Below are 135,056 nucleotides of genomic sequence, written 5' to 3'. Positions count from 1 at the left end.
ATAATATTTTTGTCCTAAAAAGTGTAAAATTTTGGGGGGAAAAATTTCACGAACATTAATTGTCACGCACAACGAGTCTGTATGGAAAATGTCAGCTCGATTGGATTACGGGAAGTGGGTTAAAAAACGACCGAAAGATGTGCACGGTCCTAAGCAAGCAAGTGAACTTAATTTAAAGGATTTTAAAAAGAAAATCCACGCCACCACGGGCCAGAGTGAACATGCAAACTCCGAATATACAGCAGGCGTCGGGGTCGAGTGAGATCTGAATTCTGAACGGGTTCTGAGCCCCCCGTGACTTCCAGACGCGCCCCGCTCGCAAGATCCAACTAAAACGCAAACGTCGGCTCCCTCCACTTCCCCTTCATCTCCTGCATTGTTGCGGAAAGTACCGTCAGCTGAGCGAGCGTCTCTCTCGGGAGCCGCTTGGTGAGAGGGGTGGTGATCTCATCGGCGCCACGCCTTTGTCTCCCCAGCTTTGACGTTCTCAAAAAAAATGCACCAGGTACTGCGCCTATTTAAGGCCGAGTCGATCTAGGCGACGCCGGTTCACATATCATGAGCCACGGATTGTTGGCTGGCCCTGTCCTCCGGGAAGCACGCTTAGCCAGGTTCGTAGCCTAGGGCGCTAACCACTGCGCCACCGCTCCCACCCCTACCCCCCTATAACCTTTATTAGGTGGGCTAAGTGCTGTTAGCGAGCACCTATTAAGCAAGACACGGCTCTCGAAGGGGGAGAGTTGCTAGCACACACACACAGACACAAACATACAAAGATCCCCCGTATAGCCTTAACAAACTGTTGGGGCAAGTTATGTTACGAATCACCTATGAAGGCCCGACCGCCTTTGTCTCCCAAGTGGCGATGTTTACACACCGCACCAGATATTCATTTGAGGCTGAGTCGACCTAGGGGAGGCCCAGGACCGGTTAAAAAGATCGTCACTGCTGTTGGCCATGAGCGGGAATCGAACTCGGGTGGCCGGGTTTGGAGCGCAGCGCGCTAACCACTACACCACCGCTCCCACACACACACACATACAGACACATACACACGCACATGCGAACACGCGAGAATGATCATGCTTCTGATGATGATATTTTAGGGCGCACAGTATCACATGATGGTGTTGCCACGTACGATGCTGCTGATGTGATGTGGTAAAACGTAAACTCACACCCACACATGATGATGATGATGATAACGAAATATGGGGCCACAAAGACAGATCTCCCGTATAGCCTAAACAGAATTTTGTGAGCGAGGGGATGGGTGATCAGCACCACGTCCGGTCGCCTTTGTCTCCTTAGTGGCGATGTTTACACACCACACCAGGTTCTCATTTGAGGCTGAGTCGACCGAGGGGAGGCCCAGGACCGGTTCACTGGTGTTGGCCGTGAATCGAGCATGCATCATCCCGCTGATTATATATGGCACGCACACACGCACAGACACACACGATCCTCCTGCTGATGATGATGGAATAGGGGACCGCTCATGCCTCCAGTCACACATGATGATGATGCTGCTGCTGCTGATGATGACGACGCCGATGCTGATGGTATGTGGAACCTCGTACTGTCACACATGATGCGACTGCTTATGTTGATACCGATGATGATGATATGTGGCAGCGTTCATCCCCACAGTCAAACAGGACCGTGCTGATGATGCTGATGGGCTCTGGATTCGCCCACGCAGTCACACACGATGATGCTGATGACGACGATATCTCACAGCGCTCACGCCCAGTCACACTGAATGATGCTGATGATGCTGCTGATGATGCTGATGATGATGGTGCTAAAGGGCTCTGGGATCGCGCATGCGCACAACTGCTCACGCGCGCGCTTAAAAAGCCGTGGCTCCCTGCCGCCTCATCTTCAGAGCTCCCGACTCACATCCGGAGCTTCCGCGGGCGCCACCATCACCGCAGCGCACGCGCGCACACAGACACAACGCCCGCCGTCGTAACGCCATCATCAACATCGCCATCGAGGCGGTCTTCCCGGCTGATGGCAGTAATCATGGCTCTCATCGCCGTGTTCATAGCGACGGTCGCGTTATCTTCCACCGGTGAGTATGCATTGACAGGGGGTTCGTACTGTGTTATGGGTGATGTAGGCACTTCAATGACGTATGTGTGTGTGTGAGACATGTGTACATGTACGTGTACAGCCATTGTGTCAATCCACTGCTGGATGAGGCATTTTCGTCCGCACGGCTGTGCGGGTCGTCGGGGATTATCTTGAACCTATTTCAGCACCCTGGACAGCGCGGGTTTTGAGCGTTTGACGTGGACGCATAGAAGCGCAGTACAACAATAGTGGGCGGGGGGGTGGTGGTGGTTTCTGTACCGCCAACCAGGTCGAACCCCGAAGCCGCCTATGGCAACCTGTTTGTGCATTGGTGGTCACCCCTTCCAAGCCTCATCGGAGCTCAAGCTCATGCTTAGCTTCCCAGATCGGACGAGGTTGGGGGGATTCCGCATGGGCATGGTCACAGGGTGTGTGCGAGAGAGACAGGCCAAGGGGCTCTTTAAGGAGTGCTGCTTCGTGACGAGTGTTTGTTAAGGAGCAGGCACCGTCCCGCATTCGCCACACAGTGCAGTGAAATATTGAGGGTTTTTTGTTGTTATTCTGTACCGAATTCTATAAAAATGGCTCCTCTCGTTACGTTTGGTTGCCGACCTTCTGAGATAGGCAATGCTCGTTAACTTGGACACAACGAACCCCTCGTGTATTAGACTATTAGTTCTTTCGGTAAAGTCACGTAGGTAAAAAATGAAATTAAAATTAATAAAAAATAATTTAATTTTTTACCTACGTGACTTTACCGAAAGAACTAAGAGTATGAATCCTTGCAGTCACGAAAGCTTCAAATCTAGAACCCTCGAGTGTTGTAGTCTCCAGTGCGCACGTGTGTGTCTTTGTGTTAGAGCGGCTGTTGTTGAGTGCGCGTGAGCGCCTTGGGCTACTATCCCCCATTGACCCCCGGGTGCTATTCGCGGTCACGGATAACATCAGTGGCGAGTGGTGTCTAAAAGGGGCTTGCGCCTCCTCTAGGTCGACTCGGCAATAAACGAGCACCTCTTTGTGGTGCGCCGCAAGCGCTGGGCAGAGCAAGGCAACCGGGCGTTGTATCTTGCCCACCAGCCCCAACAGTCTCCTATAAGCAATCGAGGGTTCCGTATCTTTCACCGGCTATGTGTTTCACATATGAATGCACGCATAGGATCAGAGGTGTGTGGTGTGTATATCACGTCGTGATACTGTACATATATGCACGATGCCTTGTGTGTTTATGCCTCTCCATTATATTCCTGTCCACACATACAATGCATACGCCTGCATTTGTGTATTCATATACGGATGGAAATGCATGTAAGGATCCCGTTTAACGCTGACAGCGATACTCCAGTAAACATGGAACGTTGGGCTAACGTTGGGCTAACGTTGGGGTCAACGTTGCATGTTTACTGGGTCACCACGCCGTGCCGGTAGTCGGAATTATTTTTTTTTCACCATACTTCACCACACTAGGTGACATTGTTTTCACAGTGTACGAGGCTGTGCTTCATTTCGGCTGGAAGAGTCTGGAACGCTCTGCGTGCAGGGATTGAGTTTGGCACCCGGCCAGCATCGATGCACGGGCGCCAGACTTATGTGCCCCGTTCCAATAAACCTGTACTTGGGTTTTTTTATTCTTATTATTATTAAGGTATATAGGGTACAACGATATATGATCATCATAAAACAAGCGTGCGTTGTACTCGTGTGGCAGTGCCTTACGCCAATGGGCAGCATACCACACCAAGCCATGTTCCTTAGCAGCGTTCGGGAAAACATCGAGTGGGACAATAATCCCCGAGTCAAGGCGCATTCAAAAAGCCTTGCGCATGCTGAGCTCCGCGCTTGGCCAGATGTTATCGTTGGTAAGTGCACTCCCTCCGCGCCATTATCCACAGCTCCTTTGTGAGTCGTCATTTTATTGAGTGCAAGAAGAGCCCACGGCAAAAGTTCGATGCCCGACAATAAACGCGAAACAATAGACGCCTTTCCCTAACACATTTACCCCCCCCTCCCCTTGTTTTCGCAGCCTCATCCCTGCCCGTGAGTGGAAAGCTGTCCCCGTCCGACGAAGCGGTGGGTTTGAATCTACGTGGTGGATTTGAGAATGTCATCGTCGCTTGCAGCTGGGGGGTTGGCATCGTCCCCCACTCCTCCATGATGCCGAGGGGAAATGGGCGAGGTTTAGGACTGTGGCTCATGCAGCTGCAATGGCTGCGTTGGGTACACTGTTCAGACCTCCCCAGAGAGCCTGGCTGAAAGAGGAGGCGTTCAGGCTGGCTGAGAAAAAAGCGACAGGCCCACTCTCATCGTCTACAGCATCCCACGTCAGAGAATGAGGAGGCTTATGCGCAGCCTTCGCTCGGAGGTTCGGAGAGCCGTGAGGATCTGACCAATTGGAATTGGCCGAAGCATCGGGATGTTTCGGCCAATTCCTCTTCAATGAGCGGTTTTGCTTCGTCTGCGAGGAAAGCGGAGTGCCCGGAGGAACCCACCACGAGAACGAGGGGACAACACAGCTCAGATGCTGTGCAGATCAAACAAAATAAAATAAAACTTGTAAACTATTTTTATTTTTCGATTTAAAGCTTTCGTGACTGCGGGGATTCATCTTCTTGGTTCTTTCGGTAAAGTCACGTAGAAGGGAAATAATAAAATAATAAAAATAAAACGTAATAAAATACAATTCTCACGACGTTTCGGCCACAACGCAAGCAGCCGTCCTCAGGTGAAGAACAGGTCTGTCGGAAAGACAGCGTCTGAATGACGCTGTCTTTCCGACAGACCTATTTTTATTTTACCAGGTAAGGTCCCACTGAGCTATGTAGTTCTATTTCAGAAGCGATCTGGCCACAAATGATAGCTCAGCCAAGTGGCTTATCGCGTGGAATTTTTTTGCACCCAAATGCTCGAAACGCGTGTGGAGGGAAAAACCGGAGGACCCGGAGAAAAAAACATTCTGGAAGTCTCTGAAATCTCTGGATGATCCACCAATCCTTAGCGGTGGCTCACAGGTCGCGGCCCCCGTCGATGCCGCCACCGCCTGCTGTGCAATGATTGCGCTGGCAAATGAAAATTATGGCTTTTGTGAAAAGCTCTCGGTGTGCTGCTACATGAGTGTACTGATCCTGACAAATCCACACTGTAACCGCGGGGCTTTTTGTAGCCTCCAAGAGTTGGTAATCGCACTGAGCGCTTGTCTGTGTCTTTTTACAACTGCATTTCCCACTCTGTGCTTATCTGTTTTACTCTCTGCCCAATCGTCTGGTCCGCTTGTCTGTTAATTAATATGCCAGTCTGTCCGATTGTCAGTCCACGTGTGTGTGCATATCTGTTTGCCTATATGTATTCCAGCCTGTCATCCCAGCTCTCCGTCTATCTTACCATTCTCTCTGTCTTCCCATTCGTCTGTCTTTTCATTCGTGTGCATGTCTACCTTGCAATCTCTCTCTGTCTGTCTTCATCTGTCTGTCTGTCTGCCTGCCTCTCTATCGATTTATCTATCTGTGCATCTGCCTGCAAAAACCATGTCACTGCCTGTCCGTCTGTCTGTCCGTCTGTCCGTCTGTCCGTCTATTTGTCTGTCCGTCTGATCGTCTGTCCGTCTGTCTGTCCGTCTATTTGTCTGTCTGTCTGTCCGTCTGCCCGTCTGTCTGTCTGTCCGTCTATTTGTCTGTCTGTCCGTCTGTCCATTTGTCTGTCTGTCTGTCCGTCTGCCCGTCTGTCCGTCTGTCTGTCCGTCTATTTGTCTGTCTGTCTGTCAGTCTGCCCGTTTGTCCGTCTGTCTGTCCGTCTATTTGTCTGTCTGTCTGCCCGTCTGTCCGTCTGCCCGTCTGTCTGTCCGTCTATTTGTCTGTCTGCCCGTCTGTCCATCTATTTGTCTGTCTGTCTGTCCGTCTGTCCGTCTATTTGTCTGTCTGTCCGTCTGTCCGTCTATTTGTCTGTCTGCCCGTCTGTCCGTCTATTTGTCTGTCTGTCCGTCTGTCCGTCTATTTGTCTGATCGTCTGTCCGTCTGTCTGCGCGCGCGTCCTGCAGGCGCTGAAGTGCATCATCGAGGTGCTGTCGGGAGCGCTGTCTCCCGCGCAGCCTCCCCCCGCAGCCAGCGCCGAGTGCATGGAGATCCTTCGTGGAGGCGAGCACCGCGAATCCCGTCACCCCCATCCACAGGGGGTCGCGATAATCTCAACGGGCGCCGTGACCCCCGTCACCCCCATCCACAGGGGGATAATCTCAACGGGCGCTCAGAATTGATTATATTGTGTCGTCCTTATGATCGTCGTTAACAACACGAGTCATGCGATCACTTCCGTTGTTTTCTTGATTAATATCATCATAACAAGGCCGTAATGATAGTATATATTGGGGGGGACACATCCCCCCCCCCAATATTAAAATATGCTCAAAATGTCCCCCCCCCCAATATATTGCTATAAAATAGATTTCTGTTGAAATGATTGTGGTGATGGTTGTAATTTATTAATCCCGAATCTTTGCCATTACATACAATGAAACAAGAAAAGGTAAAAAAATACAAAAAACAGAGCAATGTAATACAATACACTATTAGACATTATTGTAAAAAATAAATAAATAGTCCATCCTATGTGTTAGTCAATTTTTTTAATATTTAGGCAGGAAATGAGTTTTCAAATTTAGATTTTTTTTTCTGGGGGGCGACCCCCAGACCCCCTGTAAGTTTGGTCCCCCCCAATGTTGACTCCATGGCTACGGCCTTGCATCATAATATCGCCGATATGGGTTGTCATCATCACCACCATCACGAGATGCGTCGATCGCCAGTCACCATCACAAACATCAACACGACCATCACAATCACTGAATTCATTGTTATTGTTGTTGTTCTGCATCATTAATATCGTCATAGTGGCCACTACCACCACAACAACTGACACATCATCGTCGTTATCATTGTCATCATGATATTAAAATGTATAGATTATCATCAGCACCGTCACCACGATGATAACGATTGTCAGACGATCATCATCATCGTGATCAGCGTCACCACCACCACGACCACCACCATCACAGCCACGACGATGGGCATCGCCACCATTGCCATCTGTCGCCACCTCGGCGTGACGAGAACGATGTCCTTCGGCTGTGTTGGGTTCCCCCCCCCCCCCCCCCCCCTGACAGACAATCGAATCTCCACGCTGATCCACCAGCACGACCTCCTGTCTCAGCTGGAGGAGATCGCGGGCCGGGGCCCCGCAGGGGAGCGCGCGGGGACCGCTTCCACAGCAGCAGACGCCAAGTACGAGCCGAGCGAGGAGCGGCAGGAGACGAAGGAGAAGGAGGAGGTGGAGGATGATGAAGAGACACGTGTCGACCACGTGGAGAAGGACAAGAAAGACGCCAAGAAGAAGAAGCAGCAGCAGCAGGAGAATGACGACGACGATGATGAGAAGGAGAAGGAGGAGGAGGGTGGCGATGACGAGACCAAATCTGGAGTGGGCAAGTCACGGGAGTTCCGCACGAAGGGGCCGGGGAGTGCCGAGCGTCGCGCAGGAGGAGTGGGAGGAGAAGGAACGAAGTGGAGCGGGGGCCGTGTCCGCGTGGAGCCGCGTCACGGAGAGGCGCCCCCCGAGAAGGCCACCGACCGCGAGCGCAGCAACGGGGAAGAGCCACGTGGACAGATGCACGGCGCTCCCGACAACGGCGACGAAGAGGAGGAGGAGGAAGAGGAGCGGTCCCCACACCACGAGGACAAGGACGACGGCGTCGGTGACGAGGTGGCGAGGAGCGTGGGGACTGGCGGGGACGACGACGAGGTGGAGGAGGAGGACGCGAATGTGGAGGAGGTCACGGAGACGCCGGCGCATCGCGGAGACGCGGGGCCCCAGCGGGGGTCTCACGGCACGAGCGGCGTCGAGAGGAGCGCGGCGCGGAAGGCGCACGACGGCCGCCGCCGCCCCGCGGCCGAGCAGCTGCTGGAGTACCTGGACCAGATCCGCCAGCGCCTGGGACAGAAGCAGCAGGAGCAGCAGGAGCAGGAGCAGCAGCGGCGGCGCGGCGACTACGGCGGCAGGCACCCCGACAAGGGGGAACCTCTCGCCGAGAGGAAATCCGACGACGAAGACGACGACGACGACAGAGACGACGAGAAGGTTGAGTACGAGACGCGAAAGAGCGAGGGGGGCGGCCGGCACGGCCACGACGAGGTGGAAGACGATGCCCGCGAGCAAGAGGAAGACGACGATCGTACCGACGACGACGACGAGGGAGAAGAGCAGGTGGGCGGCGAGGAGGTGTTTGGCGACGGTGTCGGCAGCAGCCACCGCTGGGCGGGGAAGGTCCACTCGGAGGGGCGGCCTGCGTGGGGAGCGGCGCACCGGGCAGCGGCGAAGGGCGACGACGGGGAAGAGGGTGACGAAGAGAAGGAGGAGCAGGAGGAGGAGGTGGGGCGAGGAGGTGGGAAGGAATGGGGAGGCGACAAGCGGGCCCAGGACACCCAGAGCCGCAAGCACAGCACGCTGAACGTGAGTACAATGATGACACGGGTCGTTGTTGTCATCGTCACCGTGATCAATTCGCTGCTGGATGGAGGTCTCCCCAACACATCGCCACCGTCACACAGGTTTCGTGCGATGCTAGAGTTCACCCGGGAGCTGCACACGAGCTGATTCACATGGGCCCCGTCTCCATGTGGAACACGTGGAGACGGGGACGCGTGGATGCGTACACGTCTCCACGCGTTCGTACACAACAGAATAAAGGTCTTTGGGTTAGATCGCGTTAAATATATAAACGTGTCGTTAACCCAACACCACCCGCCCCAGCTGATTAGCAAGGTTTGTTACGTAAACAGAACGTGCCAATTTGTTACTAAGGAAACGGGAGGATTTATCTACAAATCTGGCTGTCGCCTGATGAAGCTGGTTGTAATTACTGGCGAAACGTCGTACTCAGATTGTAAATGTGTGGCTTGGCTCTCCAACACACCGGTTCGTGCTGTACTAGTACACTACACTATACACTACACTATACACTACACTACACACTAGTGCTGTACTAGTATACTCACTATACACTACACTATACACTAGTGCTGTACTAGTACACTACACTATACACTACACTATACACTCGTGCTGTACTAGTACACTACACTATACACTACACTATACACTACACACTAGTGCTGTACTAGTGACGAATTGGCCACGTTCTGTTTACGTGACAACCCTTACTAGTTGGCCGTGTCGGGTGGTGGCGAGTTTAACGACACTTTTACATATTTACGCGATCTAACCCAAACAAACCTCTATTATGGAGAATTAATTTCAGCCCAGAGCTGTCGAAAGGTTTCCGGAGGCCCCGGAACAATTCTTAGCCTCGGCCACTGCCAATGCTTCTTTCACGTACACACAGTTCGCTTTCGTCGTGTGTATGGACGTACGCGTGTGTTGGACTTCTTTCGCACCGTACGCAGCCAACCGTGCTAATCAAATGCGCGGGGGGGGGGTTAGGAGGATGGGGACGTCTGGAAGATCAGGGGGGGGGGGGGAGGGGGGTAAATCCGCAGTGGCTCGATCGCGATGTTTCTGTTGTTGTCGCAACGTCCCCTTGGCAGAGCAAACAGCTGCTGGAGCTGAAGGCCATGGAGCACGAGCTGGTGAAGATTGCCGAACGACTCGGGGAGCGACTGGGATGAGGCGGAGGAGATGGGATCGAGAAGAAGGGACAAAAGACGGGAACCCCCCCCCCCTCACCAAACCCCCCCACAAAACATCATAACACATCGCGACCCGTCCATCACGACGACTCGTGCGACATCACGACTCGTCTGACGATATCACGACCCGTCTGACGACATGACGACATCACGACTGGTCCAACGATATCACGATCCGTCTGACGACATGACGACATCATGACTGGTCCAACGATATCACGACTCGTGCGACGACATGACGACATCACGACTGGTCCAACGACATCACGACTCATGCGACGACATCACGACTGGTCCAACGACATCACGACTCGTGCGACGACATGACGACATGACGACTGGTCCAACGATATCACGACTCGTGCGACGACATGACGACATCACGACTGGTCCAACGACATCACGACTCGTGCGACGACATGACGACATCACGACTGGTCCAACGATATCACGACTCGTGCGACGACATCGCGACTCCTCGTACCGACGGCGCTTGGCAGTGGCGGTCTCCAGCAGGCGGTTCGGGGCGGCTTGTTAATTGACTAATTGGGAGGCGCCATTGGCCATGGGTTTGTAAGAGGCTTCTTCCATCCACTGCACGGTGGAGTTTGAAAAGCCCACGCAGCTTCTCAGGATAATCCCGCATTTGTTTATTTTGAAATTCCGCCCGACTTCCCCCGTAGCAATACTGCGATTTTTCTCAGCGCAGGTGTCCGCAAAGGTGTCATCCGTTATGGAAAGCCATATTTAGATAGACAGAGTTCGATTCCTGGCCAGGGCTAACATCGGTGGTGGGTGGATATCTGAAACGCTCGGTGGGTGCCCTCCACACTTGGCACGCCGGGGTCGGCACGTGGCGCGGTAAAGACGGGGAACCCAGAGGGACCGGCTCAGATATCGCTCGCTTGATGCTAGCCGTGGTCGGGAATCGAACTCGAGTCCGCCGGGTTTGTAGTGCAGCGCGGTGACCACTGCGCCACCCCTTCAACCGCGCTGTCCAATTATAGTCGTCTCTTAATAACGATACTAACAGATCGTACTGTTGTGGAGACCATGAAAAAAATCGCCGTGCTGTTTCCCCCGATAATTGCGTCCCAAGCGCGGGCACCACGTGGCGAGGTTGAGCAAGGGACGCAGCAGAGTGGCTCCAGACGATGGCATCACATTCGTCTCGCTCCTCTCCGTTGCCGTCCACGCGTCCATCCCGCGCGCAGTCGAAGCGGTATTTTGACATTCTGAACGGGGTTGCAATTTTGCCACGTCCACGTTTAGTGGAAGAAAAACAAAGTGAGAGTGATGGAGGGGCGGTTTGGCGCAGTTATCGGTGAGCAGGCCGAGACTGGTCAACTCACTGCGCCTGAGAACTCGCTTTCAGCCACTGCCCATCTACCCGAGTTCAAACCCAGGATCTCGGCCGTACTGGCTCGGCACTTTGACACCAGCCGGCCAGCGTCACCTTTGATTCTTCATCGTACTAACTCTTCCATCCCCAAATATCGCTTGAGACTACCCAGCGTGTTACCTGCAGCAGGAAAAACAGGCCGATGTGGAATTTGTCACCTCTTCCAACTCGGCTTGGGATGCAGAATCCAGTGGTGGTGGGGTGGAGGGGGGTCAGGCTTAGGGCCAGGGTTAGGTCACTTGGCTCCATAATATAAGGGTGAGATTTCACAATGAAATTTGTTAACATGAATTGCCACGACAATTACTGTGCAGATTTTGAATGGCAAAGTAGTTTTTTTTCTTCTTCTCTTAAAAGTAATTTCCTGTTATTGTGGCAGACAGCTACTGCCAGCTGCGGAATGACAACGGCGAGTAACTAAAGACCGCTGCAATTGGCAGTCTCGTCGATCAGCAGATCGCATGCGGTGGGGTAAAGTGTGGCCGACTGCCACCTCTTCCCAAGACGTACTGGCCAGCGTGGAAGAGTAGGTCCACAACACCCTCTAGAGAGGCTCACTTAGAGCTCCCTCTAGAGGTGCATAGGTGCTCTCTGCAGCTCCCTCTAGAGGTCTAGCGGATGCCCTTCCGCCAGCAGGGGCCTGAGCAGGCAATTGCAGGGCTGCTGCACCATCACGTGCTTCCAATTGGTATCCACGATCCAGCCTGCGGCAATTGTTCTCACCAACGTTGCTGGTCTTGAGCCAAAGGTGTAAATCATGGGTGGGAAAAAACCGATTTTTCCAAAAAACCCAGGCATCGGGTTTTTTCTTTATTACAATTAAACCCGATTTCGGGGAATTAAAACCTGGTTTAATGAATACGAAACTCTGATCCAAGGCTTAGGCTGCTTCTTCTGTCGGTGCTGCTATCGTACTCGGGGGGGCCGTCGGGCACGGGGTAGTGGTAGAATGCGGCGGGCAGGTTGGTCTTGATGAACACGAGCTTCTCCACAATCGTGGGCGCCAGTGAGTTCCTTAGCTTGGAATGGATGAAGCCCATCGTTGAGAAGTTGGCGAAGTGCGGTTCTGCAATTAGAACCAATTACACCGGATTTCTCCCAATCTCAGATGATCGGGTTTAATATAAAAAGACAATTAAGCCCGATTGTAAAAAACCCGACTGTGCCACCCTTGGTGTAAATCCCTTCTTTCTATGATGGCCTCCCCCCCCCCCCCCCCCCCACTTTTTGGGTCTTTAACTTCCTAACGCGACGACGCCCGACCGCTGACACTCCCTGCCAATCGCCGGCCAGCAGCTCGTTTGACGGTGAGGGCCCAGCGGACGAAGTTGATACGACGAGGCGGAGCTGGCTAGGGAGCTGTCAATTGTTCGTGGACTGTCGCGGCGAGGGCTGTTAGCGATCGCCTATTAAGGTCAGCACGCACTCGGATGAATGAGGGGGGGTTACATGAACCAACGCCGTGCTGACCGCAATCGTCTTCCCCCCTTGTCCGACGTTCACGGCCGGAGCCGAAACCAAGTGCCGTGCTCATTTTAGGCCGAGTCTACCACCTGCACGGCGGTGCGGGCCAGGTTTGGGTCGCGAGCGCTACCGACGTCGAGGCGCTATCATCACGCGACGCGGGACCCCCCCACCCCCCCCCAGTCGACTGGGACCATAATGCAGCTGGCGCCCACGAGGACACGCGACGCCTCGCGTGCGCGAACAAAAGTATGATAATTGGTTTTTTACCCTTTTATCCGGCAACAAAACTGACACCTTTTTTACAAGGAGTCATGTTTGCATAGACCACAATACCTGCAGTCATCATGCAAACAAAAAACACAACTCTGATAATGTATGCACTGTCCTTGAAGTTGATTGGTCCACACCCGAGACAGCTTTCCTTAGAGCCTAGTCTCACATGGTGTTGGACCAGATGACGCCTAAAGGCGCACTATTATCAGAGTTGTGTTTTTTGTTTGCATCATGACTGCAGGTATTGTGGTCTATGCAAACATGACTCCTTGTAAAAAAAGGTGTCAGTTTTGTTGCCAGATAAAAGGGTAAAAAAACAATTCATATTTTTTCTTCTGGCAAATGAGGTTCCAATGGTGGGCGAACAAAGTCGCGCCCGTATCTCTCTCCGAGGTGGGACTCGCCCTGACGACCACCCCCGCTGCGCTGTGTGCGGACACAGCAGGGCAACGATGCGCTTGACACTGCCCCCCCCCACTCCACACACACAGCCGCAAAGGCAGCGACCAGGCGGGGTGGTTACGCGTCCACGTGTTTGCATCTGCCATGCTCACCCCCAATGCCCCCCCGCCCCCCTTGTAATTCACGCCAATCCTTTCAAGAGGCACGTGTCCAGCTCGCTGTAGCGTTTCACGATAATTAACAAAGTTTTTTTTTTTAACAACCCGCGTTCAAGCGACCTCCCCTCCCGCAGGACCGGTCGTATATAATCCAGAACACGTTTTGTAAAAAGAAAAACAGCAAAAACCCCGCCACTGCTTTTAGGACCGTGTAACTGCTCGCCATGCGCTGCGACTCGACCAATTTCCTAAGAGCAGGCCTGCTTCCACTACCACCACACGCACACCTTTTATGCAAGTTGTTTATTGTTGTTGTCCTGGATTACACGGGGGGGGGGGGGGGAGGGCTGAGATGAATTAAGCGCTCGTCGTTTTAATTAAGCAAAGGGCAGAGCAGCTTTTGCTCCCAATGTAAAGTCTGAAAGGCACGGCGGCCGTCGCTTCGCAAATTGCCGCGTGACTGGATGACCGATGTCAATTTTATTGATTGTATCGAAGGGCTACAAAAGTTCTAATTTGGCACCACAAATGTTGTTAAGTCCGTACTTTCGAAATGTACGTAGCCTTTGTCAGTCCGCTGCTGGATGAAGGCCTGCCCACACTGCATCAGTCACCTGGGTTGACCATACTTCACCATAATATCGGTCAGTAGAAAGAAAAAAAAAACTCAATTTAAATGTCACGGCCCAGAGATTTCATCGCTTTCGCTCATTTGGGCAAGGGTCGGCCCGAACGTTCCTTCCGCATTGCCCCTGTGCTAAAAACTATAAACCAGCCGGTTTAAAAACAATAAACACTGCGCGCCCTCTGTGGTGACTCGCATCAGATCTGAGACGCGTCCTCCACCAGGTGGGTGGTCGGCCCCGTTATTCGCCCGCCGGCTCCAGCCCGCCGGTGCCCCCCGAGGTGGCCACCAGCCACACGGCCGGCTCCCTACGCCAGACCAGAGGTCGCAACCAGGTACCTGATACCCGTACCCTACCCGATACCCGGCTACCCGTACCCGGCTGGGTACGGGTACCCGTTTGCGACCCTGGTGCGGCCGGGTACGGGTATGCCGTGAGTCACTGGTGAGTCACCGTTTGTCACTCATTTCGGGTAAGGCACGGGTACGGGTAGCGTACGGGTACCCGTACCCGGCCGGGTACGGGTAGGCCGTGAGTCACTGGTGAGTAACCGTTTGTCACTCATTTCAGGGGTAGGGTACGGGTAGCGTACGGGTACCCATACCCGGCCGGGTACGGAGTACGGGTACCCGTTTGCGACCCTGGTGCGGCCGGGTACGGGTACGGGTAAAGAATCAAAACCTGTTTGCGACCTCTGCGCCAGACCCATGCCCTGCTGGAGGTGACCATCAATCCCAGCTTTGCAAGCTGCTCCTCACAGCCGGCAGGAACATTGGGGGGATCGGATCCAGCTGTCCCCGCTGTGCTGGTCAGCGTCTGGTGAAGCTGCGGTTGTCAATTCGCGGCGTACGTTGAATTTCTTTCGCACACCGTGGGTGGTAGCCAACCCACCACGGACGCAGCCCTGGACCATCACTAATACCCTGGGGCTACGCCCATTGTGAACCTTTATAAAACAGTTCACTTTAGAGGCTAACCCCTCCTTTTCCTGATGACGATTGCTTGTGTTGCGATCGAAACGTCGTAGATTTTTTTTGTCATTTTCTTGGAACCTATCTACGTGGCGTTACCGAAAGACCCAAAGAATACAATAATCAAGTTTTAAATAACATATCTATATGTAGATGTATCTCTCACACTTTTGTCTGCGTCTATAACGAGGGGGTAATCGGACTGGACATTAAACAGGAATTCGCAGCAGCGCATTCGAGCCACCTTGCATGGGGAAGACAGCAGCCTTGACCGTCCACGAAACATTTCCAGGAGGACGCGGCCGAGCCTCGCCGTGGTTTCCTGAGTCGCTCGCATGGACGCGGACGCTTGTGGTAGCGATTTGGATGGCTCCGTTATCGAACACACACACACACAAACAAAAGTCAGCACATTCGTCAACCAACACCGTGGCTTTGAAAGGGAACAGGCGACGTTTCGGGTTTCTAGCGCCCTGATAACGATTGTTGAAGGGCGCTTTATACATCTAATTATTATTGTTAATGACCCTTCATAGAACATCGCGTCATCCTATTTTTTTTTACCTCTCAAGGCCACAGTGTTAATGACAAATTTGCGGTTGTTATTGTTAATTGTGCGCCACTGCTGACAGAGCAACAACAACATCAAATCGTTTTTTTGTGAATCTTTTTTGCTGTGGTTGACGCACTTAACCCCATTAACCGAAGCGACACGATCAATGTTGCTGTTTAATTTTTTTTATTTTTAAACACCTCTGAGGTGGCTGGGTGGCTCTGCGAGTCAACAGTGGTGAGCCGGCTCTACCCAGCAAACATGATAACGTTCAACCAACGTTGACATGTCATTGAACCAACGTTCGCCCAACGTTAACATGTCATTGAATGTTCGACCAACGTTGACATGTGGTTTAACTAACGTTCGCCCAACGATGACATGTGGTTGAACCAAAGTTTAACGAACGTTGACATGTGGTTGAAACAACGTTCGAACATTGACATGTCGTTTAACCAACGTTCGCCCAACGTTGTTCCCAACGTTCAATCTTTAACCTAAGCCGTTACGTTCCTTGTGTTTGGTTGACGTAAACCCTGTAAACCACTCGAGGCGCGACACTCCCTACTGCTGATTCTGAATGTAAAAACAAAAAGATCATTTCATGGAACCGTTACCACATTGTGGCAATTCATAGAGTCGCATAGAGGAGGGAGGGAGGGGTGAAGTTACATTCCTGATAATGATTATACGAACCCTTCATTCACATTCCAAAACTGCACGATATAATTAAGCACCGTATGTACTTCCCATCCATTTACACATATTTACCTACAGAACATCAACACTCTAATCGTTACTGTACCTAACCCATATATATATATTTGAGCAAAAATAAGCATGTATGTTTGTCCTGCATATAAAAAAGTGACATGTTTTAATCCGTAACATCCATAATAACCACGTGCTGCTTCTGAAAGATCATTAATGAACTGCGTGTATGCCAGGATGCGCTTATACCAGGGGGGGGGAGGGGGAGAGACCTCCCTGCCCACGATTTCATTTCACACTGCCCGCGAGGGTTGCCACCTCCAAGGTAACAAAAACACTGGGACATATCCATGGAAGAATATCTCCCATGAATGAATACACGTTAATGCATTGTCTAGATTGGTCCATAATTGTGCAAATTACAAGAACCGGGATATTTAATGTCCTGGGAAGTTTTATTTTAATTTCCAGGATGGCTACAACTCCAAAAACTCCAGGACAGGTAGCAACGGCCACGGCCGCACGAGACCTGCCAATTTAAAAAGGCCCATAATGTATCCATCACTGCAGGCATCGTAGCCATACTAATTGGATACTCGAGGTGTATAATTCCTGAGCTCCCCAACAACATTGCATTTATTTGTTATGCGCATTCAGTCCCTTGCTGTCACTGCGGTAAAGTGGGGCCCTGTTCAGGGCTTAATTTCTCACCGAACATTTTCAAGGTCGCGGCTGAACTTTCAGTATGAGGAATGTGACCAGCGGCTCACAGCCAGAGCACGAGGTAAACTGGTTGTGGTGTTGCCGAGTGCGGAAATATATTCGGAGTCGCTGACCCGGACAAACCGGATTGAAACGAAGGCCCGGCGGCAATTATTTTTCACCTTATTATTGGATAACGCCGAAAAAGATGGGCGTTGTGAACACGTGGTTCCACAAGAGGGGACCAAAACATTCAGTTAGGCTCCCAAGTTGGGGAAAGGTTCCCAAAACCCCACCCCTGGTTAACGCAAGCCGATTGTGATGCTCGTGTACTCTCTCCATGTGTGACGCCGTCGAACCTAAACGCACACGCGTCGTCCTGTCCGCCGAAAACGTCACCCACCCCCCGCGTATGTTAACCACCGTAGCAGGCGTCCACTTTTGTCCGCGCGTCTGTCTCACGTAGAGTGTGTGTGCACGCAATGTTACGAAGCACGCGTGATTGATTAAAAGCGTAAATTGACGAAAAGCCTCGTGGGCGGCGTACCTTCGTACGAGCCAAACGATGCGTGCGAGTGCGTGGTTTATGGATTATTGAACGCGTGGCGAATGCACTCCTCTGGGGCCCAAGTCTCCATCTCCTTCGTATATCTGACCGCACAAAAAATGAAAGTATTCTCATCACAATCCATGGGCCCCACAGCTTTCTGGGAGTAAAAACTTTGCTGCTGAAATGAATAACTCCCAGAGGGCCGTGCGGGCAAATGGTTGTTTAAATAATATTTTTTTTATGTAGAGACACAGATATATACGATATGTTATCTGCTTTCATATTTTGCAAATCAGTATTCGAACGGAGGCTTGCCGTGGTGGATGGCAAGGACTGGAGTACGCATGCACTGCACTGAATTTCCCTGCAGTGTGCCGACTGCAGGGATTACTGGTTGGAGTTTGTAGGTCACTGGCTTCCCCACTTCGCCGAACACCCCGCGTTGTCGCAACACGCTTAGTCATAATTTGGAGAACCACACCAGGGCTGGAGTTTTATTTATAAAAACGGACACAGCTCACACGGCGAATCTTAACTCGCTCAATCGCTTTTCAACGCCGACGCGCGCATAAAGCAGAAATTAGATTAGGTGATGTTTAGGGGCAAGCGAGATAGTGGCCAGAGCAACTGTTATTAGCTATTCAATCTCGATGGCTCCTCTGCGATATATAAAAAAAAATTACACCGCCTGAAAACGTCACCTATTATATAATTTCCTTCTTTAGGGCAATATCATCGACAGATGTGCCGATTTTTCCGTTCTTTGTGCACGTACATCACGGCAAACGCGGCACAATCAACGACGAGTTGCAACCACTGCTTCTCCATAACCCTTTCGGGGAGCGGTGGTGCCAGCAGTTTTAAGCGCTCTGTGCTCTGAACCTGGCTGACACGATTTCACATCAGTGGTGAGCGATATCTGGACCGGCCCTGGATACAACCCCCCCCCCCCCCTCATATCTTCACCAACCCATAAAGACCAGCGTAGTGAGGTGCGCTTACATAACCCCCACGACGAACACAGTGTGGTGCGAGGCCCTCACCCAGCCGTTGAATTGAGAAATAAAGAGTCATTCATGTACACACAGCCCTCATTGGCGAGCCAGAAGAGCCGATGATCGGGAAGAAAAAAACGACAAGTCCTAATGCTTCTTCTTTTTCGCGGGACACTTCGTCGAAGTTTCTTGCTGTCCCACCCCTCGCTTCACAGCTCCCTCGCACGCCGCTTGACGCGACCCGGACTCGAACTCAGACTCAGGCTGACGCGGTCCAGCCTGACCCTGTCCAGGAGCTTTGTCACCACCACCGCCGTCGTCGTCATCATCGTCGTCATCATCACTCTCGTCCGCCTCTTCTCCTAGAAAACAGTGACAGCAGCTCGTTCAACATTCATACAGCACTTATCAGCATCATCATCATCCGATATACTAAACCAACCCTAACCTAACCTTAACCTAACTATAACCGAACCATAATATAACCCTAACCTAACCATATCCTAACTCTTAACATAACCCTAACATCACCCTTACCTAACCCTAACCAAACCCTAACTAAACCCTAAATTAACCCCAACCTAACCCTAAACTAACCCTAACCTTTCCGCATAGAGTGGACGTTATTTTTTCGTCAATTTCAGGCGAGGCAAGAATAAACCGAATTGTATGGGAGCGGTGGTGGAGTGGTTTAACGCACTTGCACTACGAGCCCGGCACCACGTGTTCGATTCATGACCACGGCTACCATCAGTGGCGAGTGACATCCGATTGAGTGATGAACGTGGAGCATGGTGAAATAATCTCCACGATCGACAACGCGCAGAGAGGCCTTTATCCAGCAGTGGATTAAAAAGGGGGCTGCAACTGAGAACCAAATGGAATATTTACAAAATCGGGAGGTAATACAGTGGACGATAGCAAGTGCAGTAGTTCAGTGCGCTAACCACTACGCCACCGCTCCCCACACCAACACGAAGCGATGTCCAACCGCCGTTCGCCACTGTGACGTCACCACGGCGTTTGTGCCAGGCTAGGTGCACACTGTGGGTGTACAAAGATCCGCGTATAGCCTTGCAGACTGTCTGGGACAAGTGCTGTTAGCCAGAAGCAGCACCTACGAAGGCCGGAACTGTGGCACACGAGGGGGGTGGGTGGCCAGCTACCACGCCCGGCCGCCTTTGTCTCCCCGGTGGCGATGTTAATTGCACACCACGGCACCAGCAACTCGTTTGAGCCGTAGATACAGCAACATCTATGCGCACACACACACACGCTGTGCGTGTACACGGCCTGAACCGATCGGCGTGCGCTTGACAATAGTTCCACAACACCACACAGAACATACACACGCACACAACACACAGAACACACACACAACACACAGCATCATCGTAGCATTGTTTCCACTCCACATCCTATCGTTTGGCCTAAGCCAAGGGATTCATTTTCCGCCCTCTTAGCCAAATCCACGTGTTCGCGACGGCCACTGAATCAAGACGAAGGGGGCCCCACGGCAACCTGCCACCGCCACCACCACCGCCCAACTAGCCACGTGTTCTTTGTTTCTCCCTACCAGCCGAGCCTTCTTCACCACCAGTAGCCTTCGCAGTCTTCTCCTGATCCACCAGCTCGGTCAGAGCCTCGGAGACCTCCTCCCGGAGCACCTCGAGGGCCCGAGTCAAGTCCCGCACGCCGCCGCCGCCGCCCCCCACGGACACCGCGAATCGCCGCCGCTGCCCGTCGCGGTGCAGCAGCGAGGCCCGCAGCGAAGACGACATCGTCGGGGACGGGGTGGAGGGGCTGGGTGGGTGGGCGTGGCGGGCTGGGTGGGAGGGGCTGGGCGGGCTGGGTGAGCTGGGTGGGCGGGGCGGGCTGGGTGTGGCGGGCTGGCTGGGTGGGGCTGGGCGGGCTGGGTGGGCGGGGCTGGGCTAGGTGGGCGGGGCGGGCTGGGTGGGCGGGGCGGGCAGGGTGGGCGGGGCTTAAAGACATCTCGCTCTCTCTTGCTGCTGCTGTTGTAATTTCACTGATATCACTCCCCCATACTGTTAGGTTTTTTCGGTAAAGTCACGTAGGTAGAAATAAAAATAAATAATAAAAATTATATATATATTTTTTTTATAAATAATAAAAATTGTAGAAATAATAATAGAAATATTCTTTTTATTTTTTACCTACGTGACTTTACCGAAAAAACCTGAGAGTATGAATCGTTGCTGTCACGAAAGCTTCAAATCTAGATCTTTGTTGTTGTTGTTGTTGATGGTGATGTTGTTGATGTTGTTGATGATGGGGGGTAACAGGCGTGGGGGCGGTTGGGAAAGGAAACGACCACCACCACCACCCCCACCACAACCACCCCCACCACCACCACCACCCCCACCCCCACCACCACCCCCACCACCCCCACCAACCACCACCACCACCAACACCCCCACCACCCCCACCACCACCACCCCCACCACCCCCACCACCACCCCCACCACCACCCCCACCACCCCCACCCCCACCAACCACTACCCCCACCACCACCAACACCCCCACCACCACCCCCCCCCACCACCACCACCCCTACCACCCCCACCACAACCACCACCACCACCTCCACCCCCACCACCACCACCCCCACCACAACCACCACCCCCACCACCACCTCCACTCCCACCACCACCACCCCCACCACCCCACCCCCACCACAACCACCACCCCCACCACCCCCACCCCCACCACCACCCCCACCACCACCCCACCACCTCCACTCCCACCACCCCACCACCTCCACTCCCACCACCCCACCACCTCCACTCCCACCACCCCCACAACCCCCACCACCACCAACACCACAACCACCACCACCCCCACCACCACCACCCCCACCACCCCCCACCACACCCACCACAACAACCACCACAACCACCCCAACCCCCACCACCACCACCCCCACCACCCCTACCACCACCCCCACTCCTTCCCCTTTGACCCGGACGTTGTTGAACAAAAACAAGAAATGGCGGCAAATCGCGGCGGCACGAAGCGAGGCCTCGACGAAGCTGGCGACGATGTGAAGCGGGCGGCGGCGGCGGCGCTGGAGGAGGAGGAGGAGGAAGATGACGACGAGGAGGAGGAGGACGAGGACGCGGTGCTGTCCATGATGGAGGTGATGCAGCAGAACGAGGATCTGGAGAGCGAGGCCGATGCGGTGCTGGGCGCCAGCGACGCGGACCTATGCTCGTATGCAAAGGTGACTCCCATCATTCTAGATTTGAAGCTTTCGTGACTGCAAGGATTCATATTCTTAGGTGTTTTTGGGTAAAGTCACGTAGGTAAAAAATAAAAATCACGACGTTTCGGAGGCAACACAAGCTTCCGTCTTCAGGTGGAACCGTTTCAGCTGTCGTGGCTGTGACGGTTCCACCTGAAGACGGAAGCTTGTGTTGCCTCCGAAACGTCGTGATTTTTATTTTATTTTAATTTTTTACCTACGTGACTTTAACGACAAAACCTAAGAATATGACTCCATCATCATCATCATCAGCACGATCATCACGATCATCATCATCACGATAATCATCATCAGCACGATCATCACGGTCATCATCAGCACGATCAGCAGCATCATCATCACGATAATCATCATCATCACGATAATCATCATCAGCACGATCAGCAGCACGATCAGCATCATCATCATCACGATAATCATCATCATCACGATAATCATCATCAGCACGATCAGCAGCATCATCATCATCATCACGATAATCATCATCAGCACGATCATCACGATCGTCATCAGCACGATCATCATGATCGTTATCAGCAGTAGCATGAGGATCATGAGTAGGATCGTCATATGCAGCGGTTAAAGGACGGGATCATGATGATGATCGTGCTGCTACTGATGATGATGATGATGATCAGATGTTATTAGGCCAACTGTAGCTCGTCATCATCAGCTACACATTGCAGTAGAATTTGATATCAGCAGCAGCAGCAGTAGGATCATCATCAGCAGCAGCAGGATGATCATCATCAGCAGCAGGAGGATCATCAGCAGGATCATCATCAGTAGCAGGATCATGAGCAGCAGGAGGATCATCATCAGCAGCAGGAGGATCATCAGCAGGATCATCATCATCAGCAGGATCATCAGTAGCATGATCATCAGTAGCAGGATCATCAGCAGCATGATGGTCATCATCAGCAGCAGGATCATCAGTAGCAGCAGGATCATCATCAGTAGCAGGATCATCATCAGCAGCAGGAGGATCATCATCAGTAGCAGGATCATCATCATCAGTAGCAGGATCATCATCATCAGTAGCAGGATCATCAGCAGCAGCAAGATCATCATCAGTAGCAGGATCATCATCAGCAGCAGGATCAGCGCTACCACCGCTCGTAATTATCGACAACATCAAAGTCGGTAGCAGTCATCATCATCAGAAGCGGTCATTAATCGCCATGAATATTTCTCATTGTGAACGTCTCCTCGACGGTCAGTGTCATCAGTCGCAGTCATCATCATCACCACCACCACACCGAGGTCGGTAAAATGGTTATCACTTTGTAGCAGGAAGTTTTGTCATTGGGACGTGGTGGGAGCAGTCGGAACACTGGCTGGGCACTCTCAAGAGAAGGTGATGATACTAATTGTAATAAATTGGTAACACATTCCTGCGGAGGGAGCTGATAGGCACGTTGGGTTGCTCGGTCAATGGCCAGGGTCAACGGCGGCGTAGTGTATTCCGCAAATATGCCCGACTGTGAGGGCGGGCACAAGCCGGCGTGAGTAAGTTAAACGTTGAGTTTTATAAGGGCACCACGGGGTGACCAGCCCCTCCCCACCCAGCCCCACCCCCCACCCAGCCCCTCCCCACCCTCCCCTCTCCACCCAGCCCCACCCCTCATTTTTGGATGAACGACGGACACACACAATAATTCCCTGTGGGACTGGTGGAACCAGGTGGTTCCTACCAGTATTATTTTATGACCTATACGTGACGATCACAGGGTTACTCGGCCACAACATCAGATTGGGGTAGGTGTATTATGCACATTTGGAGATTCCCGCCCGCTTTGCCAAATTCGCACGTGGCTTACAGTCGAATGAGCGATGATTGGAATGAATGAGTGAATGATTGAGTGAATGAACGAATCGCCGTACGGGCCGCCCTGCCCCCTGACCTTTCTCCTCACCAGGGCTACGTGAGCCGCCAGGCGCTGTACGCGTGCAGCTCCTGCACGCCACGTGGCGGGGAGCCGGCCGCGATCTGCCTGGCGTGCAGCTACACATGTCACGAGGGTCACGACCTGTACGAGCTCTACACCAAGAGGTGGGCCACACCCCACCCTCCTGCGCCTCCAACCTCGCCTCGCCCACACCGCCCCTCACCGGCCCCTCAGTGCCGCATCTCACCTCACCACACCGCATCTCACCTCACCACACCGCCCCTCACCGCCCTCAACGCCGCATCTCATCACACCGCATCTCACCGCACCGCCCCTCAGCTCCGCATCTCACCACACCGCATTTCACCGCACCGCCCCTCACCGCCCCCAACTCCGCATCTCACCACACCGCATCTCGGCTCACCACACCAAACTGCACCACCGGTGCAATCACATCTCACCCACTCCTACCCTGCGGCGGCGGAGAGTGATCTATTGTTGATCGGAGACGCATGGATAGCAGCACTGCAGTGGATTAGAAAACGTCGATATACTGACAAATAGAAAAATGGGACAAACACTGAAAAGTGTGCAAAGAAACGTGGGAGATACGCACGGTTGCAATTACACAGAGACCAAGGAGCAGCACAGGGATTGATTGTTTTACAAAAGTTAACTGGGCTCGAACGGGTCTGATCGCTAGAAGGGATGGTGGTCGGTAGACGTGACCGATGGTAATTCGCAGTAAAAGAGTTTTTGTGTCTGATAGGACGACCCACGGTTTTCTTTATTGCAGGCAGCCACCGCGCCTCCGTTTAGCACGGTTGGCTACGTACAGTGTGAAAGAAGTTCAACATACACACGTACGCTGTAGAGATTGAGCAAGGAGGTTAGTTTTACTGGGCATCTGTGAAAAAGAGCTTTTTAGCTCGTCAGATTCCTCCAGTATAAATACAAATTCAGATCCGATTTGGTTGAAGTGCAGGAGTGAGATGGATTGTGCCATCGCAGAACTGTGAGGGATGGTGACGGAATCGGGAGGCCTTCATCCAGTAGTGGATAGGCCATGGGTCATGCTGATAAAAGCTTTAATGGATTTGTAAAATCAGTGAGTGGGATTGTCATAGTTAGCCTACACTTCATGGGCGGCTCGCACCGTCTCTGCTTCTGCCTCCATCGCATGGAATTCCTTCCCATGGTTATGTTTACTGTAGACAGCCACCAAATCCATGGAAACTCTTTATAATGATTAATTCTGCATGTATCATCACCTGTGATCAATTCGCTACTGGATGAAGGCCAGGTTCGTTGCGGAAGACAGAAACCACTACACCACTGCACCACTGCTCCCACCCGCAAAAAGTTTTGTGAGAAGCTCACCTCTGTATTCTGCATTTCTGCAATGAGGCTACGGTGTTGACAAAAGTGGTGACATTCTTGTTGGTTTGTACTTGTGCACCGCTGCTAACAAAGTCCCTTGATTTTTGTACCGGGGGGAGGGATGGGAAAACTACTTTTTTTTTGCAGTGCACTGCACATCGGCTAACAATTTGCCTGCCCAGTCATCGTTGAACAAAAACACATTTCTAACCCCACCACTACTGTACTGTGTGTGCGCGCCGTGCGTAAGGCGAGCCGTGCCACGTGTGCCTTTTTGTTTTTCAGAAATTTCCGCTGTGACTGCGGCAACGCTCGATTCCCTGGCAATGCCTGCAAACTTTTGCCCGTAAGTTGCAGCGTGCTGCGGGGCACTTGTGTTTTTTGCTTCGGTGCCGGTGGGTGGATGCCGGTCAAATTTTAGCGCAACCAAAAACCTAAATTTGGATGGTGTAATAATGGGTTATTTTATTCCTATTCCTGTTACCAAATCGCACAAAATGTGGCTGATCTCTTCGGATGTCAGAAACCAAGCGGCATTAAGCATGGACATTGCATGTGTGTATGTTGAACCTTTTTCGCACCCTACGTAGCCAACCTTGCTCATCGGAGGTGGATGGGTGACCATCGTGTATGAAACAGGCGTTGTCGGCTGTTGCAGGTCTACGTTGTCAGCAGAAGGCACTGCAGCAGAATCCATAGTGGTACTGTACTATGATATAACGTCTATGCTCCCTACCTTCACCAACCCACACTGAGCAGTGTGGTGAATTATAGTCAAATAACCCGCAATGCCTGGGGAGGCCCTCATCAGGCGATGGATTACATGTGAATTTATTTGGGTATATATATCATCAAGTTATAAGTTTTGCTTTCGGTAACATTTTTGTGATCTCTTTGGCTTTTAACTGTGAATGGCATACAGGACAAAGAGGCATCGAATCCCGGTAACAAATACAACCACAACTTCTTTGGGTTGTACTGCACCTGCAAGAAGCCCTACCCTGATCCGGACGACAAGGTGAGAGTGATTACAAGGGTAGCAAATCTTCTTCACGGGACCTAAATGATGTCCTTCACTCGGTCGGCATTCTCCCTCGGATCAGCCTAACCTGACCGTAGCTGCATCTCCAATGATCAACAACAACAACAACCGCCATTCGCCACTAAGTGGCGGTGACGTCACCACGACGCTTGTGCCAGGCCATGTGCACCTTGAGGCCACGTGAAGTGTCGAACGCCCGCTGGCAGGAGGTCACGGGGCAGACCCAGGTGCCACGGGTCGACTGACTAAGATGACCGAGATGACTGGCTGATGCACCACCTGTGTCCCCTACTGTACCAACTTGCTGTGCTTTAGCCACCCGGCACTCCGCTCGTTGTTGTGATCAACCAACATATACACACACACATCAAGCAATCAAACAGCCAACGTTCATACAGACCAGACCGTCGGCTAACATACCATCCAACCGTGTCACACCCCACACTCCCGGAGACAATGCAAACTGTTGTTATAAAGATAAAAAAAACAAAAATGTAATTCACTCATTTGGTTAATCGTATGTTCTTTGTATTTCCTGCTCCGGTAACATTTAATTTTTTAGTCGAAGGCATAAATATAACTGTGGTGAAAATTTTGTTGGAACCTTTTGTCTACGTAGACTCCTGATGAAATGATCCAGTGCATCATATGCGAGGACTGGTTACACGGGCGGGTAAGTACAGGATGCAGCCCTTGTTCTCCATGGCACATTGTACCACATCTCCATGAACCACAGAACTACACACATGTGTTGGGACCAGTGTTCATTTAGTAAAATATTTAGGTTTTTCTCGTCTCGATCAAGTCAACGACAGCCTGTGGAATTCTATTTGTAATCTTTGCTGATTTCGCTCGTCGAGTCGACTTTGTGGATACTTATCAAGCCAAATATCTTATTTGATCTTCCTCACTGTACCTAAGTCTCCAATAATGTGAGTAAATTATCTTACTCTGCCTCTTTCTTGAGACTTGTTATTTGCCCTGACATGTTCAATCACGCTTAGATCGTTGGCAAAACATGCATAGTCATCGTCGCGCTTGATGATTTTCGTCCATTCAAAGCCGTCTTTGTTGAACCGTACGTAGCCAACTGCGAATCGGAGATGCGGGGGAGGTGGGGGCGGAAATAAATTCGATTTTTTTTCATCACTTTTTAAATGAGTTTTCAATTTACGAACGGCTAACGTATTCTAAAACGCTCCATTGACTTAACACGTTCGTCGTTCTTTTCGTGAAACGAAACTTAAACTGCTGGTCGGGACGCACTTCTCTTCGTGTTCGCCCAGCATCTGGGCGTGGAGGCGCCGGAGAGTGTGGAGTACCACGAGATGGTGTGCGGGGGCTGCATGGCGCGCTGCTCCTTCCTGTGGGCCTACGCCGTCCCGTCCGCAGGTGACACCGTCGCTCGCGAGGGCCGACCGTGCGGGCGGTGCAGCGGCACCGGGGCTCGCAAGGGGGGCGCGGAAATGGAGTGACGAGATTGACTCGCGCGCGGAAACTAGATGGATCGTTGCATTCCGAGACCCTTGGAGAAAGAGAGGATGGCGACGTCTTGGGGAGACCTACTTCCGCGTAACTCTGCCTGTACATTTTTAGTGGCGTTTAATACATTTTCAGTTTACAGTCGATCATCGATTTATCCGGCGGCTTCGGTGGCGGGATGGGGCGCCGGATTTTCAAAAACGCTGGATAATTATATAAATTAAAATAGCTTACTTGTGCACATACTTGTATGACATGTTTTTAGGTGTTTGCAATTTGTTTACGATGTGAAATTGGCATGAGTGAAAATACAAATAGACAAAAATAAATATCTTGTGAAAAGTTACCATATTTACTGTACCATACCACTCAAATCTCGAAGACTGCATGGGGCGATGTATATACTTGCAGTATTTTCATTGTTTAAGTTGTATGTAGTGTATAATGCACTGTATATCATTTAACATTGACATCAAGCATTGCTACTTTTTTTTGTCACGTGATGTTTATTGCCGGACTGGCTACAGCCTTTGGAGCGGTTTTGCCGGCTAGGCCCCGGGATCGCCGGATAGTGTTGGAAGCCGAATGATCGTGTGCCGGATAATCGATGATCAACTCTAATTGGACGTGTTCGCATTGAGTGCGGCGTGTAGCCTTCACTTCTCGATCTCTCGTCCTCTTGGCCCCACTCGACCTGCAGTGGTGAAGCTCGTCAACGAGGAGCACGAAGGCTCGCTGGTCGTCGACGATTCCCCGTGCAGGTCCAGCGCCGAGGGGACCTCCCCGAGCGGGGTCGCCCGCGGAGACGGCGTCAAGGTAATGATGGGGCGGACCGAGGTGGCCGGGCGGCTCGGCCGTCGGAGCAACTGAGAAACCTGGGTTCGAATCCGGGTTTCGGCCCCCTGTGATTGATAAACTGGATTCTCATGTGTCGTGAATAAGATGGACCCGGCCTGACTCGCCATGAAACCCATACAATTGCGTAGAGGCCCACAGACTAACGTAACGTCTCGTAACCCCCCCCGACCCATGACCCTCACGGCGAGCGGAGACCCTCGTCCGGCAGCGGATTGACAACGAGTGCCGTGCTCGCGCGGGTGTTCGCGCGCAGACACCCCTCGCGACATCTCTTGTGCTTTACGAGGGCGCTCGTTCTATCGCTTTGCTCAGCCGTCACCCGGCGACGAAGACAAGAACGAGGAGAGCGATGCGCCGGCGGTGCCAAAGGAGGAACCTCGCGACGTCGCCCCGACGCCCGGGGAGAACGGGGCCAGCGCGGCGGAGCGACGTCCCCCGTGCCTGCTGTCGGAGCTGCGCGCCGGGGCGGTCCCCGCTAGCCAGCCACCCGGCGACGCCGCTGCCACGTTCTGGCCGCAGCAGTGGCGCTGCAAGCTGTGCTCTTGCGCGTCGTGCCAGGCGAGTGCCAACGCGGCCTGGCAGCGCCGGAGATGCCACCTCTCGAGATAAACAAGCAAACGCGGACGCTTGATGGCAAGAGGGATATCTCGCAGTAGCGGAAGAAGGCAGAAGCTCGTGTTAACGCATCGTCTTGAGGCGGTGTATTATCATTACAGAGTTGACGGCAAACAGGAGTTTATAAATGACCGCTAGACTGACACATTTCCCAGGAGAGCCGTCTCAAAAAGAGGACAATGCTGGGAAAACCAGGGCAGGTGGGAGCACCCGAGGCAGCATCGTGAGCCATGACTGAAAGATAGACAGAGCCACGCCTGATGACCCAAGTTCGATTTCCAGTGATGGCTAACATCGAAGGCGATATCTAAACAAATTCTATCACTCTTTTTACTTCACCATCGTGGGGAGGCCTTCATCCAGCAGTGGATTGACAAAGGGGCTGTATTTAGTTTCCATTAGTTCATGTCGTGTCATGTACAAACCTGGGCCGTCCAAACGTTTCACTCAAAATATGTCACAGCATTCAGAAGAAATGAATAAAAAATGTATTTGTTTCTGCTGCTGGACATAGCAGCCAAAATAAGCGCAGCTTCGTCTATAATATCTCCACAAATAAACACCACTTGGATATGATCCTTAATAGGCACACACTGTGCCCTTGATTCCAAACAAGGATTTATATCTGCGTGCTTATTTATATATAAAATGCAGTTGAGGATCAGGTTAAACTGACCGGTACGGCTCTAGGGGAATTTGTACAGTATGAGAACATTACTGCACCGTTCCCTGATGGAATGGTGGGACCTTGTAAGCTGCTTTGCTTTGCTCTAATATATTGCCTTACGTAGCGCAAGCACCAACCCTCACCATCGCTCATGTGCAGGAGAGATTTTATTATTTTCTCTTGCCATTGGATGCGGTGCTGTAATTAGACACTTGACGGATTCATTTGTCATGGACGCTGCATTGCAGCCGTTCCGTTCACTTACTGCCTCAACCCATATTAAAAAAAAGGTATTTTAGAATTCTTCCGTGGCAAGCGTTGCTGGATGTGTGATTCATCGTGTATTTTCTTAGCCGGTGGGTTGATGACGGAGGCCGGGATAGAGTGGGTGGGGCTGTCACCTTAATGGGTTATCCCGCCACTCCATGCACAAGCGGGTTGCTGGAGTACTTTTGGGGCTGACGTGGCGACCAACCCGCGCAGAACCAGCCTTGTGAAGTCTGCTGCACCTACCGCCGATGACCCTCACGTCGTGGGGAGCAGTTTGATTGACAAAGAAAGTTAAAGACGTGGCCTCGGCCACGTATGCGTGTGTGTTGAACGCCAACCGCGCTAAACGGAGGTGCGAATGACGCTCGTGCATTGGCTCACCACGTTCACGCGAGGCGTCGCATTCTCCCAGCACGATGGTTTTATATCTATAAGATGTATAGATTAAATTAAGACAAAGCACACTCGCGAAATACGAACTTGATTTTCGTGTTAAACTGCGCGTCGTCGTCGACAGGCGATGTACGACGAGCTGGGCGTGCGCTTTCTCCTGGACGAGGCGGACACGGTGCAGGCGTACGAGGCGCGCGGGAAGCTCGGGGCGGACAGCGTCGGCGGTGGAGGAGGGGGGGGCAGGGCGGCCGGGTCCAGCGCGGGGGGCGGGGACCCCCTCATGGCGGCGCTGGGCACCATGAACCGCGTGCAGCAAGTGGAGCTAATCAGCGGTACCTCCTTCGATTCATCCCAATCCTCCTTTCGCTCCTCCTCCTGACGTTCTCCTCCTGCTACTGCTTCTTGCTCCCAGTCGCTCTTGCTCCTTCTCCCAACACCTCCTTTGCCTCGTCTCCTGCTCCTGTACCTCCTCCGTCATTTTGCTGCTCCTCTTCCTCATCCGTCCACTCTCTCTCTTCTGCTCCTTCTGGTCCTCCTCCACCTCTTGCTCCTCATCCACCTTTTGCTTCTCTTTCCTCCGCCGCCTGCCCCTCTCCTCTTCACCCTTGCTCCCCCCGCTGATCGTTCTAATCTTGTTTTTTGTTAAACCACGGCGGGCGGGGGTGGGGAACCCTCTTCCTTACTGAGGGCTCAATATGGATTTCACGTAACCTTGGGGGGCAGCCGCACCCCGTCAATTGGCCAAGTGATTAACTCGGTTTTAAAACAGAAACGTGTGTGGGCGTCACGGTGGCGAGATGTTAACGACCTCGCCTGTTATCCACAAGGTCGTGGGTTCGATCCCGACCCTGACGCCTGCTGTATATTTGGAGTATTCGTGTTTCTCCTTATGGTCGCGTGGATTTTTATCTGGGTCCTCCGGTTTTCCCTTCACATTTAGAATCAACGTCATGCGTTTAGAGTATTTGGCTGCTATACATTTCCCCAGGATAAACCGCTTCGTTGAGCTATCATTTGTGATTGCCAGATCACTTCTGAAAAAGAGCTCTGTGGGCATTACCTTGTAAAATAAAAAATACAAATTTGTTCCGTTTAGCATACTTCATAGGCTTACGTTTATTCAGCACATAGGCCACACTGCCAGTGTAGTCCTGTAATGTTGTATTGGCTTAACAACCTAACACTCTGCGTCCCTGGAGTGCAACCAGAGCTGACGAGTAACCGTGCCTGGTCACTTTGAGAGACAAGGCAGGATTACACGAAAGACTAGAAATAGGAGCATAGATTTATGAACATGCAGGTTAAAGACATCGTTGTTACTGTTAACACTACAAAGTGGGTTTCTGCAAGGTGCGTCGCTAGAAAGGACGATGGCATCCGACAGGTTACGACCGCTGCGGAGATGGAGGGATGAAATCGGCTCTCGAGCAGGCGGAGGGTGAAATCTGATGAGCTATAAAGCTCTTTTTCACAGATGGTCCAGTCGTGTCAGGTTAGAACGTCACAGTTGTTCCGTCGTAGGACAGTGAGAAATGGCGACGCCTTCGTCCAGCAGCCGATTGATGATTGTGATGATGATGACGACGACGACGAGGGCGGTGGTGATTGTCGTGAAAAACGTCGGGGATGTGTCCGCGGCTGCGACGCCGTGACTGACGCGGCTGCGACGCGTTATCACCTCCAGAGTACAACGACCTGAAGACGGAGCTCATGGACTACCTGAAGCACTTCGCCGACGAGGGGAAGGTAAAGCTCCACCAGCGCGTCTTCTCGCCTGCCTGCATGCACGCTCATTTGCACCGCTGCGCGGAATAATGTTACGGGAACAAATTTATAAACAAACATATTCAAGCGCCGTTAGCAGGAATATGTTCAGCTCGGTGTGCTGCTACACAAGGTAGAGGGTGTTGTGGCCAGCGTGGTGCCTGGCAGTCTCCCTGTCCTCAGTGCTGCTGTTCGCGTACCACGTGCAGCTACTCGTTCAAGGATGAGGTAGCTTCGGGAAGGGGCTTTGGAAAGGTTAAGGTATCACGCCGATTAGCACGTTTGACTACGTACGGTGCGAAAGAAGTTCAACATGCATACGTTCTAGATTTGAAGCTTTCGTGACTGCAAGGATTCATACTCTTAGGTTTTTTTCGGTAAAATCTCGTAGGTAAAAAAATTAAATTAAAAATTACTAAAAGTAATGATAGAAATGATAATAGAAATAAAATAATAAATCACGACGTTTCGGAGGCAACACAAGTCTCCGTCATCAGGTGGGACCGTCACAGCTAGATTTGCTGTATCACTTTATATTACTTTTAGTCATTTTTTATTTAATTTTTTTACCTACGTGACTTTACCGAAAAAACCTAAGAGTATGCATACGTTCGCGTCCAGGAATCGAACCTAGGTTGCCGAGTTCATGCCGCAGGGCGCAAACCGCTGTGTCGCTGCTCCCGTCATCCACACGCACACACGCGCAGTAAAGAAACTGGCTTGACACGGCCTGTTTAGCTGAACGATTCATGCACAACCCGCTTAAAATGATTACATTCTTAATGTTAAAATGTGTAACCCATCTCAGTGAGGTAGTTTATATATATTTTTTTTACCTTTCGGCCAAAACAGCTGCATCAAACGTATTCCTACAGAGCGGTACCGACAGGGAATCCAACCTCGGAATGCCGAGAGCATAGCACGGTGCGCCGACCACTGCGCCGCCACTCCACCCCCAACAGCACCACCATGTCATAGGGGTCGTGTTGCGTTATGTTTCTTGGGACACATCGCAGCGGCGGTTTGCTCAACGCGAACGACACTCTCTCTGTCTGTCTGCTCGGGTGTTCACACGCGGCGTGGCTCATCGTCACTATCAATTCCGGTTCAGTGATTCTGCACTTGCTCTATTACTATAGTACTATACCGCCTTCAACTTTTATGAACGACTGGGTGTTTAAGGTTAGCGATTTGTCGTATTATCTGGCGAAATGGCAAAATGTAAAAATACAATTACTTTACAGTGCAAGTAAAAAAAAAAATCTGTGTTTTAATATTCACGTGTTTTTATTTTATTTAGGGCCCCTTTATAACATATGCTACAGGCCCCGCATTAGCTTAATCCGGCACAGATTTGGGGTGGTGTGGGGAGTGGGGGGTCTTATCTTCCGGAGCGTCTCTTACTCGGCAGAATACGGTGGCGAATCTCTATCCATATGGGGGGGGGGGGGTGGAGTGAGAGATCATGGGAAAAATGCGAACGTCACTCACCCTCTGTCTGTCTGCTCGGGTGTTCACACGCGGCGCGGATAATCTTCACCGACCGCCACAGAAGAAGGGGGCCTCGTCCCGACGGATTTGACAACCTTCCTCAAGCGGTGACCGGGAACCGCCGTGTTTATTATTGGCGATGTTGGAAGCCACGAGTAATCACGAGTTTCCAAGAAGCCATTCCGCGCCAGGACAGGATTGTAGCGATTATAGCCCCCGAATTAAGTGCTGTAATTTGGGTGGGTTTTTTCGTGATAGAGCGACCTCATTCCTGTTACAGCTACACTGGGAGCGTGCCGAAGTGTGTCTTTCTTGACTTAAAAGTTTTAGTGACTGCAGGAATTCATATTCTTTGGGTCTTTCTGTAAAGTCACGTAGATAGGTTCAAATAAAATAACAAAACATTATTTTTTAAAAACTACGACGTTTCGATCGCAACGAACGCTTGTGTAGTTTTTATTTTATTTTTCTTTGAACCTATCTACGTGACTTTACCGACAGACACAAATAACAAGCTGACTTCGTTACTAGACAAAGGATCTGGTGGCGATGCTGCTACTGCTGCTACTGTGTTGGCAGTGGTGCACAATCAACGACGTTTCGATCACAACACAAGCGATCGTCAACAGGAGGACAAAATAGTCTTTCGTTTTACAATGTATGTTGAACTTCTTTCGCACCATTCGTAGCCAACTGTGCTTAATCGGAGATGAATTGATCTGCAATCATTGCACCCTCAGGTGGTGAAGAAAGAGGACATCACAGAGTTTTTCCAGAGCATGCAGTCTCGCAAGCGACGGAGGAGCGAGAGCAACCACATGGCGTACCACTGCAAATGAAGACTCCATTAAGCCCCCGGCGCGCGCACCGTAACCGCGCTCACTTACGCCAGCCGGCTAGTTTGCCGGCCGGGGAGCCTACCGGCCGTCAAGCTTGCCGGCCGGTCGGCGGTCTTGGCGGCCGGCGAGCTTACCGGCAAGCGGACCAGCAAGCCGGCAAGCCAGCTGGCCAGCACCTTCTCCGCTCATCCCGCTCGTGTCACGCGTCGGAGGCCGATTCTGTCAGAGCCGGCGCTCCGACAACGTGCGTTCCGGTCGTGCGGCGTGCCGTTCCACGCGGTGTCCCAATATTTTGGCCCACTCGCTTGGGGGTTCCCGAAGACGCTCGCGGCGTGCGGAGGGCAAAAGAAATGCACGCGAATCATTTACATGTGTTCGGGGAAGCGCTTCCGCTAAACTTAGGATGCGAATTAAGGAGTCTGCGGAGTTGTTTTGTAAAAAAAAAATGTTCACACTGCCGTTTGCCCGTACGGAAACGAGGCTTAAGATTTCTGATTTCTCATCTCTTCGCCCGCTCTCTTGAGTTTCCGCTAAGATGATTTTAAAGTTTTTTACTTTTTTTCACAACGACCTGTACGATGTTCATGTGCGAATGTTAATCTGTTACGCTCTTGAATGTGCTTCTGCTGCGTGATGTCGAAAACAAGTATAGAACGTGAATTTGTATAGAGAGGCTAAGCGAGTGATGGCGATCCTGCCAATTAGGTGGTCGTTTCCATCGAAAGAGGAGCTTCTTTTTTCACATCCCCGCTCACTCTCGCACGCGGATTGTGCTGCGGGGAAAATCATTCGGCTTGACAACAAACTGAAAGGGTTGTGTTCCAGTTCAGCCGTTGTTGGCGTGTCGGTAAATAACGACGACGATGCGATCGCATTTTTTCACAACGTAATGCGCTTCAAGGGATGCCTTCACGGCAACTACGTTACGTAGGTCGCATTCGTCGAAGTTAGGCGAGTTTTGAATATTTGTCACGAGCTTTGTTGGGGGGTTTACCCACTTTCCCCCCGCTTCAGTTGCATTGCTGCGCGATTCTCTTGCCGCAAAGTTGCTTGGCTTGTCCAAAGTTTACGTGCGTTTGAATGTGTCGCAGCACACGTTTGGACGTGAAGTTCACGCGGCCGCGTTGTTTTCACGTCGTCTGCCACGCAGCAGCCGCCGGGGTTTGTACGGGCGTGACATTTCCCAAACGTGAATGTGATCCACCGACACGAGCGTTTATCGTGAGACCTGCATCGCCCGAACACAGACTTGTAGGTTAGCGCAACAACAGCAGTACACGCTCGCATCCGTTATCATCGCGTTATATTATTCCCTTTCGATTTGTAATTTTATTTGTCGTAAATGTTTCTTGCTTTTTTTTTTGCGACTTGCGTCTGCGGTGCGAGTTTAGTGTAGGCCACGTGCACCAATGGACCAACTCCATCCCACCCACGTTGTGTCGGTAATGCACGCACGCAGGACTGACGCGTGTGTCCCTATCCTGGTTGTTCACGGGAAGAGTCGGTGCGCGAATCCAAGTGGTGGCCAAGGTGGTTTCGGGGCGTCGGAGGCATCTGAGCCAACGGCACTGCTGAAGTCCTGGGTGTGAGTCCAATCTTTAAGTTGCCTGTCATTTTAATTAGTCCTCAAGCATAGGAAGAGTTGATGGGTCCCCCCAAACATGGTCACAAATGACTGCACGAAAATATCCATAATTATAACAAAAATATTCTGCACTTAAAATTTGGCAATTCACCTGCGAGAAAAGAAACGAAATTTGCCCTCTTGAACCTCTTCCGGGACACCAATGCACCACCTTGTGTAAGAGAATGGCCACTTGATGGATGGGGTTGCAGAATCAACTGAAGTCTGCTCAAGGCCTCATCCGCAACAGGGCCAAAACTATTATTTGTTTCATGGGAAGGGTGTTGGTCACGTGTCAAACCAATTTTTTTTTATTCTCAAAGAGCTGGAATTTTAGGCAAATTGAATTTGCAAAAACCAAATTGTAATGGTCGAGTCTAAGGACGTGTATATAGGTAGGGTGGGCCTTGCTGCTGGCATTCCCCGTGGAGTTAAAGTGGTCATGAGGAAAAATGTAGCATTGGAGTGTCAAATGTAGGCACTCGCCAGTAACGACGGGCGTGTGTGAAAGCTTTTTGCCGTACGTTGTGTACTTTTCTACACGCTTCTGTTTGTGAGTAAATGCGTTTTATTTGCGTTATTTGAGAGTTTTTCTTTTTTTTAAACAGGAAAAGTGTTATCTTTAGTAGTGTTTAAGAGTTCGCGTGCATTTTTCTCCTTTGGATTTATGATTACGTTGGAGCCGATGTGTAGTGAGATAAATGTTGCCTCTTATGATTCTTGTAAATGCGTGGTTATTAACATGCAGTTGAAATAAAATGTTACGCCTCGTCAAATATTTCTATCCCTTGATTATCTTTAAAGTGACAATATTTCAGACTCGGTTATTTGCTTTTGTATGCTTTTATAATTTAGAATACAGTGAGTGGGGGGGGGGTTAAATTGTAATTTTCTATTAATTGTGATGTGCATATGGAACAGGAATTTATCATTTTTCGTACACTCGAATTTCGGTGGCATTCTAGCTCCTTCCTACAAAAGAAATCTGGACTCGATTTTGTGTTGGCTGTGTAGGTATGTATGCTGACAAAACTTTATTTTTGAGGGAGTGAAAAAATTGGTGGGGGGCGTTTGGTCTACAATTGTAAACCTTGTATCAACTTCTTACCCCGCTTCTCGTGGGGGGGGGTTCCACTTTCTACGACTTTTTTAATCGAGGTCTTCTGAAAGGCTGGTATGTATTAGTTAACGGATAAACGGAACGCCGGGCTTTTACGATATAGATGTATTGATTCATAATGAGTGGATAAGTTCCATGAAAGGCAGTACAGCTGGATTGAATGCCGAAGAATCATAAAAAATTTAAGTATAATATTTGAATGCAAACTATGGCTTTAGTGTTTCGCGAGTAATTTATAGCACCTCTGATGGTCACAAAAATCAAGGTCAGCGGAAGCAGCAGCAGTCGCAACATCCGCAAATACATACTCATAAACGTCATAGGCAACAACAAAAATCATACGTCACAATCAGCCGAGTCTCGGCATTGCTGGATGCATAAGAGCGCTATAGACATACTGGTAGGAGCCTCCTGGTTACACCAGCCCACATGGGATTATTGTGTCCGTCCGTCGTGCATCCAAAAATGGGAGGGGTGCGGCTGGGTGGAGAGAGGAGGGAGGGGCTGGGTGGGGAGGTGAGGGGCTGGGCGGGGAGGGGCTGGGTGGGGGGGGAGGGGCTGGGAGGGGAGGGAGGGAGGGGCTGGGCGTGGAGGGACTGGGTGGGAAGGTTGGGGTGGGAGGGGAGGGGCTGGTCACCCCGTGGTGCCCTTATAAAACTCAACGTTTAACCTACTCACGCCGGCTTGTGCCCGCCCTCACAGTCGGGCATATTTGCGGAATACACCACGCCGCCGTTGACCCTGGCCATTGACCGAGCAACCCAACGTTCCTACCAGCTTCCTCCGCAGGAGGAATGTGTTTGTTGTCCGCGAGACGTCTCGCGCGAGTCTATTAATGACCCCTAGCGAACACCAACAGTAATTGCGTTCAAGTCAGCAGCAGCAGCCAGCAGCATCCAGCAACGTCAGCAAACAATTGAAGGTATCTGCATCAAATGTCATCGGGAGAATCGTCATCGAAAGTAGTCGTAGCATCGTCGGTATCCTTAACGCCGTGGGTAATCACCAGAAGCGTCAGTAATCAAAATCCGCAGCAGCGTCAGTTTTATGAACGTCGTCCCTGTTCAGTCTCGTTGGAGACTTGGTTACGTAAGTGACCATCATTCATTATTAATATTCCGTGGGTCGTCGCCACCAAAGCCATCATTCTCGCGCACGGAGTCATTGGGCCACCGACCAACGCCATTCGTTTCTCATTGGGTAAACATCATCGCCGTCGTACAATTACAAAGCATCAACAGCGATTGTCATCAAAAACATCGGAATTAGTATCGTCATCCGCATCAGAAGGCGCATCGTCTCAAGCAGCAGCAGCAGCGTCATCATTCGTGAGTCTCGTTTGAGACACCGCTGCACGGTTACATAAGTGACCACGATCGATCGTTATAAAATATCCTGCGGGTCGCAACCAAATATTCCGCCATCCCTCGCCACGCGCGGAGCCTCATTGGCCCCGAGCGACCATCCAATCGCCACTCTGTGCGTCAAAGTGCGCGGCTCGGTGGCTGAGCGACTCCGTGACTCCAGAAGCCGGCTCGCTGTCACTCGCTGTGCCCAGCTCCTAGTCCTCCTGCTCCTCCTCCTCCTCTCGCCCTCCACGCTCACGGTTCGCGTCCTCTTCCCAGGGTCGGCGTCACTCACGCGGCCATGGCTCTTCTTGGTCGGGCGCAGGGAGCGATGCTCCGGGCAGCTTTGCAGGGTCCGTCTCGAGTCGCGGCCCCCCGTGCCGCCATTCATTCGAGACCCGCAGAGGTGAAGATCGGAGTTGTGGTAAGTACTGTGTGTGTGTGTCTGTGTGATGTTAGCGCGCTGTTGGGAGCGGTGGTGCGGCGGTTAGCGCCACGCTGCGCTACGAATCGGGCTGCCCGAGTTTGATTCCCGCTCACGGCCAACACCAGTGACGATTATCCCAACCGGTCCTGGGACCTTCCCTAGGTCGACTCAGCCTCAAATGAGTAGCTGGTGCGGTGAGTGCACAACCGCCACTAGGGAGACAAAGGCGGTCGGGCGTGGTGTTGGCCACCCACCCCCTCGTGTGCCCTATCGGACTTCATAGGCGCTCGCTAACAGCACTTGCCCCAACAGACTGCTCAGGCTATACGGGGGATCTTTGTCTTTGTTTTTTGTTAGCGCGCTGCGCTACCAACCCGGTTCCCGCTCACGACCAACACCAGTGACGAATATCTGAACCTGTCCTGGGTCTCCTCTAGGTCGACTCAGCATCAAATGAGTACCTGGTGCGGTGTATAAAACATCGCCACTCGGGAGACAAAGGCGGCCCGACGTGATGCTGGTCACCAGCCCCCCCCCCCCCCCCATCGTGTGCCGTACCGACCTTCAGTATGTTGAGGCCACACGGGGGATCTTAGCTGCTGTTGCGCACCTAGCCTGGCACAAACGCTGCGGTGAGGCGAGTGCCACTGAGTGCTGCGTGCGTCGTGAAGGTCCCTGGCGTCGCGAGCGCACTGCTCCGCCACCAACCCGGCGAGCCGCAGTCGAATCCGCGTCCAGGGCCAACATCAGCCGCGAGTTGTACACACGGTACACACGAATCGCTACCGGACCTCCCCCCCCCCTCTACGTAGACTTAGCCTCAAAAGCAAACGAGCACTTTGCTCGGTGTGCGAACATCATCGCCGGGGTCATTGCGGCGACCACGCAGCCGCGCAGTGGCTCCCGTGTCGGAGTGAACACATCGAGAGGCACACCACGCCCCGACAGTCGACAGACTTCACAAGAGGGATCCCTGTCCCTTCTCGCGTTGTGTAGCTGCGATTTGAACTGCGGCATTAATAGGCGCTCGCAAACAACGGCCGCCTCCAGCTCATACTCGAGGCGCGTTCATCCACTGCTGGATGGAGGGCTTCCCCCTTCGCCGTGTCAGTCAGTCGTGGGGGTCGTTTGACCATACTTCACCACGCTGGGCCCACGCGGATTGGTGATATCGGTGTCCAGATTTCGTTGGCCCACTGTCGGTAACTCTGCTCGGGACTCTAACTCAGGCGGGCCGGGTTCAGGGATAGGCGCAGTGCGTTCACCAATGCGTCCGTCACACGCCTCTCTATCCACCGCCTCGCCCCGTGATACAACACGCTCTGCGTGTTACGCACAGCAGCTATGTTGCCTCGATTAGACCCATTTGCCAGCTCACGCACAATAGCGAATTCACAACGAAGCGCAGTTATTCTAGACTGTACCGCACAATCGTACGTTGTGTTTTAGTTCATTCGCTTATTTTACTCTGAACTTTTAAAGCCGCTATTTACTATTCTTAGGTTTTTTCGGTAAAGTCACGTAGGTAAAATACAGCAATCGTGCTGTGACGGTTCCACCTGAAGACGGAAGCTTGTGTTGCCTCCGAAACGTCGTGATTTTAATTTTATTTTTATTTTTTTATTACCTACGTGACTTTACCGAAAAAACCTAATAATATGAATCCTTGCAGTCACGAAAGCTTCAAATCTAGAACCGCTATTAACGCATGTTCCACGTCGCCAGCCAATGCGTGAGTCCGAGCCCATGAAATGCGGCGGACACTTTAAGCGACGTAATCGTCTGAAGGTTACATAACGTTGGCGCTGGGGGGAGTGGTGGCGCAGCGGTTAGCGCACTGCGCTAGAGACAAACCCGGCGGTGACCCGAATTCAAATTCGATTCCCTTTATCCCAGGGTTCTTCATTGTGAGGCCCGCGGGCCCCTGACGTACAACCACCATCGACGATACACAAAGAGTGAAAACACCCCCATCATCATCACATCATCACCATCACATCATAATCACATCATCGTCGTGATGCTGCTGTCAAACTACCCAATGGTTTCAAATGGCACTCACTCGTATCGACGACACACAAAAAGTGAAAACACCCCCATCATCATCACATCATCATCATCACATCATCATCGTCGTACTGCTGCTGTCAAACTACCCAATGGTTTCAAATGGCACTCACTCGCACACTAATCATGTCGTGTCCACCTCTTTATCCATTTGTGTGATTTTCACACCAGGGTCTCTGCGTGCGTTGCGCAACACATCGCCTCGACACCCGCGTGTGCATCGTGGCGCTCGCATTGCAGCGACGCCTTTCACCAACCACACCGTGCCGGACGGACACTTGCAAGGCTCCGTGTAGGATAACTCGTACAACACGAACCGCGCGGACGGTATTCAGAATGCTGTAGCATGCTCGGTGCTGCTCGTGGATTCATTGCGCGCGGTGGGGGACGGCAGGCATCCGTTGTATTTGTGTTAGTCTGCACAGACGACGGCGTGTGATGTAGGGCACTGAGTCTGCGCTCACGTAACATCAGCGCCGCGCGGCTGGGAGCTCCACATACGAGGGGCATACCGATTGAAGGAGTATCTCAAAAAAGTACCTGGTGCGGTGTGTAAGCGTGTTTGTTGGCTACCCACCCCATCGTGTGCCACCGTGCCGGCCTTCATAGGTGCTGCTCCTCGCTAACAGCACTTGCCCCGACAGTCTGTTAAGGCTACACTGAGAGGTGGGGGGGGGGGATCTTTGTCTTTGTGCGCGTGCGCGTGTTCAGGATACCGTGTTGGCGCTGGGCGCGTTCGTCCTCACCATCACGGGCCCGTCCGGATGGATTCTCTCGCACCTGCGCGTCTACCGCGGCAAGGAGTAGAGAGAAGCCCAGAGAGAGAGAGAAGACGCCTCTGGGAGACCCGGTCAAGAGACACGGAGGAGGAGGAAGAGGGGGAGGAGTGGGAGGTTGCAGGAGCTTGGAGGAGGAGACCCCCCCATCAGCGTTCAGTTCACGCCACTGCGTCCGATTAACCATATTAACCAAGGCTTCATTCATATCTCACCGATTTTTTTCTTCCAGATAGACTGGGGTAGGTGACTAGCGAGCAGCAGCCGTAGCGAGGTGTATACTTGATGTGGTGTGCCGGGTGCAACAACAATGTCCGTGTCAATGTTCTTCCACGTGGTCGTTACTTTAGCACTGCCGAGATGTAATTAAGGAAACAGTGCAGCCCTTTGTCAAATGCACTGCCGGATGAAGGCCTCACTAACGCCGTGTGGGCCACGGGGGTAGTTTGAACAAACTTCACTCTGCTGGTCAGTGCGGGTTGGTCGATGGGAGGAGGTGTTCAGATCTCCGCGCGTTGTCCAGGATCATCGTCGTGTTGCAAGAACAGCAAAAGTCGAATGCTCTTGCCAAAGTAAGAGCGGCAAGTGTGATTACACGTGTGGTTTGTATCATCGCGTGACTGCGTGATGGTTAATAGGCATGTGCAATTATGATGATGCTGATGTGTGTGGATTAATCGCAGCGTGACGGTGTGATGGTCGGGAGTTGCGTGTGGGTGGCGATGTGGCTTTGTGAGGTTGGTGTCGTACCCCAGGTGCAGGCAGTCGTGGGTTGACGCTAGTGGGGAGCAGATGAACCCGATGTGTCTACGTTCGATGTCTGGACCTTGTGGATCCCCCTTAAAATGCTTGAAATGTGTCAGAATTGTGACCGCATTAAAAACAAATCGACAATTTGCACGACACAGCGCGCGTGTGTTGTCACTGCTATCGCACACTCGTCTACACTGATTTGTTTTTGTTTAGCAGACGCAATTCATTGACATCGTCGTCGACCGTTCAGAGAAGCAACCGTTGCAAGATGACAACGTCGCTCCAGGGGATATAACTTGCCGGCCGAGTCGCAGCCCAAAGGAGGGAGCCCAGGTCAAAGTTCACCCCCCCGTTGAGCCTTTCACATACTGAAGTTCGTGAGTGCCTATTAAGGCCAACACGGGGGGAGGGGGGGGGGTCGGGTGGTGTAGCATAGATGATTACGCTCTCTCCCCAGTGCTGATGTTAACACACGCGATCGGGTACTCACTTAAGGATGATTATAGGTAATCTAGGGGAGATATTCTTAGGTTTTTTCGGTAAAGTAAAATAAAAATAACTAAAAATCACGACATTTCGGAGGCAACACAAGCCTCCGTCTTCAGGTGGAACCATCACAGCACGATAGCTGTATCAAGTAAGAGAAATTCCAAGAAAACAGTCCTATCGTGCTGTGACGGTTCCACCTGAAGACGGAGGCTTGTGTTGCCTCCGAAACGTCGTGATTTTTCAATTATTTTTATTTTACTTTTATTAATTTTAATTTTTTACCTACGTGACTTTACCGAAAAAACCTAAGAATATGAATCCTTGCAGTCACGAAAGCTTCAAATCTAGAATCTAGGGGAGGCCCATGGACCGGTTCAAATACCACTCGCCGCTGATGCCGTGGCCGCGACTGAGAATCAAAATCAGGTCGTCGGGTTCGTAGCACAGTGCGGTGGTACCCGATACACGGCCACTCCCACAACACGCCGACAATTAACACACATTCATATAAACACGAGCACAAACACACGAGACAAAGATCCCCAGTGTAGCCTTAATAGACTGCTGGGGCAAGTGCTGTTAAAGAGCACCTGTGCATGAGAAGCGTTGGTGTTTGTGAAGGTCGGAACGACAGACACATTCGTATAAACACATTTACATACATACAGACACACCGACATACACATTCATATAAACACATATACATACATACAGACATACAGACACACCGACAGACACATTCATATAAACACATATACATACAGACACAGAGACAACATCATACCCATACGGCAGTGCAGCGATGTTAGCCATGGCCAAGAATCGAAATCAGATCACCCGGTTAATCATGCGATGCGCTAACCGCTGCGCCACCGCTCCCATCCATATGACATTCCAGCACTCGTTTTGCATTCAACGTAACAACCATCGCCCCCCTACTTGCCCGCTCGCAGGCCACGTGGTGAGGTCACCTTGTTGCCGCACAGGGACGGCTGTCACCGGGGGTGCCCTTACACATGTCGCACCTCCGGTTAAGTACGGCTGGCTGCGTACGGTGCAAAAGAAGTTCAACCATCGATGTAAAACGAAAGACACACTTCGGCACGCTCCCAGTGTAGCTGTAACAGGAATGAGGTCGCTCTATCACGAAAAAAAACCCACCCAAATTACGGCAATTAATTCGGGGGCTATAATCGCTACAAGCGTGCCCTGTGCGGAATGGCTTCTTGGAAACTCGTGATTACTCGTGGCTTCCAACATCGCCAATAATAAACACGGCGGTTCCCGGTCGCCACTTGAGGAAGGTTTGTCAAGTCCGTCGGGACGAGGCCCCCTTCTTCTGTGGCGGTCGGTGAAGATTATCCGCGCCGCGTGTGAACACCCGAGCAGACAGACAGAGGGTGAGTGACGTTCGCATTTTTCCCATGATCTCTCCCCCCCCCCCCCTCCATATGGATAGAGATTCGCCACCGTATTCTACCGAGTAAGAGACGCTCCGGAAGATAAGACCCCCACTCCCCACACCACCCCAAATCAGTGCCGGATTAAGCAAATGCGAGGCCTGTAGCATATGTTATAAAGGGGCCCTAAATAAAATAAAAACGTGAATATTAAAACACAGATTTTGTTTTTTACTTGCACTGTAAAGTAATTGTATTTTTTCATTTGCCATTTCGCCAGATAATACGACAAATCGCTAACCTTAAACACCCAGTCGTTCATAAAAGTTGAAGGCGGTATAGTACTATAGTAATAGAGCAAGTGCAGAATCACTGAACCGGAATTAATAGATTAAAAGCATTTAGCGTGGGGGCCCTTGAAAGTGCGGGGCCCGTAGCTACTACATATGTAGCTACTACATGTGTAGCTACTACATATATGTAGCTACTACATATATGTAGCTACTACATATTTATAGCTCCTACATATATGTAGCTACTACATATATGTAGCTACATGTATGTTGTAGCTACTACATATGTAGCTACTACATATGTAGCTACTACATATGAAGCTACTACATATGTAGTAGCTACATATATGTAGTAGCTACTACATATGTAGCTACTACATATGTAGCTACTACATGTGTAGCTACTTTTGCTACGAGAATAATCCGGCACTGCCCCCAATATTTTGCGCCCGGTGTCAATGAAGTTGTACGAATATGTCGCAGGCCCATACACTCATACACTCAGAGACCCAATTATTATAATATGCTCACAACAACGAGCGGAGCGCCGGGCGGCTAAAACGTGGCAAGGTGGCACAGTGGGTGGGCACAGCTGGTGCATCTACCGGTCATCTCAGTCAGCCGACCCCATGGCACCATTTGGGTCTGTCCCGAGTCCTCCTGTCAGCAGAGAGCCTTCGACACTTCGCGTGGCCTCAAAGTGCACCAGGCCTGGCACAGACGCCGTGGTGACGTCACCGTCGGGCATCCTAAGACTTGTGGATGGGATTACTTCGCTACGTGGTCCTGTTATTATCATTGGAATGGATAATCGTTGCTGCACTATCGTCGTCATCATCCATGGTCCTTGATCCATCCACAATCCGCCTGGTCAGTCCTGCACGCCGCGTCAGCAAAGACAAAGATCCCCCGTATAGCCTTTAACAGAAGGTTGGGGCAAGTGCTGTTTGGGGGCACCCTATGAAGGTGGGCACGGCACACGGACGGATGGGTGGCCAGCACCACGCCAGGCCGCCTTTGTCTCCCGAGTTGTCGATGTTTACTCATCGCACTGGGTACAGTGCTAATTTCGAGGCTGAGTCGATCTAGGGGGCATGAGTGAGGATGAAATTCCAGATAGGAATGTAGAATTTCAGCCACGGACATCCAAGAGCTGCCAAAACGTTCCGAGTAGAGTTGCCAACAAACCTAGAACAATAACAATAATCATCATGATGATGACACGTGATACATCATTTATTATGGAACGGATGAGTGAGTGGAACACGCGATTTGCTTGCGTTAACTTACGGAATAATAAACATCTTTGGTGCCAACGCCCAGCAGGGACACGGCCAAGGGCGTGCAGGTGCCAGGCCTCAGTGAGGACGGTACAGACTGTGACCGTACAGAGGTTGCGTTGGCTGTACAAGCCCTGTGTCTGTGACCGTGGGTGTGTGTGTCTGTGTGTGTGTGTCTGGGCGTGGTGCTGGCCACCCACCCCCTCGTTCGTGTACCGTTCCGGCTTTCATAGGTGCCACCCACCCCCTCGTGTGCCGTGCCGGCCTTTATAGGTGCTCGCTAACAGCACTTGCCCCTACAGTCTGTTAAGGCTGTACGGGGAATCTTTGTCTTTGTGTGTCTGTGACCGTGTGTGTGACCGTGTGTGTGACCGTGTGTGTGTCTGTGTCTGTATGGGGAGCGGTGGTGTAGCGGTAGTGTAGCGGTTAGCGAGCTGCACTACGAACCTGGCGACCCGGGTTCATTCCCGCTCACGGCAAACACCAGTGACGATTATCTGAACCGGTTCCTGAGCCTCCCCTAGGTCGACTCAGCCTCAAACGAGTACCTGGTGCGGTGTGTAAACATCAGCACTGGGGAGACAAAGGCGGTCCGGTCGTGGTTTTGGCCACCCACCCCCCCACTTTTGGCCTTCATAGACGCACGTGAAAGCTATATATGGCGGGCGAGTTGTCGATGTTTACTCTTCATCTTCATCTTTGCCTTTGTAAACGTGAATGCGTCTCTCTGTCTCTCTCTCTCTGGCGTGACCATCCACTCGTCTACGCACGCAGCTCTCACCACTCGTCCGTGATTCTATCCGGGCCAATTCACCGCGTCCTCTGCGCGGACAAAGCGCGTCCCACGCTAATGCGACTGCGTCCGAAGCGCCCGCGCGTGTAATCCCATAAGCGGCGGCACGGGGAAAGAAATCCGCGGAAGCTCCGTTCCGTTTAGTTTCTATTCTTTACTTAGTTAAACTTGTTATTTTCATGACGTACGTGCAGTTCTTTCATGCGTCGATGTTTATTGATGTCGAGTGAGGCTCGAACGACGCGTCGATCGATATCGATTAAGATCGATGGTTAGGCTCAGGGTACGTGCATAGAATCAACTGCGTAATATTGTAAGCGGCGCTCGTTATCAATCAACTGCTGGATATTACAGAGGTTTCGATCAAAGCCCATCACATCGCGTAAGAAGCTATGAGTATTACCGTATCCACAGTATCTACCTTTGCGTGCAATATGACAACCTCCAGCCGCTGGAGGCCGCTACAATCATCGCAATGTAATGACACAAACATCGATTCTCAACAAACGAAAAAGTCGCGACCCCAAATTCCCGACAATCTCATTGATTCACAAGGAGGGGATGGGCGCGAAACGTCACGCACTAAGCAAACGTGAGCGGAGAAACAGCACGAAATGAACTCGGATTTAATTTCCGGTCGCTAAGCCCCTTTTCATTCTGTGTTGTGTTCGTGTAAGTTGATCATGCGTCCATAGCACCTCAATTGCAAACTCTGCCATTGTCAACTTCATCCGTAACTTGATTCAATCTCGATTGAAAACTAATTTCTTTATAACTGAGTTCGTTGTCCTTCCCCCGCACCTCCGGCTCGCACGCATGGCTACGTACGGTGCGAAAGAAGTTCAACGTACAGAACTACCCAGGTGTTTCCCACGGGCCCACAGTGTGATCTGACATCTGCAGTGCTTAAAGCGAACCCAGGTCCAGCTTGTAAGAGACACGTGATGCCTCAACGGGGTCTTTCCTGGTGAAGTTTAACCTATTGGACTGTACGACGAGTAGAGGAAGGCTCCCTCCGATACCGGCATTGATTCAAACAACCCTGGCTCTGCTGATGAGACACTGCATGTCGAAACCAGCTCCGATCTGTACGATCCGCAGTTCGCCAGCATTGATTCAAGCAACCCTGACTCTGCTGATGAGACACTGCATGTCGAAACCAGCTCCGACCTGTACGTTCCGCAGTTCGCCAGCATTGATTCAAGCAACCCTGAGTCTGCTGATGAGACACTGCATGTTGAAACCAGCTCCGACCTGTACGATCCGTAGTTCGCCAGCATTGATTCAAGCAACCCTGGCTCTGCTGATGAGACACTGCATGTCGAAACCAGCTCCGATCTGTACGTTCCGCAGTTCGCCAGCATTGATTCCAGCAGCCCTGAGTCTGCTGATGAGACATTGCATGTCGAAACCAGCTCCGATCTGTACGATCCACAGTTCGCCAGCATTGATTCAAGCAACCCTGAGTCTGCTGATGAGACACTGCATGTTGAAACCAGCTCCGACCTGTACGATCCGTAGTTCGCCAGCATTGATTCAAGCAACCCTGGCTCTGCTGATGAGACACTGCATGTCGAAACCAGCTCCGACCTGTACGTTCCGCAGTTCGCCAGCATTGATTCCTGCAGCCCTGAGTCTGCTGATGAGACATTGCATGTCGAAACCAGCTCCGTTCTGTACGATCCACAGTTCGCCAGCATTGATTCAAGCAACCCTGAGTCTGCTGATGAGACACTGCATGTCGAAACCAGCTCCGACCTGTACGATCCGCAGTTCTTCAGCATTGAGTCCAGCAACCCTGAGTCTGCTGATGAAACACCGCATTACAAAACTCGTTCGGGGTTTTGCTTATTTTGAAATCAATGCTGCTGATATGATACACTCCCAGAGGGCCGCGCGGCTGATCTGTTGTGTAAGGAATACTTTTTTGCATGTGAAGAGACGGTGATGTGAATACGACGAATTGTTGATTATTTTGAGTTTCTACTACACTGTATATGTTTTTTTAAACCAGGAATGGCTCATGACTAAGTTGGTGGGATTAACAAAAATGTGATAAATATAATCCCAATAAATAATGCGTATTTGGTCAATACAGCAGTGGGAGGTGGGGGGGGGGTCCATTGACCATACTTCACCATGCTAGTCAATGCGGGTTGGTGAAAGGTGAATTGAGCGGAGACCCAGGGCTGGTACAGATAATATTACTCGCCACTGATGTAGTCGGGAATTGAACTCGGGCCACCGAGTTCATAGCGCAGGGCGCTAACCACCGCACCGGCACTCGCTCCATCCCTCAAACCACGTGTGTGCTTTGTGCTGATGCATTCCCCTACCAACAATGCGTGCAATTAAATAAACACCCATGTATCGTTCGATGCACAAACCCATCCAGTGTCCTAACTCAAATCACAGACCTGGTGACTCTCGCCTGTGACCACGCCACCATGCGTCGCAGGTGCTATAGGCTCTGCTCCGGAGCAATGCTGTTGGGCAGCAGAAGAAAGCCATCGTTGTACTGTATCATCAGACAGCTATGCTCCCCGGCGTTCACCAACCCGCACTGACCAGCGTGGTGAAGTATGGTCAGGGATTCATTTCTCATTTTATATTTTTCTGCCCCCCCACCACCACCACTCCATAACCATACGGACCCCGCATCTTTGACAACAGTTGTTATAATGGAGGTCAAGATTCTGATGTATTTTCCAGAGCTCAGTCCCGGACAGCTCCAGCTGATAATACATTCAAATAGACCCCCTCGCTCCCCACCCCTGACCTGCACTGTGTGGGGAGCCCCTCCTCCCCCCTCATCCAGCAGTGGAATGAGAAAGGCCTGCACATGCACACGTGGTACCGTATTCTGAACTACGTTCTTTAAAAAAATGTAATTCCACGTGGCCAAATATATTGAGTTTGGGACAAACAGCCAGACAGCAGCAGCAGCATCATCAGCAGCAGCACCAGAGCCACAAAACGTGGCCAGGTGGCATCAGCTCAGAGGGGAGCGAAATCCGCGGAAGTTTTGATCACAGCGCCGCGTGGACTGCAGCATAGTACGAGGGTGCTTCAAAAAGACATGTTCACACTTCTGCTGAGAATTTGCAACAACACCACAGATGATGTGCTGCCTCCGGGCTCTGGAGACCACCTGGAGAAGATTCCAGGCACGTGTTGACAATGATGGCGAATAAGTGTAGACTTATTTGACTTTTTGAAGCTGTTAACATAAACTTGTTATCATCTTGACTTAAAGCTTTCGTGACTGCAAGAATTCATGTTATTTTGGTCTTTATGTAAAGTCACGTAGATAGGTTCAAAGAAAATAACCAAAAACTACGACGTTTCGATCGAAACACAAGCGTTCATCGTCGGGAAGAAAAAAGAGGAACGCTTGTGTTGCGATCGAAAACGTCGTAGTTTTTTGTTATTTTCTTTGAACCTATCTACGTGACTTTACCGAAAGACCAAAATAATATTTGTTATCATGTTACAGTGTATTTTCCGTTCTTTTTCCATTTAAAACAATAGTCCCCATGGAAGTGTTAACATTTTTTTTGAAGCGCCCTGTCGCATTTGTCGTCTTCTTTAGATTGTAAGACCAATGCGGAGAGTTAAATGTGCCCCGAAGTCGTTTGCCGGTTTCAATAAAGTCATACAAATCTGATTTCTCTCTCTCTCTCGAACACACACACCGGATTATAAGACGCGCCCCCAACGTTTGCTTTAAAATTTGGAGGGGGGGGGGGATAGTGATCAGTTGGAGAGTACGGTATAGAGAAATGCAACTCGGAGGCACCCATGCTAGTTGGTCTCCCCACGCCGTGGATGTTGTCTGAACTATACTTGGCCACGCTAGTCACCGCGAGTTGTTGAATAGCGAATGGGTGTTAGGAGGTGGAGGGTGGTCTTCATCCAGCAGCGGAGTGAGAATGGACGCCGGTTAATGTGGAATCGGGCTGTATAATTGTTTTATTTATTTATGACTTCTTAGATGAGCACGCACTGGCCTGACCCGGATCTCGCCCGACCTTGTCGCTTTCGCGGAAGCTCAGCAGGTTTGAGCCCGGGAGAAGTGATTGCCCAACGCCGTTGCTGTTCTGCACAGGCTGATGCGCGGCCTCTGCAATGCCCCGCGTGTCACAAGTGCGATACGGGACAGAAACACATCCGCTGTTGTCCTAACGCGCAACTGCGCCCCCACGTCCCTGCCTCCTCCCCATGCCTTCCCCAACCCCGCGCTGACCAGCGTGATGGGAGGTACGGTCAAACAACCCTCGCCCACCCACGGCTGACTGGCGTACGGCGCGAAAGAAGTTCAACGGTGTAGTGCGTACGACCGAGAGCGGCGTGGTGAGGTGCGCTCCAATCCAGCAGCGGGACGAACCAAAGGGGGGTAGCTGTCAATTCCATCCTCATCATTCGCGACGTCTCAGTGATCGCGATGATGATGACGATGCACTTCATGGATTTTATTGTGGGAACGGCTTAATGAGCGCCTCCGAACGCAAACACAGCTCCTAATCAAGATGCGCGTGTTTACGCGATGCCCCCTACCCTACATTGACCGCGCCCACGAGTCGTGGAAGATGATGATGATGATGGGTTTGATAAGGACGTGTGCAGTTTGTTTAATGCAAACTCCCGAGTGGGCAGGGCTCTGGGCTTGTCGGGACGGGCAAGGGTCACGGGGCAGCTGGCGTGGCAGTGCCAATGCACCCGGAGCAGGCACGGTGTGGGAGACTTTACAATATTTCTAGATTTGAAGCTTTCGTGACTGCAATGATTCATACTCTTAGTTATTTCGGTAAAGTCACGTAGGTAAAAAATGAAATTAAAATTAATAAATATAAAACAATAAAAATCACTGTTATTGTTTTATTTTTATTCATTTTAATTTCGTTTTTTACCTACGTGACTTTACCGAAAGAACTAAGAGTATGACTCTACAATAGTCCCACCAATCATTACACTGGTCAACACACTTTTTGTGGCATAAGGTATTCCAACGGGTTTAAGGTAATTTTGGGATTCTGATTCCAAATCTGGCATCAGTTTTGTCTATCACATCAGGTTTTTGAGATATCAAATATTGCATTTTTAATCAAAACTGCAGATGAAAATGTTTCAATAAATGTGGATATCTACATAAAATGATATTATAAACACACTATCCTAAAAATACAGCACCATATTTTAACACTAAAGCAGTCACTGACTTGCAACAACTTGCAATCATAAGTGACAGAGTTAATTTCGGGTAAAATCAATGAAAATGGGGTATGCCGATAGCATAAAAATGAGATGTGATAGAGCAAATCTGAGATCAGATTTGGAATCAGCACCTTGAAATTAGTCTAAACAGCTGCAAAAGTCCAGGCAAGAAAAAAATGTTTTTGTTGTTGTTGACCAGTGTTATTATTATGGTATAAACAAAACAATAACCCCCCCCCCCCACCCACAGAGTGATTTGACAGTACCCAACAATCTCAAGATATGAATGGGAAACTCATATGGCAACCATGCAGAATTTGTATCACACGCCCGCGCTCTGCTGATGTGACCCAGAAGGTCTGAAACCTGCCCAGAGTTTGCTTGCTTTAGCGAACCCGAGTGGATAATATTGGTCTGGGAAGCCAATAATCCGATGGACGACATTATTTTAACATTCCATTCCGATGTGGAGACAGAAGATAATTTTGCTTCTATCGGACTATAAGATGCACTTTTTTTTAACCTCGTGCTTAACATAAAAAGTCGGGGCTGCGTCTTATAATCCGGTATGTGTGTACGCGTTACCCGATCTGGATTTTTTAAATTCCATTTATGTGGAGACAGAAGGGATTTATGCTTCTATCGGACTATAAGACGCACCTTTACCCTCGTGCTTAACAGAAACAGTTAGGGTTGCGTCTTATAATCCGGTCGACGTGCACGTGTTACCCGATCTGTATAATCATACTCTTAGGTTTAAAAAATAAATAAATAAATAAAAATACTAGAAAAAATAATAGAAATAACATAATATATCACGACGTTTCGGAGGCAACACAAGCTTCCGTCTTCAGGTGGAACCGTCCCCTTAACCAGTATATATAAGGTCGGGTCTCTTGGGACTTCTCTCTACTTGATACAGCAATTGTGTTGTGACGGTTCCACCTGAAGACGGAAGCTTGTGTTGCCTCCGAAACGTCGTGATCTATTATTTTATTTCTATTATTTGTTCTATTATTTTTATTATTTATTTTTTACCTATGTGACTTTACCGAAAAAACCAAAGAGTATGAATCCTTGCAGTCACGAAAGCTTCAAATCTAGAACTGTATAATCATATTGACGCCGGGAACAAGCTTTCGGGTGCGTCTTACTTTCCGTAGCGTCTTATAATCCGGACGAATACAACATTTGTTTTGTTTTCCTTCGTCTTCTTCATGGACAACAACACATCTCCATTGTTCAATAACAACAATCCTCAGGAATTCAGTGGCAGCACGAGTCGCGGTTTTATGTTTACAACATTCATAGCAGAGCTCGTAAAGAACAATGCCTCGCTGCAGGTTGGCAGCCCAGCCGAAAGGGAAGTTGCACGCAGTCCCAACCTTGAGCTCTACTGCAATGCGTCTCTTCTCCTCCCAAGGTCCCTCACGCCGTGCTACAGCCGCTTATGTAACACGGCCCTCGGCGCTGTTTCATGCGATACGACACCACGGATCAAATACACAAAGACAAAGATTAACCCCATCCTGCCCTCCAACAGCCGTATAGCCGGTAACAGACTTCGACTTAAAAATTTCGTGACCGCAGGAATTCATATTCTTTGGTTCTTTCGGTAAAGTCACGTAGATATAATTTTTTTATTAATTATAATAATAAATAATTATTATAATAAATAAAATTCTAATAATAACGTCACATAGAAAAAATAAAAAATAAATTCTTATTTTTTCTGTATACGTGACTTTACCGAAAGAACCAAAGAATACGGTAATAGACTGTTAGAGGCAAGTGCTGTTAGCCAGTAGTAGCACCTATGAAGGCCGGAACTGTGGAACACGAGGTGGGCTGGGTTGTGCCAGCACCACGCATGACCGCCTTTGTCTCCCCAGTGGCGATGTTTACACACCGCACCAGGTACTCATTTGAGGCTGAGTCGACTTAGAAGAGGGGCAGCACCGGTTCAGATAATCGTCACCGGTGTTGGTGGCCGTGGGCGAGAATCGAACTCGGGTCGCCGGGGTTCGTAGCGCAGCGCCCTAACCGCTCCACCACCGCTCCCCAAACTCACCCCCCCCCACCACACTCATGACCCCCCCCCCAATTCCCTCTCCACTCATCCCCTCCCCCCCCAACTTCCTCTCCCTCCTCGTTCCCCTCTCACCCCCTTTATTGTTGAATGTTTTTATATGTCTAAAAACATTAGATTGCATTTTTAACTCTTGTCTTTTAAGCTATTTCAACCAATTATTAAAATGACATATTTATGTATCAATTAAATCATTTTTTTTAACTACACGTATATTTATCTACCAATTAAAACAAAAAAATGTTTTATCGCGTGTAGAGCGGTATGCCCTAGTGCAAGGGTAGGGGGGGGGGGCACCCGAAGTAAACATAAGTAATATTTAAAAATACTTTTTAAAAAACACGCTTTAATGAAATGTACCGTACGAGTAATGGCAGAACTCCACGACTCCAGGAAGTGGCCCCGAGGCTTGCCATAACGTAAGGGGCTCCGTGGTCATTTACAGCCAACGTCAGTTGAGCGTGGACAATTAGACCCAAGCCGAATCATAACATATAAAAAATAATATTTACAAATATATTTTTTCTTTTTAATGATAGAATATAGTATTGTCATCAGTACGCCATAGGTATACCAAGTTTGCAGTCGATACCACATTGTGAAGTGGGTTAAAATTGAGTTACAAGATTTGAGCATACGACAACAACAACAACAGACAGAGTGAGTTAATAGAAAGCGTGTAAAAAGATTGTTAAAATATATTTTTTATTTTTAATGATAGAATATAGTATTGTCATCAGTAAGACATAAGTATACGAAGTGGGGTTGTAGCGGATTCGCGAGGGTTTGTTTCACCATACTTCACTATTCTGGTCACATACCAAATGCATGGGGCGTGCCCCCAGTGACTCAGCCGAACCTCACAATATCCAAACCACGCCTACCTCACTCGAGTGACGTCAGCTATGCCGACCAATCGGAAGCGAGCTAAGATCCTCGGCCGGGTCGGACCACGCGGGCGCACGTCTCGACCAATGAGGCGCGTCGTCTTTGGCTAAGCCCCCCCACTGTCATGGCTGCGCGCAGGACAACACGTGTGCGTCTCGTGTAGCCTTTGCTCGGCAGACGCGTTTCTCATTTAAACGTTGCGTTTGAGTCCCTTTTTATTATTATTATATACCCGGCTTCCCGACCTCCTACCAAGGTAAGGTTCACCGCGAAGGTACGATGCTGGAAAACACAACTCACGCGCCGGAGATCGCGTGTACAACCTATACACGTGCAGCTCAGAGGAGAGCTGAGCCGAATGAGAACCGGGGACAGTGTGGATGAACTTGCATTTTGTACAGCCGAGAGGTGGACATAACGAGAAGCCGCGCGCGTGTGTGTGACCAGAGTGGTGAATGTAATATGTATCGGTGGTCAAGTTCTTTTCGGACCCGGGGCACTGCGCGAACCGGTATTGGTACACATCACACGAGGGAAGTGAGTCTACCCAGAACCCAGGGCAGCATGTGAACCTATAACTCTAAAGATCAGCGGTTAATCTCCTTGGAAGTTGGGATGTGTGAACTTATTCCCGTACATCTTAGCGGTGAATCTAACGGGAGTCGGAGTCAGTAGGTGAATTGTGAACCTATACGGTACTTTTACAATATAATAGGACCTGGGAAGGTGGGTGAACCTATAAGCTACAGCTCAAGTGAAATTGTCTCCATGATCAAGCGAGTAATGGTGGGGGCGTTTATCCCCATTCACGATGGAAGCTCCACATTGCCATGGCCGAGACCAGGATATACGTAGAACGAACACGTCGTGATGTAGCCAAGCGGGTTTAATCGATAAGAGTCGTGTGTGCGATTAGTGGTTGTAACCTATAAGCCCGTGGTTAGCTAATTGTTCATTGTGAAGCATTGTGTTCGAACTAGAGCTCTAGGTGGCGCTTATAATGTAATTTATTCATCTAGGAAGACTTAGTTATATTCTTAGGTTTTTTCGGTAAAGTCACGTAGGTAAAAATTTCAAATTAATAAAAGTAAAATAAAAATTAATAGTAAATATTTTTATTTATTTTACTTTTATTACTTGTAAACTACAGAAAATGCATTTATAAAGTTTTACAGTTTGTCCATGGCTCTGCTGCATTGGGATGTTTGACCAATTCCATTAATCTGTGTTTGCCTTCGGTGTGGGGAGAAAACCCCTAGACCAATGCCAGGGGTTACCTACTCAAAGCTCCTCACAGATGCATGCATGAATTCATAACACAGTATATTGAATTCTGAGCTTGAACACCTAAAATGAGGTTTCAAATCGGAACATAAAACAAACTGAGATGTAAGTCGTAGAGTTAAAAATGACCCACAACATTTTCCAATTCCTCTAATAAGGCCGTCTCTCTTGAGTTGTTGATGTTACGGTCCTGTAGAAGTGACGGCGCTACATTAAAATTTCTCAATGCAGTAAGAGCGACATCCCCACAGTGCAACTTTACATTTAACACGCAGCATACTGCACGCACCTGATGATTGGTAAAGATGTTTATCTGAGATTGTCAGAACTGAAAGTTCGAGAAACACAACTAGGATTACCACGTGTGATTTTTTTTAAAGCAGTGTCGCTACTTCCACGATCACTTTCCACGAACTGATTCCTCCACCCACGTTGAGGCTGACTGTTTCCTCATCCACGCTGCGTTCCACCCACCAGAAATACTGCAGCTCACAACAACACGCTCAAGCACACAGCTACCCACTCATTCACTCAACCTCTCATCAACCTACTCATACGTTCACCCTCACCCATGCACACTAACCTACTTGCCACACTGCAGGTGACGACACTTCTCTACCGCCTCTGCCCTTGCTCTTCTCCACTTTCAACTTCCTACCCGTGGTTCTATTTACCAAAATTCCTCCAACCTCGCTCAATTCGAGGAACGTATTAACTCTCGACTATTTACACCTCCGGCGGTGCTGTTTGTCGTTAGCTGTGTGTCGTTATCGGCCTCTGGGCCTGCGCTTGGCGACCGCGATTACAAAAAAATATATAAATTGACGAATGCCGCTCACTCTGCTCGTTCCCCAGGCGCGATGAGGGGCGGCGGTGGGGGTGGCGGCCGCGGCGGAAGAGGCGGCCGCGGCGGAAGAGGCGGTCGCGGCGGCCGCGGTGGGCGAGGAGGAGGAGGCGGCGGCCTCTTCCGCGGACAGAGCCGCGGTGTGCGCGTCGTCGGGCAGTGGCAGCAGGTGACCCTTGACCCCGAGTTCCTTGCGAGCGGCGACCTGGACGGCTTCGTGTGCATGGAGGAGCTGCACGACTACACGATGGTGCGGCCCGAGGCGATCGAGAAGGAGGACCAGAGGAACAAGCGCAAGGCGGCGGCGGAGGCGGCGGCGGCAGGTGTTGCGGCCCGACCGAGCCCGGCTAAGAAACCGAGAACGGACACGGACTCTGAGCCGGCCGAATCGGCGGGTGACGACGGCACCGCCGGCGGCGACGCTGACGCCGCCGCGATTCGTAAAGAGGCCAGGAAGAAGAATAAGAAGGAGGAGGGGAACAAAAAGACGAAGAAAACGAGTAAGAAGAAAAAGAAGTGGATGGAGTTGGAAGCCGCTTTGGAGAAGGAGGCGGCCGAGTCCGGCGTGGACGTTGGGTACGACGCGGGTGACGACGATGAGGGCAACAACGGTGATGAGGCCATCGAGGAGATGGAGCCCCTGGGTGGCGAAGAGAAGGATGAGGGCGGAAGCAGCAAGAAGCTGAAGAAGAACGAGAAGAAAAAGAAGAACAAGAAGAAGAAGATCGTGGAGGGTGCGGAAAAGCAAGCGCCGGCGAGCGAAGGTAGTGGCCGTTTCGTTTGTCTTGGCAGAACTCTGGTGTCGCCTTCATTGGTTTTGTAAAAAAGTTAACTGGAATTTCCTTCTATTTTATCCCGATTCTACTTTTCCGTGTCACCTCGTGAAACTAAACATGCAATCGGATCTCCTGTCATGATAAAGAGCATCCAACAGCAGTGGATACGGACAGAGCTTCCTCTGAAGATCTCTTCTAAGTGGCCTCTGGTCCACACGGTCGTGGGCAGGACCTTCCCACCACCTTCACATGACGGTCACGCCGGCAACTTAAATTCTCCGAGCTGGAATTGAACAAAATTATGCGCGGAGTAAAATTTTGTACCGGGCCGTCTCCGCCCCCTCCCCTTTCTCCTCTTTCTCCTTCGTCGCAGGCGGCCCCAAGAAGGCGACGAGCGGCGCCAAGAAGCGCCCGTGGACGACCGTCGCGCTGGACGGCGAGGCGCTGGAGGGGGGCGTCGCCGCCGACGTGTCCGCGTGGGAGGGCCTCTACGTGCCGGAGCCCGTGCTGTGCGCGCTCGCCGAGATGGGATACACGGCGCCCACCGCCATCCAGGCGCTCGTGCTGCCCGCAGCCATCCGGGACCGGCGCGACGTGCTGGGGGCCGCTGAGACTGGTGCGCAATCGCGCGTGTTTGTGTGTGCGCACGTTGAACACGCACGCGCTCGTGCGCGTGTTCAATCTAGATCGGTAAACCCATTTCTGTAAAACTGCTTTTTTGTGCTTATTTTGTCGCCCTTCCTGCGTATCTCCGATTCGCGCGGATGACTGCGTACGGTGCGAAAGAAGTTCTACAAACGACAACCTGTTGTTGAAGGTTATAGGGGTCGGGGATCTTTGTTTTCGTGTGCGTCGTTGCTCGTTGTGTGAGAGTGTGGGGGGGGAGGGGGGGTTTCCATCGCTCGCGCTGCAGCCTCATCCTCCTCTCTCCCCAGGCAGCGGCAAAACCCTCGCCTTCGGAATTCCCATGATCCAGCGAATCCTTGAGTGGAGGGAGAGCCGCGAGGCGGAGCAGGCAGACGACGGCGCCGAGGGAGAGACGGGCGACTCGCACGAAGGTAACCCGCAGAGAGAGGGAGAGACGGGTCTCTGGAGGTCGCCTGTGATGTCATAAATCTCAACGCCTGCGTTCATATTGAGTTCGTATTGTAACGAAGCATCTCGTGCAAATTCGAGAAAATTGTTCAATCTCATCGTTGACACCTTCAGGAGTGCTCTTTGTTGCTGGCCGCTTTGAGCCTTTGGTTCTGTACTCGGTAACCGAATGTTTTATTTTTATTACAATTCAACTGGAATAAGTCTATTGACTTCACTTGACCATGCTTCCAAAGCGCCCCAGATTTACTTTCTCGGGAAAATTCTAACCAACTTCTTCATCCCCAAGGAGACCAAGTCGCAGAAGACGACAACGTTGCCGACGACAACAACGACGTTGCCGACGACGACGATGACGACGTTGACGACGATGACGACGTTGCCGACGACGACGGCGCTGCCGTTGGCCCGGAGACGGGCGTGCTCGACTCGCAGGGCCGAGGCTGCGTGCGCGTCGTCGACGACGTCCCCCTCGACTTCGACCCGACCTCGGACTCCGGCGCGCCGGGGGCCGTCACCTCGAAGCGCGAGGCCTGGCAGCCACGGAAGCCGCTGCTCGGCCTTGTGGTGACGCCCACGAGGGAGCTGGCGGTGCAGGTGAAGCAGCACCTGGACGCCGCGGCACGGCACACAGGTACGCTCGCATGATCCCGTTGGAGGTAAAAAAGATAAAACATATATACAGGGTGCTTCAAAAAAAACATGTTAACACTTGTGAGAATTTGCAACAATGCCACGGGAAATGTGCCTCTGGGCTCTGGAGACCACCTGGAGAAGATTCCAGGCACGTGCTGACAATGATGGTGAACAAGTGGAGACTCTTTTGACGTTATTGACATGCATTTGTTATCATGTTACAGTGTATTACTCGTTTTTATTCCATAAAAAATTATAGTCCCATGTAAGTGTTAACACAAATCACCCCCCACCCCGATGTAAGGTCCACACAGGATGGAGCATCGATTCTACCACCCCCCATCTAACCACTGTTTTTCTGTCCCTGCGTGTTGTACAGGTCTCGTGTTACCACGATAAAAACATAAAAATGATCATGAATAACTTTTTGGGTTAGATGGTCCGGGAGGGATAGTGCCAATGTTTAGCCATACCCTCCACCACCCGACAGGGCCAATCAAAGTTTGTCGCGTGTGGGCAGATGTGCCGATTGATTTGGGTTTTTGGTAATAAACCGGAACGTTGAAAAGGAAGGAAAAATATATTTTTTTAGGGTCTGTGGGGTGCCAAGAGGTTATCGTTGAAAATCGGCATTGGAAGCTACACGGTGATCCAATTCAAAATAAACGAATTCTGAATCTCAACATTGGACGTGGAAGCCGGCGCATAAAAGTAAAATAAAATGCCGATAAAAAAAATCTCAGGATGAACAGGGCCATAACCCAGGTATTCGCGTCAGATATTTCTTCTTCTCCAGCTCTTGCCACTGGATGGCAGACGTATCGCGCGGCCGAGGCCGGCGGTGGCGCCCTTACACAGTGGCGCATTGAAACGCGGCGAGATGTCATTTGTTTTTTGCGTATTTTTTTGTCCATCTGAGAGTGTAAAAATTGTTGACATCGAATTGCAATTAAAGCTGCAATATATAACGGCCGTACTGATTATGGCACTACGTGTTGAACGGCGCGCGAACCGCATCTAATCAACATTATGCCCCCCGTCGTACCCCCCACCGCGTGTGGCGCCGTGCCCCCCAGGGATCTGCACGGCCGTGGTGGTGGGCGGCATGGCCCAGCAGAAGCAGCAGCGAGTGCTGAGCCGTCACCCGGAGGTGGTGGTGGCCACGCCCGGGCGCCTCTGGGAGCTCATCCGCGAGGGGCACCCGCACCTCACCCACATGCGCTCGCTCAGGTGAGCACCAACGGGGTGGGATGACTGTGTCGACTCTGTCAACCGAGCCACCTGTGACACGTGTAGCATCGCGGTTACCTGAACCGCACTGCCAGTACCACCTGCACCACCCGTGTCGGCCGTGTGACCTTCACCGCCCACAGTAACCGCACCAGCCTTACCAACGCCACCCACGTCACTCGGATTACCCCCTCATCCCGCCACCCCAATAACTCTACCCTCCCCCACGCTCACCTACTACACCCCAAAGAACTCGAGTCGCAGGGTTCGTAGCACTGCGCGCCAACCGCTACACTACCGCTCACCATTTACACACACGCGCACATGGACAAAGATCCCCCGTATAGCCTTCACAGAATGTTGGGGCAAGTGCTGTTAGCCAGTAGAAGACCGGCACGGCACACGAGGGGGTGGGCGGCCAGCACCTCGCCGCAACCACCTTTGTCTCCCCAGTGGCGACGTTTACACACCGCACCAGGTACTCATTTGAGTCGACTTAGGGGGAAGGGAGAGCCGCGGGACCGGTTCAGAGAATCGAACTCTGGTTGTCGTCCGCGAGCGGGAATCGAATCCGGGATCGCCGGGTTCCGTCAGCGCAGCGCGAGCGAGAATCGAACTCGTGATCGCCGGGTTCCGTCAGCGCAGCGCGAGCGGGAAACGAACTCGTGATCGCCGGGTTCCGTCAGCGCAGTGCGCTAACCGCTACGCCGCCGGCTCCCCCACGCACTGCCAGGTGCCTGGTGGTGGACGAGGCGGACCGCATGGTGGAGCGCGGTCACTTTGCCGAGCTCTCACAACTGCTGGAGCTGCTCGCCGGCACGGAGTTCAACGCGCGCCGCCAGACCTTCGTGTTCTCGGCGACGCTGACGCTCGCCGGCGCCGCCGGGAAGCGGCCGCTGCCCTTCAAGAAGGGCAAGAAGCAGGCGGCGCCGTCGCAGCACGACGCCGGCGGGAAGCTCGAGATGCTGATTCAGCGCATCGGCATTCGAGGTGACACCTCGGCCCGAACACTTTACACTTGGCACCTAACCATTACCCCTAGCAACTAACCATTACCCCTAGCACCTAACCATTACCCCTAGCACGTAACCATTACCCCTAGCACGTAACCATTACCCCTAGCACGTCACCATTACCCCTAGCACCTAACCATTACCCCTAGCACTTAACCATTACCCCTAGCACCTAACCATTACCCCTAGCATCTAACCATTACCCCTAGCACCTAACCATTTCCCCTAGCATCTAACCATTTCCGCTAGCACCTAACCATTACCCCTAGCACCTAACCATTACCCCTAGCACCTAACCATTTCCCCTAGCACCTAACCATTACCCCTAGCACCTAACCATTACCCCTAGCACCTAACCATTACCCCTAGCACCTAACCATTACCCCTAGCACCTAACCATTACCCCTAGCACCTAACCATTACCCCTAGCACCTAACCATTACCCCTAGCACCTAACCATTACCCCTAGCACCTAACCATTACCCCTAGCACCTAACCATTACCCCTAGCACCTAACCATTACCCCTAGCACCTAACCATTACCCCTAGCACCTAACCATTACCCCTAGCACCTAACCATTACCCCTAGCACCTAACCATTACCCCTAGCACCTAACCATTACCCCTAGCACCTAACCATTACCCCTAGCACTAACCATTACCCCTAGCACCTTACTGCTAACACATAACCCTTACACCTAACCCTTACCCCTAACACACAACCCTTACCTCTACCATCTAACACACAACCCTTACCCCCTGACCCCAGGCAAGCCGAAGGTGGTGGACCTGACGCGGCGCGAGGCGACGGCGGAGACGCTGATGGAGTCGCGCGTGCACTGCGACGCCGACGACAAGGACCACTACCTCTACTACTTCCTGCTGCGCCACCCGGGCCGCACAATGGTGTTCGCCAACAGCATCGAGTGTGTGAAGCGCCTCGCCGGGCTGCTGGGCGCCCTCGCCTGCGAGGCGCTGCCGCTGCACGCCAACATGCACCAGAAGCAGCGGCTCAAGAACCTCGAGAGGTTCGCCGAGCGACAGAGGTGAGACGCGGGAGGGCGGGGGGGACGGGGCGGGGCAACACCGGTGGTGTGGGGTAGGTAGTGGCGGTGGTCGTGCGGTTGGTCGGTGGCGATGGTGGAGCGCCGGGCGGTTAGATGCGCAGTAAGTTGGCGCTGTAGCGGGCGCGGGTGGTGCGTCGGGCTTGGTCATCTCGGTCAGTCGAGCCGTGGCATCTGCTGGGTCTGCCCCGTGACCTCCTGCCGGCGGGCGTTCGATGCTTCACATGGCCTTAATGTGCACGTAGCCTGGCACAGGCGTCGTGGTGTCGTCACCGCCACTTAGTGGCGAATGGCGGTTGTTGTTGCTCTTTGTAAAAGTGGTGGTGGTGGTGGCGGCAGCGGTGATGTACTATGTTGAACTTATTTCGCACCATACGTAGCCAAAACGTGCTTTTCGGAAGTGCAGAAAATGGTGGTGGCGATGTGACAGTGTTGGTGGTGGTTGAAACGAAGACTTCGTCGCGAATCCCAAGCCATGAGCCGTGCACCACCTTGTGTCGTGTGTGGCGTAGAGTGCAGCGCCGTGGAAGCCTCCTGCGGGATTTCCTCATCGGAAATTCTGCGATTTTTCTCTCGATGCCTCTGCGTCCGGCAATGCCCACGTGAAACTCTCTGTTCGCTTGACGAGGTTTTAAGTTCGATTCGCGTGCCCTCGGGTGGCAAATCCAACAGCGGATAGATCACGGCCTATGATGACGACGATGACGAAGGTGGTGATGTGTTGGCGTCGTCCAAATGATGCATGTGTGTGTGCGCGTGTCCGTAATGGGTGCTCGTGAACAGCACTTGCCCCAACAGCCTGTTAAGGCTGTACGGGGGGGGATCTTTGTGGTATTTTTTCCCCCACGTACTAAGTGCGTTCTCGTTTGCAGCTGCGTGCTGCTGACCACAGACGTCGCGGCCCGTGGGTTGGACATCCCGAACGTGGAAAACGTCATCCACTACCAGGTGCGCGGCGCTGCCCGTCCGTCCGTCCACTTGGGGCGGATTTCACGCAGCAGCGAATAGACCACCGCTCACGATTGCGTGATGAAAACGCATTTCTGTTTGCAAATCAAACTATAAAGCATTTTTTTCTATTTTACCAGGCAAGGCCCACTGAGCTATGTAGCTCTTTTTCAGAAGCGACCTGGTCACAAATGATAGCTCAACGAAAGTGGCTCATCATGTGAACATTTATCGTAGCCGAATACTTTTAAACACACAAGAGTCGAATACTTTACTCGCCCAGCTTAATAACCATTGCTACAGTTTAAATTATAGACTGCCAATACACTCGCCAAACTTAATAACCAGGCTACAGTCTACATTATAGACTGCCAGTACACTCCGATTTAGAACCAGGCTACAGTCCACATTAGTGTTTTTATTATTATTTTTTATTCACTTTATTATTATTATAGAACCAAATAATATTCTAAACGCACGTTTCTAAATATGGAGGGAAAAACCGGAGGACCTGGAGAAAAATTCACGCAACCACGGGGAGAGCGTTTAAACTCCAGATATACAGGCTTCCGGGTCGGGATCAAACCCACGACCTCCTGTATACCAGGCGAGGTAGTTAACATCTCCTAGCCACCGTGGTACAAATGCAGCCAGCGTGCTTCTCACCGTCCTCCTGTCACCCTGAATGGTCGTAGGCGGTCTTGCCGCTCTTCGCTCTGCCTCTTGAGTTTGAGTCATCCTTCATGTTGAACCCGAAGAATCCGAAATGTATATTTTGGCTGCCTTCAAACACCTCGTGCTAATGTTGAGTGCATGGTCTGTGCCACCTCCTCCCACCCCTCCCTTGTCTTTTCGCATCCCAATTGTCATCTTTGTCTTCATCGTTCTCATCATCGCCATCTTGTCGTCACTGTCGCCATTGTTGTTATTGTTATCATTATTGTCATCGTGGTTTTCCCCATATTTTCACCGTCGTTTTCTTTATCACCTTCATCATTATTTCCATGATCGTTACCATCATCACCTTCGTGGCCGTCACCACCGCGATGGTCGTCGTCGTGGCTCCATCGTCAGTTGCCGCGCACGTCCGAGACGTACGTGCACCGGAGCGGGCGCACGGCGCGCGCCACGCGCGAGGGCCTCAGCCTCATCCTCGTGGGCCCCGGTGACGTGCCGGCCTACCGCAAGATCTGCCGTACGCTCCGCGGGGACAAGGAGCTGCCCTGCTTCCCCGTGGACCCCCACAACCTCACCGCCGTCAAGGTGAGCGTCGTACAACAGAGGTGTGGCCCGGGGGGGGGGGGCGGTGACCATCTGGAACGCTCTCTTTACACTTTTAAATCATCTAGATTGAAAACTCAGTTCTTTAGAACTGCTTTCTGTGTTTAGTTTATCCTTCCGCCGCGCCTCTGATTAGCTACGTACAGTGCGAAAAAAAGTGTAACATACAGACATAGTGTTGCTGATGGGGGTGAGAGTGATCGGGATTGGGGAGAGGGCGGGTAGTGGTGAGCATGGCGAGGGTGGTGGGGGAGATATGGTGACGGTCGTGGTGTTGGTAGTGACGTTTATGGTGGAGGCTGTTTGTTTCTGATGGCAGTGATTGTGGCGTTGATGGCAGTCTTGGCGGTAGTTATGCACGTGATGGTAGTGGTGGTGGCGACAGGACTGATCATGTTCGTGATGGTTATGGGGGAAGCGGTAGTGTAATGCTGCAATGTTGTGCTATGAATTCGGCAACTCGAGTTCGATTGCCGCTCAGGGCCAACACCAGGGCTGATTATCTGAACTGATTTTCGGCCTCCCCTCGGTAGACTCGGCCTCAAATGAGTACCCTGTGCGGTGTGTAAACATCGAGACGAAGGCTGCCGGGCGTGGTGCTGGCCACCCACCCCCTCGTTTGCCGTGCCGGCCTTCATGGGCGCTCACAAACGGCACTTGCCCCAACGGCCTGTTAACAAGGCTACACGGGGGATCTTTGTCTTTGGTGATGATTGTGTCACGGGTTGATGGTTTGGCTGTTTGCGGTGCCGCTGACTGATGTTGGTCGCACCGCCGATGGCTCCGCGCGTTGCTGACCGTGACCCCGTGACCTTTCCGCGTGCGTGCGCGCTGCAGGCCCGCGTGGCGCTGGCACGTAGCATCGAGAAGGAGCTGTACCACCACAGCCGCGCGCAGCATCACAACTCGTGGTTCCAGAAGGCGGCGGACGCCATGGACATCGAGCTGGAGGACGACATGCTCATGGGTGAGCCCTCGCCCCGTTACAGAACCCGATCACGTGGCTCCTCTGCCCCCGTGGAGATATCCTCCGCTCGCTCGAGTGACCACCGCGCACGCGTTGCCTCCATGGGCAGCCGACTAGAGGTCACGCGTCGAGCCAACTCGAGTCGGATTTGACCCCTAGGATTCGAGATGATGGACAAACTTCTATCGTCGTCGCCGTTGTTATCATCGCAGCCACTCGCTTTGTCGCGCGCGTTGAGCAGCTCTTTCGCAGAAATACCTCCGAGTAAAAAGACCGCGTTGCTGATAAAAATGTAACGTCGTCAGATTAAAAGTAATAACACGTAAGCTTTCGCAACCAATATCATCCATAATATAGTTTTTTTGGGGTTAGATCGCGTGAATATAAATGTGTCGTTAACCACATTTATATTCACAAATCCACAACATTAACAGTTCGTAAACGTTGTGGATTTCCTCTCCAACACACCGGTTTAGTGCTGTACTCGTAACGAATTGGCACGTTTTGTTCACGTGACGGGTGGTGGCGGGTTTAACAACATTTATATTCACGCGATCTAACCCAAAAACACCTCTATTATGGACGAAAATATGAAATCGAATGTTCCTTCCACCTCCGGCGGCAATATTGGTGGCGGCACGTTTGGCTCCCCGGCTTGCTTCCACTCGGCCGAAATTCTGTCGTCGAAACAAAATCATCGTCCCAGACGACTTCAGGCTTCAGCCCCCGAGACCAGAGGTCGCAACCGGGTACCCGATACCCGTACCCTACCCGATACCCGGCCGGGTACGGGTAGCCGTTTGCGACCCTGGTGCGGCCGGGTACGGGTACGGGTAGACCGTGAGTCACTGGTGAGTAACCGTTTGTCACTCATTTCGGGTAGGGTACGGGTACGGGTAGGGAACGAGTACCAATTTGCGACACTGGTGCGGCCGGGTACGGGTATGGGTAAAGAATAAAAACCCGTTAGCGACCTCTGCCCGAGACTCGGGGCTGGACTTGAGCACGGCCGCGTTTCTCCTCTCCTACAGGCGGCGCCCGCTCGGAGGACAGCGAACGTCAGCGCCAGTGGCGCCTGCAGTCGTTGAGGAAGCAGCTGGCGCACCTGCTGGCGCAGCCCGTGTTCCGCGCCACCAGCAAGACGCGCTACCCCACGCAGTTCGGGGCGCTGGCGACGCCACCCGCGGCCTCCGCGGACGGACGGGTCCCGGCGTCGGCCATCGCGGCGCTGCGCGACGGGAGGGTCGGCAGGAGGAAGGCGGCGAAGGGGAAGCAGAAGCAGAAGCAGAAAAAGAAGCAGAAGCCGCAGGCGCCCGGCGCCGCGAGCTAGACACAGCGGTCGTCGTCGGCCGAGGACGTCGGCTCGCGGACACTGGGGGGTGGCGGGGGGGGGCGGGTTTGGTGGAGCGACGGAGGTGGAGCGACGGCAGCCCGGCTGCTAGCCGCCGTGAAAGTGGCGTCGGCCTGCCCGGGTGTGAACGCCCCGAGCAAGGAGCCCCTCCTGTGAGCGGGGGAATACTCGAGACTCGGTTGAAGCTGTCCGATGGAAAGGGGTCGCGTGGACGGAAAGGTTTTATTTAAAAGGAACTCGAGAGAGGCTGCTTCGTGACGCCGTCTGTTGCGTGCAACAGCAGCAGCTTGGCTGCTCGAGTTGCCAATGGGAAATGTTTTTGCCTTGTAACATAAAACCAATCACACAGTAATAGCGATAGTTCAGTAATATGAAAGCCCAGTAATACCGATGGCCCAATAATACCACAGCGCATCATTACAATAGCGCACTAATACCAAGAACCCAATAATACCGATGGCGCAATAATACCAGTAGAACAATAATACAAGTTGTACAATTTGGAATATAATCGGGGGGGGGGTGGTGTGAGTGGGAAACTTTAAAATGTAAGCATTTCACATCCCCGTGTTGGCCTCCCTTTCTACCTTTGCGTTGTTCCAAGTCGCAGGAAGCCATGGCCAGGGCATTGTAGCCGTTCGTGTGAGCCCTTTGTTTTGTCGGGAGGCAGTGACGGCAGCCGAAGACGATCCTCACAGATTTGTCGCAGCGCGGAACCTCGCGTCGTTACGTCCGACAGGAGAGACCTCGACAGCCCCCCCCCTTCCCCCCCCCCCCGTGCCTCCTTTGTAGCGGCATCGTCTGCTGGAGGAGCACAGCTGATGAGTTCATCACCGACGCTGACCGTGTCGGGGGGGGGGGGATGGTATTTTCCCCCTACCCCCCCCCCCCCAACAAATGGGCATTATCGATCTAAGTCGGTTTGATGGACGCACCTCCGATTAGCACCGTTGGCTACGTACAGTGCAAAAGAAGTTCAACATACGAATAAATGGACCCCCTCTCTCCCCATAGCAGGTGTCTCTACCGAGCCCAGCGAGGAGCCCTTGGCCGCTTGCCAGTCATCTGGTGGGTTTAGTTCCGATGTAGGCCCTCGGCTGGGCGAGGTTGATGGGGTGTTTTCCCTCTTTCCCACAATGCCTATTATTTGTGTCGACGTCAAGCCCGCCACCGCTTGGGTAATCTGGTTCAGCCACGGGGTGGCCGCCCTGGCTTGACCCTCGGTTCTCGGCAGTGCCAGGTCAACGCTCTAACACGGCCACCCTTGGGCCACTCGGCTGCCCACCGCTCTGTATAAGAGCTCAACAATCTGTCCTCGATGGTCTCAGCCCAGGGTCAAATCACCCAGAATGCACCCCATCTTGTCAGATCCCGAGAGCCTGGGTGGGTGGTCGCGGTGTACAACAAGGTGCTGTATGCTGCTGCCGGGGCTTCGTTGTGTTCAGCAGAGGGCAGTAAAGCAAAATCCATTGTTTTTATATCGCCCATATCGCTCCCCTACTTTGACCAACCCACAACGATGACAGCAAGCAAGCGTGGTTGAGCATGCTCAAATAACCGCTGCGTCCGCCGCCCGGCACGGTGGATTTTTGCCCCCCTTATCCGGCAGTGGATCGACAAAAGGGGCTGCACACTAAACTCGGTGACGTCTCATTGAGCCGACGCGATATCGGGAGTGCGGCGAGGGTCGAGATGTACCAAGGGTGGCAGAGTCGGGTTTTTTACAATCAGGTTTAATTGGCTTTTTATATTAAACCCGATCTGAGATTGGGATAAATCCGGTTTAATTGGTTCTAAAAAAAAAACGCGATGCCTGCCGATGGAAAAATCGGGTTTTTTTCCACCCATGAGATGTATGTGTCTTGCGCGGCAGAACCCTCGCCTCCTGTCGGCAGAACAACGCCACGCTCGATCCTGGCCGCGTCGGAGGCTGTCGCGCGGCGCGAGTGGACCGTGCTGCCCCCGTCCGCCCCACCACACAGCCCCAGGATCTGTCAACTCCCTCGCACGTTTCGTCTGTTGTGGCCCTCGGAAGGTCGCAACCACGCGGGCAATAGCTTTTTTTTGTTGTTAAATGACGCCGCTGTACGCACAGGATCCCGTGGGCGCCACCGTGGAGAGATGTTAACTACTTCGCCTGATATACAGGAAGTCGTGGGTTCGATCCCGACCCTGACACCTGTATACTTTAAGTGTGCGTGTATTTCTCCCCGTGGTCGCGTGGATTTCTGTCCGGGTCATCCGGTTTTTCCCTCCACATTTCGAATCGACATCACGCGTTTAGAGTATTTTGCTGCTATACATTTCCACGTGATGAGCCACTTTGCTTAGCTATAATTTGTGATTGCCAGGTCGCTTCTGTGAAAGAGCTATATATAGCTCAGTGGGACCTTGCCTGGTAATTTAATTTTTTTAAGTTGAACAGTGCAGTTGAAATGGCTGCGTGATGCTGATTGATCCCTTTTGCGGTGATGCGACGCTGGCCACGGTTTCCCTGTTGGCGGAGGTGCAGGGAAACAGTGGCGGACCGTTCGAAAATAGGCAAACGGTCGTTAACACTCCCACGAAGGGAAAACCTCTTCGTTAATCTGTCCACCCCCGTTCAAGAGGAGGTTCCTGGGAGGAACAGCGGCAGGCGTTTCCCGTGTTTTCGTCGCTAGAGGGAGATGGCGGTCTCTACTGGCCACCGGCGAGCCGCGTGCGTTGTACGAACGTTGAACGTCTTTCGTGCACCGTACGTAGCTAATCGGACGTCCGGGGAGGGAGGCGTTGGGGACAAACTAAAACACCAAAAGGAAGTTCTAAAGAAATGAGTTTTCAATCTAGATTTTTAAAAGTGCACGGCTAAAGTCTGCTTTGCTAATATCGGAAGGAAGAGAGCGTTCCGGACGGCCACAGAAGCGCGTCCGAATGCGCCGCGCGATGCGGTGGCCACCGCCTTTGATCGGTGGCCACACAAAAGTTGCTGCTGCTGCGAGGATAACGACCGGAGTTCGAGTGATGATGGTTTATGCTCCAGTGACCGTTTTTACTCCCAAACATTGCCCTTAAAAGTCGAACCACGTCCCTCACGCCATTCACAGACGTCTGTCGGTCACGTCTGGTTGTTTAACAAGCTCCGACTTCGGCCGATGAGTCCCAGAAAGTTGACACCACCAGTTCCAGAGTGTTTGCTTGTTCAAGCAAATCATGCTTGATAATGTTGGGATGGGCAAACCGATAATGGTTTGCTGGGCTAAAGCACATGTTTCATTTCGATGTGACGAGATGGAAGGCAGTTGTGCTTGCGTGTGCGACTAGTCATTGTTTGATCCCAACCGAAATGATTGGGCCTGAAGGTAAGACGATCACAATTGTTATTTCTCACGCTGGGTTTCGCCCCGTTAGCCGGCGTTTGCGGTGATTGTTTTATTTTGGCGCGCGTACACATTTGTTGAATGTGGAGCAAATAAAATTGTTTTCTCTTACATGAATTTTTGTACGGGTTTTCTTTTCTTCCTCGGGGTGTTTTGTCATTGTGACGATGTCCGATGGTGTGTTTTTATTTCCTTTTTTACTTGTTTATTTTACTTAGTTTTTTTTTACTTAGTTTATTTTTACTTAGTTGTTTTTTTACTTAGTTTTTTACTGAGTTTTTTTACTTAGTTTTTTTACTTAGTTTTTTTTCACGAATGTGAATGCAGCGCCTCCAGTGGCTGCCGAGGCCACCGTCAATCGCTTTCTTCTCCTTACTCCCCTCGCGCTGCCCGATTTCTCGAGTTCTGCTTCCCAATCGTCTCATTTCCCAAGTTGTTTATACAAGGTAGGAGCAACAGTTCCACACTGCCCACCAGGGATTATTTGTCTGTCGTTAGATCGTGTAAAAATGTGTCGTTAAACCCGCCGCCACCCAACACAGCCAACTTGTGAGGGTTGTCACGTTAACAGGACGTGCCAATTCGTCACTAGTACAGCACTAGTGTGTAGTGTAGTGTATAGTGTGGTGTATAGTGTAGTGTATAGTAGTGTAGTGTATAGTGTAGTATACTAGTACAGCACTAGTGCATAGTAGTGTATTGTGTAGTGTATAGTGTAGTGTACTAGTACAGCACTAACCGGTGTGTTGGAGAGCCAAGCCACAACATTTACAATCTGAGTACGACGTTTCGCCAGTAATTACAACCAGCTTCATCAGGTGACAGCCAGATTTGTGGAGAAGTCCGCCTGTTTTGTTCCTTATATAGACGCGTAGATGTGGTGACCACGCTTCTGCGCTCTTGCGCAAAGTGGGGGGGGGGGGGGATTTGGCAAATGATGTTTGTGACAACCCTTACTAGTTGGTTGTGGTGGGTTTATTTAACGACACATTTTTACGCGATCTAACCCAAAAAAAACCTCATGGATGATATTGGTCGCGAAAGCCAGCCACGTGTTAAAGAGAATGATCTGGCAGCACGCGGAGCGGCGAAAACCGTCGAACCTCGTGACGGCCGCGACACGCGGTGGGGTAGAGCAGCACTGCCCGCGAAATCCAAAATGCAGCGGCACTACTTTTATTTAGAAATAAATTTCGATTTAAAGCTTTCGTGACTGCAGGGATTCATCTTCTTGGTTCTTTCGGTAAAGTCACGTAGAAGGGAAATAATAAAATCTCACGACGTTTCGGCCACAACGCAAGCAGCCGTCCTCAGGTGAAGAACAGGTCTGTCTGTTTCAGACGCTGTCTTTCCGATAGCCCTGTTTTTCACCTGAGGACGGCTGCTTGCATTGTGGCCGAAACGTCGTGAGAATTATTTTATTATGTTTTATTTTTAATATTTTATTTAGAGATAGTAATTTTTTTTATTTTCGTTCACAAAGGACCAACACGGCTGTGAAATTTGTAAAGAAACATTTTTTTATTGTTCATATATATAAAAAAACGAAATTGGTATTTTTTTTTTAGACACAAATGCCACCCAACATTCCTTCCCGCAGTACAATCCGGCTGTGTCACATCACCCACCCCACCCCACCCCCCCGGGGGTCTCCCTTGTCCCTGAGAAGTTCCTCTGCCTCCGACACAATCCTCACACCGTGAGACGCGAACGGTTTAATGACGATGAACTACGCCAACACAAACACTGCACATGCATCCCTTGCACTCGAAATAAACTATTTAGAAATTCAGGCAGTGGAGTGACAACATTTTACGCAATTCGGCCAGACTTGTTTCTCAAATGTTCGGGCCTCGATGCTTACGCGGTGCCATGGTTCGCACGTTTGAGAGGTCACGGGTTCAGTCTCCAGGTGCGCGGCAGTTCAAATAATTGGCAAATGTCTCGATTCCTTCCCCAGTCCACCGCCACTGCGACCAACCCAGCAGTCTAAAAGGGTACATCGCACAGATCGGTCGAGCGGCAGGTCACGTGCGGTGGCGGGTAAAGCGTGGGTACTCCCATCTCTCTTCCGAGACGTCCGGACAACGTTCAATCAGAAGAAGAGTAGGCCAAATACCCTCATTGGGGGAACTCCCCTTCGAAGCTCCCTTCTCGTGGATGTCACTTCAGACAGCAAGTGGCGTGAGCGAGACGATTTGGGAGAGGGATGCGCTTTTACCTGTGTGGCTAATGACCCCCGGCGATGATCAGGCAGTGTCAATGAAATGCTTTTGGTGAGTCCACGTGGACTCTGATTCTGTCCCACGACGGCCTGAATGATATCCAGGCGATTCTCCTGAACGTGTGTGTGTAGTGTGTGGTGTGTGTGTGTGGTGTGTGTGTGGTGTGTGTGGTGTATGTGTGTGCAGTGTGTGTGGTTGGTGTGGTGTGTATGTGTGTGGTGTCTGTGGTGTGGTGTGTGTGGTGTGTATGTATAGTGTGTGTGCGGTGTGTGTGTGGTGTGTGTGTGTGTGGTGTCTGTGTGGTGTGTATGTGATGTGTGTGGTGTGTGTGTGTGGTGTGTGTTACTTTAGCCAGTCAAAGCACGTGTACAACCCACGGGAAATGCCGTTCACGAAGCGTTCATAAATATTGTGCTCATATTGTGACGTGTAAGTGCAGTTACATCTATTCTCTAGCAGTGTATACACACGCACATACTTAGTAAGGAGTGGGGATCTGAGCAATAAATCATCCCCTCCACGCACATGTATGTTAACATTAACAATACAATTATTAAGGCTTTACATTATTGTATTATATATATAAAAAACAACGTTTTGTGCCTGAATCGCTTGAAAAAATAATATATACATATTTTAGATCGACATTTAACCATCACGTTCGATCGTATAACATTAACAATGAATATGCACAACGAAAAGGGTGATCCGTTTATAGATACCTCGCCGGTTTCTCACGACCCGCCATCACTTCCTTCCCAATGTGTCGATAGGACTCTGTGAGGTTGATGGCCCTTCGTGTCTTGTCGAGGGTTTAAACGACACAAAACGTCGACCAGGTGTACGTTTTGAGATTGGTTGGTGACGCGTGCCAGAGGCTTGCAAGTAAAATCGTCCTTTCCTGATTACGTTCCTCCAAACTTGTTTGAGTGGGGTATCTGTAAACGGATCGCCCTGTAGAACACACATGACACACACACACGACACACACGACACACACACACTACACACACACACGACACACACACACACGACACACACACGACACACGCGCTGCGTGCACTTACACAACACGTGGCCACACAAACAAAAACCTCGTCCAGCCCAATTTAGTCTTAGTTGGAGTTTTCTCCGGACTTTTTAAAAAAAATACATTCTAAAATCACAGCCAGTCTGTCAATCCACTGCTGGATGAAGGCCTCTTCGTTGCCCGTCGATCACGGATAGGGGGGGGAGGGTGGGAGGTTTAGGGGGTTCCTTCATCACAGGAGGAGGAGGGTGTGGGGGGGTATGTGAGGAGGAAGCGCCGGGGTAAGGACGCGACGTCTGAAGGACTCAAACCCTTCACGAACTGGAGACGAGACGGAGAGACATAACGTGGGCACATTGTGGGCAGCAGCGAGGTGAGAAGGACAGGGGAGAGAGATGAGAGAGAAGAGAGAGAGAGAGCGAGAGTTCCCACACATACAGAGCTGATATTGAGCCAATAATTTAGCTGGAACGCGCCAGTGAGTCGAGTACTGGAGATAGATGCACAGCCAAAGGCGTTCGATTCTAAACATCTCCAAGCCAGTACCTGACGATTTGGCAAGACAGGGCGAGGTGAATGGGATCTGCCACGAGGACGTGGTCAAGGTGGGAAATCGGCGCTCTACGAAATAGATTGCACTCCTTGTTGGTGACTCGTTTGAAGGCTGAAAGAAGAAATATTGAAATCGGTGCGTCGCGGGCTACGACACGTGCATCGGAAACGCGGACGCAGCCGAAGATAGGGGAAACAGTTTAACACGTGGCAGGCTTTCGCGATCAATATCCATAATACAGTTTTTTTTTTGGGTTAGATCGCGTAAATGTATAAATGTGTCGTTAAATCCGCCACCACCCGACACAGCCAACTAGTAAGAGGTTGTCACGTAAACAGAACGTGGCAATTCGTCACTAGTACAGCACTAGTGTGTAGTGTATAGTAGTGGTGTATAGTGTAGTGTATAGTGAGTATACTAGTACAGCACTAGTGTATAGTAGTGTATAATGTAGTGTATAGTGTAGTATACTAGTACAGCAGTAGTGTATAATGTAGTGTATAGTGTAGTATACTAGTACAGCACTAGTGTGTAGTGTATAGTGTAGTGTACTAGTACAGCACTAACCAGTGTGTTGGAGAGGCAAGCCACAACATTTACAATCTGAGTACGACGTTTCGCCAGTAATTACAACTAGCTTCATCAGGCGACAGCCAGACTTGTGGAACAGTCCACCTGTTTCGTTCCTTATATAGAGGCGTAGATGTGGTGGCCAATTCGTTACTGGTACAGCACACCGGTGTGTTGGAGAGTAACGAATTGGCATGTTCTGTGTACGTGACAAACCTTGCTAATTAGCCGTGTCGCGTGGGTGGCGAGTTTAGCGACACATATTTACGCGATCTAACTCCCCCCCCCCCCCCTAAAAAAAAACCGACCTGTATTATAAAGAGGTGAACCAAAAGCTGAAAAGTGCGCAAAGAAGCACGAAGAGATTGCACGCTGAGAACGACAACGAGACATGGAGAGAGGAAAGCAGCCTTATAGAGACATCACATTTGACTGCTCTAAAAAAAACAAGCAAAATGGTCTTGGGCAGGACGCAGCATGGCAAGCAGAGACGACGGCCTCGGGTCGAGACTGGTGACGGAAGGGTGGCAGCACAAAGGAAGAAGCAAACCCCGTCGAGGTGGAAGAATGAGATCAGCTCGTGGCGCGGGAGCGAGACGGATTCGGTCATCGAAGGTCCAACGTGATAAGGCGACGGGTACGTGGGGAGGCCTTCATCCAGCAGTGAATACACCATGGCTGATGATGAACAGAAGTCAAGCGATATGCAATTGTGGTGCAACGGGTTGTGTCCATTGTATGGTTATAGTGCAACCCTTGAATTGTCTAACACTTGGAAGCGCACGTTAACCAATAGCTAGCGTCACTAACATGGCCCATGTCTTGCATCTTGCAACAATGCTGATTGCGTATGATGCAATCAGCATCTTACACAAAGCAGCCCTTCCATATGTGTGTGGAGGTCACGCATTAAGGACCTGGGTAGTAAGTTGCGCATGAGAAGCAAAGTGATGATTACGATGTTTTGATGATGCTTATACGACTACGTTGTTGATGATGACATGCTGCTGCTAATGATGATACTGCTAGCAACGGTGTTGATAAATGTTGATGATGCTGCCGTTGATGTAGCTGCTACTGACGATGACTTGAAGATAACGAAACTATCGATTCTGCTGACGGTGTTGCTACGACACTCTATGTACATATAAATTACCAAACTTTCGCTTTTCTCTCGGTTACAAAATTATATATGTATATTTAAACGTGTTAGTCTCTACTCTCTGATACATCACCCCGCGCAAATGTCAGCGACACCAGCGCTTCGATAACGACACCTCTGGGCACTTGCGGTAGACACGACCGCGCTTCGCTCTCACAGGAGCTCATCAGCTGAGTCACGCCAATCAACAGACTGCCAGGGCACGTCCCGATTGCTGTAGGCGAGAAGGCCCCTCTTCTTCCAGACTCTTGCGTGTGTTTCTTCCTTTTGAACGTGAGAGGCACTATCCGCTCAATGTCATGGATAAAACGGGGCCTCTTCGCATCGTTCAGGACAGCAAGGTGCTGCAGTCTGCGTTGGATAATCGCACCCGTGCTGCTGCTGCTGGCTGCATGCCGCTGGAAAGCTTCTCCGATGTATTTTTTTGGGGTGGGGGGCGGAGGGGGGGGGGGGGCTAGTCGTGGCCGCGTGTTCTTCTGCACGATGTCCGAAGTTGCGTTTCATGTGCTGGGCTCAGTTTAGTTCCGGAAGAATCTGCCCCATTCACGATTTTTTTTTGCGATGTGTCTGAAATCGGCGGCCGAACAAATTAACGCGCGGGACAGCCCCCCCCCCCCCAAAAATCATCGGATGTGCCAAACAATAACAATAATCGTCCTCTTGCGCAATAAACGGTGTCCTCTACACGTGAGTGACGAGAAGACCGACGGTTTGGAAAGTGCCATTCTCAGAGAGAGAGAGTGCTGTGGGTACGATGGGAGGGGGGGGGGGGGTATCTCCAATAGACGCAACGTGGGCGCAGCCGCGACACGTGCTTGAGAAGCATCCTCCCCGTGGAGCAGATCCGCCACGTGCTCATCCCGAAATAAATCAGTCACGGATTACAGCATCGTGCTGCTAAAGAAGCGTCACAGGTGCGTGTCGGTGCTGGCTGCACGTAATCTGTTCTAAAGCGTCACCGCAGTGTGTGTGTGTGTGTCCACGTGTGTGTGTCCACGTGTGTGTGTGCCCATTAGAACAGGGCTTGTGCCGTGACCTCATGTGACCTCTTGCCGCCGAGCCTTCGACAATTCGCGTGACCTCAAAGTGCACGTAGTCACCCCAATAGCGCCTTAAGGACTGGGCACCGTTATTGTTGTTGTTGTTGTTTGATAGTTCCTGCTCACGCCGTGTACGCATTCGGGTCGAGGCGAGCCACGAGCGCATATGACGACGGGAACGGCAGCGCGGGTTTCGTCGGAATCGGCTTCCACACGATGGGCTTCACGGGGGTCGCTTGCAAAAGCCCCGCCGCCTTCAGCCCGGCCATCCCTTCCCCGTGCAGCAGCATAGGTTCGATTCCCCGCTCGGTCGTGCCCTGCAGGGTGCGCGCCTCGAACCGCGTCCAGAAGTCGTAGGCGGACATCAGTCGCGACGCCGCCGCCGCCGCTGCCGCGGTTGGCGAAGCGGGGCCGATGTGCCCGACGTGGCCGAGCTGCGGTGCGGGCAGGGAGCCGAGGTACCGCGCTGGAGCTGGGTAGTAGGAAGCGGCGGCCGCGTAGCACGAGGCGCAGGGGGAGGCGCCGCTCGCGTCTCCCGCGTACGCGGCGGCACCGCAGTACGGCCGAGTCGGGGGGTGCGCGGCGCACGCTGCTGCTGCTGCCGCTACGGCGGCTGCGGCGGCGTCCGCGCAAGACGGCGGCTCCTGCAGGAAGCTCAGGTGGCCCTTCGACATCTGCACGAGCGGTTCCATTCCCTGGAGGAGGAGCAGCTGCTGCTGCTGCTGCGGCGACTGTCGTTGCTGTGGCGGCAGCGGTGGCAGTGGTGGTAGCGGGGGAGGTAGTGGTTGTTGTTGGTGGTGGTGTTGTTGTTGTCCGACTCCAGCGCGCGTCGCGAACTGTCGCGTCGCGTCGCGCATCATCGCCCGGATTCGGTGGTCACCCGGCGCGACGAGCGACGCGCCGAGGGCGCTTCCTCTCTCGCCGCGAGGTCTCTTCTCGGCCGGCTCCGGCTCCTTCCAGAAGGACGCGGGCAGCTGTCGCTTCCTGAGCGGCACGTTCTGCTGCTGCTGCTGTTGCTGCTGCTGTTGTTGCTGCTGCTGTTGCTGCGCGGCGCCGAGGGCGCGGAACGCCACGGGCGCGGCCCCCGTGGCTCTGCGCGAGGGGTCGTGGTGGGAGATGGGAGGCCTCGAGCGAGCAACTAGCGGTGCCGACAAAGACATCCTCTGGTCCCCACGATCCGCCGCCGTTGCGGTTGCCCTCCTCCCCCTCCTCCTCGTCATCTCTTCCTCGTCGTCTTCGTCGTCGTCGTCTTCGTGGTCTTCATCCTCCTCGGCCGAGAAGCGAGGCGGTTGCCTGGCGCAGGCAGCGGACGCGCCGGGGAAGGGCCTCGGGATGAGAGCGAACGCGTTCGACTCCCCGTCGCTGCTCTCTGCCGACGATGAGAGCGCCGAGCAGGCGGGGAGCGAGGCGGAGCGAGGGTCACCTCCGCACGGCGTCGGATGCCGCCCGGAGACTGCGCCCGAGGCAAAGGACGACGACGACGACGAAGACGAAGAAGACGACGACGAAGAGGAGGATGACGAGATGGTGCCCCCCGCGGAGGTCGCTCCAGATCCGGAGCCCGACGCTCCGTAGATCGCGCGCTTCTGCGAGAAGCGCTTGAGCTGCTTCTGTAGGTACTTGCGGTGATCCACGGATCGCTTGCACGGCGTCGACTTGTCAAGCGCAGCCTTGATGTCGCTCGAGGCGAGATTCACGAAGTTCAGAAGCGTCTTCACGTCGCTGTCTCCGCCGCACTGAAGTGCCATGGCTCGGCCTGCTGGAACCGCGGGTGGCTCGTGGCGGCCCCCCCCCCACTCCCCCGGCCAAGAGCAAAGCGCTCTCGTCGACGGACAGAGGCAGTGGATGTTGAAGTTCCCGTTCCGATTGAGAGTTTGGAGGAGTCACGAAGGCGCGCGGTGACCGCCGGAGTGAGCGGGTCGTGGGTGGCCGCCGCGGCTGGATCGCGAAACGCGACGCGTGATTTATCGCTGTGCTCGCTGTGCCCCCCCCTCCCCCACCCACCCCCCCCACCACCTATCTCGCCGTTCGTCTCACGCAGGCTGCGCCGGTGCTCTCAGCGAGCCGAGACGAGTGTCGTTGCATTGCGAACTTCTCGCAAGGGACATCTCTCCTAAATGCGCGAAGGCACTAAACGCGGCTCCGTCATCGCTCTGCGGACTTTAAACACTCGCAACGACGTCGTAACTAATAAGCAAAACAATCGGGAGGAGGATGGGTGGTGGGGTAAGGATAGGTAATTCTAAATCGATTAGGAAGAGCGAGGAGGACGGCGGCGAAGGAGACGGAGCGAGCAGGGCAAGTCGAGCTCCGCGCGCAAGTGAACACAACGCGCGTGCGTGCGCGCGACCCGAGTTGATTTCTCTGCGGTGTCGCGCGCTCGCGCGGGCACGCGACCCCCCCCCCCCCCGCTGCCCTCCCCCCCACCACCCCCCTGGTGATCACGGCACGCGCGCGCGCGCACAAAGTTTGCCGTGGGTAGGGGGGTGCGGGAGGGTTGGGTGGGTGGCTGCTGGTCGTGGTGGTGGGGGGTAGGGGTTAGGGTGGTGGGGGTGGGGGGGTGCGATTTGGCAGTGTGATGTTGACGGAACGTGTCAAGGACCGCTAGATATGACGCGCACGATAACCGTGCGTGATGTAGCATAAAGTCGTTGCAGTATGAGAATTATGATGATAACGATCGTCATCAACGTGACGAACATACATGTTCGTTATTTATCATCAAAAACTAGACACCATGTGCTGCACAACAGCATCATAAACTAGATGTCTGCATTATAATCACCATCAGAATCGTCATCATACGCCACGCACACTCAGCATAAACCGGGCACAATCATTCCTGCGTTTTGCGACGTCACAAACTCGGTAGCACCGTCAGCACAAACAGCACCCATACCGCCTTTACGACCACCACCACCACCAACCACTACCACCAACACTGCAGCCAACAACAATCCAAAGTGGCACGACCACCCAAGTTCAAGTAGATTCTGTTTAAATCAGGTCGCAACTCCAAGAGGCCAGGATCGGAATTATCATTTGTCGTGATTGACCACTGCCACTACTGCCAATCACTGCCGAATCTCATCTCACCTCTGCCACCACTTGGCCCCGACCGCTCCCTCGAGCATTGCGACTCCCTCCCCACACATCTCCCCACACCTCTCCCCACACTTCTCCCGCACCTCTCCCGCACCTCTCCCGCACCTCTCCCGCACCTCTCCCGCACCTCTCCCGCACCTCTCCCGCACCTCTCCCGCACCTCTCCCGCACCTCTCCCACACCTCTCCCCACACCTCTCCCCACACCTCTCCCCACACCTCTCCCCACACCTCTCCCCACACCTCTCCCCACACCTCTCCCCACACCTCTCCTCACACCTCTCCCCACACCTCTCCCCACACCTCTCCCCACACCTCTCCCACACCTCTCCCCACACCTCTCCCCACACCTCTCCCCACACCTCTCCCCACACCTCTCCCCACACCTCTCCCCACACCTCTCCCCACACCTCTCCCCACACCTCTCCCCACACCTCTCCCCACACCTCTCCCCACACCTCTCCTCACACCTCTCCCCACACCTCTCCCCACACCTCTCCCCACACCTCTCCCCACACCTCTCCCACACCTCTCCCGCCCCTCTCCCCACACCTCTCCCGCACCTCTCCCCACACCTCTCCCGCACCTCTCACGCACCTCTCCCGCCCCTCTCCCCACACCTCTCCCGCACCTCTCCCGCACCTCTCCCGCACCTCTCCCCACACCTCTCCCGCACCTCTCCCCGCACCTCTCCCACACCTCTCCCGCACCTCTCCCCACACCTCTCCCCGCACCTCTCCCCACCTCTCCCCACACCTCTCCCGCACCTCTCCCCACACCTCTCCCCACACCTCTCCCCGCACCTCTCCCACACCTCTCCCCGCACTTCTCCCCACACCTCTCCCCGCACCTCTCCCCACCTCTCCCCACACCTCTCCCGCACCTCTCCCCACACCTCTCCCCACACCTCTCCCCAGCACCTCTCCCACACCTCTCCCCGCACCTCTCCCCACACCTCTCCCCACCCCTCTCCCCACCTCTCCCGCACCTCTCCCACACCTCTCCCCGCACCTCTCCCACACCTCTCCCCACACCTCTCCCCACCTCTCCCGCACCTCTCCCCACACCTCTCCCGCACCTCTCCCCACACCTCTCCCCACACCTCTCCCCGCACCTCTCCCACACCTCTCCCCGCACCTCTTTCCACACCTCTCCCCACCCCTCTCCCCACCTCTCCCGCACCTCTCCCGCACCTCTCCCACACCTCTCCCCACACCTCTCCCGCACCTCTCCCGCACCTCTCAGCGACGATCTCTAAGCCACGAGACGCCTGCTGTTCTCCGTCGCGCGCTTTTGGATGCGCTTCTGCGGCCGTCTGGAACGCTCTTCCTTCCGATATTAGGAAGCCACTGGAGTTGTGCGCACTTTTAAATCATCATCTAGATTTACAAACTCATTTTTTGAAACTGCGTTTGGGTTTAGTTTGTTGTCCTTCCCCTGCACCTCCAATTAGCACGATTGGCTACGTACGGTGCGAAAGAAGTTTAACATACACGCAACATGCATTACTCAGCTCCCTGCGTCACCGGAGGCATCTTCTGATACCCGAGAATAAACCGAGATTCGGTCCCGAATCCTTCCTCTTCGGTTCTACTAGCGCGGGAGACGTTTCATCATCATAAGCAGCAGCAGGAGCAGCAGTATCATCAGCAGCAGCAGCAGTATCAGCAGCAGCAGTATCATCAGCAGCAGATTCATCATCACAATCAGCAGCACGCAGCATCATCATCAGCAGCAGCAGCAGTATCATCATCAGCAGCAGGAGCAGTAGTATCATCAGCAGCAGGAGCAGCAGTATCATCATCAGCAGCAGGAGCAGCAGTATCAGCAGCAGCAGCAGTAGTATCCTCATCAGCAGCAGCAGTATCATCATCAGCAGTATCATCAGCAGCAGCAGTATTATCAGCAGCAGATTCATCATCATAATCAGCAGCAGCATCATCAGCAGCAGTATCACCATCAGCAGCACCAGCAGCAGGATTATCATCATCAGCAGCATCATCATGATCAGCAGCAGCAGTATCACCATCATCATCAGCAGCAGCAGCAGTATCATCAGCAGCAGTATCATCATCATCAGCAGCAGCAGTATCATCATGAGCAGCAGCAGAATCATGATCAGGAGCAACAATTTGAGCAGCAGTTGCATGATCAACACCGTTTGTTATCATCGTGAAAACTCCGTTATCTTAATTTTCATGAAAAAAAAACATTATTGCAGCAGCAATCCTACGTTATATACATAATCATGATCATCATAATATTTCAAATGAGTGTAAAAATCATGCTTCATCATCACCGCCATCAATCATCTCAGCACGACCATCAACTTCACGCGATTCTCTAAACCCACTGGCACGCAGCCACCATGCACACATTTCCATCGTCAACAAAAAGCAAACCAAGAACACTGGGCAAATTCAACGGTTCAGGCCATGCTCCTTCGTCAGACTTAAACAGAGGGAATCCGATGGGACGTGCATCGCTTGGAAGGTGGTGGTGAAAGTGATGGGAGGCGGATAAGGGTGCAGGAGCGAGTGCAGGGTTGAGAGCAAGTGGTACGACGAGAAGAGAAGTGGAAAAGTAGAGACGAGAGGATGGAGAAGGGAGAGAGAGGGGAGAGAGAAGGGAGAGGAGGGAAGGGAGAGGGGAAATATAGAGAAGGGAGAGAAAAGAGAGAATAAATAAACGTGAAGAATATGATAATTGTTTTTGTACCCTTTTATCTGGCAACAAAACTTGACACTTTTTTTTCGCCAGATAAAAGGGTAAAAAAACCAATGATCATATTTTGTTACTGGCAAATGAGGTTCCAATGGTGTAAACGTGAAGAAATGAGGAACTAAGAGAGAGAATGGAGAAGACTTTTGACTTTTAAACAACTTTTATTGCCGCCAGCAGCAACAGCACTGGAGGCGATTTCGATTCGAAATACACGAAGTCACCAGCAAACAAATGAAAATGAACGCTACAAATCCGCGCGCTGTGGCGCTACAAGTACCACGAAAGAAAAGTCACGTGGTGGTGGTGGTGGTCATCGCGCACGCCACGGTGACGAGCGAGCGCTTCAGAAGGTGAACACCACGAGGGTGCCGTATAGAGAAGAGAGAGGAGAGCGAATGAGAGTGAATAGAGAGGGGAGGGACAGAGGAGTGAAGCGACGATGGGAAGAGACGAGGAGAGAGGAGGAGAGAGGAAAGCGTGCAGAACGAGAGAGAGTGAGCGAGAGAGTGAGCGAGTGGGGGGGGGGTACATAAAGTAAATTAAAAAAAATTACGAAATGATGAACTAAGCAAAGTGCCGACTACACCGAGCATCTTCTTGTTTTTACTGATCGTAAAGAAAGGAAGAGAGAGACGGCGTGGAGTGATATCGTAGCGCTGCTGCTGCCCTGGACGTGCCGTTGGTTCCGTCTCCCGGCCAACGCGACGCGCGGAGCGAGGGTTTGCACCACGGTGGCTGCGGGTCTCTTAGGTGGTCGAATCGAAAGGGGAATTCTTGAGGATGCGACAAGTTGCCGTGGCAACTGCGTCGCGAGAGAGAAAAAAAAGAGGGCGAGAGAGCGAGAGAGAGAGCGAGAGAGCGAGAGAGAGCGCAGCGAGACAAACAAAAAAAAACCTCAAAAACGAAACAAAAAGGCCATGAACAAAACCCACTCCTTCTGTGCCGTGGCCACACATAATCCACTGCTGGATGAAGGCTTAACCGACACGCTGCGTTAGTCATAGGAGGTGGGGTGGGGGGGGGTGATCATACTTCACCAGACTGGTTAAGTGTGTGTCGTTAGTCATAGGAGGTGGGGGGGGGGGGTGATCATACTTCACCAGACTGGTTAAGTGTGTGTCGTTAGTCATAGGAGGTGTGGGGGGGTGGGTGATCATACTTCATCAGACTGGTTAAGTGTGTGTCGTCAGTCATAGGAGGTGGGGTGGGGGGGTGATCATACTTCACCAGACTGGTTAAGTGTGTATTCATTTTAATTTTTTACCTACGTGACTTTACCGAAAAAAAACCTAAGAATATGGTTAAGTGTGTGTTGTCAGTCATAGGAGGTGGGGTGTGGGGGGGGTGATCATACTTCACCAGACTGGTTTAGTGTGTGTCGTTAGTCATAGGAGGTGTGGGGGGTGGGTGATCATACTTCATCAGACTGGTTAAGTGTGTGTCGTCAGTCATAGGAGGTGGGGTGGGGGGGGGTGATCATACTTCACCAGACTGGTTAAGTGTGTGTCGTTAGTCATAGGAGGTGTGGGGGGGGTGACCATACTTCACCAGACTGGTTAAGTGTGTGTCGTCAGTCATAGGAGGTGGGGGGGGGGGGGGGGGGGTGATCATACTTCACCAGACTGGTTAAGTGTGTGTCGTTAGTCATAGGAGGTGTGGGGGGACGAAACCACATGACCGACTTGGTGTGGAGGGGAGGGGGGCTTGATCCAGCAGTGGACAGAGAATGGCTGGAATTAATTTATTTTAAATTTGCGATTGTGACCACCAAACTCGCGTTGGCCGAGCAATCACAGCGATCGCAGCGTTCGCCATCGGTCACATCGCTGCGGCTGTCGTGCAAACTTTATTGAACAGCAGAGTTGATCAATTAAGCAATTAAACACTCCAGCGGTCTCTCCCCCACCCCACCCACCCCACCCACCCCACCCAGCTCCTCCCCGGAGTGTTTTCGATGATTTTTTTTTAGAGGCAGTCAACTCCGTACGCCTGAGCAGCGCCGCATAAACACCGCCACTGTTTCTCGAGTCGCGAAACCTTTGAGTCGCCAGCTCTCCCTCCCTCCCTCCCTCCCTCCCCACACACTCTCTCTCTTCCTCCCTCCCTCTCCCTCTCTCTCCCCACACTCTCTCCCTCTCTTGTTTCCTCTCCCTCGCTCTCTCATCTCTCTTCTCTTTTCAGGTCAAAACGTCAAAGGCGATGGAGGTGGTGGGGGGGGAGCTCGCGAGCGGCCGCAGTGGGAAGGAGAGAGCTGGGGGGGGGGGATGAATTGGGGGAAGAGAGACGGTGAAAAAGGAGAGCGGGGAGAGAGAGAGCAGAGGAGAGGACAGAGGAGCAGGAGAGAGTGGGGGGAGAGGGGAGGAGGAGAGGGGAGGAGAGAGAGTGGTGGTGTGGGGGGGGGGGTCCCGCAAATAACCATGGTACTTGCGGCAGTGCGCACAAAAATCTTGTCTTTATGTTTGCTTCCCAATTGAGTAGCACAATGGACTGAATTGCCCGCTGGAAAACCATTACAATAGCATAGAGACTCGCGCGCGCAAGCCGCGTATGTAATCAAACAGCCCCGCACGGGAGGAAGGGGGGGGAGTGATGTGAGAGTGAGTGAGCTGAGCCTCCCATACATACACACACACGCACACGCGCGTATACATAGAGACTCGCAGATTAAAAGACTTGGGGGACACACAGACTCACACATCGAGAGCTTTAACATACTCAGACACGCACAGATATATATACACAAACGTGGACTTACAGGCACGGGCATTTCGTACAGGCTAACATAGACGTATGGGTTTACAGACACAGACATTCATACAAAAACAACTCATGAAGGCGTACAGAGATACAGGGTGCTTCCAAAAAATGTTGACACTTCTGAGAATTTGCAACAATAACCACAAGAAATGTGCCGCCTCCGAGCTCTGGAGACCACCTGGAGAAGATTCCAGGCCACGCGTTGACAACGATGGCGAACAAGTGGAAACTCTGACTTGTTGAAGCTATTAACATTCGACATTTGTTATCATGTTACAGTGTATTATTTATTATCCGTTCTTTTGCCATTAAAAACGACAGTCTCATATAAGTGTTGACAGTTTTTTTGAAGCACCCTGTAAACGCATACGGGAACACATAAACATACGGACGCATATTATTGCATACAAATTCAGCAGCTAGGCGTTGAGCGGTGCTCCTAACAATGAGCCAAGCTCTGCAGTCCTCTATATATCCGGATGCTTTCAGACAATCAACACGTGGATGGAAACTTGGGTGCCCGGAGAAAACTCACGCGTGTAAGTGGGGCAAAGCTCTATCCCAACTCTTTAGAACTGCTTCTTGTATTCAGTTTGTTGGCTACGTACAGCACGGAAGACGCTCACCATACAGCGGTACACGCAAGCAATGGATGATATTAGTCCGGACTTTCCTGTACCGACTTCTGCTTATAGCAAGCCAGGGTATGACACTACCTCCTCCTCCTCGCCGTCCACGGGGAAGGGAGATTTACGCCATCAGTTTGTGATCCACCTACCTTCGCTGCAGCCTCCACACTGCTGTATTGTAGCAGGCAGCAACGTGCATAGCCACCACCACTGCACGGTTGGCCTCTGTAGATGCCACGTGAAAACGGCACGTGATGCAGTGGAAATCGATGCAGTCATTCAAGCTCTCATAAACCGAAGTCAGACGAGGAGGCATTCTTTCCGCAAAAGTTATTGACGGTGACAGACCCAGTAAACACGAAACGTTGGGCCACGTTGCCTTAACGGTCCATGTTTACTGGCGAGGTTCAGATACCGATCGCCACTGATGTGAAACCTGGCTGGGAATTCCACTCAGGTCGCCAATTTAGCGCTATGACTCGTTTTAGGGTTAAAGTTAGGTATAGTGCAATGGCTAGTTTCAGGGTTGATGTGAGGTCTAGTGCAATGGTTAGCGCTATGGCTAGTTTTAGGGTTAAAGTTAGGTATAGTGCAATGGCTAGTTTTAGGGTTGATGTGAGGTATGGTGCAATGGTTAGCGCTATGGCTAGTTTTAGGGTTAAAGTTAGATATATTGCAATGGCTAGCGCTATGGCTAGTTTTAGGATTAAAGTTCGGAATATTGCAATGGTTAGCGCGAATACTGACGCTGGCGTCATTGCGAGTGATTGGGCTTTAATATAACCGCTTGTGCCATCTTAGCATTGGTGTTCGGATTGTTGCTGGGACTACGAATTGTCAATGCTAGTGCTATGAATTGTTGGTGCTAGTACCAGTGCTCGTGCTATGGATTGTCAGGGCTCGTGTCAGTGCTGATGTTAGAGCAAGTGTCAGAGCTAGTGCTGCGTATAGACAGCGCTAGTGTCAGTGCTGATGTTAGAGCAAGTGTCAGAGCCAGTGCTGCGTATAGACAGCGCTAGTGTCAGTGCTGATGTTAGAGCAAGTGTCAGTGCTGATGTTAGAGCAAGTGTCAGAGCTAGTGCTGCGTATAGACGGGGCTAGTGTCAGTGCTGATGTTAGAGCAAGTGTCAGTGCTGATGTTAGAGCAAGTGTCAGAGCCAATGCTGCGTATAGACGGGGCTAGTGTAAGTGCTGATGTTAGAGCAAGTGTCAGTGCTGATGTTAGAGCAAGTGTCAGAGCTAGTGCTGCGTATAGACGGGGCTCGTGTCAGTGCTGATGTTAGAGCAAGTGTCAGAGCCAGTGCTGCGTATAGACGGGGCTAGTGTCAGTGCTGATGTTAGAGCAAGTGTCAGAGCTAGTGTTGCGTATAGACGGGGCTCGTGTCAGTGCTGATGTTAGAGCAAGTGTCAGAGCTAGTGCTGCGTATAGACAGGGCTAGTGTCAGTGCTGATGTTAGAGCAAGTGTCAGAGCCAGTGCTGCGTATAGACAGCGCTAGTGTCAGTGCTGATGTTAGAGCAAGTGTCAGAGCCAGTGCTGCGTATAGACAGCGCTAGTGTCAGTGCTGATGTTAGAGCAAGTGTCAGAGCTAGTGCTGCGTATAGACAGGGCTAGTGTCAGTGCTGATGTTAGAGCAAGTGTCAGAGCCAGTGCTGCGTATAGACGGGGCTAGTGTCAGTGCTGATGTTAGAGCAAGTGTCAGAGCCAGTGCTGCGTATAGACAGCGCTAGTGTCAGTGCTGATGTTAGAGCAAGTGTCAGAGCTAGTGCTGCGTATAGACAGGGCTCGTGTCAGTGCTGATGTTAGAGCAAGTGTCAGAGCCAGTGCTGCGTATAGACAGCGCTAGTGTCAGTGCTGATGTTAGAGCAAGTGTCAGAGCTAGTGCTGCGTATAGACAGGGCTAGTGTCAGTGCTGATGTTAGAGCAAGTGTCAGAGCTAGTGGTGCGTATAGACGGGGCTAGTGTAAGTGCTGATGTTAGAGCAAGTGTCAGAGCTAGTGATGCGTATAGACGGGGCTAGTGTAAGTGCTGATGTTAGAGCAAGTGTCAGAGCTAGTGATGCGTATAGACGGGGCTAGTGTCAGTGCTGATGTTAGAGCAAGTGTCAGTGCTGATGTTAGAGCAAGTGTCAGAGCTAGTGCTGCGTATAGACGGGGCTAGTGTCAGTGCTGATGTTAGAGCAAGTGTCAGAGCTAGTGCTGCGTATAGACAGGGCTAGTGTCAGTGCTGATGTTAGAGCAAGTGTCAGAGCCAGTGCTGCGTATAGACAGCGCTAGTGTCAGTGCTGATGTTAGAGCAAGTGTCAGAGCCAGTGCTGCGTATAGACAGCGCTAGTGTCAGTGCTGATGTTAGAGCAAGTGTCAGAGCTAGTGCTGCGTATAGACGGGGCTAGTGTCAGTGCTGATGTTAGAGCAAGTGTCAGAGCCAGTGCTGCGTATAGACGGGGCTAGTGTCAGTGCTGATGTTAGAGCAAGTGTCAGAGCCAGTGCTGCGTATAGACAGCGCTAGTGTCAGTGCTGATGTTAGAGCAAGTGTCAGAGCTAGTGCTGCGTATAGACAGGGCTCGTGTCAGTGCTGATGTTAGAGCAAGTGTCAGAGCCAGTGCTGCGTATAGACAGCGCTAGTGTCAGTGCTGATGTTAGAGCAAGTGTCAGAGCTAGTGCTGCGTATAGACAGGGCTAGTGTCAGTGCTGATGTTAGAGCAAGTGTCAGAGCTAGTGATGCGTATAGACGGGGCTAGTGTAAGTGCTGATGTTAGAGCAAGTGTCAGAGCTAGTGATGCGTATAGACGGGGCTAGTGTAAGTGCTGATGTTAGAGCAAGTGTCAGAGCTAGTGATGCGTATAGACGGGGCTAGTGTCAGTGCTGATGTTAGAGCAAGTGTCAGTGCTGATGTTAGAGCAAGTGTCAGAGCTAGTGCTGCGTATAGACGGGGCTAGTGTAAGTGCTGATGTTAGAGCAAGTGTCAGAGCTAGTGATGCGTATAGACGGGGCTAGTGTCAGTGCTGATGTTAGAGCAAGTGTCAGTGCTGATGTTAGAGCAAGTGTCAGAGCTAGTGCTGCGTATAGACGGGGCTAGTGTCAGTGCTGATGTTAGAGCAAGTGTCAGTGCTGATGTTAGAGCAAGTGTCAGAGCTAGTGATGCGTATAGACGGGGCTAGTGTCAGTGCTGATGTTAGAGCAAGTGTCAGTGCTGATGTTAGAGCAAGTGTCAGAGCTAGTGCTGCGTATAGACAGGGCTAGTGTGAGTGCTGATGGGGCTGGCGTGCGTGTTGACGTTCGCGTCCAGGCGAGTGAACCACAGAGCGGAGAGCCGAGGGACAAGTAGCAGGAGGGGCGGGGAGGAGGAGGAGGAGGCGGGCTGCGGTGGGAGGCACAAAGGGCACCGAGTCGGACAGGGCGCGGTGGAGGGAGGCCTCGGGAGGAGTGCCGAGGGCATTTTTGCCTCTCTGAGTCGCGGGTCTCCATGGAGGCGGGCCGCGTCGCACAAAGACACCGATCGAGCACACTCCACTTCCGTCGCCATGAGCGCGGCCAGAACGCAGGAAAGCAGCCGTGAGCAGAGGCGTGGGGAGGGAGGCCAGAGGGGAGGAGGAGGGAGGGAGGGAGAAGAGGATGGTGATGATGGTGATGATGATGATGGTGATGATGCATGTCAGGAGTGTAGAGATGATGATTGATGACTGATCATGACCCATGAACAGACAGAGATATACTCCTTTATTTGGTAACAGGGAATGAACGTGAGAATGAGGGAGCACAGGGAAGAGATGTGGAAGATGATGATGATGATGGTGACGACGACGAGAGAGTGATGCAGGCCAGCAGCAGTAGCAGTGAGGATGATAGATGGTGATGGTAACGAGAGAGTGATGCAGGCCAGTAGCAGTGAGGATGATGGATGGTGATGGTAACGAGAGAGTGATGCAGGCCAGTAGCAGTGAGGATGATGGATGGTGATGGTAACGAGAGAGTGATGCAGGCCAGTAGCAGTGAGGATGATGGATGGTGATGATGCATGTCAGGAGTGTAGAGATGATGATTGATGACTGATCATAACCCATGAACAGAGAGAGATATACTCCTTTATTTGGTAACAGGGAATGAACGTGAGAATGAGGGAGCACAGGGAAGAGATGTGGAAGATGATGATGATGGTGACGACGACGAGAGAGTGATGCAGGCCAGCAGCAGTAGCAGTGAGGATGATGGATGGTGATGATGTTGATCACAAGAGAGAGTGATGGAGGCCAGTAGCAGTGAGGATGATAGATGGTGATGATGATGTTGATCACAAGAGACCGACCACCAACGTCGAACTCGCGGAAGGAGGCGACTCACAAGGTCTAAAAACACACACGCATGGACAAAGATAGAGATCCCCCGTGTAGCCTTGAACATACTGTTGGGACAAGGGGGCTGTTCGCAAGCACCGATGGAAGCCAACACCGGCGCACGGGGGAAGTGGTGTGGCTAGCACCACCACCAGGCTGCATGTTCACACGCCGCAACTAGGGACTCATTTAAGGCTGAGTCGACCTGGCGGGAGCTTCATGACCGGCTCAGACAATCGTCACTGCTGTTGGTGGCTGTGAGCGGGAATCGAACGCGGGTCGCCGGGTTCGTAGCGCAGGGTGGTCATCCGCTCCACTATCGCTCCGCACAAAGACAAAGATTCCCCGTATAGCCTTAACAGACTGTGGGGGCAAGTGCTGTTAGCGAGTAGCACCTATGAAGGCTGATACGGCACACGAGGGGGTAGGTGACCAACACCACGTCCCGCCGCCTTTGTCTCCCCAGTGGCGATGTTTACACACCGCACCAGGTACTCGTTTGAGGCTGAGTTGACCTAGGGGAGGCCCAGGATCGGCTCAGATAATCCTCACAGGTGTTGGTGGCTGTGAGCCGGAATTGAACTCGGGTCGCCGGGATTCGTAGAGCGTAGTGCGCTAACCACTGCGCCACTACTCCCGCCACACACACGAACACGTGGTGTGTCCGCCCCAGTTGTAACGGGAATATCTCTGCCTTCACAAACATCACGCGAGAAGCATTTAAAAAGCCTCACACCTGTGCGGACCCATAAATACGGGTGATTTGTGTGCCGGCTCAGCTGTGTTCCAGCGTTCAGTCATTCACTCGCTCATTCACCCACTCACTCGTTTTATTCATGCGCTAATTTAACAATATTACATTAAACTCACAAAATATTTCACTTGCTCACGCAATCTCTCACTCACTTGTTCACCAATCGTGTTATTTACTAGCCCTCTCACACACTCAGTAATTACCAATCTCTCGCTCACTTGTTCACCAATCGTGTTATTTACTAGCCCTCTCACACACTCAGTAATTACCAATCTCTCGCTCACTTGTTCACCAATCGTGTTATTTACTAGCCCGCTCACACACTCAGTAATTACCAATCTCTCACTCACTTGTTCACCAATCGTGTTATTTACTAGCCCGCTCACACACTCAGTAATTACCAATCTCTCGCTCACTTGTTCACTAACCGTGTTATTTACTAGCCCTCTCACACACTCAGTAATTACCAATCTCTCGCTCACTTGTTCACTAACCGTGTTATTTACTAGCCCTCTCACACACTCAGTAATTACCAATCTCTCGCTCACTTGTTCACTAACCGTGTTATTTACTAGCCCTCTCACACACTCAGTAATTACCAATCTCTCGCTCACTTGTTCACTAACCGTGTTATTTACTAGCCCTCTCACACACTCAGTAATTACCAATCTCTCGCTCACTTGTTCACCAATCGTGTTATTTACTAGCCCGCTCACACACTCAGTAATTACCAATCTCTCGCTCACTTGTTCACCAATCGTGTTATTTACTAGCCCTCTCACACACTCAGTAATTACCAATCTCTCGCTCACTTGTTCACCAATCGTGTTATTTACTAGCCCGCTCACACACTCAGTAATTACCAATCTCTCACTCACTTGCTCACTCACCGTGTTATTTACTAGCCCGCTCACACACTCAGTAATTACCAATCTCTCGCTCACTTGTTCACCAATCGTGTTATTTACTAGCCCTCTCACACACTCAGTAATTACCAATCTCTCGCTCACTTGCTCACTAACCGTGTTATTTACTAGCCCTCTCACACACTCAGTAATTACCAATCTCTCACTCACTTGTTCACCAATCGTGTTATTTACTAGCCCTCTCACACACTCAGTAATTACCAATCTCTCGCTCACTTGTTCACCAATCGTGTTATTTACTAGCCCGCTCACACACTCAGTAATTACCAATCTCTCGCTCACTTGTTCACCAATCGTGTTATTTACTAGCCCGCTCACACACTCAGTAATTACCAATCTCTCACTCACTTGTTCACCAATCGTGTTATTTACTAGCCCGCTCACACACTCAGTAATTACCAATCTCTCGCTCACTTGTTCACCAATCGTGTTATTTACTAGCCCTCTCACACACTCAGTAATTACCAATCTCTCGCTCACTTGTTCACCAATCGTGTTATTTACTAGCCCGCTCACACACTCAGTAATTACCAATCTCTCGCTCACTTGTTCACCAATCGTGTTATTTACTAGCCCGCTCACACACTCAGTAATTACCAATCTCTCGCTCACTTGCTCACTCACCGTGTTATTTACTAGCCCGCTCACACACTCAGTAATTACCAATCTCTCGCTCACTTGTTCACCAATCGTGTTATTTACTAGCCCTCTCACACACTCAGTAATTACCAATCTCTCGCTCACTTGTTCACCAATCGTGTTATTTACTAGCCCGCTCACACACTCAGTAATTACCAATCTCTCGCTCACTTGCTCACTCACCGTGTTATTTACTACCCCGCTCACACACTCAGTAATTACCAATCTCTCGCTCACCTGCTCACTCACCGTGTTATTTACTAGCCCTCTCACACACTCAGTAATTACCAATCTCTCGCTCACCTGCTCACTCACCGTGTTATTTACTAGCCCGCTCACACACTCAGTAATTACCAATCTCTCGCTCACTTGCTCACTAACCGTGTTATTTACTAGCCCTCTCACACACTCAGTAATTACCAATCTCTCGCTCACTTGTTCACCAATCGTGTTATTTACTAGCCCGCTCACACACTCAGTAATTACCAATCTCTCGCTCACTTGCTCACTAACCGTGTTATTTACTAGCCCTCTCACACACTCAGTAATTACCAATCTCTCGCTCACTTGTTCACCAATCGTGTTATTTACTAGCCCTCTCACACACTCAGTAATTACCAATCTCTCGCTCACTTGTTCACCAATCGTGTTATTTACTAGCCCTCTCACACACTCAGTAATTACCAATCTCTCACTCACTTGCTCACTCACCGTGTTATTTACTAGCCCTCTCACACACTCAGTAATTACCAATCTCTCAGTCGTCAAAGTTTTCACTCACCACCTTACTTACTCAGCCACTCACTCACTCACTAAAATTTCACGAACTCGCCAAATCTTTTTCACCGATGCATTCACGTGATTTTTCACTCCCGTCATCCAATCTTACTCCTCCAATATTTCATTCACTCGTTCACCCAACCATTAAATCACCGTCAAACTCACTCAATCTCTTACTCATTCACTCTTCAAATGTTCATAGTCACTCACTCACTCAATCTTTCACGAACCAAACCTCTCACTCACCCGTCCACCAAACCCAGCCATTCAACCAGAGCCACTCATGTCGTTTCACTCCTGCCGCCTGTCATTACGGCAGAGACGCGCGTTGACGGTGCGCGTGCGAGAGTTGCTCTTGAGGACCGGTCCGCGTCGAGGCACGCCGACAACCGCGCACCGATGAGCTGATAACCCTCACCCAAGAGGTGCTCAGCCACCCACGCCTGCCATCGGAGCCTTTGTGATCGTTCACGTTAGCGAGCACCTGTGGCGGCCAACACGAACCACAAGGGGGGGGGGGAGGGTGGTGTGACCAGGGCTTATGCCGGGTTAACTCTGTCTCCCCCAGTACACATTTAAGGCTGAGTGGACCAAGGGGTCGACTGGCATTATTAGAAATTTTTGTAAGAGTTCATAACCGAAGTAAATAGGCACTATTGGAACCTCATTTGCCAGAAGAAAAAATATGATGTTTTTTTACCCTTTTATCTGGCAACAAAACTGACAACTTTTTTACAAGGAGTCATGTTTGCATAGACCACAATACCTGCAGTCAGAGTTATGTTTTTTGTTTGCATTACGACTGCAGGTATTGTGGTCTATGCAAACATGACTCCTTGTAAAAAAAGTTGTCAGTTTTGTTGCCAGATAAAAGGGTAAAAAAACAATTATCATAAATAGGCACTGTTAAAGAGTTTTTTGTTAGTCGTTTGCACGATACATTTGGCCGGTTTTCAATAGGACGAGTCCCGAATAGCAACTCAGAGCTAAAGCATAAATGCTGTCATGTTTAGTTGAAAGCCATTGGGAAAAGAAATATAATTTTAAAAAAATTATGTTACAAAACATTTCTGTGCATTTTTCGTGGGAGGATATCTGGCCATAATTGTTTACGGGCCAGAGCAGAAATTAGTGCCACGTAAGGTAGCAAAACGTTAATGCTGCCGATGTATTTACACGGCTAATGAGAGTGACATCGCCTTGATGATCCCACTCGCTTGAAATGGTTATCACATAACTCACCGTTATTGGTCACATCCAGAAATTGGAACCGCGACGGTTGTGCCAGCTCAAGTGAAATATCTGATGTGAGCTCGTGGGCTGTAAACCACGCCACGCTGGTCAGTGCGGGTTGGCGAAGACGGCAAGCATAGTCGTGGGACCATCGTGCAGGGGATTCTGTCTGCACTGCCCATTGTTTTACAAAACGTATTCATCAAGATCACTTAGTTTCAGTCGAGATGTCCGTTAACTATTTGGTTCTTTCGGTTAAGTCACGTCTAAAGATAAAATAATATATTAAATTAATTAAATTAAATTATCTTTAGACGTGACTTAACCGAAAGAACCAAATAATAATTCCTGCAGTCACGAAAGTTCTAAAATTAAGAATGTCCGTTAACGTTGGGCGCAGCTTCACTAACACGGGTGTGATAAAACGAATAAAAAATTATTTGCCATTATAAGCAAATTCCTGCTAGGGGCCGCCGACCCATAGTTACTTTGAGGTCGGTTAAAACGTGTACCGCTTTATTGTAAGCCTTCAGTGTGGTTATCCAACGAAGAGATTTGTTCACGCGATGGCAACGCGGAATTTCCACCGCTACGTTCCATCAGCGAAGACGCACGCCGCGCCAACGCTCGTTTTGCTGCGTATGGAGACAATGTAACTTGATGATCGGACGAAAGTGGAGATTAATAATACTCATCATTTGTGTTTCGATCGAGCGCCCTGCGCGCCAGGGCATCTCAGAGCGCTTTACACGCGAACCCATAAAAATATCTCCGTTAATACAGAAATCATTTCGTCAGCGTAGCGGGAGCAAGCGGCGCGGAATCCGGCGGTGTCAAGCAGCAACGCCAATGATTGACACCATTGATGCTCGACATTTAGCGCCATGTGCGCGTGGCATTCCGCAGGGCTCGCCTTACGCGTTGGGCGCAAGCAATGAAAAAAAAAACCCAGAAAAAAACACGCACACGCACAAAGATAAAGACAAAGATCCCCCGTATAGCCTTAACAGACTGTAGGGGCAAGTGCTGTTAGCGAGCACCTATGAAGGCCGGCACGGCACACGAGGGAGTGGGTGGCCAACACCACGCCCGGCCGCCTTTGTCTCCCTAGCGGCGATGTTTACACATCGCACTAGGTACTCATTTTAGGCTGAGTCGACCTAGGGGAGGCCCGGGACCGGTTCAGATAATCGTCACTGGTAGTTGGCCGTGAGCGGGAATCGAACTCGGGTCGTCAGGTTCATAGCGAAGCGCGCTAACCGCTACACTATCGCACGCACACACACACACGCACACACACACGCACACACGCACACACACGCACACACGCGCGCACACACACACACACGCACACACGCACGCGCGCACTCACGCGCACACGTGGCGGTGTGACAGCGCAAAGTAAAAAAAACCCATCAAGATATTAAAAGCTGATCTGGCTCTGGGAAGCGGAGAGGGACATCAGGGCCATTAGCAGGGGTCCGGTGTCGGGATAAATTTAGTCGGGGTGAGATCAGTGAGAAGACGATCGCATGAAGTCACAGCCCTGCTTCGGGTCTCTTTGTAAACATTCCTCCGCTGCCGCTGCCGTTGTGCGAAATCTGCTCTGGCCGGCGAGGCATGCGCCCACTAACTCAATTAAGCATCTCATCGCGCACACACGGGTCACTGACCTATCCGCGTCGAGTTCGAGTGTTCTCCACTGCTATTCGCATGTGTGGGAGTCCAGGCGGATGAAGCCGGAGTCTTTGCCAGCACATACCGTGCAACATCCCGAGGCTGTTTTGGAAAAACAAAAAAAATTGGATCTGCCATAACCAGTCACGTGTATTGTTCATGCCTGTCCTCGAAGCGCACTTGAGATAGTTTTTAGTTTGTTTTGTTTCAATAAGTGAAATGTAAAGGTACAGTCCTGCAATGACCAGTTCACGTGGGTGCAAGTGGAAGGGGTCCACTAGAAAGAGCTCAAGAGATGTGGGGTCCCCCCACACTTTATCCCGGCATGCGCGTCATGGCGATCCACGTAACTGTTTTTCACCAATTTAAACTACTAGTTAAGATAATTGATTTTTTACCCTTCTATCTGGCAACACAACTGACACCTTTTTTTTACAAGGAGTCATGTTTACATAGACCACAATACCTGCAGTCATAATGCAAACAAAAAACATAACTCTGATAATGTGCACTGTCCTTGAAGTTGATTGGTCCACACCCGAGACAGCTTTCCTTAGAGCCTAGTCTCACATGGGTTGGACCAGATGACGCCAAAAGGCGCACTAGTTACTAGTTAAGATACAGGCAGTGGTAGGGATTTAATCCGCTTCTTTGTGTCGTACGGCTGATGTAGACGCAGAGCAACAACTACAATTTCACATTTAGGTGGTCAAGCACAGACAACCGCGTCAGGAGTAGCGGAGTTTATCGCTCCGATTTCTCCTTCGTATTTGTGGATCGGGGCATTGCGTCGTTATTTGTTGTATGGTATGTTCTGGATGACCACAGTCGCACATCTGCCATGGTTTGTACGGATGCGTTTTAGGGTGGACCATGAGCTTCCTGGAACATCAAAACCAGAGATCTTTTGGGATTTAATGAACTTGCACCATTGTTTTCACTGCCACGTCGGGAGTTAAGAGTCGATCAGACAGCCTCTGGATTGCAAGTCCAGTGTGCTAACCATTACATCACGGCAGCATGGTCATCCTTGTTGCCACTCACTGGGTTTTAATTAAGCCATAGGAGAAATAATAACATAACAATTCGTATAAATTTAACATTTCATTTTTCAAAATGGAATTGATTATTCTCTACAGCCTACTGGTGTCGGTGGACCGATCAATGCTTTGTTTCAGGGGTGCCACGGTGGCGAGATGTTCACTACCTCACTTGGTATACAGGAGGTCGTGGGTTCGATCCTGACCCTGATTTCTGTAGTATATTTGGAGTTTGCATGTTCTTCCCGTGGTCGCATGGATTTTTCTCCGGGTCCTCTGGTATTTTCCTCGACATTTAGAAACATGCATTGAGTATTTGGCTGCTATAAATTCCATGTGATAAGCCACTTCGATAAGCAATCATTTGTGACCAAGGAAGCTTCTGAAAAATATCTATATATGTATGAGTGGGCCTTACCTGGTAAAATATATTTTTTTTACATTCAGTGTTTAGTCTCATCCTTGCCACGGCTGTCTCCAGTCGGATGGATTTAATCACGGACAGAAAATGTTTCTCTTTTGGCGAGAAAGATACGAACGCCGCTGAGATGGAGTGGTGATATCAGCTTGCGTGCAGGTGCCAGACGCTTACGACGCAAGCCGTCTAGTAAGGCGACGGCGTGGGGAGTGCTTCATCCAGCAGTGGCTTGATGATGGCTGGGCTGTTGATGATGAGTTTGTCTCACACTCACTGAGCCATAAATACATGAATTGAAAACCGATATAACTTTTTTTAATGCATACATTTTTCTCCACTTACACATTGCCTTAATTTGCCGCATGAAATAAAAAGGCATTCGCTTGAACAGCAAAAACAATAAAAATTGGAAACCTGGCAACTATTATTAATTTTAAAAAACGAATGTTTATTGTCAATAGAGTACATCGACGTGGCTGTACAGATGGAGCGTGACACTGCTCGCTATTCGAGGCTGTGAGCTCGTGTTTCACTTGTTGGCCGCTGTGTTCAACTCCAGCGCAGCAACTCTTGCTACCACCAGCTGCTCTCAGTGATGGATGCTGCACGAGCAGGAGATGACGAAACTATAAACCCTAGAAACAAAACGCGGCCAAAAGCTGAAAGTCCATACGCTGCAAATGGGAAGAGATGCAAGCGGTTTTGGAGCGGAGTGCGAAAGCTCGATCAATGTTAGCACCATCCCTAACCATAACTGACTATTCGACGAGTTGCTAACACTAGCCCTCCCTCTGACCATAATAATATCCTTACCGCTATCCAACCTGCCACCAGTACTAGTCCTACCCCTAACCTTTATCCTTACCGCTAAACTAAGCAACCAACCACGAGTACTAGCTCTGCTACTAACCCTAACCAACTAGCTAAGCAGCCACCGACACTAGCTCTATCCCTACGTCTAACCATAGCTTTACATCTGACTAGGCAATCAGTAACTAAAAACTATCCCACCCCAAACCCTAATCAACAGCACAGTATAGAGCCCTCCCTCTGACCCTAACAATATCCTTACATCTTCTTGGTTCTTTCGGTAAAGTCACGTAAAAGGGAAGTAATAAAATAATAAAAATAAAACATAATTTTATTTTATTATGTTTTATTTAAAAAATAAAACATAATTTTATTTTATTATGTTTTATTTTTATTATTTTATTACTTCCCTTCTACGTGACTTTACCGAAAGAACCAAGAAGATGAATCCCTGCAGTCACGAAAGCTTTAAATCGAAATATCCTTACACCTAACCCGCGAGCCAACCAACCACTACTACAAACCGCACTCCTAACCCCAACTGACTAGCCAAACGTCCACTAGTGCCAGCCATCTCACTACCCTCAATCCCACTTTCAGCATTTTATCGAAACAATTTTTCACGTTCTGCCCGCCGTTCAGTTTCAGTGTTGGCGGCACGTGGTGGGCGAACTGCCGCCGTTTAAACGCATACGAGGCGCGCGTGTGAGCGTGTGCGTGCGTGCGCACGCCGCTTTACGATCACTTGGCAAACGCGGCGGTGGCGCGCGGGCAACCGCGGAGCTCAGAAGGACGGGTTCCCGAACCCTGCCAGCCGCTGCCCCTCGTGGATTTCGCTCAAGAGCAGCTCGTCCTGCAGGTTGAGCTGCAATGCAAACGCACAGACAAGCGAACGGGCCCGACAGGTCAAAACGGACATCGTCCCCCGTACGGCGGTATTCCCGTTCGCCAATGAAGAGGGCAAATGATCCAACTCTTGGGGCCGGTGCGGGCGAAAAGTGAGACGCGGGTGAGCGCACTGCGTGCCGCGGCGTCACGGGACCCGCCGTCTCGTTAAGAGCAGGGGGGGAAGGGGGAGTTCTCGCAGTAAAATCCGAGACCCACTGACATGAAGTCACTGTGGAAATAGCACGTGCCCAAAAAGGCTGACACGGAGCGGGCTATAATGGTGATTTGAGTTGGGGACGTGGTGGCGTTGGGGCGTTGTGGGGGGGGGGGAGGTGAGAAAAAGGTTAAGGATAGCAGGCTAAGCGCTCGGTGGTGGTGGCAGTGGTAACAGTTGTGGTGGTGGTCGCGGTGGCATTGGGTTAATCGCTGCCTGGCCCAGTGCGGATTATACGAGGGCGCTTGGGACACGCGATAGCCAACACATTGCGCTCGTCACTCACATGCTTCCGGGCTGCAAAGTCGACATGGCGCACACCCCGTAAATCACACACGTGCTTGTGTTACTTTGGTTAATTAAAGACTCACCTCAAAGTGGAAAGTATACGTTCTAAATCGTCGAATGCACCGACACGGATTAACGCTCATGCAGAAAGAAGAGAAAATTGTAATGCTATGGCAAGGGCAAATTTGCAGGCATTTGCCTGGAAATCGTACTGCGCGTATAATCGGAGGGGCGATTGAGTTATCCCAGTGACTAAAAGAGGCAAAAGCACATTACAACAAGCTCGTGGGCCTCGCCGGGTGTACATTACGCGCTCAATTCCTGCCGCTCATCGATAACGAGGAAATGTGCACGTACAAGTACGGGCCTATTTGTAATTCCACTGCTGGATGAAGGCCTTCTCGCACCGCGCGAGCCACGGGAGTTGTTTGATCATTACCTCCCATGCTGGGCAGTGCAGGTTAGCGATAGCAGGGAGCACAGACACTGGGGCAGAGTACAGCGCAACAATGGATTATGCTGCATTGCCCTCTGTTGAGACAGCAGCCCCCTAGCCACCTACAACACCTGGATTATGCGTGGGTGTCACCCGTTCAAGCACTATGCAGGCTCCACAGCTGCTTAGCTTCTGACACCAAACCATGTGCGTTCTGGGTGATGTGATGATATGCAAACGGAAAACATTATTGACCAAATGAAGCTGGTTGGAGGATGCCCTGCAGAGATGGCACAAACCAGCTGAGAGCCTAATTGAGTCTCTTTATGAAGCGAAACCTGGGGGATAACACAGCGAGACATTACACACACACACACAGACAACACAGTGGAACAACTTTGCCACAGTAATCCATCAGCTTTGGTCCGGAGCTGGCTGTGACCTTGTTACGAACGTCCCCCATCGACGGCGCTTGCACGCGAATGGTTTGCGCGCGCACGCACACAGCCGATCTGGTGACCTCCGGCTCTACTCCCGTCAGTCGCTCAGTCCGGCTGTTAGAGCTCGCGCCAACAGCGACCGCATTCCGCGCACCGCTGTCGTTCCGCACCTATCCGGGGAAGCATTCTTCTCCTCTAGCGCCAGCCTTGACGCCAACGTAGGGCGTGCACGTGCCCTGTCCTGTCTGCCGCTGCCATCGCGGTGCTAAAGGAAACCGCCAGTGCCCACCCTTCGACCTTTTGTATCTCATCGCCGAGGTGCGGACGTGCGCGCGGCCGAGCGGGGACTGTCGTGGCACGCGCGTCTCCCGTTCTACGAGTGGATGGACGAGGGACGTGGAGGGTTTTGTCAGGGAATGTGGTGAAAAAAGACACGCAGCGCTTAGCGTGCGAGCTGTGGACTGAATTTCGATTTAAAGCTTTCGTGACTGCAGGGATTCATCTCCTTGGTTCTTTCGGTAAAGTCACGTAGAAGGGAAGTAATAAAATAATAAAAATAAAACATAATAAAATAATTCTCACGACGTTTCGGCCACAACGCAAGCAGCCGTCCTCAGGTGAAGAACAGGTCTGTCGGGGAGACAGCGTCTGAATGAAACAACACCACGCTTGGAGCGTATATTTAATCTGGGTTGGAAGGGGGTGAAAGGGCGCCTTGACAAAAGAAGTAGTACTAATCACATACCTGCATTCCCATAAATATGCTAAATTCCTCTTGATATGCAAATTATTTTGTCAAGGCGCCCTTCCCCCCTTCCAACCCAGCTTAAATATACGCTCCAAGCGTGGTGTTGTTTCATTCAGACGCTGTCTCCCCGACAGACCTGGTCTTCACCTGTGGACTGACTTCAGACAATTTTGGGGACGTGTGGATGTGCACGGTGTCCACAGTGATCTCCGAACCAAATCGTATAAGTGATGTTTGATGAGGTAGCCAGGAGGCTTAGAGGTCAGAGGTCAGAGCGCTGAGCAAGCACTGCTGAGATCGTGGGTTCAAATCCTGGAAAGCCGCCTGTGATTAAAGGACAGGGAGCATGGTACGTTTGGAATACCACTGGGAGCCATAAAGAGACAGAAAGAGAAACACGTGGATCAGAGAAGATGTGCAATTAAGTGACGTATTAATTCACAATTGGAACCTCATTTGCCAGTAGCAAAATATGATAATTGCTTTTTTACCCTTTTATCTGGCAAACAAACTGACACCTTTTTTTTTACAAGGAGTCATGTTTGCATTGACCACAATACCTGCAGTCGGAATGCAAACAAAAAAAACACAACTCTGATAATGTATGCACTGTCCTTGAAGTTGATTGGTCCACACCCGAGACAGCTTTCCTTAGAGCCTAGTCTCCATTGGTGTTGGACCAGATGACGCCAAAAGGCGCACTTGTTGTATTCATTGTAGAGATAAGCGTACTTGGGCAGGACCCATTGCAAGAAGTGACGAACACAGTAGTGGGAAGCCAAAGCGGGAACTCGTCGAGAGGTCATCCAGTGCAGAGACGGAGTGATGACATCAGATCGCGTGCAGCGGCTCGATGGGCTCTTTGTGTTGCGAGACAATGGGATGGCGATGGCTTGGGGAGTCTATCATCCAGCAGTGGATAGATGATAAATAACGATGAAGACGACGACTCCTGTGTCAACCACTGCCTTCCTCCCTTCTATGCCTACTTCTATGCCTGTCTTTGGGGCCGTCCATAAATGACGTCACGCGATTTTTGACGATTTTTGACCCCCCTCCCCCCCCTAGTCACACGGCGTCACAAAAAGTCAGCTCTGCCCCCCCTCCCCCCCCAAAAAAAAATAAAACATGCTACAAATCTTGATTTAAAGCTTTCGTGACTGCATGGATTCATATTCTTGGTTCTTTCGGACGATTTTTATAATTTTATTATTTCCCTTCTACGTGACTTTACCGAAAGAACCAACAATATGCCACAAATCGCTTTAAACTATTGTCAATGTAGTGCGTATTTAATGTGGCGCTGCACTCTGATGTTGTAGGAGAAAACATTTATTACAAAGTCTATTTCATCAAGTAGAACGTGTTGTCTATATTTATTTAAAGTTGCGCATTTTGATGTGACGTCACATTTCTCAACTCCCCCCCCCCCTCGTCACACATCGTCACAAATGTCTGAACCCCCCCCCCCCAAATAGGGGCGTGACGTCATTTATGGACGGCCCCTTTATGCTCGTCTCAATAACCTACCTCGATGCCGAGTGCTCTATCTTCATGCCTGTATGCTTGTGTCTTTGTCTATCTCTAAGACTGCCGCTATGCTGGTGTCTAAGTCTATCTCTAAGTCGGTTTCTACGCCTGCCTTGCCCACCTGCCCTCCTCTGCCCGTCTCCACGCAAGTGTCCGTGTGGTCGGCGCCTCGGACAGGCTTGCCGTGCCTGAAAGGGGCTCTCCTCTCCCCTGGCAGTGAGAAAGAACAGACACATTATGGCGTCCGTGGCGGGCGAATGGATTTCAGATGATGTAATTATACATAATTAAGCAGCATGGGCAGAATGCGTTTCCGGGGTGCCGTTGCCAAGCGGTCCAGGCATTTGGTGCGCAGGAGGCAAAGGGAGGAGGAGACGGAGGAGGGCGAGGGGTGGCGTGTGGTGTGCATGCGTGTGTGTGTCTGTGTGTGTGTGGATGTGTGTGTGTGTCTGTGTGTGTGGGGGGGGGAGCGGTGGTGGAGCGGTTAGCGCGCTGCGCTGTGAACCCGGCGACCTGAGTTCGATTCGCGCTCACGGCTAACACCGGTGACGATTATCTGAACCGGTCCTGAGCCTCCCCTAGGTCGACTCAGCCTCAAATGAGTACCTGGTGCGGTGTGTAAACATCGTCACTGGGGAGACAAAGGCGGCCGGGCGTGGTGCTGGCCACCCACCCCCTCGTGTACCGTTCCGACCTTCATAGGTACTCGCGAACAGCACTTGCCCCTACAATCTGTTAAGGCTACACGGGGGATCTTTGTCTTTGGGGGGAGGGAGGCGGTAATGTAGCGGTTAGCGCACGTCACTACGAACCCGGTGTCCCGAGTTCGATTCTCGCTCACGGCCAACACCAGTGACGAATATCTGAACCGGTCCTGAGCCTCCCCTAGGTCGACTCAGCCTCAAATAAGTACCTAGTGCGGTGTGTAAACATCGCCACTGGGGAGACAAATGCGGTGCGGCGTGGTTCTGGCCGGCCTTCATAAGTTGCTCGCTAACAGCACTTGCTCAAAAAGTCAGCGAAGGCTACACAGCGGATCTTTGTCTTTGTGTTGTGGGGAGGCGGTAGTGGTTTCAGGCACGGCGGAAGGACACGGGAGCAGGAGGACGTGGAGTGGCGTGCGGTGCTTGCGTGTGTGTAGAGAGCCCGCGGGAGGACACGGGAGGACCCTCTAGATTTGAAGCTTTCGTGACTGCAAGTATTCATATTCTTAGTTTTTTTCCGGTAAAGTCACGTAGGTAAAAAATCTAAATTAATAAAAGTAAAATAAAAATAAAATAAAAAATCACGACGTTTCGGAGGCAACACAAGCTTCCGTCTTCAGGTGGAACCGTCACAGCACGCTTGCTGTATCAAGTAAATGAGAGATTCCAAAGGATACTACCCCGTATATATGTTTTTATTTTACTTTTATTAATTTAGATTTTTTTACCTACGTGACTTTACCGAAAAAACCTAAGAATATGGGAGGACCCTCCTCTATCGTGGCGGGTGGGCGGGTGCGAGCGTGCAGCACAAAGAGAGGGCGGCCGTGCCACGATCAGGGTGGGTCACTGTGGGTCTCGCCCGCTCGGTGGTCTCGGGGGACCGGTGGGGAGGGGCTGCTGCTGTCGGGTGAGCAGCAGTTGCAGGACGGGTGGGGAGGATGACGGGAATGGAATTATATGGGGCCACCTTGAAGCGGAACGATCATCGCGTTCACCGTGATTATCTTCACCATGAGCAACTGCTGATCCAGTGCTGGATGAAGGCCTCCCCATGCCACCCTTCACAGTTCTGCGACACCACAATCCATTTCGCTAATGTCCATGAACCGATGCCATTGCTCCGTCTCCGCAGTGATCACCTCCCTTGGCGTGTGTTCTCTGGTCACTTTAAGATGTTTTCTTGTTCATGTTTTTGTTTGTTGCGGTTGCACCAGATTCAAGAGCCGAATGGCTCACAGGGCTATACCAAGTAAATGAAAACATAAATAAAAAAACTCTCCTTTGTAATTTTTCGTCAGCAGTCTCGTCCATCAGTCCCAACAGCCTACATAGGCTACACACAGATGTCGTGACCTTTGCTCTCCATGTGTGGACATTACTTCTCAAGTTCAAGTTTCTACGTCGATATGGCGAAGACTCGGGCTCCGAATGTAGAATAACTCACTGGAGCAGCTACGTTCGTCTTATAAGACTTGATGTGCCGGTATGCAGAGTCGGGTCGTGGTCCCATCTGCTGCTGCATTTAGCTCATCAGCATACGTGAACCCATGGGACCCCATTCATGTGGTCAACCAATGCCCTTCACATATCCACATTGGTGCAGCCATCTCTGTGATTAAAGCTGTTTCCATAACTTCACCCCAGCACTGCACTGAACAGACAACACTGCCCGCTCCTGCGCAGCACTCTTACCCTGTGATGGACAAAGTAAAACGCGTCGAATAGGTAAATGGACGAATGCTCAATTTTCAAGCTAATGCTGGAGGAGGGGGGCCTGACTGACAGCTTTCAGTGTGGCCAGATTAGTGGACCCCGATTTAAAGGGCGCGGAGGCTGGGCAGCTTCAGGGGTGGCGGTCCCATCTCAAATGTCCAAAGTTAACCCATTCCCAGCACGAGCTGTGCGACAAGGGCCGCAATGCAGAAATGCAAACACAGGGACTATGCGGAGGCCTTGGGGGAGGGGGGGGGGGAAACACAGCACGCACTCTCATCCCCTCTGCTCAGCCAGATGCCACGAGATCCCACGGTAATGTTCGCAAACAGCGGTACTTCACTCCACCGCTGAGGAACGATAAACATTCGCATCGTGCGAAGCCGCAAACAAATCTACAGAGTAACGCTCCTTTAGGAGCCAACCGTTTTGAAGCTCCCCAGAGGTACGGCCAATCAACGTCCACAGTGGAAGCAGCTGTTTTAAAAGGACGACTACGCGGTGGGTTTCATCAGGAGCTCATCGTTGGTTGACTGAGGATTTTATTTTCTCTCCATCGAATGACCTCCACAGGTCAGTGTGGACGGCAGCTGTCTTCCCCACCCAGCATCCGATCAAGCCCCCCCATCCCTTCCATCTCCCAAACCCTCAACCGTCCACTGGGTTGTGGAAGGCAGTGGCAGAGGCACCGTATGACAGGTGGGTGAGTCGACAAGGGAGCTCACCTTGACGGCGTACTTGTACGACTGCTCCGCCTCCAGCTGCCGCCCCGTCTTCGCGGACATACAGATGGGCGAACGGACGGACAGACACACGGAGAGGGAAAGACAGACAGCGGCGGTGGTGGCGGACAGGCAGTCGGTAACGTGCGTGGGTGCGTGCATGCGCATTTGTTTTTGGTAAAAAAAAAGAGAAAGAAAAAAATGAAACACAGTAACAGAACATCAGTAAGCTCTTTTCCCACCAAAACAAAACACAACCCCGCGTTGTTTCGGTCTCTGTGAAGGTCCGGCCATAGAGTGTTTATTCAGCGAGCCAATACAAAAAGCGAGGAAAGGGAGGCGTGCGGGAGTAGTGGGATGGGGGGTAGGGGGTACGGGGGGGGAGAAAAAAGAAGGCCGAAAAAAAAGAAAAGAAAAAGGAAGGGGCTTTTATTTTTGCCGTGCGGTCGGCGATGGGGTTGGGACTGGGGTCCTCCCTCATTGAGCCCTGACACAGTGGCGGTGACATGGATGTAGGGCTGCCGTGGTAATGCTTTGGCAGCTGCTGACAGAGCCAGAATGGACAGACGCACCCGCGGTGTAAATGACTCCCACCCTAAACAGCTCTTAAAAAAAATCTAAAAGGAGAGGCCTTCCCAACGCCCAGCACCCCCCCCCCCCCCAACTTTCTCCCCCTACCCCCCAGATTTCTAGCCTCTATCCCAAACCAGCGCTGTGCGTCTCGTTCACCCCACCCCCTCCTCCTCCATCCCCCACGTCTTCCCGTCTCCCCGTCTCGTCATCCCTCCTCCAGCTAGCCCCCTCGCTAGCGTCGCCCACAGCTGTACATGAGCAGCCCCCCCACCCCTCCCACCCCCCTCCATAGGTGAACGGCACAAAGGGCGCGATTCAGCTGGACGGCTCATTCAACGTTTTGCCTCTCGCTTGTTAATTGGTGCCAATTAGATTTGGTGAACAACCTAATTACAATTATGGGATGCGACGGTGAGTTCGTTTAGAGAGGGTGGCGATGCAATCTCGTGTTTGGGATGTTTTGGTATTTGTCTTTGAAAAAATATTTACGTTTGTGTTCTAGTAATTTGAATTATGTCAGCAAGATATAAACAAGCCGGGGCTTTATTAGTGCAAGGCTAATGTGCAGCACTTGTGTTTATATACTCGCTAAGTGAGAGTGCATGTTTAATAAACGCACACAACCTTTTTATTGCTTATCCTTTGTTGACATCTGTACACACTGCATTAGGCTTAATTTGCTGTTAATTTAAACTAATAAACTAATATAAATTGATCTGCAATGCTTGGTAGCATCTGAATGACATAATATAAACAGTAAAGGAAAATAAACTCCACGTGTTATTGATAACAAAAAATTAAAATACATCCAGTTGTAGGATTAAAAAATCAAATCCTGGCCAGGTTCAAGTCAACCCCATTATCAATCATCATCTCTTCGTGGTTGGAAAAATGAGAACCACCTGTTCAGACTGCACCTCATCGTGTAAAGTCAACAGTCATTATAATAATAGGATAAGACAAGCCTTGCCATAGTAATATGGAATCTCCACCTCTGGTCCAAGGATGGCCACAAAATAAAAACAACAAATATTTTAAATATACTTTAAGGCCAAAGTCTCACAAGGAGCTTTGAGCGTTGGTTCCACGCCTCCAAGTCCTTGATCGAACAATGTATTTAATTTGTGAAATGTGTGCATTAGAAACTGTGTTTATTATTATTAGTGCACTAGCGATGTTACTGCCAGTCTAACCACTGAATCTCTTCAGCAATTCAGCTGGAAAGCTCATGAAAGTCACATAAAAGTCACGTGAAAGTCACTCAATTTTCATTCACGAAGCTTCATGCTCACGTTGGCAAGTCTGAGACACGCAGCCTGGGTGCGTAGCCGTAAGGCAGAACTATTTGTAGTTTTGGGTTGTGCCTGCCTTCAACACAAGAATAGGACATCTTTTTCTTGTTCATAGTCCTTCAATCCAGACAGAGATAGATCGCTTGTCGGTACATAGCTGTTGTGGTTCCAATGTCTTGATGTGGCCAATTACAGTGAATTGTGTGATAACGACTTGAAATGAATGGCCGTATACATACATTGGAACTACTAAAGCTCTGCTATCTGAATTGGTACCGAAATATCTGCTCTGGACCATGGACTATGAGGACCAAATAGGACTTTCAAAAACTTTTGGCGGGTCACACTTTAAAACACGCTTCGGTCATTTTGGAAGCGCGCGTTCAAACGCTGTACCCCTTTGCCCGATCGCTCGTGCTTTGTAAATGGCCTCTTGTTTAATAAAAAAAAAATTATATTCGAAACGGTATTTTTTCAAAGCTCGGAAATATTCCTCTCCAGTACCCCAACGAGTGCGGGCTATGAAGCTCGCCGCATCGGCAGCATGTAATTTGCGGACTGTTTTTTCAAGTGGCAGGCACCATGTGGCCACGATGCCGTACGAAATAAAGTCGCGTCTTGCCTGCCGGCCCGAAACGTTCCGTACCCCACTCCCACCCCCTCCCCTCCCCGCCACCCCTTTGCTTTTAGGCAGCGAGCGTTTCGGCAACGGGGCGCGGCGGTGGCATTGAAAAGCGTCGCGGTGAACGCCGGGCGCGTCGCTTTATTCTCATTAATCTGGCTCTGAGAAGTGGGCCTGGCGACAACGTGTGAGCCGGGCCTGCCCTCGGGCGCGGGGAGTTGGGAGGGCGGTGGGGGAGGGAGGGAGTCAGGGCAACCCGTGGGGTCCTAGCGGTGGGGTTACGGGGAGGGGGCGGGCGGTGGAGAGGAGATGTGCTCGGCACACAATGGCCAACTACCATCTGAGAAAGAGAGAGAAAAAAAAACCTTGGCCGAATACACATTATAATAGAGAAAGGTAAAGGTGTAGCCCTGCAATTACTTGCTCACATCACTGCTGGCGGAAGGGCCTTAACTAGAGGAAGCTCAAGAAAGTGCCTCGAAAGGGTATTTGGCCTACTCTCCCACTTCAGAATTAATCAATTAATCCTCAGATCTCAGGAACCAAGAAGGACTGATCCTAGATATTTGAATGGGAGATTGTCTGGGGACAATAAGTGTTGCAGGCTTGGGCTGCGAGCTGGCCAGGTGATGTCAGCACAGTAATGCACTTTTGAATGTATTCGTGTGGAGTTTTGAGGGTAACCCTCTTATATGCATGGTGGGTTTTCTCTGGGTAGTCCAATTATCTTCCTCAAACTCTCATTAATGGTTTTGCCAAACATCCCAATGCAGCAAACGAGTCTCTAGATTCGTTGTGGGGTTTTTTCCGAGACAATGGCATTACTATTATAGTCGGAGACAATTTTATAATTGGAGATTTGAGCCATGACTCAACCCCAGAACACCGCAGGAGACATCACACGGACTTTGAAATGTCCATGTCAGATCAGAAGGTGGTCTTCAGTGATAACAGCGCCCAGCAGCATATCCCGGGCAGGCTAGAGCAATCAGACCGTCAACCCCGTGCAAATTGGCTCACTGGCGAGTGAGCCAACTGCTGGGCTCCTGCAATTCTTCACCCCCGTACCATCATCACTAGCACTCCCACAGCCTAGAGCCCTCGTTTATTCATTCATCCCCCAAATAAACCCCATGGTGCCAAGGCCTCCAGAGCCAGCGAGCGGTAGGGCAGGGGCCAGCGCTCGGTGAGAAAGCGACGGCCGTGCAGCGCACGGGGAGGGGCGGCGTGGGGACCCCCGACCACGCTGTTGACAGACGCCCGAGGAAGCGGCCTAATCCCATTTGACGGAGGCGGGAAAACGCGGAGCAGGACCACCACCGCCGCTGACCGCGGTAGAGGAGAAAGCTACCTGTCCTCCCGCCTCACTCACCTCCCGTTATCGTCGTCGTTGCGGTGCACACGTGCACATTTTTTACAGATGGTCGTTTGTGTCGATGCACAAGATGCACTTGGGAGTAAAATGAAAACAAATGTTGACGAGAGTGAGGGAGGGAGAAATAACTAAATGTTTGGCTGTGTAGGCAGACATTCAGGCAGATAGATGGACTGGCAAGTAGACGGGTGCTTCGTTAGATAGGCAGGCCGATAGACAGACAAGCAGACAGCTAAGTAGACAGACAAATAGACAGACAGAAAGACATATGGGCAAAGGGAAATCCGAATTGGCAAAAAAACAAAACAATTCCCCTCTCAAAATGGGTCTTCAGACTCAGCAAGGCTCTCTTTAGAAATCAAAGCAAATGTTTTATATCTATAGAAAGATTCATACAGAGAGGCACAGAGACTAAAGCCAACAAAGGCTGATAAAGATTGAGGGAAGCGACCGACAGATGACCGGAGATCATCGGGGCAATTAGAGGCATCGCACGGGGAGATCGTAAAATGCAGGGCGAGTGACCGGCACAGCGGAGAGCGGGGCGGCTCACAACGGAGGTTTTGGTCGCGTGCACAGTGGCGTCATGGGGGCGCCTGGGGTTGAATCTTGGCAGCGTCAGGGTCCAATTCCACCCCAGGGCCATTTAATGCGGCCAATTAGGCACCATCAATCTGACAAGTCCACGCCATACTGCGTTTACTTCTCGAGCCAACTCGAGTCTGCGGCTCCAAGGTTTAAGAAAAAAATTTGTATGCATTTCATAAGTTGAATTAACTTTAGTACAATAAAGCATAGTCAAATAACCTCCCCTCCCCCACCACGACCCGCATGGCATAGTTTACTGAAAGAGCCACAGAAGTAGGAGCTCACCTGTAGACACACGAGCGCCAGGTAGGCCCACACCTCCGCATTGCTGTTGTTGAGGAAGTTGGCCTCAGCCAGGGCGTCCTCCGCCTCGGTCAGTTCTCCCAGCTGCCAGCGGCACACGAGGGGGAACCACCAAGTCGAATTTCACGGCACAGCGTAAAGGGCATGGAAATTATAATGCCCCTTTTCCGTTGGCACATCTGAGCTGCGCTGGCGCGGGACCGTCAGTACAGGTTATTTTTTCACTCGCTTACTTTCTTGAGCCAAGCCAGAATCATACTGGGGAAACTCCGGCCTCACAAGACATATGAATCGGGCTCGGGGGAAAAGTAGGGTCAGGGAGAAATCATTTTCATTTTATGCTCATTAATTGTGTGTAACGTTGGTGGCATCGATTGGGTTTTGCGGCAGAAAAACAACAAGTTGCCGATTCCTGAACCGCATCAGCTGGCCTGGCATGGCTCCGTCACGGTTCAGTTGGACATTGGAAAAGGGATAGCAGTGGTATAAAACTAAAAACGAAACTATTTTTTATTTCACCAGGTAAGGCCCACTGAGCTGTATAGCTCTTTTTCAGAAGCGACCTGGCCACAAATGATAGCTCAACAAAGTGGCTTATCGTTTAGCCAAATACTCTAAACGCACGTTGATTCTAAATGTGCAGGGGAAAACCAGAGGATCCGGAGAAAAATCCATGCAACCGCAGGGAGAACGTGCAAACTCCAAATATGCAGGTGTCAGGGTCGGGATCAAACCCACGACCTCCTGCATACCAGGCAAGCTTGTTAGCATCTTGCCACCGTGGCGTTCAATAAATGCCGAAGACAGAGCCCTGTGGCATAGAAGAGTCGATCTCGCGGTCTGTGATCGGATCGAGGCAGGAAGGAAGGACGGGTTATTGCAGCGTATATCAAATTAATGTAAAGAGTTGCCAAGAAGCGTAAAAGTTGTGGCTGACCCTGTAGCAGGAGATGGCGACACCCAGCCAAGACAAGCAGGACGGAGACAGCTTGCAGGCACGGAGATACGCTTCTTTGGCCTCCTCAAACTGTGAAACAAACAATACCGACAAAGTGAGTCACCCAGGCCTCGCACATGTACATCCGCAGCCCTTTTTTCTATCCACTGCTGGATGAGGCCCTCGTCACGCCGTGTGAGTCGTGGGATTTGATTTAACCATACTCCATCCTGCCGGTCAATGTGGGTTGGTGAAGGCAGGGAGTGTAGCTGTGTTCGCATACTGCAGTAGAACAATGGATTTGTGCAAAGCTTCTCATATCCCCCCCCCCCCCAACCAAAACGTAGAGACTATAAATGGTAATATATCGGTACAATATTAGGAAAATATCGTAAATTAGCATTTCATAATTTTGTGTCTAATATTTGTGTAAGCACGCTACATTATATTAATCATGAAGAAATCCACAGGCAAGGGTGCGTTTAAATGCGAATGCCAAACATTCAACCAGGCCCCCCAGACCAATGTATTTAGCAGCATTGTTTTGTCAGATAGAGACGGTCACAAGTTGCAACCTCGTGATGGACAAACCCTTGATACTTCAGTTTGACGAAATAATGCTACTTTATAACTCATAATAGACCAAGACAGCGCATAATCATTTTATATTGTATTATACATAACTCAGGACACGTCATGCACTATTTATAATACTTATAGAGCTTCACTGCTTTAATCAACACTTTTTTCAAACAAGAGTTGTTTTTAGCAAGGTCAAGGGTATATCAATAAGTCAGCAGCATTTTGAAATAAACCAAACATTTCTAATTGATCGCTGCTCATAAAAACCACTCTGCATTAAATGCATAAACACAGCGGTTACTTAGTCGAGGTGGCAACACTAATTCAGTAGCAAGTGGGAGCAGCTACGGGCGGCAGTGCGCGGATCTTCGCAGGACCATAGAACCCCAAGCCATCATTAACAACCGTACATCCATAGGCATGCAAGCGACGTGCGACCGGGTGACCCGGCTCTTCCGCAGCCCGGTTACGGTTACCACGTCGCCAGCGTGCCCGGGGTCGGCTTGCCGAGGCCACGGGATGGGGGGGGGGGGGCGGTGGAGATGGCTGCGGGACATCGGGACCGGCGTGCGATCACCCTGATCACCCCTCTCGGTTTCGAGTGACATCACATGCCTGGCCGCCGGGCAAGCGCGCTATTTCTGGGGCGATGGCCTCATCGGGGGATACGCTTTCCTAGCCTTCTAAAGGCAGTCGTATCCACGGATATATAAAACCCGGCTAAACATTCGCGGGAATGTTAACGACGGACGCCCCGCGGTAAACAGTTTTGCGATTCAAAAATCAGATGTTCGTGCCGCCGTGATAAGTGGGGTTGCAGGCTCAGGCTTAATCTCGTCATCCTGCCGCGGCGGGTTGAATGGGACAATGTCGCTTCGGTCACCTTGCCACGGGAGTTGCGCAAAAATGGGGGTAAAAAAAAAATCCACATTAAGTCGCCATCCGCGGAGATGACAACGGCGGCGCCAATGCGAAAGCACGCGCGGATTTATGCGTTAATGTAAGGAATGTTTTTATACAGCGCCAAGGGAAGGGTTGTAATCTACGTTGCATGACAAAGGGGGGAACTGTGCGTTGGTCGCATTGCCCGCGAGGTGCCCCACGCTTTACACGCGCCGTCCTAAAGGGGGGCTCACTCTCAGAACGAGCTAATCACCTCTGAGTGGACTCACTTTGTACCGTGCTCCAATTAAAATCAAACACATTCTGTGAATGATGAAATAACGCATCACAATAGAAAAATAGGTGCAGGCTGGAATGGCCACACTACCAACTCTCATGAACTGGTGGTCTACACAATAATTCAGCCGTACTTTCAGCGACATTAAGTCAGTGGTTTAGACAAGGCTGACAGCATTATACATGCAATGTGGTGGTCACATGACACGCACACAATGCATAATGGGAGTCATGCCTTCTTATTCTTTGTGAGCAGCGTGCCTTTGCTCGTTATTATTTCCATATTCTGCTTTGTTAGCAAGGAGAGGCAAAGGAGCAAGCCAGCAGCAAGGGGCAGTGGGCGGAACGATAATGTGTGGGTGAGCTGTGCCCCATCACCAGGGGTGCTACGGTGGCAAGATGTTAACTACCTCGCCTGGTGTACAGGGGGTTGTGGGTTCGATCCCAACCTTGACGCCTGTATATTTGGAGTTTGCATGTTCTCTCCGTGGTTGCGTGGATTTTTCTCCGGGTCCTCCGAGTTTTCTCTCCACATTTCGAACGCGTGTTTAGAATATTTGGCTGCGATAAATTCCCACATGATAAGCCACTTCTTTGAGCTATCATTGTGATAGCCAGGTCGCTTCTAAAAAATATCTATTTCGCTCAGTGGGCCTTTCCTGGTGAAATAAAAAATTGTTAGTTACTTAGGTACCTGTGTGTCTCGCGTGTAGATGGAGGCCAGGCGCATGAGCACGGCGCGCGTGTCCGACGCATCGCTCGTGAAGCTCAGCGTGCGCTGGTAATGATCCTTGGCCTCGTCCACTCGCCCCGTCAACAAGCACACGTGACCCAGTTGGGCCCAGCCGTCAGGGTCCTGTGGCGGGACCACAGCGTGAGTTGGTCAGAGGGGTTGAGAGAGGGGGGTGCGGGGAAAGAGACAATGGCCACTCACGGCGATGTCACGCAAGTTTAAAGTTCCTCGGGTGCTTTCCCTCCCTCGGCTGCCACTCTGTTGTTAGTCTCGACCAATGGGCATCATCATCCATTCTTCTCGTGACGTGTCCTGCCCAAACTCACTTACTTTTATGAACATTCACTAAGTGTCTGATTTGCATTTGTTCAGTGATTTACGTTTTTCCTGTCCGTTTCTCTCAATCCAATTCCCAGCATGCTTTTCTCTATGCTTCTTTATACACATGAGCCTTTGTTTCCCCTTTCTGCAACTCAAATGATCCCAATTGGCCTCAAATGGCTTTTTGTGCTCAGTTTGCTGTCCTTCGCCGCACCTCCGATGAGCACGGTTGGCTACGTACGGTGCGAAAGAAGTTCAGCAACATACGACAGATTCCGACAGCGATATGTGATTGATGATTATGACGACGGCAGTTGCGATGAGAGAACTTAAACAGCCAAACCCAGCGTCGGAGCTAAACGGGACGTGTTTCAACATCACCTGGTGGTCTAACCGCACGGCGTCACGAAGCGCCACCTCCGCCTCCTTCACCTCCCCGCGCAGCATGAACAGTCGCGCCAGCGCCGTGCAGTAGCGTCCGCTCTCCCGCCCGCCGGCACTCACCAGCTCCAGCGCCAAGGCACGCTCCGCGAGCTGGAACAGAATCAGAATATTTAACTGGAGGAATCCGATGAGCTATGAAGCTTTCTCACAGAAGTCCAGTCGGGGCACGGGATCAGAACGTTACAACAAACAAAACAAAAATACGATAGGAGTGCACGGTATAGGATAGGTAAACAAATCACTTTAAAAAATATACAAATATAAATAAACTATTTTATCTTACCAGGCAAAGCCCACTGAGCTATTAGCTTCTTTTCAGAAGCGACCTAGCCACAAATGATAGCTGAGCGAAGGCGCTTATCACGTGGAAATTTATAGCAGCAAAATAATCTAAATGCATGTTTCTAAATGCGTTTAAATTGTTTAACGGTAAGAAGAGCACAATAATCACAACGCAAAAGGTGACTTATCAACATGAGATGAACGTGAGAGTATTATTCGAAGAAATCATGATGGCATTTATAAACGGAATCACCCTGTAAATAGAAAAATAGTTATAGTTGAAAACAGTGGACGCAATCCCAACTCACTTGCCGCTTTTGTGATTGCCGACAGTACTGGGAATTTTCAGTTGTGCTGTGAATGAGCGCATTGCAGAAGGCACACGACTTTGCGTGGTGTGAAATAGCGTGGAAACCTTCCAGCTTGTAATACAAAAAAACAATTAACAGCAGAAATTGCCCGGAATGTTGGTGAAATGTTCCCGCGCTTTCGATTAGTTCAGTTGGCTACGTACGGTGGGAAAGAAGTTAAACTTACATACAGCAAAACGGAAGAATGTGATCGTAGGATTCTTCCCATCCACCATGCCTTGCATGCCACGTGTCATCACCATAACAAATACAATTTGATTGACAGGCTCCTGTCAATCCACTCCTGGATGAGGGCCTCCCCAAGTTGGTCAGTGCCGGTTGGTGAAGTGGGAGGACAGGAGAGGGGGGTGTGGGGGAAGAGACCCAGGACTGGTTCGGATATCATAATCATTGATTTTTGCTATCCAAAGCTTGGAATTAAACTGAGGTAGCAAGGTTGATACCTCAGTGGGTTAATGATTGCATTAACCACTACACCACTGCTCCCCTTCATCATCACACTGGGTGTATAATACACATGCTTTATTGTTCTGATAAGTTTTTCATCATTTATAGAGTCACAGATGTGTCTAGAATGGTGACAAAAACATTTTTTCTTTAGGAATATTGGTTTATTTTCAGTATTAAGTTCAGATTTCCAAAAATGATCCTACCGCCTCTTTATATAATTATTCATAGGTAAATATTACCATATGAATTTTAGGCAATTCACTTAAAAAAACTAAAACGACTATAATTATGAATGATTATATTATGACACTGATTACAATCATCATGTTATTAATGATGAGGATGATAATGATGATGTCGATGACGATGACAACTATGATGGTGACCACAATAATGATTGACAGCGATGATGATTTCGATTTAAAGCTTTCGTGACTGCAGAGATGCATCTTCTTTGATTCTTTCGGTAAAGTCACGTAGAATGGAAATAATAAAATAATATAAAGAAAACATAACATTATATTATTTTATTATGTTTTATTTATTTTATTTTATTATTTCCATTCTACGTGACTTTACTGAAAGAACCAAGAAAAAAAAAAGCGATGATGATATTAATGATGACAATAATGATGGCTGTAACATTAATGATGCTGAAAATGGTAACCTGGATAGCGCCAGCATCCAGGAGAAAGCAAGCTGCCTCCATAAAGATGGAGCTGGTAGAAGCCGGTGCTGGGGTGGAAGCAGAAGCCGTAGGTTTCGGAGCTCCCGCTCCTATCTCCCGCACCACTGCCACCTCCGCCAGCGCCTGCTCGCTGCCACTCGTGGTAGGAGCAGCGTGTGTGGCGCTCGACTCTCGACCGGGAGGCATGCCCACGCTGCCATCTGCTGGACGAGAGTCAGTTTTTTGAGGGCCTGTCACGGTCATTCAATTACTCAACCTGTCTACAGCGAGGTCCTCCTGCAATTTACTCTTTACTTATCTTCGTCCCGAGAACTCCCACCGCTTGTTAGGACTCATCAATATAGTAAAGCCAATATTGTTGCCTTGTGCCTCAGGGGCTTCATGTGGACAAGCCCTTCCTGTCACCACACAGTATGTCACCTTCATAAGGATTGTGAAAGTTACACGAATCAACAAACAGTGAATTGCTTCTGCGATGCAAGCTCCCCTCGTATAAAACATCGTTGGAACTGATAATTGTTTTTTTACCCTTTTATCTGGCAACAAAACTGACACCTTTTTTACAAGCAGTCATGTTTGCATAGACCACAATACCTGCAGTCGTAATGCAAACAAAAAACACAACTCTGATAATGTATGCACTGTCCTTGAAGTTGATTGGTCCACACCCGAGACAGCTTTCCTTAGAGCCTAGTCTCACATGGTGTTGGACCAGTTGACGCCAAAAGGCGCGTTGGAACTGCGGAGGAAAACGCAAGCAATCGGTGCCACCAGAATAGGGGGGTGGAATAGGGGGGGCGGCTCAAGGCCAGGCTGCTCGGCACCTGCGGCGTTGACCGGCGTGTTTCCATCAGTTGCGCTGGCCCCGCCGTTGGCTTTGTCATCGTTGAAGTCGTCTCGCCCCGCGTTTGTGCCACCGGCTGCGGTGGCCGCGGCGGTGGCTTCTTCGTCGGCTGCGCCTCCAACGCCGCTCAGCTTGGCGTTGCTGGGGTCGAGCGACGGGGTCCGCGTGAGGTGGCTGGTGGCAGAGCTGGGCCCTCGCAATGGCTCCATCGGCCCCTGCGGCTCCTCCTCTGTGCCACGGGAACATTGTTCGAGTTCATTTTTGTTTATTAAACAAGTGACATGGCGTGGCTGCGAAAAGCCACATTTTAAATGAAGTTCCTTCATTGTCTGAAGAGTCAGACCATGTCTAACTGGAGACATAATTGAGAGAAATTAATTGGGAAATGGTTGGCGTCAGGGAGGTGAGAAGAAGTAGCGTGAACTCCATACTTCAGAAAAGTGGTAACATTTTCAATCACAGAGGAAGAGTTGCCAGTAATTATGAGAGTGTGATTCTTCGTATCTCCAGAAATCAAACCTTCAGCTAAGATTGGAAAATTGCATCAGATAGAGTTGCCCAGCTAACATTGACATTCTGAAACGACTACAACAGAAGGACAATTTAAATTTGAACTCCTTCATTCACACAAGGGTCATTTATCGAAAATTTTTATATTGAAAACTAAAAAGTGTGTACCATTATTTGTCACTCGTGCAAACATTTCTCAGTGCCATCAATGTCAAATTGAGAATGTCTCACGTGGGACATTGACAGAGGTGCCCTCGAGCAGTGCAGTTTCATCGTCAGCTGGAAGCCGGCTTGACTCCTGCACATGCGGCGTCTCTCCTCTTCCTCCCATCCTCACCATCATCACAGATGCAGAACTCTGCCGCTGAGCCTCCAAGAATGCCTTATCCGCACGGATGTCATTTCCTTGTCCCTCGTAAAACAGCCCTGTTGTTGAAAGTAACATGAATATGAGGTGGCCAGGTAAATCATGAAGCTCATATCATGTCAGAGCGCTGAGAAGGCAATGCTGAGATCTTGGGTTATAATTTTTAGTTTTAGCAGTGAGTTAATGCTCCCATCCTGGTCAACAATGGCTGCACGAAACAATAACCATATTAAATTAGATTTTTCACTTGATTTGTATTATTTTAGCTCTGAGGATTAACATTGTCAAGTTTGATTGTTAAATGATAAATACTTCTTGAAGGGGATATAAAGGTGTACCTCTAGTTTAGTAGATTAAGTCTAAAGGTTTTTGTAGGGTCATGCCAAGTGTTTGCAGTAGGGGGCGATGTTGATACACGGACGGACGGACGGACGGTCGGACAGACGGACGGACGGACACATTAATCTATTGGTGGTCTGGTCCACTTCGTTCCTACCAGTATGAAGGTGTACCTCTAGTTTAGTAGATTAAGATACCTATTTTAATGACACAAATAACGTGATGACAATGAACTTCTTGGTGACGATGATAATGACGGTGACAATGATTGCAGTAATGATATCGTTGACGCCGATGATAATAATGGCGAGAAAAACTATTCCAACGATGCTGATGACGACGATGGTGGCAATGAAGATGGTCGTGACAACGCCGACTACAATGATGACAGCTGTGACAATTATATAAACAATCATGATGACAAGGCCAGGGGGAAAGTGATTGAGAATAGGGTCACCTAGACCTCGTAGCCAGCCCTGGAACCTTTTTTTTCCCAACCGCCCATCCCCTCCACCCACCGCCACCACCCACTTAACCACAAATTGTTCCCCCCTCATGTGAGCACACACCATACAGGGAGAGTCAGGATCATGTAGGTTTGGGGTTGAGGGGTTATAGTGGGATCATGATGGTGCCAGGTTGAGGGGTTATAGTGGGATTATGATGGTATGGGGTTGACGAGCCCAGAGGTCACAACCCACAGATCGTCTCCGACCGAGTGTTCTCTCGCCTGTAACCGTCGGATTTCCAATAGGTAAAATAAAAAAAATAAATGATGATAGCAATGACGATCGCGGTACGATGGTTCCTCACCGAGCATGGTCCAGGCCAGAGAGCTGCTCGCGTGAACACAGGTGGCGTTCTCAAAGAAAGTCTCCGCCTCGTCATACCCCTCATTCTTGTTGCACATCACGCCGCACATCGCTAAGCTGCCGAGACGAGACACAGGCGGAGGAGCATGCACACAGCTGCATCACTCTATTCAGTGAGCGGGCTGCCGCCAAGATTTCAACCACATCATCAGTTTGTTTATTTTATTCGGTATTTAGGTTTACTTAGTGGTATCGACAATTTTTTATTGATATTTTCCTTACCGAGTTAACACTTTGAAGCACTTTTTTTTTATGTAAACAAACGTAAGAAAACTTTTTACACCGTCTGAAAACTGTTGCCAATAATCAAAATATAACATTTCATTTTCACGTTCATACGAACACATTTATCTGAATATAAACATTTGAACAATTTCATTACTTTAAACAGACGCTATTAATACATTGCACAACTACTAACTAAACACATAAGCCGGGCTTAATTTATCACTGGTTAGACAGCAGTAGGCACTTAACTAGTAGCGACAGCCACAGTGAGTGGTATACTGGATGTGATGTGCCGGGTGCATACAGATTTTCCGCGTCGCCAACCCAGACAGACCCCAATTCGAATGAAGCTCTGCTCATGGCCATGCTATCCATGCAGTAGTCGTAATATCACGGAGCGACAATGCCTTCACATCCCACTTAAGATAAAACCAGAGCAAACTGTGAGTAAACGGAAATAACGAGCAGCATCTCATCCCACAGGCCGGAGTCCAACCTAGGCGAGCGAACCTGTCCAGGTGTCTTTGGTCGAGTGCCACGGCATCGTGGAAGCACTCCTCGGCTTTGATGGAATCACCGGAGCGCAGGCAGAACGTGCCGTAGTCAAACCAGTGGTCGGGGTTGTTCTTGTCTCGAGCCAGCCTCTGCGAGTCACGCACGCCGGAACGATTCACCTCCTCTCCCCGCTATCCGACTACCATCAAGTCTCAATTAATGAGGGTAATGGATAACTGTAAAATGTGTTTAAATTAGGCAACAAAACCGTACAAATGGCTGTCAGCACGTTGATGCAGGGTGCGGATTGACCTTTTAACAAAGCCATTTTTGTTGTTTACTTATGTAGAATGGGAGTGAAGACGTTGAATGTGTCTTCTGGTTTAATTGCTTTTTGTACGTATGTATGTTGAACCTCTTTTGCACAGTACATAGCCAACCGCGCTTCTTGAAGTAATCGTTTCACTTGCCGACGTGTTCGCGGTCCCATGAGCGATGAGTTACTGACCCTCGACAACAAAAATATTAGAGATCCATTCTTCATGCTGATTGGATGAAGGTCTCCCCATGTTAGGTCAGTCATCGAGCTGGTCAGGGCAGGTTGATGTAGTGGGGGCCCAGGATCGGTTCAGACATCACTCGTGTGCTAACCACTGCACCAAAGCTCTTCCTTACCTGGGAGAGCAAATCCTTTAACTAATTCCCAGGTAGAAACTTGACTCAGCCAGTCTTTGTTCATAAAATTAATTTCCACTTTGCGGAACGTCAGCAAAAGCGTTTGTCCTCGTGTGATCCACCGACCCTACCTTCAAAGTTGCTGGATCACACAAGCTACGCTGCCGCCGCACGCATCTCACCGAATCAGCTCACCTCTTGGTAGTACTTGGTCGCCAGCGCTGAGTCTCCGTTGAGCTCTGCTTCGCGCGCGTAATTCCGCAGTTCTACGGAGTCCGTAAGCGGCTCGGGCACAAACAATGCGGAATCGGTCGACATGACCTGCAGAGGGGATGGTCGTGTGATGGTGCGCAGAGGGTCACATGTTAGTGGCGCAGGTAGCAAGTACGCAGGCCGGTGCAACTGTACCGGATGGAGGAGCCCGGATGGCGGGCTACACAGAAGGGGGAAGCAGAAAGGGCCCCCCCCCATGCCAACCACGCAGCGTCACTGGCACACTGGTCACACGTGACGAGCAGCGCTCACACCACTGAGGTGGCCACGAGATGGGAGTACAATAATTACTTTTTTGACTGCGGAGATTTGAGTGTCACCCGCTTGTACACATGATGGGCTTTGTCGCAGCTGTGAACTATGACTCGTGTGCATTGTATGAGGAAATGGAAGGATACTGAACCTCTATTTTGTTACGTCGTATGCGTTTACACATTGGTTGTCACGGCGCTTTCATGACATAACACCGATAGCACATTTGGGATACAATTGGGGTAAAATCCTACCAAAACCAAAAAAATATATAAGATGACGATGATAATGATGTAAGTGTCGCAAGCGTGACCATGCTGCCACAGCATGCGCAGCCACACCTTGTTGAGAGAGACGTGCATCTGGTCGATGAGGAAGATGTAGAGCTCCCCTAGGAAGGCCTGCAGCTCATCTCGGTCCTCAAACGCCGTCGTCTTCAAGTACTTTTCACGAACGATATTCACCACGGCTTGCTGCACGGATGAGAACATCAGCTCACTAATTCACTCAAACTTCATTCATTTATTCACTCTTACATTCATCCAGTCAGTCCCAGCCTGAGCATGAGTGTCTCCCTGGATGAAAAAATACTGTCGGCATAATTTATCCTCTGGTAATAACCTTGTCATTTGTTGTCGTTTTATTATCTGCTATGTGATTCATACACGTGTGAGCGGTGGGGTGGTGGTTAGTACACCTTCGCTACGAATCTGCCGACATGAGTTTGATTTCCGGCCATGGCTAACATTAGTGGTGACTATCTGAACCAGTCTTGGGCCTCCCCTTGGTCGACTTAGCCTCAAATGATTACCTTGCTTGGTTTGTAAACATCAGAACTGGGGGAACAAAAGGCAAGTGGGCATGGTGCTGGCCACACCACCACCTCGTACACCCTACTGGCCTTAATATAAGTTCTCACTAACAACACTTGCCCCAACAGTCTATTATAGTGATACGAGGGATCCATGCCCTTGTCTTGGCGATTACACGAATGCTTCATAATGCATCCGTAAACCATTTCACTTGATAAACAAAAGGCTGCTATGCCCATACCCATTGCCACTAGTTACAAACAACAAACACACATCCACATGTACGCAAAAGTGGAAAAACGACGATATTACACGGTAACCCTTCCTCACCTTGAGCTGCTCCTTGAAGGCGAAGTACTTTCCCGAAGAGTTGAGCTCGTACAGGAGACGGCGCTTACGCTTCTCCTGCCCCTCGGGATCATCCTGCGGCCCCTCGACCCCACTCCACTCGGGGAACATCGCGCGGAACTCATCAAGCACCATCGATGCCACCTTCGCCACCTGGTCGTGATAGTCGCTCACCGCCTGCGGGCAGCAGAGCGGACGCCAGAACCGAAGTCATGTCCACAGTTCATCGCCACCTTTACCCGTGTCTCTGGTTTTGAATTGGCAACGGGTGCATCGAAGTTGCCGTTGCTGCTGCTTTAGCACCTGCTGCGCACTGGCAATCCTGCGAGGCATCGGTGGTCTTGGCGGAATGAGATCTGCCACCCTGCGGTGAGACACGAGACGACGGTCGCACTTTACACGTGTGGTTTGACGTTGATTGTACATCACAATTGTTTTAGTTGTCTATTTAAGGGTTCCTGTAAGCAGGTTACTGCTATGCCTGAGAAGCATCAAGTCCATCTCTCTGTTTGAGGACCCTATATATGTTTTCATGAAAACGGCAAAGTCCCAAAACCAATCACTCATAAACTTAGAACAACCTTTCCACAAACCAAACCCAGACATATTTCTCAGTCAGCCTAGGTCTATCTGAACTGTGTGGTATACTGCAATAAGGTTCGACACAATTAGCACTAATCTTGGTACAAGTACATTCCATACACCAAAACACAGATACCAATTCCCAGATGTCAAATCCCAGACGGTCTGGGTCAAACGTGCAAGTCAAACCCAGACAGGTGTCAACCATAATACATACAAAGACCTCCCGTATAGCCTTAACATACTGTTGGGGCAAGTGTTGTTAGAGAGCACATATGACGACCAGCACGGCGATGATTAGACACCGCACTAGATACTAATTTGAGGCTGAGTCAACCTAGGGAAGGCCCAAGACCGGTACGGATAATTGTCACTGGTGTTGGCCTTGAGCGGGTATCAAACTCGGGTTGCTGGGTTCGTAGCGCAGCGCGCTAACCCCTACACTACCACTCCCCCATACAGTAATAAGTACAGTATAATACAGTACATACAGTATATATACACACACACACAGACTCACCTCTTAGCCAGCTCCTCTGGCTTCCTCTTAGGAACGAGTGGTTTCTCCAGACAGAACTCGAGCACAATGTAAGTTTGAGCCTCCAGGTATTGCTATAGACAGATATGGTGTGCGTGAGAATCAAGATCAAAACCAACGATTCTGCCACTATTTTGGTAAAACAGGCCCTAGCTGTTGTATTTATTATCAATCAAACAAAAATTATGAATTTAACAAGATATACACGAGCAACTGCAATGTGATTATACATGTAAAATTTGAAGCAATGTAGTGTCACTAATTATTATCGTCAACAATGATAATTAACTGCCATTCCCCTCCTAGGCGAAGACCTACCCACGCCGTGACTGTCATCTTGGTTGCGTCACCATACTTCACCATGCTAGACAGTGCAGGTTATGTATGTTGAACTTATTTTGCGTAGCCAACCGCGCTAATCAGAGGTGCGGGGGATGAACAACAAACTAAATACAAACAGCAGTTTTAAAGAAATTAGTTTTTAATCTAGATTTAAAAGTGCATAGTTGCAGTGGCTTCCTAATATCGGAAGGAAGAGCGTTCCAGACGGCCGCAGAAGAGCATCCGAAAGCGTGTGATGCGGTGACCGTCTTCGTTTGATGGCGAGCCAAAATCCTTGATTGCTGTGTTATTTAGAAAGGATGTACAAGGACAGTGCATACCTGTGACTCTGCGTTCTGAATGATGCTTGACTCAGACTCGTTGTCGACCACATGCTTAACTGTTGAACTCTAAGAAAATAATTATTAGCATTTTGTTAGAACCAGCAATTTGAAATGAATAAGATCAGATGTTAATTTATACCAATAACACAATGCTTATGCATGACTCATGCAGTGGTGGACATTGTACATTCATATGGCTGGGACTCATGCAACACACCCACCACTCTACACTTGCCGATATCAAGTAAAGTAGCTTCACCAAGTGGTTCTCATGTTAGTAACCCTGATAAATGATGACGAAGATGATCATGATGACAATGACGATTAATTATTTAGTAGACCTTGACTCGATATCTAATTCATATGATAGTGTGGGTATAAGTTCTACATAACTGTAATTTATCATTGAACTTGTGACGTCATTAAAATATATAACTATGGGGACCTCATTTGCCAGTAAAAATATGATAATTGGTTCTTTACCCTTCTATCTGGCAACAAAACTGACACCTTTTTTTACCAGGAGTCATGTTTGGTAAAAAAGGTGTCAGTTTTGTTGCCACATAGAAGGGTAAAGAACCAATTATCATAAAATATATAAGTTTACAGCCATTTGTCATTCGTTTGCTGAAGGCTTCCCCATGCCATGCTGGTGAGTGCAGGTTGGTGAAGGGGGGCCTGGGACCCAATTAATATTACTCATCACTGATATGAGCCAAAGCCAAGAATTGAATTCAGGTCACCCTGTTCAAGGCAGTGTCATAACAACTCACCCTACAGCCAATGCAGTCTGAATTTTCTCGTGAATATAATAGTTCTGGCCGCACATATTTTAACCCAGAATCTCAGCAGCGCTAGCTGTGTCAAGACATGACCATTACTGGCCACCGCCAATGGGCACCTTTTTGATGGTCTCCTTTCCCAGGCGACTCGGCGCTGGCTTGGGGTGCGGGGAAGCGATACTGCCGGGCCCTGTGCCCCTCCCGATGCTGCACACCAGCCGTGCGGCCTCGCGCACCACGAACCCAGTCCGCTTGGTCTGCGCACGAGCGACCCCAACGCAACAGAGGCAATGATCATTGTGACAAGACCATGGACCATGTGACTCCACAATGCCCCGAAGGCAAAAATTATGGTGGTGTATCAGCAATTCAGCACCTCTCAGATAGTGTAATTTAATAGCTAAATCACTTAGAACTAAATCTATTATAGTTGCTCTTCAGTGGCCATACAAAGTCATAATTTTATTTTATACTCTTAGTTCTTTCGGTAAAGTCACGTAGGTAAAAAATGAAATAAAAATTAATAAAAATTAATAAAAAAATAATAAAAACAATAAAATCACGACGTTTCGGAGGTAACACAAGCTTCCGTCATCAGGGCATCAGGTGATGACGGAAGCTTGTGTTGCCCCCGAAACGTCGTGATTTTATTGTTTTTGTTATTTTTTATTAATTTTTATTAATTTCATTTTTTACCTACGTGACTTTACCGAAAGAACTAAGAGTATGAATCCTTGCAGTCACGAAAGCTTCAAATCTAGAATTTTATTTTAGTTTTGTCTTCTTGCCTAATTTTATCCTGACTGAGCTATCGGTGACATGTCGTGAGATGAAGGATGCATTTGAGTTTATTGTAAAAGTGCGATTCTTTATGTTAGTGAAAGGCCCATGGAGGCGAATATCACAGAGGTACCTCTGAAATCTCTTAAAGTGACCTCTTATCCACACAAGAGGATAGCACTTTCCCGACCTCTGTTCCACTATGTGTAATGTTTGTTGCATGAGAGTAAAACCAATATTTTTCATTCTCAGACCTGAAAGTGAACCAAATTAAGTGCAGAACAAAATTGTATTAGATATTTTGTCACAAATAATTGTTGACCGGGCTGAGACCATCACCTCACTAAACTTGACAACCCAGTTTAGTCGACAGACGGTTGCCTGGATTCGAACCCAGGGTCAGAGATACCGTTGCATTGTTCATCGTAGCAGTAAGTGCCGGGCACCCGGCAGAGTGAAACCTTTTCGAGCATCTCGACGTCGCTGTAGGGGTGCACTCGGTAGGCACCGCGCACCACCGTGGCACCGGGGTAGAGCAGCGGGGCCAGGTTAACGTAGGCGACGCCGTGAAAGCCTATTTGAGAGTCCTCGTCAACCTGAATGAAGCCACGGCGCATACAAAATATTTCAGTCCTTTTTTATGTTTTCCAACTAAGGTTGCAAGCAATAATGCATGAGCTCTGTCCATATCTGTATACAGCGGGGGTCATTATAACTTTCTTAAAGATTATCCAATATGAAAATAATCTTAGTATTATGTCGTGCTGCTAAAAGGAACTTACTCTCTAGAAAACAGGGGCTAATTTGGTGAGAAAAACCAGCGCTGAATAGAGAAGCCCTCGCGGCCATGGTGATAGTATCACATACCGTGCACGTGCCTCGCCTCGTCATCACATCATTACGTGTGACGTCATCTCGTGGCATCACACATCATGCGCCACGTGATATCGTGTCGTTGTGCTGTTTGGAATGTAATGTTACCATCGCCAATTAAACACTTCTAAGGATAAACGCATGCTGGAAAGTGCTACAGACCCGTGCGTAGACACAACACGTTACAAACCTTTTCACTCTTGCTCCTTCCTCCTTTTGCAGCCATGGGGATTTGGATTTTGGCAACCTCCACAGGCCAGAACCGGCTCTCGGCTATCTTTTTCTGAAAGCTGCACAGGAATAAGAGAATATCGCATTCCACATACATCTATAGTAATCGTTTACAATTTTGTTAATCCACTGCTGGATGAAGGCCTTCCCATACGCCGTGTTGGTCATAAGGGTTGTTTGGTAATACTTCATCACGTTAGTCATTGTTCATTGGTGAAGGGGGGCCCAGGACTGGTTCAAATATCACTCGTTATCAATGTTAGCCATGGCCAGGAAAACAACTCAGGTTGCTGGGTTTGTAGCACGGTGAACTAACCCCTGCACCACCACTCCACCATGGTCTCTACCATAAGATGATTCTATTCGCCTGGCTACTGCCTTGAGTTTTACTCACGTGGCCACAGCTCCTGGATCCATGTAGCAGCGCCTCTCCATGTCCCAGGTCACGCGAGTTTTCTCATTCTCTGCCTCCATGCGGAAATCCCAGTCCTGACCAACACAAACAGCAAAGCAATCCACTGCTGGATGAAGGCCTTCCTGTCCAACCAGTGGAGCAGACAGCTGCCACTGTATCCACAATTAGTGTCTCATTGGTGATATACCCCCACTGCCCCTGCTGCCACTGGGACTCGGTACCTGGTTCTGCCATAGCTTCCCCAGTTGTCCTTGAGAATTGATGCTGTTGGTGCCAGAACCCGGTTGCTTTGCTCTGATCCATCCCCCCCCCCCCCCACTCACCCATAACCCTTTCCACTCTATTGCAGTTTTTTTTTTTAAACCAATGTGAGATGCAGTTTCATTCAAATGCTACATACATTGAAACTGCCTTTGTTGAAGGTCGCGACCCCCCTCGCACTCCCGACCCCACTACCGCCCGGTCACCTCCTTGTGCGCGAGCTCCCCGTCCTCCTCCTCATAGGCGCTGGGCCGCATGATGGCACCCGGGATGCAAGGGAGGCCGCCGACAGGCACTTGGGCTAAAGGCCACCGCTTTGGCCGGGCAGATGCTTCCTTCTCAGCGGCCGGCCGTAACGCTCCGTTGGCGAACACGTTCACGTGCTCTTTCTGGATGAAACACATAGGGGCGACGCACGAAGTCGACACGTCACATATACTGTTATGAGATACTTTGTGCTCTCAGCGTCGTCAGCCATACGCACATTCGTAGACTATGCAGAGTTAATGACTGCGTGGATACTGCTAAGTGTGAGGGACAAGTACTGAATGTATCTTGTTTAAATATCAACTGAGGCATTATGGACTTCAGCGCTATGTTGAGGGCAGCGCAGCAATATTCATTGCTGTACCGTACTTCTATGCTCCCCCGTCTATGCTTACTGCCTTCACCAACCCGCACTGACAAGCGTGATGAAGTATAGTTAAATCACCTCCACGACCGTATGGTCTCCAGCAATGGATTGACAAATGAAATTATACAAGCATATAAAACTGCCTCTCATTATCATCGATGTTATCGTCAACGTAAGGCAGACCTCAGCAGAAATGGGCACAGGCAGGCTGGCCGTGTAGTTGCACATGGGTCCCACAGAGGCCCACGTGGCCGGAACCCCGTAGGCCGACTCCACCGTTATCCGGAGCAGGTTGCTCTCGGCTAAGCGCTCGGCCGACAGCAAAGGCTCTGGAGCTGAGACGGAGACCTCCAGGCTGGGCTGCTCACAGTACCAACAGCACACGAGAAAACGCATAAATTAATTGTGATTTTGATTCGTGCATTTTAACTTGTGAAATAAAAGCTGCAAAGTACACGGTGAAGCATGGGGAGCTATGTGCTTGAAATGACACTGAGAGGCATGGATTAGAGAACGCACACCAGTTAAATACATCATATCGACTGTTATTAAAAGTAAGCGGACTCGGGCAGGACACGTCTTTCGCAGGAATGATGGCCTATTGTTAAAACAATGACGGAGTGACAGCCAATTGGGGGACACACCCGAGATGGCTTCCACTGTGGAGATGGTACGATGGAAGCAGCTAATGTGCAGGTGCTAGATGGATTGTTGCAATGCAAGGACACGAGTAACAACTTGGGAAAGCCTTCATCTAGTCGTGAATAGATCATGGCTAATGATGATGAACTTGTGAAACTATTTAACAATGATGACAACTCTCTCTCAACATAATGGCCTGTATTTAAAACTTTGTCCGAGTTAATTCGATAGAAAGGAACTGTTTTCATCAAAATAATAAGTTACTTTTTTATAAGTTAAGAATCAGATTCACAGCTTGACGATGGGGCATCTTTTGGGTGAATTTACCACACTGTTGGTGATGGAACCAAGGTTAACGTTTTGCCAGAATTCAGATAAAAAGGAATATTCACCAACATGCAAATCAAACTCGATATCACAGCTAAGCAAAATGATGTGAGTTGGCAAAAAAAATAGAAAAACATTTAACAATACAAAATGTAAATAATTTGATTCAGACTCATCGACTCAACAACAGTAATGTCATTTAGACATTTGTTGTGGTTTGTTATGGTTCAGTAATTGTTGGATTTACCAAGTCTGCTTCAGATGAGACATTCTCCAAAGATGACCCAGCCACTGGGTAGACCTTCACGGTTGCGCTGTACTTGGTTTGACCTAATCGAGACATGACGCAAGAACATTAATAAGCATGCACACCGTCTCTGTGGTGTCTTGAGATTTGGCCGCATTCTAGACGCGATGTAATTATTTTGGTATCATAACCGTAATAAAAAAAAACGTACTACAGTATTCAGTTTTCATTTAAATCACCTTATAAATTCCCTTACTGTTTTTATAGAAGTCATATCACTATAAAGATTTCGACTTTTTTTAACTATACTTGGGCCACTTAACTTAGAAAGGTAAAGTAATGTAGTACTTGAATTGAACCCTAAGAATTAGTGAAAATCCGAAGTGACAGGTCCAGGCTCTTACCTTGCACAAGCGGTAAGAGGTCCACTGTGGCCTGACCTAGCACCACAGTCTTATCTTCTTTCTGCTTCTTCTCTTTAGGGAGCACTTCAATCACCATCACTGCAAGGCAATGGAAATAATGTATTGTGTTCTTATTGTTAGATTTGGAATTTAAATACATTGTGAATATAACGGTGGTGATGATGACACTGTAGCGGAGCAGAAGCGAAATGGTTATTGTATTTCGATATGGAAACAGCTGATATCAGTGGTAAGTGATATCTGAACTGGTATTGGACCACCTCTTCCCCAACCTGCGATGACCAGCGTAATAAAACAACGGTAGAACCGCCCTGACAATCAAAGCCTGGGGTGGCTTTCATCCAGCAATGGAATGACAAAGAGCTGTCAATATTAATATCGTAAATATTTTAATCCACTGCTGGATGAACACTTCCACATAACGTGTTTAGTGCTCTTCATTTCTGGCTGCTTTCTGTAACAGGAGTTTAGGCCTCTGCTTAATAATGACTGTGAGATTAAGTGACTTACGCAGCACTGGCTTGTGAGCCACGTCGTCCAGACCAGTGGCGCCATCGGACGGGCAGTCAAACGTGGTGCTGAAGTCGTACTCCGCGGAGCTGTCGGAAGTGCTCGGCACACGCGCCGACTCCCCCAGCATGGCAGCACCGTACTCGGCTCGCACGAGTGACACCATCACGTCGCCTCTGCTGCCGCGCTGCTCTCACCGTCAACGCGTATGCGGAACAGAGAAGGACACATGCAGTTATGAGTGTTGGAAAGTAGGCAGGCTGCTCACCTTGTGTGCAGTCATAAATGTAGAGCGGCCGAGTGGCTCAGGGGTCACAGTACTGACCTGAGCTAGCAACCACTGAAATCCTGGGGTTGAATACAGGAAGTCATCTGTGATTAAACTGGGATCTGTACTTAAATTGGCTAATTCTTAGCTTTGTGAATCAAAAATATGAGTTTGATTGTCAAGCGATTGTTACTATATGCAGCAGGATAGATGGGCCTGTGCTACCCCCTACTCTTTAGAGCAGAGTCACTTGAAGAGATCAGAAGTGGTTTTGTGATATCCACTTCCACGTGCCATTCTCTATCACAAAGGATTACATTGCTCTGCCAGAGGATCCAAATGGATCATTCGTCTCAAGACATGACACTGATAGCACTACAGGCATAAAATTCATCTTGAGATGTGGTCACAATTAGAGGCTACATTAATCTAAATTGTACCGTTCGCAGATTACTACAGAAGTTATAAACTTGAGGTTTGCTTTACTACTGCCTAGGAAGGCCATTTCGTGATGCAGGAATCCAACACCTAAGCATCCCATCCCCATTACTGTGATGATGATATATCCTCATATGGGTCATGCTGTATACAGCAGGCAGCTTACCAAGTTGATACCACGCTCCACTCTTACGTGAACAGGTACGGCTCGGAGCAACTTTTGCTCAACTTCGGACGCCTCCATCTGTCGGTAAAAAGACTGTTGTTAAAGCCAACCATATGTGTCCATGAAAAGAACTACAGAGTATACAATAATATATTAATTGTATAGTGTTTATATACAGAAAGTCATCGTGCCCTCTTGTCTCAATGAGCATTGGCCCGCGTTCCTCTCTAGAGGTGGTCCAAAGCCAGTGGTGGAATTTCTATATTCTACTTATACAAAAAATTATTCTGCACAACACAACAACTGTTTACTTACTGGACTTCCAATCAGGTGGTGCGGCATCACATAGTGTTGCTTATTTCAATCACACGTGATGATGATAATGCTGAAGAGTATGATGTTGGTGATGATAGAGTTGACCCTCATCAGGATTTGAACTGGCGACCTCACAAGTGGCAGCTCTGTTGCGCTGTGCCAACTGAGAGTTTTCCCAGCCGCGACAGTATACATAGATTACCTTGTATAGAAACAAATTTAACTTCAAACCCAGTACAGAATACACAGGTTTACGTAAATAATTAGAGTGTTTCAACAACTCAAGAGAAGGTGGTGCAAAATGTAAGCTGTGTACCCAACCTCCCCAACTCAAAATAAACAAGCACATAAAAGTTATAAAGGTTGCTCTGAACATTTGCTAAATTCCTGGACCACGATAGACAAAACATGTCGGATCTGTGATCTCAAACCTATAATACAGTACAGTAAGTAGAAGATCCAGGGGGTGTACTGGAAGAGCGCAATGCTCTATGAACCCGGCGACCTGAGTTGAATTCCTGGCCATGGCTAACATCGCTGGTGATACCTAAAGTAGTCCTGGGTCCTTCCACGTCAACTAGTAAATCACCAGCATTGCGAAGTATGGTCATCCAACAAGGAAAGCACACGAAAAAAGAATGCATAAAGAGAAGTGGCACACATAGACCAGGGAACACATGGGATTTGGAGACATCACGTTCACTGTTTAGAAAAGTAAATAGGCCTGGGTAGGACATATTGCAAGGAGAGAAGATGGCTACGGCTCATGGACGAGACCGGTGATTTAATTGCAGCCAAAGGAAAGGAGATAACGTGCCTGAAAGGATGACCACCATGGAGATGAAACAATGAAATCAGTTCGTGTGCAGTAATGGCGATGCCTTAATTCAGCAGTGAATAGACCCTGGCTGATGATGTTTATAATCATCAGATGTGGAGGCCTTCATTCAACAGTGGATAAACCATGGCCCATGATGATGGGTCAAAATGACACGACAGTCCACTGTTACACAACCTTTCAATGTACAGTTCAGCAATGTTATCATATTTCCACGTATATTAAAGTAAAACACAGTGCAATGGATTTTGCACCACTGCCTTCTGTTGCCCTAATACGTAGCGCAGCCACGGAATGCCTATAGCACCTGTTATGCATGGTGGTCACCAACACAAGCACGGTCCAGGCTTTAAGCCCTGCTCAGCTTCCTAGACTCGATCAAAATTACAGCCATTCCCAATGCAAGCCACCATGTCGGTTATGAAGTGGGGGGGAGGGGAGTTGACCATACTTCACCACGCTGGTCAATGTGGGTTGAAGGTGAGGTCCGGTTCAGAGATGATTTGCCACTGATGTTAGCCGGGAATCAATAGCTGTGGTCATAGCGCAGCGCGTTAATACACTCTTGTATATAACACCATCGTATATCAGACACAGACAGCATAAACAACGAGTATAATACAAGTGAGACGTTACAGACTAACAACAATAATACTACAATCTTCTTGGTTCTTTCGGTAAAGTCACGTGGAATGGAAATAATAAAATAAAAAATATGAAACATAATAAATTACTAATATTATATAATAATATAATATATTATTTCCATTCTACGTGACTTTACCGAAAGAACCAAGAAGATGAATCCCTGCAGTCACGAAAGCTTTAAATCTAAATATTACAATCACCACCACCACCACAATCTAGTGGTTTGTCAGTCCTTCTTCGCTGTTTCTAAAGACACCCCCAGCGCGATTCGTGAGCGCTATCAATGCAGAGCAGTACTTACCGCAGCAAATTAAAGGTGATGTCCAACTTTGTCAGTCAGTTTCTAGCGAATTTGGCTTCGTTTTTGGTTCGAACGCGGCGGGCTTTGACCACTCAACTAGGCCGGCGTCGCCGTTGCCGTGGCAACGGTGACAGCAGCCACGACCACCCCCTGCCCCAGTGGGCCCTCTGGTGGTGGCTTTGGCTTCACCCTATCTCAATTTTCAATTGTCAAATATCGCAAAACATTTGTTTTTCAAGTTAAAGTTCATTTATTTGGTATAGTCCCGTGAGCCATTCGGCTCTTGAATCGGGTGCAACCGCAACAAACAAAAAAACAAAAACAAAAAACATCTTAAAGTGAATATGTGACTAAGTGCAAACAGAAAAT

The 135,056-nt window shown here is 50.4% G+C and overlaps 6 protein-coding genes across 9 annotated transcripts; 3 read left to right on the top strand and 3 right to left on the bottom strand.

Annotated features, from left to right (window-relative positions):
* The first annotated feature begins 1,885 nt into the window (after positions 1–1,885).
* LOC133360859 (sarcoplasmic reticulum histidine-rich calcium-binding protein-like) lies at positions 1,886–14,523 on the top strand. 2 transcript variants are annotated; one of them, XR_009757316.1, is made up of 6 exons: positions 1,886–2,077; positions 4,100–4,146; positions 6,107–6,203; positions 7,232–8,574; positions 9,669–13,071; positions 13,194–14,523. XR_009757316.1 is itself a non-coding variant. In XM_061579759.1 (5 exons), exons 1-5 carry the CDS (start codon positions 2,017–2,019, stop codon positions 9,747–9,749), a joined length of 1,629 nt encoding a protein of 542 aa, XP_061435743.1. In that variant the 5' UTR covers positions 1,886–2,016; the 3' UTR covers positions 9,750–13,182. The 2 variants fall into 2 exon arrangements, 1 of the variants encoding a protein (XP_061435743.1); XM_061579759.1 differs by lacking the exon at positions 13,194–14,523 and having other exon boundaries at positions 9,669–13,182.
* Positions 14,524–17,713: 3,190 nt separating this feature from the next.
* On the bottom strand, positions 17,714–20,392 carry LOC133360880 (ribosomal RNA processing protein 1 homolog A-like). Its single transcript, XM_061579760.1, has 2 exons — positions 20,157–20,392; positions 17,714–18,942 (listed from the first exon to the last, which is right to left on the bottom strand). The coding sequence occupies exons 1-2, from the start codon at positions 20,359–20,361 to the stop codon at positions 18,728–18,730; spliced, it is 420 nt and encodes a 139-aa protein (XP_061435744.1). The 5' UTR covers positions 20,362–20,392; the 3' UTR covers positions 17,714–18,727.
* A 1,189-nt stretch (positions 20,393–21,581) lies between these two features.
* UBR7 (ubiquitin protein ligase E3 component n-recognin 7) lies at positions 21,582–36,953 on the top strand. Its single transcript, XM_061579740.1, has 11 exons — positions 21,582–21,821; positions 23,783–23,916; positions 25,418–25,478; positions 26,055–26,150; positions 26,794–26,847; positions 27,461–27,566; positions 28,357–28,472; positions 28,827–29,072; positions 30,584–30,791; positions 32,144–32,205; positions 34,455–36,953. The coding sequence occupies exons 1-11, from the start codon at positions 21,588–21,590 to the stop codon at positions 34,551–34,553; spliced, it is 1,416 nt and encodes a 471-aa protein (XP_061435724.1). The 5' UTR covers positions 21,582–21,587; the 3' UTR covers positions 34,554–36,953.
* An 18,238-nt stretch (positions 36,954–55,191) lies between these two features.
* DDX24 (DEAD-box helicase 24) lies at positions 55,192–71,070 on the top strand. Its single transcript, XM_061579753.1, has 12 exons — positions 55,192–55,368; positions 57,252–58,004; positions 58,390–58,632; positions 58,952–59,074; positions 59,401–59,745; positions 60,824–60,977; positions 61,711–61,967; positions 62,760–63,036; positions 63,927–64,002; positions 65,077–65,265; positions 66,121–66,250; positions 67,282–71,070. The coding sequence occupies exons 2-12, from the start codon at positions 57,257–57,259 to the stop codon at positions 67,578–67,580; spliced, it is 2,841 nt and encodes a 946-aa protein (XP_061435737.1). The 5' UTR covers positions 55,192–55,368; positions 57,252–57,256; the 3' UTR covers positions 67,581–71,070.
* A 1,471-nt stretch (positions 71,071–72,541) lies between these two features.
* Positions 72,542–79,504, bottom strand: FAM181A (family with sequence similarity 181 member A). The gene is made up of 2 exons (XM_061579727.1): positions 73,905–79,504; positions 72,542–73,477 (listed from the first exon to the last, which is right to left on the bottom strand). Exon 1 carries the CDS (start codon positions 79,283–79,285, stop codon positions 77,660–77,662), a length of 1,626 nt encoding a protein of 541 aa, XP_061435711.1. The 5' UTR covers positions 79,286–79,504; the 3' UTR covers positions 72,542–73,477; positions 73,905–77,659.
* Positions 79,505–98,874: 19,370 nt separating this feature from the next.
* On the bottom strand, positions 98,875–134,831 carry CFAP70 (cilia and flagella associated protein 70). 3 transcript variants are annotated; one of them, XM_061581018.1, is made up of 29 exons: positions 134,688–134,831; positions 134,190–134,271; positions 132,586–132,663; positions 131,714–131,900; positions 131,183–131,281; positions 130,779–130,861; positions 129,746–129,922; positions 129,135–129,317; positions 128,647–128,741; positions 128,212–128,311; positions 127,610–127,744; positions 126,488–126,625; positions 125,584–125,652; positions 124,904–124,995; positions 124,105–124,165; positions 123,784–123,978; positions 122,983–123,114; positions 122,312–122,437; positions 121,457–121,590; positions 120,660–120,775; positions 119,372–119,566; positions 118,611–118,859; positions 117,766–117,986; positions 115,933–116,085; positions 115,192–115,353; positions 112,737–112,826; positions 111,782–111,883; positions 107,050–107,097; positions 98,875–100,225 (listed from the first exon to the last, which is right to left on the bottom strand). In XM_061581018.1, the coding sequence occupies exons 3-29, from the start codon at positions 132,661–132,663 to the stop codon at positions 100,145–100,147; spliced, it is 3,501 nt and encodes a 1,166-aa protein (XP_061437002.1). In that variant the 5' UTR covers positions 134,190–134,271; positions 134,688–134,831; the 3' UTR covers positions 98,875–100,144. The 3 variants fall into 3 exon arrangements, with proteins under 3 accessions (XP_061437002.1, XP_061436995.1, XP_061436998.1); XM_061581011.1 differs by lacking the exon at positions 98,875–100,225 and adding an exon at positions 103,876–104,114; XM_061581014.1 differs by lacking the exons at positions 98,875–100,225; positions 134,190–134,271 and adding an exon at positions 103,876–104,114 and having other exon boundaries at positions 134,688–134,813.
* Between the last annotated feature and the right edge of the window lie 225 nt (positions 134,832–135,056).

The sequence above is a fragment of the Lethenteron reissneri genome, chromosome 8, assembly GCF_015708825.2.
Source record: "Lethenteron reissneri isolate LAM-NWPU_2019-01 chromosome 8, ASM1570882v1, whole genome shotgun sequence".
NCBI classification, from domain to species: domain Eukaryota; kingdom Metazoa; phylum Chordata; class Hyperoartia; order Petromyzontiformes; family Petromyzontidae; genus Lethenteron; species Lethenteron reissneri.
This window is presented reverse-complemented; position numbering and strand designations above follow the sequence as displayed.

What these genes read in the sequence shown, in the direction of transcription:
- LOC133360859 (XM_061579759.1), top strand. Translation starts at nt 2,017, where the DNA reads ATGGCAGTAATCATGGCTCTCATCGCCGTGTTCATAGCGACGGTCGCG. An exon ending in GGTCGCGTTATCTTCCACCG is followed by an intron (nt 2,078 to 4,099) that starts GTGAGTATGCAT and finishes TTGTTTTCGCAG; the next exon opens with CCTCATCCCTGCCCGTGAGT. An exon ending in GCAAGCACAGCACGCTGAAC is followed by an intron (nt 8,575 to 9,668) that starts GTGAGTACAATG and finishes TCCCCTTGGCAG; the next exon opens with AGCAAACAGCTGCTGGAGCT.
- LOC133360880 (XM_061579760.1), bottom strand. Translation starts at nt 20,361, where the DNA reads ATGTCGTCTTCGCTGCGGGCCTCGCTGCTGCACCGCGACGGGCAGCGG. An exon ending in TGGTGAAGAAGGCTCGGCTG is followed by an intron (nt 18,943 to 20,156) that starts GTAGGGAGAAAC and finishes ACTGTTTTCTAG; the next exon opens with GAGAAGAGGCGGACGAGAGT.
- UBR7 (XM_061579740.1), top strand. Translation starts at nt 21,588, where the DNA reads ATGGCGGCAAATCGCGGCGGCACGAAGCGAGGCCTCGACGAAGCTGGC. An exon ending in ACCCTGATCCGGACGACAAG is followed by an intron (nt 26,151 to 26,793) that starts GTGAGAGTGATT and finishes TTGTCTACGTAG; the next exon opens with ACTCCTGATGAAATGATCCA. An exon ending in ACTTCGCCGACGAGGGGAAG is followed by an intron (nt 32,206 to 34,454) that starts GTAAAGCTCCAC and finishes TTGCACCCTCAG; the next exon opens with GTGGTGAAGAAAGAGGACAT.
- DDX24 (XM_061579753.1), top strand. Translation starts at nt 57,257, where the DNA reads ATGAGGGGCGGCGGTGGGGGTGGCGGCCGCGGCGGAAGAGGCGGCCGC. An exon ending in AAAACGTCATCCACTACCAG is followed by an intron (nt 64,003 to 65,076) that starts GTGCGCGGCGCT and finishes CTCCATCGTCAG; the next exon opens with TTGCCGCGCACGTCCGAGAC. An exon ending in ACAACCTCACCGCCGTCAAG is followed by an intron (nt 65,266 to 66,120) that starts GTGAGCGTCGTA and finishes TGCGCGCTGCAG; the next exon opens with GCCCGCGTGGCGCTGGCACG.
- FAM181A (XM_061579727.1), bottom strand. Translation starts at nt 79,285, where the DNA reads ATGGCACTTCAGTGCGGCGGAGACAGCGACGTGAAGACGCTTCTGAAC.
- CFAP70 (XM_061581011.1), bottom strand. Translation starts at nt 132,663, where the DNA reads ATGGAGGCGTCCGAAGTTGAGCAAAAGTTGCTCCGAGCCGTACCTGTT. An exon ending in CCAGAGGAGCTGGCTAAGAG is followed by an intron (nt 124,166 to 124,903) that starts GTGAGTCTGTGT and finishes GTCTCACCGCAG; the next exon opens with GGTGGCAGATCTCATTCCGC. An exon ending in TGGCGCTCGTGTGTCTACAG is followed by an intron (nt 107,098 to 111,781) that starts GTGAGCTCCTAC and finishes ATGTCCGCGAAG; the next exon opens with ACGGGGCGGCAGCTGGAGGC.